This window comes from Dipodomys spectabilis, unplaced genomic scaffold, assembly GCF_019054845.1.
Source record: "Dipodomys spectabilis isolate Male_0828 unplaced genomic scaffold, ASM1905484v1 ptg000157l, whole genome shotgun sequence".
Lineage (NCBI taxonomy): Eukaryota > Metazoa > Chordata > Mammalia > Rodentia > Heteromyidae > Dipodomys > Dipodomys spectabilis.
In genome coordinates, this window is record NW_024870834.1 from 16,990,999 (window position 1) to 17,110,912 (window position 119,914).

Below are 119,914 nucleotides of genomic sequence, written 5' to 3' on the forward strand. Positions count from 1 at the left end.
TAGTTTATTAGAGATAAGAGCCTCATGGACTCTCCTGCCTGGGCTGGCTTTGAACCACGATCCTCAGATCTCAGCCTCCTGAGTAGGTAGGATTACAGGCGTGGGCCACCAGTGCCTGGTATGCATACTTCTTTATGGAAGCAAAAAATGCATTCCTATGGGCTTAACATACCAATACTGTTTAGAACTTGTGAATAAGTTGTCTAGGCAGCTGGACATAGGCATGGTCCCTCCTGGCCCTGAAAAGCCAAACATGGCCCTTTGATCCCTGGTGAGAAGACATAGAGCAAAATGGAAATCTCCATTGGATGAGGTGATGAGAGATTTATTAGGAGATCATAGCTGAGCCTGGTATGAGAGAGACGGCGACAAGCCCCATCTTGTTGATTCTGAGGCCTTCTAAGCCCCAGAGCTGGTTTTCAGAGCCAGTGTCAAAGTGTGTCTCCAAGTGGGTATTCCTACTAAGCCTCCTTCTCTAACACTCTCTCCATTTTCTCATCTGAGAAGTAGAGGAAGGGTGGCCTTAAGTAAGGAAGGCTTTCATGTCAGAGCAGGTAAGGGGAGGGGGACATGGGGAGAAGGAGAGATGAGACAGGCATCAGCACCTGCATAAAATGTACCATCCGTTTAAATCATTTACCAGGCATTTGTTCACCCCACACATAGTATTTGTCTAAGCTCCATGGAGGACACAGGAGTCAAAAGATTAGGCCCAGAGTTGAATGTACAGGCACATATTCCAGCCTGCTTCCCTAACTCCGGTTAGCCTCTCTCCACCTCAGTTTCCTTCTCTGCAAAACACAGTGGTCATATTTTAAGAGGATATTAAAATACTTAGGAGCAGCTGCCATGTGGACACCATGATCGTTACTGACTTTATGGCACAGCAGTTGGATATGAAAACATACTTTGTGGTTCGCGTTTATAAAAAAAAAATATATCTATTGGGCTGAAACAGCAATGTGGAAAACACATCCAGTGATAGAATGAATTCTAAGATGGCTTCCAACATGCCCACCCCACCACCCCAAACACCTCAACACATCTTGTATAATCACCTCCCTTTAAATGTGGGCCAACCTAGTGACTGTTAAGATAGCTCTCCTTGGTTAGGTTATGTTAATGCTTCAAAGCTGATTTGGAATTAACCAAAAGGGAGTTATTCTTGATGGGCCTGACTTATCTGGTGAGAGGGACTTGGTCCTTCCTGAGATCTTTATGAGTTGAAGGCTTTAGCAACTGTAAGAACTTGTTACCATCAACAACATATATGAACTCAGAAGAGTATTTGAAACACAGGCTGACCTTATGCTCAGCCTTGGTTGTAGCCTTGTGTGACCTCCTCTGAGAAGAGATCCCAGCTCAGCTGTTCTTAGATTTCCATAATGGTTAATCTTCACTGTTGGCTTAATTGTATTGAGAGATGCCTTTGAGACTAACAAAGCACAGCTTTAGTGTATGTGTGAGAGAGAGGGCATTTCCTCACTCAAGATGATCATAGGGGCTCTGACCTAATCAATGGTTTAATCCACTGATGGATTCAAAATCTAAATAGCCTATTGGGAGGTGGTAGAACTGGGAAAGATGGGGCCTAGGTGGAGGAAGACACTGAAGGAGGTTGTGTTCTAGATAAACAAACTTTGTCCCTTCTCCTTGCTGGCTCCTCTTTGCTTCCTGGCTACCATGATGTGAGTGGCTTTCCTCCCTCACACCCTTCCTCCAGGCTGTTCCTCACACAACACTTTCCTCTCCTCCTGCCCTTTGTCTACACTGTTTCTTAACCCAGGAATTGTTAGGGATATATGCATGTATGTGTCTAGCTGTCCATCTGTCTATCCATTAGCAATCATTACTTAATACTTTTATCTCCAACCAACTTCAGGGTTCATTTAGCGTTCCTCTTGCCTGATTTGTAGTGTCTTTCCCTGATATGGAGGAGCATGGTTTTCATTACTCATGATACATTTACCTATTTGTTCAGTCCTACTGGTTTCAGTATTTCACCCATGAAAAATACTTACTAATTAGAGCACAACTCTATTTGTGTATATTTTCTTTTGTTACAGTTCTATGTGCACAGTCAAAATCTGACTTCTGTCTCTTCTCTTCTTCTCTCATCTTTCTTCTCCTTCTTGCATGATTCTAACATTCAATGGTAATACAGTTAGGTTTATTTGTCACTGTCACCCATTTAAGGGTTCCTCACATTCTAATTTGTTTTTACTTGTGTTTTACTTTTTGAGACTGAAATGTTGACATGATTCTAAAAGTCAGAACTACTTACATAGGAAGGTCCTGATTTTGCCCATTTTTGTTCTGAGTTTTTGGCTTTTAGGCTCCCTGGTGGGTTTTTATAGCTGTTCAATGAAGTTTGAAGCATATTGTACAGATTTCTTCTGCCTTGTGATGGTTTTCAGGGAGTACCTTCTATGAGTTGAGGCACACTGGGTGGACGGCTCTGATTTGCGTAACAACTCTGTGTGGGTTTAGCCATTGTCTGTGTTCATTTTTGAAGCTTCATGTAGTAAATCAGATTCCTACTCAATGGGGCCTTACTCTGCCAGTACAGAGTGACAAATACAGATGGAGGAAGGGTCAATGGTAACTGACTTAGGGGTTCTCTTGTCTGGCAAGATCTTGAATGAGCCACCTTTGCCCCTGAAACTCCCTCTCCTTTCAATATTGGAGGCAGGGCAGTTTGTTCATGATCACTCTCTTCAGTATTTCTCCCAAAACAACATTCTGTACTGGAAAAAACAAAAAATAAAAAAAGCCACACCCTCAGCAAAACCTGAAGGCAGAGGATGCCTAAACATCAAAGCAACTACAGTAAAGGACGAAAAAGATCCCTGTAATTCTACTATGTGAAAAATAAAGCCTGTGGAGTTTTGTCGTGAGCCAGGGCAGGCCTAGGAAGTTACAGCCAGAGAGAGGCAGCCACACACCTATCTATCCAAAACCAGCTCTAAAAGGAGAGGAAAACAGAAATAATAAGTTCTGCTCTAATAGATCAGAATAATAAATACTTCATTTCCAGAGAAGAAAGGGCAAAGGGCAATGGTGAACAACTCCATCCCATAGTTGGTGCTCCCACAACTAAAAGAAACAAAAGTCAGAACTGCCGCACTTGCTTCTTCATCAACTGGAAGGCTTGATATATTTATAACCAATAAAGAATTTTTCACTATTCAGTACAGCCTTTCCCTCCCCCCATTTCCTTCATTTCCCCCTTCATCAAGCAATAATCAAACTAGGCTTCTGTTTGCATTTACCTCAACCACACAAACACATCTGTATATACATAGACATGCATATATATGTATGTGTAATATATACATATATAACATATACATGTACAAATATATGTATGTATGATATATAAGCATATGCATTATGTTTTATTTATAACATGTATGTTATATAATTATATGTACATATATAATTATATATTTATAACATAATTATGTGATTTTTATATAATTATATGTAACACTATATCTATTATGTATGCATATTCCTAATTCAAGATCTATATTTGGAGGAAAGAGACAATAGGGAGAATTATAAAAGTTGGGACATCATTTGATCCTAGAGAAAAAACTCTCTACCCTCTGCCTTGATCCAAGAAGTCCTCAGGTATGAGGTTTCAGGACAACTCAGACCATCTCTAGAGTAAGTAGCACTTACTCTGGACTAGAGACCAGCCCCCAGAGAAAAAGGTCACATAGTGTAGTTAGGTCTGTGAGCTTCTGAAGGCCTGGTGTGATTCAGGAACAGTTACTCTGAGATTGCTATGCGAAGAAGTCATGGGTAAGTAGCCCTCCCTGAAGCTGCTGAGTGGAGAAGACTGAGGATCACTACTCAGGAAGTACTACTTGAATAAATCACTTAACAGATACCTAACCTGCCTCTGGGGCAGGTGGCCTTCATCACTTGGTGAGCTGCTTTCTGCAATCCCTACCATGAGAAATAAGAAAGCATATATGCTCTGTCCTAAAAAAGGGAATCCAGAAGAAACTGGAAAACATACTCCCCAGTACGATTAGACAGTAACTAAAAGCCATTTTTGAGGGAAAAACATACAACCTCCTAGCCAAGCCCCATGCAAGCTCCATGATACAGCATTCTTATGGCCTCTCAACATCTATATGCTGACATTCTAACCTTTAAGGTGACAGGGTTAAGAGGTGAGCCTCGGGGAGGGGATTAGGTCATGAGGGTGGAGCCCTAGCAATTGAGATTAACGCCCATATAAAAGAGACCTCGGAGAGCTAGTATGTGATTTCTGCCATGTGAAGACACTGGAGAAAGGCCCTTTAAGAACCAGGAAGGGGGTCCACCAGACACTGACTCTGCTGGCATTTTGGTTTTGGGCTTCTTAGCCTCCAGAGCTGAGAGAAATGAATTTCTGGCATCTTTAAGCCACCTCACTTATGGTATTTTGTCATAGCATCCCAAATGAATGATGAGACATGGTATTATCTGGCTTCTTTCTTTAAGAATGCCAGCTCTTGAGAGCAGAACAATCTAATGACCCTAAGACCTTGTAAGTTAAAAAATGTGCTCCATAGACCAGCAACATCGATCAACATCATCTGGGAGCAAGTTGGTAAAGTAGAACCTGTAACATTACTCTGGACCAGATCAGTCAGCTTTTGTATTTATCAAGAGGCCCATGGATCCAAACACATAGTCAGGCTCAAGTAGCAGGACATTAGATTGAAGTGTGGTAAGAGGGAAGACTTAGGTAACAAATCAAGAGTCCCTGGAGGGACAGGGGTTTATTGTATCTATTTAACACTTTTAGATTTATTTTTTGAGACAGGGTCTCATTATGATGCCCAGACTGGTCTTAATGATTGGGGCCTCTAGTGAGCCTCCTATCTAAGTAGCTGGGATGACAGGTGCATGTCACCACACCAGCTTTGTAACTATTAATTTATTATCCAAGAGTAAACAGAAGAGAAAAACTATAGTCACCTAGAATATAATACGTGATGTCCAGTGCCAGAACAAGCCACCCAACCCCAGAAGACCCAGAGGAAGACCAACAGGACATACCCATCTGCCACCCACCCCAAATCCTCGAGTACAACCATCTGCCCCCTTAGGAAGATTTTCTCGACAACTTTCTAGTTCCCTCCTCTTTCTCCCTCCCCAGGAGAAATTGACCATTTCCTGAATTATTCCCAGCACAAAGTAGGTGCTCAATAATTGTGTGCCCAATAATGAAAGTGTTGTACTAGCTGCCTTGGATCAATTAGTGGTTGTAATTGAAACTGAATGTAATTAATTATATAATTTGGGGCTGTTCAAGTTTAATTCTACTAAAATTGTATCAGGAAAACAAGGCAGGAGGAAGGACTAGGAACCAAAGGGAGGGAACTATCAGCAATATTTCTGTGTACAGTAAGTGCTGCTGCTGCCTTAGCATGGCTGTTATAACACAGAATGGTTGAATGAAATAATAGACATTTCTTTCCTATAGTATGGAGCAAGACACCAGCAGGGCCTGCTCTTGTAAACAGCCCCTCTCTCCTGCAATATTGTCATCCTCCCTCCCCCTCTACTTATAAGGGCACTAATCCCATTCGTGGGGTCCCATCCACCATTCTGACATAATTGTCATTACCATCACATTGCAAATTTGGATTTTAATGTAAGAATTGGCAGGGGTGTGTACACAAACACTGAATGCATAACACTTAACAACCACCACAACAAAATCCCTGTTGTGTAAGGAGTGAGTTCTGACCCTGAATCCCATTTGGACACACAAAATCAAAGACTTCACTCTACTACCTGCAGAACAGGCAGCAAGTCAGTCTGTGCTGTGGACATTGCTCAGCTTGGGAACATGAGTTTGTCTTGACCCACTCCGTGCCCCCCACTTTGCCTGTTTTTCATTTTTCATGTCATCTGCTTCTCCCCTTGGCTCTCACAGACTAAAAAGGATTTGGGGGAATTTTCTGACCAGTGATTTTAACCCATTTAGACCCAACATGCTTTAAAAAAAAAAAAAAAAACAAATATTTGCCAATGTCCTTTACCATCTTCAAATAAAATCTGTCGACTCTGCTAGGTTCTGATGGTTCATGCCTGTAATCCTAGCTACTCAGGAGGCTGAGATCTGAGGATTGTGGTTCAAAGCTAGCACAGGCAGGAAAGTTCATGAGACTCTTCTCTCCAATTAACCACCCAAAAGCCAGAAGTGAAGATGTGGCTCAAAGTGGTAGGGTTTAAAAACAGCTTAGGGACAGTGCCCAGGCCCTGAGTTCAAACCTTACATTAGTGGGTAAAAAATCCATCAACCCTATTAACTATATGTCTAAGGTTTTTTTCTGGCACTACTAGAGCTTGAACTCAGGGCCTTGCATTTGCCAGAAAGCTGCTTTTTCTCTTAAGCTCTGGGCCCAGCCTTTTCTGATTTAGCTATTTTTCAAATATGGTTTCCTATTATGACCAAGCTCTCCTATTCCACCATCGTCTATTTACATTTTCTACATAGCTGGGATGACAGGCATTTACTGCCCCACCCAGCTTTGTATTAGCAGAGATAGGGTATCATGGACTATTTGTTCTGGTTGGCCTTAAACCTCACTCCTTCTAATCTCTGCCTTCTGAGTTGCTAGAATTACAGTCCTGAGTCATCACACCCAGCTACAAATATGTTTTTTAAGTCAGAGGGAAACAGATGTGTTGCTGGCCATTCAAATGCAGGTTCCTTGTTGCATAGCTTTTAGTTTTCCCAGTGTTGAATAATGATCCCCAATAAAACAAATAAATGATCCCTCAACTTCCATGGTCATTGCATTTCTGGGAAACTTGGGAGGTGCATGAAACTCATACTAAGAATGGTTCCTAAGAGGGTATGGAGTTCAGTTGTTGATTTGGTTCATTATGAACAGCATTTTTGCTTCAGGCATATCCCAAGGGACACGAAGAACTCACTCAGAGCTGGTGTTTTACACCTGTAATCTTAGCTCCACAGGAGGCTGAGATCTGAGAACTGTGGTTCAAAGTCAGACCCAGCAAGAAAGTGAGACTCTTCTCTCCAATTAACCATCAAAAAGCCAGAAGTACAACTGTGGCTCAAGTGGTAAAACACTAGCCTTAAGCAAAAAAAAAAAAAAAAAAAAAAAAAACTAAGAGAAAGTACCCAGGCTCCGAGTTCAAGCCCTAGGACCAGTATGAAAAAAAAAGCCAGGCACTAGTGGCTCACATCTGTAATACTAACTACTCAGAAGGCTGAGATCTTAGGATCACAAAGCCAGCCTAGCCAGAAAAGTCCATGAAACTCTCCAATTAACTACCAGGAAACCAGAATTGGTGGTGCTATGGCTCAAAGTTGTAGATCACTAGCCCTGAATGTAAAAAAACAAAAAACAACAACAAAAAAAAAACCTTTACTCAGGTTAAGAAAGTTCTTGGTTGGGCTGGGATGTAGCTCAGTGGCAAAGCACTTGCCTAGCAAGTGCAACGTCCTGGGTTCGATCCCCAGTACCAAAAAAGAAAAGACAAAAAAAATACAGTTAAAAAAAAGAAAGAAAGTTCTTGGTTGAGTGAAACCATATTGTGCATAGGAAAGCATATGACATCCATGACCCCCACCCACTCAATACTGGTAGCAATTCCCCAGTCATGGTATTAACCAAAAATGTCACCACTCATTTCCAGAAAGCCCCTGCGCCGACACTGCCTTTGCTGGGAACCACTGATGTACACTAGTGTCCTTAGTTTATGGGTGCAAAGTCACAGGGTCAATGAAGGCATAGTTGTCCTAAGTGACCAGCTGGCCAGTACCCATACTATAGTTCTCTGGGCTATCAAGGATCCTGGCCAGGCCACGGCTACAGCTTCTCAAGCTGAACATCATGGGCTCTTACTCCCAACCTCTTCTCCAGGGGATACTTGGGATGGATCCCTGTACCCAGGAAGTTCAAATCCCTTTCAAAGGAAAACACAGACACACAGTGTCAATCAAAGCATTCTCTACACTAGAAAAATGTCACTGTCACAGTGACAGTTCAAATGACATCCTCCAATGGGACCAAGTTGTCTCCTACCCATCACAGAAAAACCTAGGACTGTCCTAGCATGTGGAGAGGTTAATCAGTTCATTAGCTTGACATATATGAGAGTTCTAAGTCTATCCCAGGTAAAGAAAGGTTCCTACTTGGAAAGCAGAAATTGAGCATACATGCCAGGACTGCTTTATTCAGTTGTGGTTGATTGAGATGCTGAGTTAACAAGGACGCTGGGGCTGAATCCCAGCTCTAGGCCAAAGGATGTAGCAATGGATCTGTGAAGTCTGCATTGGACGTGATAGAGTAAAGTCACCAGGACAGGTGCCTCCCCTATCTGCTTTAGAATCCCAGACCAATCTGTCAACTTTCTGAACCAAAAGCTAACTCATTCTACCAGTGCCAGTCTATTTCATTCCATCAGTTCCCTTTTATATAATTTGAAGTAAATGCCTCTTTCCTGATTGTTGATGCAGTCCAATCACAGGATAAATTGCTTTGCTATAAGCGATCATCTCGGAGTCTCCTGACTCATTCCCTCCGAGGCACACAAGTTGAGCATACACTACATTCCAGGCACAGGCAGTGGTAGGATTAGGCAAACCTACAGGCTATAAGAGTCATCATTTTTCAGGGTCTCTAACTCAAAAAACAATATGCATCACACAAACTTAATGTGAATACCTATTTTTCATCTAAAATTCATGTACCCTTAGGTAAGGGATCAAGATGACACAGTGCATAAAATTGATTGTGTCCAATGTCTTGAATATGTATTGCTAGGATGGCTATATTTTGAGGAAAATGTCTTTAGATGCAACGGTGATGATCTTTAAAGTTCATGAAAGTAGTACCCTAGAAAAAGAGAGACACGGGAATATAAAATAATCATTCACAAATGTGGCCTGTATCATACTAATTAGAAATACACAATTAAAAGGGATGGGAAGGGTAAACAAAGGAGGAGGCTGCAATGCTTGACAAGAAATGTATGCATTATCCTGCCCATTTAATTGTAACCCCTCTGTACAGTATGTTCACAAAAAATAAAAATTAAAATTAAAAAAGAAATATACAATTAAGACCCCTGTTCTGTCATGAATTTTTTTTAATCTTTAAAAGCCCAAAGGAAAAAAATTAGAAAGATCATATGAATCTAAAAACCCTCACAAATACTGCATTTTAGGAAAGCTCCACAGATGGGGTTTGCCACTGTTCCCACCAGCAAGACCCCTCCTTCTGTCAGAGCTACAGATCTTCAAGGCAGCATGGAGTCTACCTGATCTAGTCCCTCCAGTTCCCAGTCAGTGTGCGGACTGAGCTAAGGTGAACAGCCCCATACCAAAGGCAAGGCTGACTTTAGTCTCCACCATGGAGTATGAGACAAAACCCTGAGCCTCTCCGTCCCAGATGGCACAGGCAGGGAGACAATAAGTGTGAGAGTTGGGAATGAGGGGAAGGGTCAGGAGAGCAGGGAGGGTAGGCAGTGCAGCAACAGGAGGCCCCCATGGAAGGCAGGACATGGGACCTGTCACCTAGGTCAGGAATAGAGGGTGTATGGAAAAGCAAAGAGAGAGGCCAAGAGTTTGGGGGTAAGTTTGCTCTCTCAGAACCATGTACATAGACCTATTTAAGAATGACCCCGAGGGAGAGGTGGTAGTTTCACACCAGCTCTATTTTACACAGTCAGACTTGTGGAAATAATGGGGAAGAGAAAGGGAGAGAGGGGCTTCCACATGTCCCCAGTTAGCAAGCCTACGCCTCCTTCAACTGGGTCCCCAAATCTGGTCCCTTCAGGTTGGGACAACCTATGGGTAACTGTTCTTATCTGACCCTGCTCTCTGGAATGTCTGTATCAAATAATACTGTGATTAAGGAAATGGCTCCCTCCTGCTCTCTGGGGGTGACTGGTACAGACAGAAACAAGCAAAATCAATAGGAGAAATTAAGCCTAGTTCAGCCAGTCAGTTCTAAGAATCCCAGCAGTCCCTGGCAAAGTACACCCAACCACTTGATCCCTACCAGAGTGATGGGGGAACTCTGCTGGTTTCCACCAGAAAATGGCATATAGCATTAACTACTCAGTAAGTACCCATTGCTCTCATAATTTCAACAGCAGTCACGATGTGTTGCCATGCCGATGTTTTCGCTTGTTCAGCTCTCAACAATGTCCAGTCTGATATCTTCTGATTTTTTTCATCTTTCAGGGCTCTCTTCATCTGTCCACATGGATCCAGGGCCTTTCAAGACAATAGCTACGATGAGGACTTTTTCAGTTAAGAAACAGATAACCAACTTGAAGTCACTTAAAAAGCAATAAGGTGATCGGAGCGCCAGTGGCTCACGTTGGTTTTCCTAACTACTTGGGAGGCTGAGATCTGAGGATCATGGTTCAAAGCCAGTCAGGGCAGGAAAGTCTGTTAGACTCTGATCTCCAATTAACCACCAGAAAACCACAAGTGGTGCTGTAGCTCAAGTGGTAGAGCACTCACCTGGAGCTGACGAGCTCAGGGACAGAGCCCAGGCCCAGAGTTCAAGCCCCATGACTGACCAAAATAAAGAGAAAAAAAGCAATAGGGTGAGCCAGGTGCCAGAGGCTCAGATCACAGTTCTAAGCCAGCCCAGGCAGGAAACTGTGAGATTCTCACCTCCAATGAATCACAGAAAAAGCTGGAAGTAAGGCTGTGGCTCAAATGGTAGAGCACTAGGCTTGAGCAAAAGGAGCCCAGGCCCAGACCCTGAGTTCAAGCCCAGGACTGGCAGAAAAAAAAAGCGGGGGGGGTAGTATAGTACAGATTATAATTCATGTACCTAAAAAAAAAATCAAGAGTTGTTCTGGCCTTAAGGAATGGTGAGATCCAGTTCAATGGATAAGGCAAGCAGTATAGCCCCTGGGACCAGCACTCTATGGAAGGGCGGTCATGCTGCACAGCTTCCCCATGGAGGATCTGCTTGAAGGCATGAGGCCACACTAGAACCAACCTTTGTAGTCCGAAGGGTGGCCATCAGTCTGTGGCCTGTGGAAGATGAAAGAATCTGTACACTTGCAGCTGCAACGAATACTGGGTAGATCAACTGCCTGCTTCAGTGCTCAGGGCCTAGTGATTGCTGGGCAGATGCCCTCACTGCTGAGTCATGCCTCCAGACCAGTATTTTACTATCATTTTTTTCCTGCTGTTTTCACCAGCACTGTCTGTTAACAGTAACTGCAGCCTGACAGGAAGAAAAACACTGCCATCCCCACTGCAGGGACACCGAGGCTCAGGGACCAAGTGACAGAAGGCCTGACCTCTAGCAGCCTGGCCCATGGTGGGTGATGCTGGCCCTTGTCTGGTGATCTGATCCAGGCCAATGCAAGAGAAAGGCTCAGAGCTGCTCTGGGAACAGCTGTAGTCACAAACTACTGCAAGGTAGAACTCACTTCTGATCTGCTTATTAGAACTTCCTGAGTGTTTGTGATTTGTCTCCTAAATCCCCTCATAGTTTGGTCGTTCCTCCTTAAATATCTGAAGGAGAGAAAGACGTGAAAAACAGAACTTCCTCTGTGTTCTTACTTACCAAAGGGCAAAACTTCTACTGATATGAATTCCTCTTACTAGGATTTCCCTAGATAAGGGTATAGCCCAGCCTCCAGCATGGCCCCAGGTCCTTGATGTCCAGGGCAGGCTGGTGGGGCACGCCTGAGCCCACACAAACCCTCCCTCCATATAGAATATAGCTCTGGGGGTGCTACAGTCCAACCATACCCCAACCACGAAGTCCCAGGAGCCTCTCTCTCCCCCTCCCACCCCCCGCCTCCACCACTGCAGGAGCCTACCAGCCCCAGCTAAAGGAGGCAGTAGTGAGGCAGGGAGGGTCCCACTTCCAGAAGCCCTGGCAGGACCAGGTACAGGGGAAGCCATCTGCTCCAGCAGAGGAAAATAGAAATCCCAAGCCAGGAGCAAACAGAGGTTAAGAGGCTGCTGTCCATCTGAGCTCCAAAGCCTGGCTCCACCACTTGCTACCCAGGTTCCCCCAGCCATGACCTAAGCCCCTCAGCTCAGTTCACTCAGCTATACAAAGCAGACCATGGTGGTCCCTAGACTTCATAGCTGTCACATGGTAAGTAAAAAAAATGCATCCATGCAAAGAAGCAAACACCTGGCAAGTTCTTAGTAATTAGCTAGTATTATTACTATTACTATTGCTGTCTTTGTCATTTATTAATAGCCAATGCTTAATTCTTCCACATGGAATAAAGCTACCAGAGCATCCCCAAGCCTCCCATAGGACTCCAGAGTGCAATAAGGAGAATAATATTCTCTTCAGCTCCAAAGACACCCCCCCACCTAGTCCCTGGAAATTACCACATGGTCAAAGGATGTGGTTTCCTTAGTGAGAGAGGTTTACTTAATGATAAGCGGTTTTCCTGGGTTATCCTCCAGGAAAACAATCACAAGAGTGTTTCCAGCAAAGGCTGGAGTGCTGCAGCCACAAGCCAGGGACTGCAGGTGCCTATGGATGCACAGAAAGCAAGGAAACAGACACCCCTATAGTGCCTCCCGGAAGAACACAGCCTGGCTGATCCTGGATTTGTGTTTGCATTCATCAGAGCCTCCAGATAGTAAACCGAGGCTGTTTAAGCCACTCCTGGTTTGTGACAGCTGGTTATGGAAGCCATAGGAGACCCAAACACGTCAGGATCTCTAGGATCCTATAGGTGTCCATAAGCCACAGGTGTTTGGAGCACCTGATTCAAGAGCACAAGGAAATACCGCGTTCAAAGTGCCCTGTCATATTCTCATCCACATGGGTGCACTCTCATGAACAGCCCATGCTGTTCTACCCTCGTTGTCCTCACCAGTAATCCTTCTGCTGCATGCTTAATGAGCTTTATCTCATATCCTCCAGTGCTGTGTGGCATTGTTCTAACAGACAGACACTCTGAGAGAGCTGCCTGGTACCCAACGGGGAGCAAGAGGTGTATCTGTTCATGTGGGCCCTCAAATCAACATTCCACAAGTTGGTTGGCTTAAATGACAGAATTACCTTTTTGCAAATTGAAGTTCAACATCAAAGGACGGCATGGTTGGATTCAAGTGAGGCCTCCTTTCCTTTCCTGACTTGTAAACAGCCACCTTCTCACTGTGCAGATAGCAAAAACTCTCTGATCTCCCTCACTTTTTTTTTTGGGGGGGGGGGGGAAGGGCGGGGCAGTCCTAGAGCTTGAATTCAGGTCCTGGACACTGTTTCTGAGCTTCTTTTTGCTCAAAGCCAGTACTCTTCCACATGAGCCACAGCACCACTTCCGGCTTTTTCTGTTTATGTAATACTGAGGAATTGAACCCAGGGCTTCATGCATGCTATGCAAAGTGCACTACCACTAAGCTACATGCCCAGCTCCTAAAATCAAGCTGAGTTGTGTGTGTGTGTGTGTGTGTGTGTGTGTGTGTCCCTCACTTTTCTTATAAGGACACCAGCCCTATAGGAGTACTGTTACACGTGCATAGCACCATAGCTTAAACCACTTCCTTAAAGATTTTTGTCTTCATATATTCACACTGAGAGTAAGGACTCAACCTCAGATTTGGAGATGACAAAAGTCATCCATGTCAGTACGTGAATAGAATACTATAATACTATATTGTGCTTATTTTTACCTCAAGGTCACAAAAATATTGCCATAGTTCAAGACATTCCAAACTACACACCAACCTCCCTTACTGGAAGGAAGAAGTGGCAACAAAAACAAATCATACCCTGACCAATTTCTGCAGAAAACCTTTCCTAGAAAGTCCCTTTTCATCTTTGTGTCACATATCAACCTAGCTGCAAGGGAGGCTGAGAGAGCAAGACCTCTCATTTGCTCTTCTAAGTAGGAAGCATGCAAGAACCATTAAGAGGACTGGGAATCACCTGGATTAATGATAACCATTTGTTCAGTACTTACTAGTTAGCTTATCTTCTTCAAACACACTGCACCTAATAACTCACCTGAACATCTCAATATCATATGAACCTCTCAATATCAAACTGAGGAAATAAGGCTCGGATAGGTTAGGTTACTTGCTCAAGATCACACAGGCAGTATAGGGTATCATAGGACAAAAGGATTTGAACTCATGGATTTGGACCAACCTGGGAGCCATGCCCACAGTTGCTACCCTATCCTGTCTTGATGCTGGTGGCAGCATTATAAGCAGATGTTTGTTGACACCTGAAGTGCACACTTATCTCTGGCAGGGAAGGGGCTCACCTATCAACCACATAGCGTGGAAGCTGGCCTATGCCTTTTGATAAACTCCAAGGGGCAGAAAATAGCCAAAGCTCCTGATCACCAGTCTGGAAGGGTTTCAGGTCCACTTAGTGGCCATCCTTAGGGAAAAGAAAGTCCATGCTGCTGACAACCCAGCCCTCTAGCCTTCTGCCTCATTTGTTACTCACCTAGAAACACCATTCCATCAATTTATGACCAGTAAGTCAGAGGCTCCAAATAGCCAGTGCTTGTACATCACACCACTTCAGTCAGAATGCATACAGAGGGCACCAGGCCCAATGATCAGGAGAATTAATCTGTGTTCTCTCTACCAACCCCTGACAGTATAGACACAGCCTCAGTGCTAAATCTCCCTTCCTTTTTATGGGGTAGGGGGAGAGGGCTGTGGTCATGCTTCTGATGTCATATTCATTTGTCACTGTCTGTATGTTTAAGGAGCTAATTCATGGCCTGGAGAAATGGCTCACATTGTACAGTGCTTACCTAGCAAGCATGAGGCCCTGAATTCAATCTCCAGTCTGGCAACAAAGAAAGGAGTTAATTCATAGTTAATCTAAGTAGTAAAAGCACACCACCATTTTTATTATCTTGTTTTGATATTTCTACAGTTTGACATATGTGAGATCCTTTTGATTGGGAAGCTGCCAAGCCTCTCTTGGTCTCAGAGAAGCTCTGTTCAGTGCCCACACATGGAGTTAGGAGGTCATGTTTCTTGCTTCAGTGTGTGAGGCTATAACAGAGGTCCTAATCCTGAGCTTTTGTTACAGAATGAAAGCTATAAGTCATGCTGGCATCATGGTCCCAGAATGGGATGCCAGGGACATTTCACCTTTGTAAACCCAGAGCCAGACTAATCACAAGGAAACACCAACAACAAAGGGACAAACACGCAACAAAATCCATTCTGCATTCTTCCAAAATGTCAAGGTCACAAAAGACAAGGTCACAAGTCTGACACCCTGTCACAGTCCTCAGGAATCTGAGGAGCCAGGACACCGGGATGCAGATGGTGACTTAGATGGGTTCCTGGGTACACTGAAGACATCAGTGAGATCAGTGGCAAAATCTGGGCAACTTCTGTCACTTGGTTGCTAATGAGAACTCCTCACTGACCAAGGGAAGCTGATAACATAAAAGCTTAACATCAGGGAAAGAGGTTATGGACTGGCAGGAACCCTCTGTGCTAGCTGCAGCTCTACAGTAAATCTGAAGTTCTGGAGGGTTTCGTGGGACTTTTTGTTGTTGTTGCTGTTGTTGCTTTTTGCTGGTCGTAGGGCCCGAACTCTGGGCCTGGGCGCTGTCCCTCAGCTCTTCAGCTCAAGGCTAGCACTCTACCACTTGAGCCACAGTGCCACTTCTGGCTTTTTCTACTTATGTGGTGCTGAGGAATCGAACCCAGGGCCTCAGGCATGCAAGGCAAGCGCTCTACCACTAAGCCACCTTCCCAGCCCCTGAAGTTGTTTTGCAATAATATTTTAGCAAAGAAATTTGGAAAAGCACTTGGCCTCCATTCTAACCTCCGTGATTCAGAATTTGGGGCGTCTTGAAGCTCTACAGGTGATCCCATCTGTGCAAGGGGGAGCAAGAAACCGTGAATGATTTCAAAGGTGAGTGTGGGCACACACCCCTTGAAGGGGCTTATTACTAAAACATTAGTAAGTTAAAGTACTAAAACAAGTGGTAGACCTGCCCTGGAGTCAGACAGACTGGCTTGAATTCAGGGCCTGGATATTATTTCTTTTTTCGCTCAGGGCTAGTGCCTTACCACTTAAGCCACAGATCCATTTTCAGCTTTTCTGGTGATTAATTGGCACTAAGAGTTCATAGACTTTCTGAGTTGGCATCAAACCCTGATCCTCATATCTCAGCCTCCTAACTAGCTGAGATTACAGGTGTGCACCACCAGTGTCTAGCTATCTATTATGATCTTGCCAGTTACCTGCTGCCAGCTCTGGCTACAGCTATCCTGACCACTCCCCATCCCTGCCTACACTGGTGGGGGGGAGGGGGGGTGGTACTTACCTCCCGTAAGTCCCGCTCTCCAGATTGTGCTTGGGTGCCTTTAGGAGCCACCATTGCTTTCTGAGGTGTTATTAGTTTCTGAGTTCTGCAGCTGCAGCCTAGTGCTGAGATTCACCTTCTTTGGTCCTAGTACCTGAACCTGGCCACTCATCCTGCAGGAGAGATGAGCATATGTGCAGTTTTCCAAACTACAGATATCAAATCATTTAGAGTGCAGACTCTCAATGTATTTGCATGCTGTTGAGCATATCCTGTAAGGCAGGACATCCACATGTGGGAGACAGATTTGAGAAGCACACTGGCAGCCCAGGAGGCAAGCATAATCCTCATCTAGAACACCGTGGAATTAAAATTAAAGCACAGGGCCACCCCTCAGCAACTGCATGGCCCCAGGCAAATTACCAAACCTTACTAAACCTTGTCTCCCATGAAGATGGAGAAAGTGATCCTTGCCTCGAATAGCTGCTGGGACAATTTAGTGGTATAATGTATTTACAGAGCCTCGCAGTAAACATCAACCCTTGACCCTATTTGCATGCTGCCCTGCCTGTAATCCCTGCCTCTCTGCTCTCCCTGGGTAGCTAACTATGCATAGTGTGCTGATATTTTAGATCCCAATTCAAGGGAAGCTCCCTACTATATCAAAAGTGAAAAAGCAAGTAACCATTACCTTGAGCAGAAAGGTCATTTATATTTACATTCGTGGCTATAAAATACCCCATAAAATATAATGTGTATCCTCATGCTTAATAATACCCTGCAAGTTATTGTCACAGGTCCCTGGGTACATCCAGTTGGTCACTAAAAAGAATTCTTTCTGGAAGTAAAAGAATTGCAAATCATCTCTGATCACTAGAAAACATGCTTATTATGAATAAAGAGAACAGAAAATGAGCTGAGATTTAGGGGTTGTCTGCCACCGTGAATGGGAAGAGTAAGAGCAGAGACAGCACAGCTATCATCTGTGAGCCTCAGTGCTCAGGAGCAAGGAATTACCAAACCTGGGATCTCAGGGGCTGGGGGCCCACACAAACACAAGAGGTAGAGCAGGAATCTGGGAGTAATCCAGAAACAGGAGAAGAAAATGGAGTTAGAGGAGGCAAACGCTGGCAGATTGCAACAGGTATAAACAGGTAACCTGGAAATCTCAGAGATGAAACCTACCATTCCATTAAGAGGATCGACATCTCCAGAAGGCCTGGGAGGATCTGGTGGAATCCCAAACCCAAAACTGAAGGAATCAAGCAAAAACCTGAGGGGAAGCCAAGTATAAAGCAGGTACTCCACTCACAGGGGATGAAGTGAGAACTCAGGGGAGTGAAGCCCCAGGTTTTACCTGAGCCTCTGAGTTTCCAATCTTGGGCTTCTCTTAACATCTTTCATCCAGGTCTCAGAGACTGGGAGGTGGGAGGAGTTGGGGGAGATAGGAAGGGAGAGACATCACCTAGAGCAGGAATGGGACCCAGTGGGAGAAGTCCTATGGCTCAAAAAGGCTATAGAGACCAGAAGTCAAGCAAAAGGGCCTTGAGGCACTCAGTGTTCATGGCCACTTCTGGCCGGGTAAAGTTGCCTCCCCAACCTAGAAATCCCACAACCAAGCTCCGACTATATTCCTCTAGGCTTCCTGAGAACTCTAGGAGGCAGCAGCCAAGAGGAAAAAAAGCCCTTGGCCAGGTCCAGGCACAGTGGAAACGAGCCCATGTGTTAGGATGGACAAGCCCACAACCTTGAGGGCATTTATTGAAACACAACAGTCAACACTTGGGACAGTGCAACGGTTCTGCCTCAGATGACACAAAGGCACAATGCCTCACTGAAGGGTGGCGCCCACTGGGAGCCTGCTCACATCACCTCCCACGAAGTCAACCTTCCTACAAGTTAAACGTGCCCTCCATGGCCCACAGAGCCATGCATGGGTACACAGAAGGAGAGGTAAAATCCAAGCCAATGGCACAGGCAGGATGTGAGAGGCTGCTGTGTGTTCTTCCTGGAGAAGGAGAAGCACATTTCATGGTGTAGCCATGAGTCTCTAGAAAGGGTGCAGCTGGAGGAGGGGGTGTCCACAGGGGTTCATGATGGTAGTGTGGACAGTCATCCTGGCACTGCAGACAACCACAGGACAGAAATGGGGCAACTAGGTGAAGTCAAGATATGAAGGAAGGACCAACGAGTGCAAAGACACCAGAAAGGAGGAGGGCATGACTCAGTGTGGAACAGGAACCAGCCAGGAAAGCAGGGACGAGACCCAGCAGGCCAGCTTCGACCCCTTCACATGCAGCATGAGTTCATGCAGGTCGATCTTCCATAAGTTAAAGGCCTCGCAGACAGAGATCTGGGTCCTTCTGAAGAACGAATGGGTATTCTTCCTGTTGTGCCTGAAGGGGCAAGAGAGGAAAGGATAAAGAGGTAAGAAACTCGAGCTCAGAATGTCTGAGAAAAAAAATTAAAAATGGCAACTTTGGCCAGCTTCTCAGCTCTCTGCTCCTGGGACCACATTTGGTCACATGATCAGGCCACTACCTAATCAGGGGCCAGAGGAACTCAGCTAGCTCAAAGGAGTTTTTCAATTCATGTGGTAAGCAAAAGCAGTTGTTTCGTAAGGCATCAGGTTTGCTACAACTTTGTCTAGAACATTCCAAAGGTTCTCTTTCCAAAAATATAGTAAACACATGCCAATCCAGATTCCCCAAACAAATATAAACAGAGCCTCCCTAAACATTCTGAGGATAAAAATCACTCAGAATCAGATGATCCTGGGAAGCTGAGGCCTTTACCCATCAGCTCAGTCCTTTCTGTGCAAAAAAAAAAAAAAAAAAATGGACATGATGAAAACTGTTGTTTATGATAATGACCTATTCAAGACTTACTTCCTAAGCCCTCAGAGAAAATGTAAATTATGCTCAGACCTTTCAGTGTACAGTATATTTTGTTCTAATCCAATTTGATATTTGGTAATGATACCTGTGGTCAAATCTCTGTTCCCCAGAAAAACCCATTCCTACCCAGTATGGACAGGCCAGGATTGACCACAGCCAATCCTCTCTGGGATAAGAAAGTTCTGACAGCGTATGGCCCTTCTGGTATATTCCTGAATCCCATTTTGAGGCCCAGAATCCTTCTCCCTGAGGTCAACCCCCCAAAGGTGTAAGGCATCTAGCTGTGACGAATCTAGGAAGATCTAAGCTCCTGAGAGAGTCCACTGACTGTATGTTTCTGGGTCACAGTACTAGCCAAGTTCCAGAACCAGCTAGAGATGTGAACACTAGATGGGGCCGAGATGCTCAGAAAACAATTCAAATTTGAATAAGGAAAACTGAACTGGAAGGTTGAGGTACTGGAAGCTGCCATTTCACAGCACAGGCAATTCTTTGGGTTACCCCAAAAACAGTTTCCAAAAGTATAGAATTATTTTCTGTCCCTATCTTTCTTACAGGAAGGAGTGGAACTTGGGAAGCACAGCAGGGCCCTGTGGGCTGGTGGAAAAAAGCAGAGGCAAGCAGGACCCATGGGACGGGCCAAGAGCTAGGAGGGGAGCGAAGGCAGGAATCTACACTCACTCAGCCAATGCCCTGATGCAACACCGTGACATGTTGAGGAAGGAGCTGGCGCTGGCACGGGTCCCCAGGGTGGCCTCAATGCTGCGCAGCAGGTCATTGGTCTTGAAGATGAGCAGCATCTGGCGTGGAACACAGTTGAGGAGCTGGCTGATCTCGGGGAGGCAGGTGGTCACGTTGGTGCGGATCTCTGAGTCCTGAGGCAGCAAAGACAGATGCAGATGGTTGATGTGGGAAAAGGAGCTCAGGGCAGCAAAGGTCTAGGCATCCTAAACACCATGAAGACTAGAAAAGCTCCAGGACAGCCAGGTACTGGTCACTCACACCTGTCATCCTAGCTACTCAGGAGGCTGAGATCTGAGGTCCCTGGTTGGAAGCCATCTGGGACAGGAAAGTCCATGAGACTCATCACCAATTAACCACCAGAAAACCAGAAATGGCACCATGGCTCAAAGTAGTAGAGTACTTGCCTTGAGCAAAAAAGCTCAGCGACAGTGCCCAGGCCCTGAGTTCAGGTCCCAAAACTGATAGAAGAAAAAAAAAATGAAGCGCTAGGACAGGTAGGTGCCAATGGCTCTCACCTATAATCCTAGCTTCTCAGGACTCTGAGAGGTGAGGTTTGAAGCCATCCTGGGCAGACAAATCCAAGAAACTTTTATCTTCAAATAAGCAAAAAGTCAAAAATGAAGATGTGGCTCAAGTGGTAGAGCACCTGTATACACACACAGAAAGAAAGAAAGAAAGAAAGAAAGAAAGAAAGAAAGAAAGAAAGAAAGAAAGAAAGAAAGAAAGAAAGAAAGAAAGAAAGAAAGAAAGAAAGAAGGAAAGAAAAGGAATATAAAAGAAAAGAAGGGAAAAGAAAAGGCTCCAGGAGGGAGCTCCTAGAATAGCTGTCCCAGACAACAAGGAGCACTCCCCAAAGACATGTCTGGCACCAGAGGCTTTGTGTCTTAATCACCTGGACAGGAGGTCATAGCCCAGCTCTCAGGCAAGTATGGAAGCAGCAAGAGTGCATCAGAAGGCCCAGTGACTCTCCAAGGCTTCTTCACTAGCCATCAGTTTCAGGCCAGCCCTGAGAGCTGGTACCAGCTGAGTCATGCCCCTACCAGCCAAATCCAGGCTGCTATCATCCATTGATCTGAGCTCCTGACTGTAGCCAACTCCTAAGACTCTAGGCCCTGCACTCCACCAGATCCACCTGCCACCCACACTGCCCTGCTGATGACAGCACCTTGTGCTGCAGCTCCAGTGCCTGGCACCCCCAGCGTAGAATCCAGAGCATAGCCCCCGCCACTGGTCAGTCCCACAGCCCTCACTCCTGTCTGTGTTTGAGGCCTGGCATCCTGTCCGTCCCTGTCCCTGAGTCCTTCGGGAATCTAGGCAGATGACTATGCCCAGCCAGAATTCTGGGTGTGGCAGTGTGCCTCTGAGTACCCAGGAAAATGATTGTGATGATGGTGGTAGTGGTGGCGGACATACACTGGACATTTAAAAGTAAGCACTTTGAAAAGACTTGCATGTAGTTATTTTTGAATTCTCATAATGCCTCATGTAGGCTGATTATATTATGTCCACTTAAACTGAGAGAACAAGAAGTCAAGTAACCTGCCCCAGGTGCATGCAGTAAGTAGTGGGTCAGGACTTCCACACAGGCAGCCTGGGAACACTCAGCACCTGGCCCTACCAGCTCTTTACCTCACAGCAGGACTCCATGCCCCAGGCAATTCTTTTCACCTCATTCTGGTCCATGTCCTCACCCCAAAACTGGATGTACGAACACTTTGTGTGCCCACCTCCCATCAGCAGGAAGAGGGGCATCAGAGATAAGGCTCAGGGCAGCATTCAGTGCCCACCATGCACAAAGAAGAGCCTCCGCAGTATGGCTTTGGGGCCTTGGGGACGCTCCTGCAATTAAAGAAGCTGCTGGGCACCAGAGGCATACATTCCTGAATCCTAGCTACTCAGGAGGCTGAGATCGGAGGATTGTGGTTTGAAACCAGCCTGGGCACAAAAGTCCATGAGACTCTGGTCTCCAATTAACCACCAAAAAGCCATAAGTGGAGCTGTAATTCAAAAGTAGAATGCCAGCTTTGAGAAAAAAAAAAAAAAAGTTCAAGGACAGCACCCAGGCCCCGAGTTCTAGCTCCAGGACCAAAACAGAAAAAGAAAAGAAAAACTCAGTCCCTTCAGAGCACCAGAGGCTGCTGATCACCCCTTGCTGTGGAATTTGAAATGTCTCAGTAGCTGTCTGCTGTCATTGCATGTCACTCTGCCTGAACCACAGGCCTGGCTTATCACAGGGATCCTTCTCTGCGAGGTCAGGGCCAGACTTCCAGGCAGAAAATGCTGCATGCCTCCTAGAGTCGCTCTCAGAGCAGCCGAGGCTGGAGGCTTGGGCACACCCTGATGGTGTGAGACCCACAATCAACCCTGGTGAGTGCTGACCCAGCCACAATCCCCCCACAGGGCTTCATTAAAACAACTCCAGGCTTCACTTAATATAATTTTTTCCAAGTTTTTCCATTTCCTAACAAATGGGGCAATGTCATTCTTTCTGATGGAGGCATGGAATTCCATTGTGTATATATACCACATTTTCTTGATCCATTCATCTACTGAGGGGCATCTGGGTTGGTTCCATATCTTAGCTATGGTAAATAATGCTGCAATAAACATAGTTGTGCTGGTAAAAAAAAAAAAAAAAAACAACTCCAGGGCTGGGAGGGTGGCTCAGTGGTAGAGTGCTTGCCTTGCATGCATGAGGCCCTAGGTTCAATTCCTCAGCACCACATAAGCAAAAAGAAAAAAGCTGGAAGTGGCGCTGTGGCTCAAGTGGTAGAGCGCTACCTTGAGCTAAAGAGCTGAGAGACAGTGCCCAGGCCCAGAGTTCAGGCCCCACGACCGGACCCAAAAATAAAAAATAAATAAAATAAAATAAAACAACTCCAGTGTTGTTCATATGGCTCCTCAGCGACTCGGAGCTCCTGAAGACCCAGGGGGAATCTGGCTGGCTTGCAGCCACTGCTGGCTCTAAGCATTCCTCCTCTTGCAAAATGGTTCGTTTAGGCAGGGACATGCTACGTTATTCTGACCAATGAGACCCAAGAACAAGTCTCTCCTGAGAGTTCTAGGAAAGTTTCCTTAGTCTTACAAAATGGCATGTGATCTGGGTGAGAGTGCATAAGCCTATAATCCTAGCTACTCTGGAGGCTAAAATCTGATGATCACAGTTCAAAGCCAAACAACCAGCAAAAAGCAGGAGGAGGCAGTGTGGCTCAAGTGATAGAGCACCAATACTGCCCCCCCCCCAAATGACATATGAAGGGATGCACCCCTGATTCCTAACTCTGGTTGCCACTGCATGAAGATGTGAAGCCTTGAATTGCCACTGTCATCACGGATCGTGGAAAGGAAAAGCCAACAGAACCACAATAGTGAGCCCAGAGCTTAAGTCTCATCTGTCAAGGTAACTAGCCCCACCTCCAGGCTTCTTGTTATGGAGAGAACAAATTCCTCACTGGTTAGACTTCACGCACACACACACAAGGTTGAGAATTCCCTTCATTCTGAATGGGAACAGAGCTCAGAAATACAGAACTTTTCCACTCTGGAGGCAGAGCTGGCTGGGATTGACCCAGGTCACCCTCATCCACAGAGCTGGCAACCCACCAGATGCAATCCCAGAGCTGCAGGGCTCTGATTAAAGAGGTACAAGACAAGACCTTCCCATGCTTACCATGCAGTCAGAGAGTGAAGATATACAAAGAACTCTACCAAGGGCCTATAACAGACTTGACCTCTGAATGATAGGGTAAGTACTGAGGGGTGACTGTCAGCTGAGGCAGGAAAGTCTGTGAGACTCTTATCTCCAATTAACCACCAAACAGCCAGATGTGGGGCTGTGGCTCAAGTGGTAGAGCACCAGCCTTGAAAAAAAAAAAATAAGGGAGAGTGAGAGGCCCCGAGTTCAAGCCCCAGGATTGGCACAAAAACAACAAAATAAAATAGTACATCTGAGTATTTCCTTTTCTGCTTAAAGCCTGTAAAAGTCACTTCATACTAGAAGTGAATCCAAACTTATTTCTCTGACTTACAAGGCCCTGTGGGATGCTTAACCTGCCCAGTGTCCCAAATTCTTCCCATTTCTTACCCCTCTTCCTCTCCCCGCCCCCTCTCCCCCCCCCCCCCCCGCCCCCTGTGCGCGCATGCACACATGCACACACGTGCACACACACACACACACACACACACACATCCTTGCCACACTGTGGACCACACCAAACCTTCCTTCCCCTAAGACTTCCCTTGCCAGAAATATGTGGTTCAGGATCCTCCTGGGGCTGGTGCCTTTCTTGTCCTCAACCTCGGCTCAAATGTGAATGGCTCGTGGAGGACCTCTCTAAGCACGGCCCTCTCCCCTTCTTCACTCATGACATCTCACTGGCTCATTTCCTCTAAACACTAATAACCTGCAATTATCCCACTTTCCTGTTTATCCACTTGTTGCCTGTCTGTCTATCTCCACTAGTGTGAAAACTAGACAAAAGGCCTGTCTGTACTGGGTCATGGGCTCCTCAGCACCAAGCATGGAGTTCAGATAAAACAAACCGCGGCTGACTAAAGGAACTCTATGAGGACACTGTAGAAGCACTATTAGTAAAACAGGCAGCACCATTGCTACCATCCCTCTTTTATCATCTCTTTTCTTCTGTGATGAGTTTTAAAGCTATGGAGCCAGCAGGTAGTCATCTTTCTACCATGCTTGCTGGAAAAAAATGAAGGAAGTGGAGCTATGAAACAGCAAGAGATGGAATTTCTGAGACTCTGGATCCAGCCATGTCTAGAGTTTCTGCCTACCACAAATGAGGCCCACAGGAACAACTGGAACACGATGGGAAAGGTCATATCACCAGGAAGAGGAAGGGGTTGGAACTAGAGCCCAGGCTTTCTAACAGCATGAGTTCTCCTCTCCTGTGGTGAGCAGAGGCCTTAACTAGAACCAGAGCCCATCTACCACTGAGATACAGGCTTATATGGCTGAGCCTGGAAACCAACAGTGGATGGATAGAAGGCAGTTCCAGGAAGAATGGAAAAGCATCCTGAAAGGGAGCCCACCTGAGAAAGAAAGGTGAGACTGCCCTGTGAGCCTCTGTGAAACAGAGATGCTCCTTCGATCTATCTCCAAGCCAGACTCCACTGGGCTGTCTAGGTCCACAGCGGGGAAAGAGTAACAAAGACAACAGAAACTGCTGCACTAAAATATCTGTAGGATGAAAGGGCAAAGCTGCTTGAGGATGACAGGGAGAAGCAAAGGACTCTCCTCTCTGTGGAGCCTGAGGAGTCACATGATAGGAGACAGTGCCGGGCAGGAGGCAAGGAAGGGCTGCCAGGCTTCGGAACAAAAGGAAGTCCTGGAGAGAACTTGGAGGAAGCTGACATATCGTGTAAGTAGGTTGGGGCTAAAGCTACAGACACCTAGGTTATTATACCCACTGAACCTTGTTTCCACTCCAGCCTGATAAGGCCTGGGAGAGACACAGTTCAATAGCTTCTCCTTTTCCTCCTCCATCTTGGCTATCATCTCCTCTCCCTTCCCTGCTTCTCATCCACCATCACTCCAATTCTGCCCTTCCCACATATACAATATCATCAGAGCTCCAAACGGCTCGCCAATCAAAACCTTTGACTCTAGATTAGAAGAGATTCCCCAGGTCATTTGAGGGAGAGCATGGTACTGGGAGAGGGGAGTACCTACCTCAGTGGAAGTGACTGGCACGTGGCTGATGCCCTTGTTGATTGAATCCCATGACCGGGCTGTCAGCATGCAAGCAAACAAGGGGTAGAGGTTCGCGGCACCCAGGCGCTGGCTGTATATCTTCACCTTCTGCATGTCGGTCCAGATCAGAGACTGCCACAGGTGGCAGTAATCCAGGCGGAACTCATCGGTGAGCACCTGTGGCCAGGACAGCAGCAGCAGGACCTGAGCCTCCTCTCCCCACCAAAAGCCCAAGCCTGTGGCCAGAACTGACCACTACCACAGGAGACAAGCATGACCCAAACTTCGGCTACCCCCAAAGGCTCAAGTTCAAGTCTACAACAGGGTTAATATCTCTTGACTGAGACACTTGGAACCAGAAGTGTTTTAGATTTTCTAATTTTTTTTGCAGTATTTGCATATATATATAAAATATCTTGGCAACGGGATTCAAGTGTAAATATAAAATCCATCTATGTTTCATTATACACACGGCCTAAAGGTAATTTTATGCAATGTTTTTAATAATATCGTGCATGAAACAGTTTCAAGGCATGGAATTTTTTCCTTGGGTGTCATGGAGCTCCAAAAGCTTTCGATTTAAAGCATTTGGGGATTTCAGATTTTTACATGTGAGATGTTGAACCTTTATGTGGTAGAGAGGTAGTATCTGCTAACTATCCACCAAAATCTATGGTCTCCTCTTCTGCTCCTCTGTGAGCTACTTTTCCCCTGGAATGAGATGGAAGCTCCGCCTTCCCCATGCATTCCAACACACGTCCCTCAATGCCCTGTCCTTGCTGCTGACTGATGGTGATATCCAAGCCTGGCAAGCAGAGCCCTGCAGACTCTGCCGCACCCAGGACGGGCACATGAGCAAGCCATTAAAGTCCTATTGTCTGGGCCATCTGTGAGACAACAGCTGGCCTTGCCTGGCCTGCAAGCTTCCTTTAGCAGGCATGTCGAACAAGAGTGAGCTTTGAGGCTATGGAATCTGGGCCTGGTAAGTCGCTATGGAACCTTGAGGACCACCTGCCTCGTTGAATAGAGGAATTTCCCACATGGCAGGTGCATGCTCATAGCTTATTCCAGTGAGCTCTGCTCTTTATCCTGAGTTCCAGAGGACAAAGTCTGGGGCCTCCCACCTCCTTTTCCTTTCTGGGTTTGAACGTGCGATCACCTCTCCCGCTGAGGCCCTAGCTGTCGCACACAGGGTATCCCTTTCCCCACGGTTCCTTTCCCCACACAGGCGCACACAGGCACAACGCCATTACTTGTCATGACACCTGTAAAAGAGGTGTGACCACCTCACTTTTCTGCAGAGAGTGGCGTGCATAAGATGACAGTCCCTGGGGAAGGCAGAGCCCTCTCCGCCTACTTGGGTGTGTGGCTGAGGGGAGACTTGAATGGGCTGTAACCCCAAGCAGGAGCGGTCCCCCCCTCCCAGGCTGGGTGGGAAAGGTTCTCCTACCTGGTAGAGTCCATGATCCAAGAGGACAATCTCTGCCTTGCCTGTGCGTGGATGCTTCCGTACCAGCATGTTGCCCGGGTGGGGGTCGCAGTGCACAAAGCCATTGACAAAGATCATCTCACTGTACATCTTGCCCAGGTGGCGGGAGATCTGGAAGAGAAGGGAGATGGTGGCAGTACTACTCCATCTATGCCTGTCTCGGGGATTTCCCTAGTCTCTCCACCTGGTCAAATTGCAAGAGGAAACTAAAGGAACCAAATGGGCCTGAATGGTGGTGGTGGTGGTGGTGATGGTGGTGAACATGGTGATTTGAGATGGGGCCATTTTTTGCATTCAAGATAGAAGCTCAGCTCTAATCCAGTCCTCCTCCACTTCAGCCACACATGAGACCCACAGGAACTCAGCCATGAGTTCTCAGTTCCATGCGATGGAAGTCCCACGATGATTTCAGTAAACAGCTGCGCCTCCTCATCTCCCACGCCTCCCTCTCTTCTCCATCCTATTTCTCTTTTCCCTACTCTCTTGTCTGTCCGTCTTTATCCTTTCCCCAAAGTTGAGAATGAATGCTCTGGGGAAGCTATTCTACTCAAAACACAGGCCAGGGTGACGCAGTGGGATGAGGTGGCTCCACCACCCTCTTCCAGGGGTACCCTAGGCAGAGCCCCAGTGCAGGCCCTTCTCCCCTCCCCACCAGAGCCAATGCTAATCTGATTTATGATGTCTGCACAGAAGAAATGACACTGGAGAGGCCATTTAAATCATCCTGTCACCGCTGCGCTCCCTGCCGAGGCAGCCTTCTTATCTCTACTCCCTTTTTTATTAAAGCTAAAAGCCTCTTCCCAGCTAGGGAGCAGCTGCTGAATAGAGCAGACCTGGCCGGGTAGATGATTTTGCGCATGAGTTTTCAGGAGACAAAGACATGTCCAACCAGAAAGCTGATACTCCGGGACAGCAGCTGCCACTGGGACAGCAGCCTCAGTTGGACCCTATGGTCACTAACAAATATATCCTGACCACAGAAGAAGAGCTTAGGGCTCATGGAGTGGGGAACACAGGATTAATATCTTTCTTCAGTTTACCAAGTCCTACACAACCAGACCCTGCCTCCCTTCCTGGTCCTCTCTCTCACTGCACTGACAGCCCAGCCCACAGTCACTCTTTCTCTTCTCCAGTGATCTCTGAGCTTTCCTACCTTAGGGCCTTTGCACATGGTATTCCTACTGTCAGAACACTCCTGTCATCTATCTCCCCCATCCCTAGGGTCAAGCTCTGTTCCTCCTACCATGAGCTGCAAGAGGTTCTCTTGCCATCTACTCTTAGAGGATGCTGTGCTTTTTCCATGGGACTAGTAATTATTTGTGCTATTATTTGATTAATGACTATCTGGCCCACTATCATAAACTTCCAAGACAGCAGGGACTAGCTCTGTTTGTTAAACAACTTTATTGAGGTATAATTTATATACCATAGACTGGCTCTATTTATGCATGCACTTGCTTGTATTAGCACCAGGCCTGGGGACCTTAAGACTCTGTATTCAACATGAATGAGACAGACCCTCAGCTCTCTGTGGTTTTCTGAAATGCCAGGGTTCCCACCTCTCCAGTTTTCCTAACCCCATTAATCTCCTCCAAACCCCAATCAGTAATAACTGGCCCCAGATGAAATAATCAAGAATAGCCCTACTTTACAGCCAGCATCATTTTTAACATAACTAAATGCAGATTCCATTGTGACACCCCTCACTTTGCAGGTGAGAAACTGAGATTTATCATGATTAGCTTATCCCTGGCTGGAAAGAGGCAGAGCCAGGGTTCAAAGTAGAATTCAGCAATGCTGGTTTTTCCATACCTCACACCTACTTCTGCACATTTCCACTGAGCTTCATGACCCGAAACAAGTTGTTTATATTCTCAGCCTCAGCAAAACAGAAGTAATAATAGGGCTGCTCTCGAGGATGGCTTAGAGGTAAATGAGAATATCATAGGGCTTGGGATCTGGTGCCTTCCACCAGGTGCCCCTGTGGTTGTCATTATTGATTCTCACAACAATCCTGGAAGGTGGGCAGGCTAGGTTGCAGTGTGCATTAGACCAGATGATGGCACTGAAGATGCTGTACTCAGCTGCCAGGCCAGTGAAGCAGACACTTCAGGGTTCATAGGAGCAGGACTTGGCCCCAAGCAAGCTCCCACACAAATTTTCCGGGTGCTCAAGGCTATTATCTTCTGTTTGCTAGGAGAGGGGACCTCAGTCAGAGCTGGCCCCAGATGATCCAACCAGTTCCCATTTCTGTGCCACCAAATCCCCTGTTGGGCTCCTTGGCACTCCTTGGAGCCGTGCCTTAGAAGGTTACATCCGCCCAGCCAATCACGTTTATTAAGCAATCATTCATTTTTATTTGTCAAGGACGAATATAAGGTCCAATCAGGGCTCCTGATCAGTCTGAGATAAGCAGCACAGCCAGCCTGAGCTGACGGAGTTCCAGCCAGAAAGCAGAGAAATGACATCTCATTTAGTCTGGGCAGATCTGTCACAGGGAGATAGATGATCTCTTTAAGTTTTGTGAAATACTGCTAATCGTGCTGAGCTCCTTATTACTACATTAAAAGCTGGGGGGGGGGGGGAAGGGGGGGATTGATATTGGGGGGCGGGGTTCTTGTCTATGTAGACTAAGCTCCTGCTTCATGGTGTCAGCTGCTAGCCCAGACACCAGCAAAGCCTCCACAGTGGTCCTACCCAACTCAGCATCCTGTCTAGATGCCTCCACCTAGGGACCGCTCCATCTGGGGTCTGTCATTTTTTTGGAAGATAACCAAGGTCTAAACTCAGGGTCTTGTACTCTTGCTCATGTTGCTTACTCAGCGGGCACACTACCACTTGAGCCATGCCTCCAGTGTGGCTTTTTGTTGGCTATTTTGGAGATGGAGCTTCATGGAATTTTCTGCCCTGCTGGTTTTTTTAAATTGTGATCTTCCAGATAATGACCTCCTGAGTAGCTAGGATTACAAGCCTGAACCACCAGTGCCTGGCTGCCATCTGTTCTTGATGCACATTTTAACCAGATACCACAGAGATAGACAAGTATGGAAGACAGGTGTACAAAGGAGCAGGAGCTAGCCAATGTCTTAGCATAGGAATCACCTTGGCCTAGGGAAAAAGTCATCTCCCTTTTCTGCCTTAGCAATTAAATGCAACTAAGGTCAATTGTTGTACTTCCTTTTAGAACAATCTCAAAAAGTCAAGGTCAAATATGATCAACTATGAGAAACACCACCTACTAGAGGACACACAAACACCATAGCTTTGTTTCCAATCTTGTAGCTTAGTATTTTGAACTCAGAAGACATATACATCCCCATTATCATTGCAAAGTGTAACTGTTAACAAGTTAATATATCTCATACATAGACTATCGGCACACACCAAAGATGTCTTAACACCTTGATAAGGAAGCAAGTAAGAGAGGGGAACTATTTCAAAGAGAATTTTCAGGAAGTGAATACTTAATAGTAAATAAGTGGGTACTTAAATAAGAATAAGACACTAGGATTCTTGGATGAGATAGAAGCTGTTTATTGCTCTATGAGGCCTTTTTAAAAATCAGCCTTTGGGGAACTATTCAGAAATTTTTGCATCTCTACTTAATAAGAGCTACAAGTTGATGTCTAAGCCCTTAATTTATAGCCAGGCACTGGTGGCTCACGCCTATAATCCTAGCTACTCAAGAGGCTGAGGATCACCATTCTGCTCAGGCAGAAAAGTCCCCATGAGACTCTTACCTCCAATCAACCACTCAAAAGTTGGAAGTGGAGCTGTGGCTCAAAGTGGTAGAGCACTAGCCTTGAGCAAAAGAGCTCAGGAACAGTGCCCAGGCCCTGAGTTCAAGCCCCACAACTGAAAAAACAAAAGGGGGGGAGAGAGGGGTGTGTATTTCCCTAGATACTAAGAGGAAAAACCCATGGGTGTGGGTGGCTAACTGAACAAGGCCCAAGCATGACTTTGAAAGGTCATACCACACTCAGCCTTTTAGACTTGTGCTAAATACTCTGGGAATCAGTCTGTTAAGAAAAGGCAGCCAGGTTTCCCTCATCACCTGACACAGAGCCTCTCTCCCCTGCCTTCCATAGTATGATAGTCACTTCTCCTGCGTCAGACCATCATGTCCTACCACTGCCATTGTCCCATTCATTGTGGGACAAGTTTTCCTGCATCTGCAGGAAGACAGGAAAAACACCTTTTTAGAGAGGTTGTCACCACTGATGCACGAGGCCTTGTTCCTGCACTTCATTGTGGACAGACTCAGCACTCAGCCAGCCTTTGTAGCAATGTCTAGAAGACGGAGGACATGAAAATGGGAAGAAGGGTGGCCCAGACCCAGGAGACCTGACTCCAGAGAACAGGCATGTCACAACAGGGTCATCCTGATCCTCAAGAAGCTTTTCCTGGAACCAGAGGCTTCCCCAAAAGACTGCTGAAGCCCTCTCCCCAGCAACCCCCCCCCCCACACACACACACACATCCCTAAGATTCAGTCAAGGGCTCCATATGGAGAAAAGCAACTCAGTAGGAAATCCTAGATGGGTGGCTCTTCCAAACCTGTAGCCACAGCCATTTAGAAAACCATCACTAAAGTCTTATAATGGTTTCTTGCAAGAAAAAAATCAAAAACAAAAAACTAGGTGTCACTACTGCCAGGCACCAGTGGTTCATATGTATAATCCTAGCTACTTAGGAGACTGAGAGCTGTACTGTACCAAGCCAGCCAGGGTAGGAAAGTCCACAAGACTCTTAGCCCCAATTAACCACCAAAAAAAGCAAAAGTGGAGCTGTAGCTCAAGTGGTAGAGTGATAGCCTTGCACGCAAAAGTTCAGAGACAATGCCCAAGTGCTGAGTTTAGGCCCCAGGACTGTCACCAAAAAATGAAAAAGAAAAAAGAAAAAAAGAAAAGAATGTGCTACTCCCAAATGACTTTCAGTAATTATGCGATGCCTTCATTCTCTGACAAGGGAAGGAGAAAGCAGGACTCTTAAAAAAAAAAAAACTGTAAAAAATTAAGTTAGTAAATAATACTTAAATGAAGGAGTTATTTTTGGATTTTTCTCAAGACTTGAATTGGCTGAAAGTACTTTAATTATTCTATAATTGCACAAATTAATTTATTCCCACCCCCAAGGGAAAGTCTATTTATGTTTCTGGGGGGGCGTCTGGGATACAAGGCCAAGTATCTTGAAAGAAAAGGAGGCTGGTGTTGCAGAATATGAATAATCACCCAGTGGCCTGATACAACGTAGGAGGCTCATCATTTGAACTCTTTACTTCTCCCCTAGTTTCTTGCCAGGCTGCTCCACCCAGACTCGATGGTAGCCTGGACCCTTCTAAGTCAGGTCCCTGTGCCCTGTCCCCAGGGCCCATCTCTGGGATTCATAAACCACAAATGACTGGCAGCTGCCCACCATCGAGGCCAGACGATCCCTAGCACAGCAGAACGTGGGGGGAGGAAATGCTGACACTGGAGTACAAGGAACCTCCTAGTCCCAGTGGTGAGAGGCGGTGAGGACTAAAGTGGAATGGCTCTGCTGGGATGCTGGCAGACAGTGAGAATCCCAGCTTGACTAGCAACCACTGAAGAGCCAGGCATGGCCATCCCCAGGGACAAGAAAGCTGCCTCAAGTCTCTGCCACAGACATGACCCAAGTCACCTCAACTCCAGAGACGGCATAAATAGGTCCTGGGTCAGGGGTGCTGGAAGATACAGCACAATGGGGGAAATGCAGGTGACCCTGGCACTTCTTCCCTTAGATGACAACTCACTCCAAAAATGCTCACATCCTTCCATCTTGCCTGAAAAACAGAGCCAGGGGCGCTTCCCTCCCTGCCTTCCAAGTCCTCTGCCAAGTACTGACCTTGAACTCACATTGAACAGGTTGAGGGCTGGAGACCCAGTGTTATGCTGACTGTGCTGAGCACAAGCGCAAAGCTCATGCAACAGTCCTGTAAAGAGCTGGCTCCAGACTCCATGAGGCCACCCTGACCCCTTTGCTGTGAGGCCCCACATTAGAGGGCATGTGGCCACACTCCAAGAAGGGACAGAAGGTGGATGGTGAAAGGAGACTCTTTTCTCAAGAACCAGTGTCTTCATGCATCTGCAGGTTCCAGAGTAAACACTCTGGCAGGTTGGAACCATACTGAGCAAAGATGTAGACATCCCCTTCAATTGGGAGGTGCAGGTAGAAACCAAGGATTCAAGGGGAAAAGTAGAACTGGAGGGCTGGCTTCAGTGCGGTGGGAGCTGGGGGTGGCACCAAATGCTTCATCAGTGCCTGGCCTGCCACCTCCACATGTACGCGCACTCACAGATGACAGAGCTGGGTAAACAGGAAGGTTGCAAAGAGCCTCAAAGATCTGATACAAAACCAGGTGCTGGTAGCTCATGCCTGTTATCCTAGCTGCTCATGAGGCTGAGATCTGATGATCCCAGTTTGAAGCCAGACTGAGCAGACAAGACCATGAGACTCTTCTCTCCAATGAACCATCAAAAAAGCTAGAAGTGGGGCTGTGGCTCAAATGACAGAGCACTAACCTTGAGTAAATAAAATAAAATAAAAGGTAAGGTACAGTGCCCAGGCCTTGAGTTCAAGACCCACTGCTGATATATACACACACAAAAATTATCTAGAGAAACACGTGTCTGTGAATTACAAGCCACTTTTGCAGACCCCCACAGTTTGCAAAGTTCACACACCATCCCCAGGACCATTGTTATCCTCCCAGCTGCAGAGATGAGCAGACTCAGACGTGAGGGGTAAATGCCTGACCCAAGGACACCTGGGCGACAAATAGTAAGGCCAGCCACACTCCCAGGAGCCCTAGCTGTAAAACCCTCTGCGTTTCCCTGTAGGTTCTGGCCACAGCTCTATGACAGACACCTCACATAGGAAGTGCTGTTAAACATGTGAACTGCTCCTACACATGACGTAGACTAGAAGCACAGCAGGACTTCTGGCTAAATGCCACCAGCCATTGATTCATTCCACTCCCAGATAAACCCCACTAAAGTGATGCTAAAGGAACAAAAGCAGGCAAAGACCCCACTCTAAAGTAGAGCTGCCAACCACAGCAAACACAAGATAAGCAAAACTGTGGTCACTGCAAGGAAGAGATGGAGGGCTTGTGAGAAACAACGCATCAAGCTAGAAAACAAGGACTCCTGAATCAGTGATAGGGAGCTCTGTTTGTCACTTCTGAGACCCAAGGTGGCTTAGGTACCTCTGGCATCTCTGAAAAACGGATTTGGGGGTCATGTAAAAGAGCTTAGTTAAAAGGCTTTAAAAATCTTAGATAAATGCCTATTCCTCTCCCAACCCTACCAGATTTACAATCTAGATTGAACAGGTAAGCTCTGCAGGGCACCCCACACAGAACAGGGGGCTGAATCGAGGAACACCTAGTCATGGCTGGAGAGCCCCTGGCCCTCTGTTCCCAGCAGGCTCCTACACCTCAGGGATGGCCTGGCTGACATCTCCTGTGAGCCCCTGACCTGGATCTCTCCCCAGCCTTCACAGGCAGCGGACAGTGCCTACCAGCCTCCAATCATCTGTCCCCAATGCCCCTCCACTCCGGACTCTGTCACCTTTCTCCTGGCTACTTTCATGCCAATTAAATAGGGCCTCTGCCCAGGCAGGGTCTTAAGCACATACTCACTGAAATCCAATTAACCTTCGATACAGATTCCGCAATCAATAGTCCTCATGTGGCTTCGGGAGGCCCCAGCCCGCCGTCAGAAACAGCATCCACACGACCTTTGCTTTTAATGAGATCAATGACAGTGCTGTCACCAGTTCTTAAAGTGACTGGCAAATATGATCACCAGGTCAGGCCCTTGGTAATAGCATCTGCTGGGCTCAGCGACATAAATAAACCCTGGCAGGCTGCTGACTCCTGAGACCCAAGCTTCCTGCAGTGAACATACCTGGGTCATATCTGCAGGTTCAAGACAGTGAGGTGAGCGCTAATGCACACCTAGAGTGGCCTGGGCCCCTATGTTGGAATGAAGTGGAATAAAGACCCGAGCTTCACTGTTTAAATAAATGGGCAGGTGAACTGGATAGTTCTCTGAAGAAATAAACATGTCTCATAGATACATGAAAAAATGTTCAACATCCTTAGCCATAAAGGAAATGGTAAAACAACATTAGAAGCTGGTGGCTTGTGCCAATAAATCCTAGCTACTCAGGAGGCTGAGATCTAAGGATCATGGTTCAAAGCTAGCCTGGGTAGGAAAGTCTATGAGACACATCTCCAATTAACCACCAACAAACCAGAAGTGGTGCTGTGGCTCAAAGGAGAGTGCCAGCCTTAAGCAAAAAGAGCTCAGGGACAGCTACCAGGCCCTACGTTCAAGCCCCACAACTGACAAAAAATCAAAAACACTAGGACTCCATTTCACTACAGAATGGCAGCCATCAAGAAAACAAATGATAATAAATACTGGTGAGGGTGCAGGGGAAAGAACCCTCATGCACTGCTGTTGGGAATGTAAACATAACTACTCTGGAAGTCAGTATGGAGGTTCCACAAAAAACTGAAAATAGACCTTCCTTAAGACCTGCCACTCCACTGTTGGGCAAATATCCAGAGTATAAACCACTTCTGCATATCTGTTTACTGCAGCACTGTTCACAATAGCCAAATGATGGAATCAGCCAAAGTGCTCAACAACAGATGACTAGATAAAGAAAATGTGGCACTTTGGAAAGCAGTCTGGAGGGTCCTCAGAAAGCTAAATATTGACCTCCTATGACCCAACCTATACCACTCCTAGGCATCTATCCTGAACAACAGGAACCAGGATACAAGGACACATGCACCTCCATGTTTATTGCAACACTGTTCACAATAGCCAAGATATGAAAACAACCCAGATGCCCCACTACAGATGAATGGATCCAAAAATTGTGGTATCTATATATACAATGGAATGTTATGCAGCTATTAGAAAGGACAAAATAATGGCATTCACAGGGAAATGGATGGAACTAGAAGAAATCATGTTAAGTGAGGTAAGCCAAGAGCAAAGAGACAAATGGCACATGGTCTCCCTGATAAGTGGATGTTAAATCCAAAACGTAAGGTGATATGACAAAGTTAACAAGACTCTAGAAACAAAGGACCTCCATTGGTTGAATCATTACTAAATGACCCCATGCTGCTGATCACATATATGGTATGTATGTGCACATCTGAAGGAACCTAGGAGGAGGACACAGAACCAGAGGGAAACAGGGGAAAACATACAACAGCGGGACCCATCAGCTGTACTGGACATTGATCAAAATGAACCAAGCCACTGGGAGGGAGGGAATGAGTGGCAAAGAGGGAACAGCTGATGCTATGCAAAAGGAAAGGAATGTGCATATCACCCAGTGTGGAAGAAATAACTGTATAGTCAAAGCCCATAGAACTCATAAACTTTATAGACCACGATAGACAATTTGCCCCATGAAGTCTCGTTAGAATGTGTTTGTGACTTTAAGCATCATTATCCCACAATACTGTGAAATTTGTGAAATTATGTAATCACTTAATCATAATTTTAAAAATTGCAAAAAGAAAATGTGGCAGCTAGACTGAGAGATAGAGGTGGGAAGATAAGAGACTTATAGATATGTAGATAGATATAATGGAATATTACAGAACCAAAAAGAAAAAAAATGCAATCATGTCACTTTCAGGAAAAAAAAAAAACCCCGATACATCTGAAAGATAGCATACTGAGAGAGATAAGCTCAGAAAAAAAAAAGTCCATGTTTTCACTCATTTGTGGACGCTAGACCTGGAAGACATACATATTCATAGGCATGCATATACATATATACGCAGATACACATCCAGGTGGCTTCTGTCCCCTCTGCCTGACACCTTGGGTATCAGGGGTGGTAGCAGAGCAGAAAGAGGGTAGAAGATGATGGAGTCCCATGGAGGCAGAGGTAGAGGGCTGAGTGTCATTGAGCTAGGCAGGAGCCCTGGTGGGTGGGGTCTACCTTGTCCCAGCCCCATTGATACAGAGGGTTAGATTGACAGCATGTGGGGGAATCCACCCTGCTCCTTGTACACCTCTTCATTAGACCCACCTTGATTAGGGAGCCAGTCCCCAGGACCCCACCCTTGCCCAGCAGCCCTGCGCCTTCCAATTACCTCGTTGACGTTGATGTTGTTCCTCTCCATGTAGGCCCTGTCGTTGACTTGCCCGCCCTCCACAAACTCCATCAGCAGAATCCTCTTGGTAGACAGCTCCCAGTAGATCTCAGGGATCTAGGTAGGAAAGGGCGAGTTTGGCACGAAGCCTAGGATCTGGGAACGGGTCAGACCTGACAGGACCACTTGGAGGTCGGCCTGTAAAAGGCCACAGACGGATGGATGGATGGAATGAGAGCCCACAGTGCGAGGCTGGCTAGGTGGAGGGGTTTCCCCTCCCACATTCTGGCTCCCTCCAACATGAGCATTCCGGCACGACAATAGAATGTGTCCTCTGCTTCACCCACTTGGAGCTGCAGTGACAGAACCAGCAGACTGGGAAATGGTGGGTTTGTCATGAGGGCTCATAAGGGAAGGTCTCGCACCATCCCTCTCTCAAGCCTCTTTCCATCCAAGAAGAGAAAAATGAGAGGAAAATGGGTGGGGGGGAGGGAATACTGCAAACAAAATAAAACAAAAATGCCAAAGGCTGGTGGCCAGGATGCTCTAAATGCTTCGTCATGATGCAGAGCCTTCCCACGAAGCATCACAAAGGCCAAGTGTCCCCATGGTCTGGGGACACTTGTGTAGGCTCTCTGAGCCAGGCAGAACTGCTTCCGTTGGGTACTGGTACACTGTGTGACTTAACCTCTCTGATCCTCTCTGGGTTCAGAATAGCATTTCCCTTGCAGACTGTTGTAAGGATTAAGGTGTAAATACACATCAAGTACTATTAACAGTCTCTAGCAGAGCATGTGCATGACACTGTCAACTGTTGATTATTATGCCCCAGTAGCTGTTCATCTGTACAGAATCATGGGGGCTATAGTATCTCTAAAAGCACATACAGCCCTTAGGAATTGTGGTTGTGACCCTGTCTTCCCTCCCGGCCCCCTCCCCCCATTCCCACCTCCTCACACATGTTCAGCTCTTCCTGCCCCAAATGCTGTGCTTGGAAAGTACTTCCCTCCCTGCCTTGTCCCCAGCTGTCCCATAGATTAGTCACAACCCCACTGCTTGTCCTGGTCCTGGTTCACAGCACACACACACACACACACACACACACACACACACACACACACACACACACACACACACACACACACACACACACACACACACACACACACACACACACACACACACACACACACACACACACACACACACACACACACACCCTGCTGCCAGATCCACAATCGCCCGGGTCCCGCCCATCCAGCCCGGCTGCCCTGTGGCCTTCCTGCATTCACATTCAACACTGTCTGAAACTCAGAAATTGATTGCACAGGGCCAGGTTATTAAGCCCCACAGAAGCAATGGAAGAGGCCTCCTCACACACCGAGAGGAAAACTCTTTGCTGAGGCTTAATTACGCACAGATGTTGTGATGGGGTGCCAGCATGCTAAAGCAATCTATCTCCGGTTTTAAGAGCTGAACTGGGTTCACAGCACAAAATTCGCTTCCCACTTGTGATGTGTTTAGGCAAAATTAATTACTCGAGAGCTTTCCATCCACCCCCGTCTTAGGAGTGGTGTGTGGGTTTTAGAGGAAGCAGGTCGAATTGGTACATTAATTATTTACCTGTTTAGCATCCTCATTTCAAAAATTTGTGTTGGTGCTGTTGTTGTTATTGTTGTTATTATTATTGTTATTATAGCATGTCTTGGTCTGGCTATTGCTAGTTATTATTATTATTGTTATTATAGCATGTCTTGTTCTGGCTATTGCTAGTTTGGCCATACACAGGGGATGATTTGGCTGTTTCTATGGAAACAGAAGAGCTAGTTCTGTTTGTCTGGCTCATGGTTTTGGCACTGAGGGGCACCCCTACCAGGTAAAAGGCATCAGAAACCCCAGAGGTGAGTACCAGAGTTGGAGTCAAGAAGCAAAGGTTACAACCCAGGCATCTCTACTCAAAGACTCATCTGTGAAATGGGATGATGGCTGTTGGAAGGATTTGCCCTCCTGGTACATGCACTGTGTTCAATGTACTAGCACCTGACACACAAGTAACATTCAAAACAATCCTTGCAGCTGTTCTCCCCATGATCCAGGCTTCTGAATTCTCAGGTGGTTAGTACAGACACATTCTCTCTAATCTGCATAGCAGAAATAGAAACAGCAGCTCCACGTCTCATGATGCCTTCAAAAGCCACATCAACACTTCAGAGCTAGAGGGCCTTTCCCAGAGACGTTTTTACTTCTCTCCCAAAGAAGATGGCTACCTGGCTGTTCTCTCCGGAACTAGCACCAGAGTTTCAAAGGGCTCCATGTCCATTCCCCCACTCTCTGCCTTCTTCTGGTCTCTTGAGAAGAGAAAGAGTTGGTCTCTTCCAGAGGTAAAGATGAGCTCTGTGTACACCACCAAGAATGTGCTCTCATGATCAAAGGAATGCCTGGAAAATGGATACCAACTCCACCAAGGAAAACCACGTGGGAAGAACAAGGGTGCTGGTACCCATCTCACATATTCTAACTCTGTGTGCCTTGTGGGACATGATTACAGTCTTCAAAGGCCAGCTCCTCAGTCTTCCTCGCCCTGATGGCCATGAATGGCTCCTAAGTCCTCAAAGCACTTCTGATAGAACCTCCGGGGGGCACCTGTGGCTTTGACTGTACCATCTGATAATGTTTTTCCACAGTCACCATCTTCTAGGATGTAGGATGCCTTGGCTGTAGCCCTCATTTAGGAAATAAATTTATTCCAGTGGATTGGTACATTAAGAAATGCCTGGATCATAATACAACTTTTTCACTTGCTTCTGTGTGCTGCTGCCTACTAGAAACACTGAGAAGAAAGAAGACTGCATTGTGCTGAACTGTGCCACATGAGAACATGCAACACACCCACAACAGCATCCTGGGTGGATGAGACACCACACCTGTATTACAATGTCCTCCTCCATGTCAGATGACCCTGCTCCACCAAGCGCCAAGCCGCAGCCCTGTGATGCCTATGGTCACAGGCAGAGATCCTGTGTATTGTGTAAAACTCTGCAGCTCCTCCTATCAGTTCCTATCATCTTTTTTGCGTGAAGTTCTCAGGGTTGTATCCCTTACACCCATTTCTCCCACAAGCCTTGTGGTTTGTGTTGTACAGTTCTTCTGCACTGTGATCATTTCTAGGAGTGCGTACTGTGTTATAGAAGAACTAACTATATTCAATGAGCCAATGTAATATGTATGTGGTGGGAACAGGGCAAGAATGGTGTTAGCTATCATCATCATCATCACCATCATCACCACCACCACCACCTATCTTCTGTGCATAGTCCTTGAGTAGTACTTCGTGTCTTGCAGTCATAGATTATGTAATAAACATCTGCTCAACTGACTTGGCAGGTTAATGATCACACTAGGTAGCTCTTTGGAAATTGCATAAGATGTATCCCCAGTGACAAACCATCATCCTCAATAAGAAAATTCAGGAAGGAGATGTCCTGACATACGTTCTAAAAGCAGTGAGATTCAGAGTGAGACTACCCCACACCACCATAATGACCCCCCCCCCCCCCACTGGCTCTGCCCCCACTACCTTTAAGAAGTCGAAGTGCTTGAGCATTTGGGCCACTTTCTCAGCATTCTTCCCCTCGTTGAGGAAGTCCAGCTCCAAAGGCAGGTTTTTCTTGGCTTCATCCACCAACCACATAAACTCGAACTCTGGGAATAGCTGCTTCACAGCCAGAACAAGCACCTGAAATCCACCAACACCCCAACAGTCAGCCTGCAGTGCCCAGTAATGGAAGTACATTGTCTGCTGCTTTCTAGGATCTGCCCTTGAGTAAAAGTGGCAGAGTGGCTTCCATCTCTGCAGTCCACACCAGGTCCAAGGTCATGATAGGCCAGCTCCCCCCAGTGGTGACCTTGATGACCACTAAGCATTTAGTATTCCACTTAAGCCTCCCAACACCTATGAAAGGTGGGTGGGTATTCATCTCATTTTATAAGCAAGGAAACTGGGGCTCTGCAGGTTTGTGTGACTTTCCCAAGTTTTCCCAGCAGGGAAGTATACAACCAGAATTCCACTTGGATCTCCTCAACTCCAAAGTTCAAATTCATGAGACCTCCCCTGACCTGTGCTGTTGCTGCTCCCAGAATATAAAGTAATCTTTTAAAAATCTGATATCAGAAATCTGAAACTTTCTGAATGCTGACATGACACTACAAGTGGAAATCCTAGAGCTGACTTTGTATAGAATTCCCTTTAGGATATGTGAGTCAAGTACATACGGAATACAAATAAATTGTGTGTTGTGACACGTGTGTAACATCCCCAAGGTAGCTTATTATGCGTAGGCAAAATTCTGAAGCCCAAAAACGGGTCCCAAGCATTTCAAATAAGGGATACTCCACCTGCATTATTTTCCACACAATCTGTACAAAAGAAAATCTTTGAAAGCGTAAGGGCAATGCCGAGGTGAAAGCAGATTGTCCAACACTGTAAACTATATTTTAAACTCAGCAGTCTTTTTTCCCATATTGAAATTTTAATAAAGACACTTCAATATCCTAAAAAAAAAAATCTTTTGCCAGACTTGGCAATACCAGCTATTTGGGAGGTGGAGGCAGGAGGATTGAGAGTTCAAGACCAACCTAGGCAAAAGTAACAGCAAAAACAAAGCAAAAACAAATGGTAAAGTACTTGCCTAGCAGGTACAAAGTCCTAGGTTCAATCCACAGCACAATAACAATAATAAGTAGGAATTGGAATAAGAGAATGAGCAAGCTGGACAAGCCACATGGACCAAGAAATAAAGAATTGTGAGCTTAAAAGAAAACCTCAGGTTTTAGGCACCTGGGGACCACTGTGGATTCTTGAGCAGTGGATTCTTGGTAAAGGGAAGTTTTAAAAGACTTATCTGGCAGCTATTTGGGTGTTGGCTTAGTATTGTGAATTAAATATCAGAGAACAAGAGCTTAGTGAGATGTGCAGGGCCCTCCAGGGGCAGGAGCTCAGTGCCACGGTTCCTACATCAGGGCCCTCATTTTCAGATGGTCTCACAAGTTCTCAGATGCAGGCCCTGGGGAGAGCGAGGGTGACTTGAGGAACAATAGAGGTATGCTAAGATTCCAGGAGGGACACACACAAGACAGTCCTCCTGCATGAAGCTCTCTGTGGTGTTCACAGCCAAGTCTGACCATCCAGTGTGCCTGTCCCTATCACAGTCCAGATTCTCCCAGAACACTAGCCCCTAACTAGAGCAAGAACTAAAAAACCATTGGCCTGTGGAGATCAAAAGACCTTCCCTGACGGGAACCAGTGGCTCATGCCTGTAATCCTAGCTATTCAGGGGGCTGAGATCTGAGGATGGCAGTTCAAAGCCAGCCTGAGCAGGAAAGTCCATGAGACTCTTATCTCCAATGAACCACCAGAAAACCATAAGTGGTGCTGTGGCTCAATTGGGAGAGTAATCACCTTGAGCTGAAGAGCTCAGAGACAGCAACTAGGCCCAGAGTTCAAGCCCTATGACCAACAAAAAGAAAAAAGACCTTCCTTTTCCAGTCTTGTCACAAGGATATGCTAAGCATCAACTCAGAGCCTGGTCCTGTGCTTCTGTATTGGTCTGTGATAATGCATGCTGAGTTAGAAATCTGAGATTGAAGAATAACTGAAGCAAGGCTATTAATCTCAAAGTATGTGTTGCTTTGTCTTTAAACCCTGGTGATATACCAGATGCCATTCTGAAAGAATCATAATGCAGGGTTATTATGGTCAGTTTCCAACAAAACCCTTTTAATTACCTTAGGCTGTTGTCTAATTTCTTTTCAGTCTTTGTCCAGTCTCTTGCAGGCTAGACCTGTAACCTTCTACCAGTCAGTTTCATTTTGTTTTGTTTCTGTTGGTGTCACATGAAACAAGAAGGAAAAGTGGCAGCAATGAGGCCAGGGCCACGTACATCAGAGCCAGACACCTGAACACAGTAGTCTCCAGGCATCATCGTGTCTCGCAGGGTGTCCCCAAATGGCCCTGGGCTGCCACCAAGGCAGGGGTGGAGCAGGCACACAGGAACCAGAAGTGACTCACTCAGGCCTAGATAAAGGGTAAGCAGGTCATTGAAGGCACCCGAATTCCTCTTTCTAGGCTTTGAGTGCAGGCAAGAAAAGCTCTAAAGCATTTTTCTCTAGATCCCAGGGGTCCTTGACCAAGAAGGGTAAAGAAAGGAGTCAGGGCAGTTTCATTTGCTTAATCAGTATTTTACTGTACACAGTTTCCTTGCCCAAACTTGAGTGTGCACAGTGAGCTACCCACAGCCTAGACACATCGATACCTGGGAGGGATCTTTGGTTCTTGTGTGGCCATTGCTGCTTGTGAAATTTTTAACTATCATTAATATCCAAACAGCACAGGAAGGCATTTTAAAGATTTTTCAGTGGCTAATCAATTATGTAATTAGTCGTTATTAATACTATGGGTTGCTATTAATATCTCATACCATTAATCATAAAACACAGTCTTAGGTTTTATGGATTAATATTTATTGCTATCAACTAATTAGTAAACTAATTCATAACCCAAGAAACTTTCCAGCACTCATGAAATTGGATTCTAAAGCATTTCTGTGGGCTAGGCACAGTGGCTCATGCCAGTAATCTCAGCTTCTCCAGAAGAGCTCTGTTCAAAGCCTGCTTGGGCAAAAGTGTGAGACCCTATCCAAAAATAACGAAAGCAGAAAGCAGAAAGTGCTGGAGGCATGTCTCAAGTGGCAGAGTACCTGCCTAGCAATTCAAGTCCCTGAGTTCAAACCCCAGTACCACACACACACACACACACACACACACATGCAGAGTACCTGCCTAGCAATTCAAGTCCCTGAGTTCAAACCCCAGTACCACACACACACACACACACACACACACATGCACACACACACAAAGCATTCTACGGATGTCAAGTCACTTTGTGGTTGCAAAATTTCCTCCTACCAGGGGAGAAGACATTTGAAGGATGCCAAAAACCCAAATAGAAGCCTGAAACTGACACTATAGATACTATGTTTTTGGTACAGAAAGACATATTTTTTTCGTAATTAGTCACGGTAAGAGATTAACAAAGATAGCTAATTCAATAGAATATTTATAACTGTAATAAAAGTTGTGTGAATGGGATCTCTTTCTTTCTCAAAATAATCTTTGTGCTGTGCTGACTGTCGCTGACTATTGTAAATGGAAAGCAAAACCATGGAAAAGGGGCCGTTGTCCTTAAAAATGAGTGGCTTGTTTCAATGGATGTCTGTGGTTCTTAACATTGAGGGCAAGCCAGCATCTCCCTAGGGGAGGTGGCCAGTTTGAAAGCTTGATGGCAGGGATAAACATAGAGTTTTACACCTGATTCAGAGGATTCACCAACATCTTTGCCAGTCAATAGCTGGAGAAGAAGGTCAAGGTCATGGTCATCTGGTCCAAGAGGTTTAGATTTTTCTTGGCTGAAAAGAGTAAGAAAAACTCCTTCATTTCACCTTCCACTTTTCATTCTGTTTCCTTCTTAAGAGCCTATCCTAAGTACATCCGTCTTGGTTTCTTTCTGACAACAGATGCAATCAGCTAAAATAAAACAGGTGTTATCAGTGTGCCTTTTTTTATTTTTCTCCCCAAATGGATCTTCCCCATAAAATCCTTCCAACTGCCAATGCCTTCACCAGAGCCTAGCACATCCTCCACACTCCACAGATATTTATTGAATACCCACCTGAATGAATGAGGGAATAAGTTAAATAAACACATGAATACTTCAAAGGGCCTGACTTCTCCGAGACAATGGCATGCTCACATTTGTGTTATCAAAAACAGATTTGTTTCTGAGACTGGGGTAGGAAGAGGGGTTACCTCTGAATTTTGTGGGGGGGAACCAGTTTCAGAACAATTGAGAATTCTCTACTGAATTTGAAAATTAATGAATCAATCAAGGTATATTCAATAATTAATACCCTCTTCAAGATAAAGTAATGAAACTGTTTTCCTATAAAGTAATTGGCTCACAAACAGAAAAAAAATCAATTGCAATATAAGAAATAAGAGAAAATGGAAGGTCACACAGAAATTTTAAAGCTGACCACATACTAGGCACTAGTGGCTTACATCTATAATTCTGACTACTCAGGAGGCTGAGATCTGAGGATAATGGTTTGAAGCCAGCACAGGCAGCTATGTGTCTGAGACTCTCATCTCCAGTTAACCCCCAAAATGCCAGAAGTAGAGCTGTGGCTTAAGTGGTAAAGTGCTAGACTTGAGTGAAAAACAAACAAACAAACAAAAAACAAAACTAAGGGTCAGGTGCTGGTGGCTCATGCCTGTAGTCCTAGCTACTCAAGAGGCTGAGATGCAAGGATTGTAGTTCAAAGCCAGCCGAGGCAGAAAAGTCCTTGTGAGACTCTATCTCCAATTAACACTCAAAAACTAGAAGTGGCACTGTGGCTCAAGTGGCAGAGTGCTAGTCTTGAGCACAGAGAGGTTCAAAGATAGCACCCAAGTCCTGAGTTCAATCCTCACAACCAGAAGAAAAAACTTAAGTTATATACAGTACTAGCATACACACACACACACACACACACACACACACACACACACACACACACACACACACACTCCCTAGTGAAAGCAATTTATAATTTTAAGAAAAGAGAATGGTCATTGTTGAGCACCTACAGTGTGCCAGGCACTGTGTTGAGATACTTGACTTACATACTTATTTAATCCTCTGTCACCATTTCATAGAGAAGGAAACAGGCAGGTTCCAGGAACTGAAGCCAGAGTCTGGAATTGTCAAAACAGAATCCAACACAGGCTTTTCTTATTCTTTCTTTATGTAGCATTCCCTCCCACAATACAGTGTGGGAAATACAATAGGGAGCTAAGATAAGGCAGAGAAAGGGCTGTGCACATTGTAAAATGCAGCTGCAATGGAAGTCACTGTTATCAAGTTATTATAGACTATAAAAGAAATAATGTTCCGTGGAAAAGCAGCTCACTAAATAGAATGCCTACACTGATCTGAACTGGTAAAAATGGATGTTCGACAAGGATCGAAAATCAATTCAGGGTTATGTAAATAGCTTGCCATTCACAGGGTTTTTATCTTTGTTCTGATAAGTTATTAAAGTATACACATTTTAGGAAAAAAGAATTACAGGGTGAAGAGAAGTTTCCATGGGATGGCTTATGTCTCTGCATATTTATATATACACAGTTGAAAAACTAAAATCAGCCGTTGAATTCTATGCCAACATAAGCATTACCTAGCCACCCACTGTTCAATCAGCACATTTAGAAGGGGAACAAAATGACAGACAGCATGCACTGCAAATGCTGCTCAAGGAAAAAGTAAACAACATGACTGTCACCAGGCTTTATTTTTAGAGACTTTTGGGAGGGTCCTGGTGACACCAAGTGGTGGGCTGGATTTGGGCATGCAAGCCAGAGCTTACCCAATGCAACAGAGAACCTCTGGAACCAGTGGTTAGGTTGAAGGCATGGTACTTAGCCATGACTTCATTCTTTAGCAGGGTCACAGAGCACGGAGTATTCATCCTTGATTTCAAAAGCTCAAGAGATACCTGGGAGTGACTCAAGGTGGGAGCATGAGACCTGAGGTTAGTCTTACCCACAGCTCACAGCCCATCTTAGTCCTGCCAGTGGCAATGGCAGAGACATGGAATAAACTCCTGCAAAGCAAGTCGCCTTGTCACCCTCGCCCCTTCCTGCTGAATCACTGCTCCAATCTCGGGGCCCAATTAGTCTGGCTCTGGGCAGACCCACAAATCAATAAGAGTCACTGGCCATGCATCCAGAAGTAGAGGTTGCCCCAACTGCTAAAGAAACAGTATCAGGTGATAATGACAAAGCTGAAATACATCCTTGGCTGTGTCTTTCTCTTTTGTGCAAAGTCACCAACATCACCCGATTCATTGGACATCATGCACTGAGAGGCAGCTTCCCCTTGTCATTCCAGTCTATCACAAACTGTCCCTGTTCCCAGGAGACGATCCCAAGCATCTCCCCCAGCTTCCTAGCTATCCTAACTACTGTTTTGTGTGTGTCCAGGAAGGCAGGCCTTAGCTAAGAAGATGAGTCATGACTGCCTAAGCTAATCAAGGTGGTCTTGTTCCTGTTGCCAAGACAGTGTAGGTGTGGTATTACTTCTAGACAGTAAGAAATGAAGAAAATTCCCTTTTTGCTTGTGTGGTTGGTTGGTTTATTGCTTTATTCTTGGAGCCCAGAATAGTCCAGTTTTCCAAATATTTGTCATTATCCAAACATCTACAAATTAGATAACTTCTTTTTTTTTTAACCTCTCCAACTCCCCCTCCCCCTCCCCAAGTTGTAAAGTTCGTTTTCTACATAGTGTCTTGTACATCTCATTGCAATGGGTCAGCCTATATCCTTGTTTCAGCATTTTGTTATTTCCCTTCCCTTCCCCAATAGAGAACTTATTTTTTATAGGAATACAAGGGGGGGGGGGTGGTAGAGGAGAACCAAAAAACAAAAACAAAAAAAAACAGGCCCTCTGCCAGGCACCGGTGGCTCATACCTGTAATCCCAGCTACTCAGAAGGCTGAGATCTGAGAATTGCAGTTCAAAGCCAGCCCAAGAAGGAAAGTCCATGAGAGATTTATCTCCAGTCAACCACCAGAAAACCAGAAGTGGCACTGTGGCTCCAAATGTTACAGCACTAGCCTTGAGCAACAAGGCTGAGGGACAGCGCTCAGGCCCTGAGTTCAAGCCTCATGATGGACAAAAAAAAAAAAAAAGGTCCTCTTTGCCATCTGGATGTCACCAGGAATTATGCAACTCTTTGGGGCCCAGGAGGAGTACATAGGTCCTTACAAACCATAAGGAAGCACGCGTTTCCAGACATTTCCACCCAAGAAATAATATGGAGTGGTTCTATCTATTCCACTTCTTGTTGCAGTTCCAGATTCTTAGGACTGAAAGCATCCTAACTAGTACAACCAATAGTCCCCTGCCCCCACCTCCTCACACTCAAACATCTCACTGAAGCCTGGTACCCATGCTCTACACCTGTGATCCTAACTACTCAGGAGGCTGAGACCCAGAGGAGCAAGATTCAAAGCCAGGCCCAACAGAAGAAAAAAGAAAAAAACTGTGAAACTCAATCTCCAAAATAACCAGCAAAAAGCTGGTTTGGAGTCATGGCTCAAGTATTAAGGTGCAAGCCACAAGCCAGGCATGCTTCCTGCGGACAGCATATGGCATTTATTTCTGGAAGGAAGATGTCAGACCTTTTTTTTTTACTCCTGTTGACCTTATGGCCACCATTATTTAGGGAGCCAACAAGCCTCTGCACAGAGAAAAATGACACAGGGGCCCTGGCGCACAGCTGGGCAGGCAGGTTCCTGTGATCAGGAAACCTAGGAATCCTCCTGACAACCCAGTTCGCCCTTAGCGATGGTCCTTCTACAAACCAACCAGTTCTGTAGATACTCAGGTTTCCAGGTGCGTCCAGTGCTATACAGCAATTCCCGTCCCCTCATCCGGTCATTTCCTTCTGCAACACTCACAGCAGCTATTCCAAACCTTCACCCCCTCGGGCCTCCAGGGCCACCTCCTCCCTCCCATTCTCAGCAGATGATCTTGCCTCCTACTTCAGAGGAAAAAAATAGAGGCTATCAGGCTGGTACATACTCCACTGCCCACTTCCCCTCCTCTCCTTCTGCCCCACAACACTCATCTGTGCTCAGCCTTATTGCCTTCCTCAAGAACAAAGGCTCATCGAAGGAGGTCTCCACTGAGTCTGTCATGTCCAGTCTCTCGGTTCTTCTCCTGGACTTATCTAGCAATTACGTCCCTCTACTGAGTCTCCGGTGCCCTCCCCGTCTGCTAAGCCTGCTCGAGTCTCCCTGACACTTAAGCCTATGCTCTGCTATGTCTCCCAATCTTGCACAGCTCAACATTACCCAAGAGAATTCTACATTGTGTTCCCACGTCCTTGCTTGGGTCTCAATCCTCCTTCACTCCCTGTAACTGCTCTTCCTAACAACTCTAAATTACCAAACCCAAAATATCCTTTTCATCACCCACCTGGTTTCATCTCCCACTTTACAAATGTTGAGTGATTCTGGAAAGCTCTATTTTCCAACATGGTTATAACAGAACTGTCATTCCAGTATGCTTCTAGAACCTGGTATATTAGCTACTTTCTCATCACTGTGACAAAAATACCTGACATAAACAACTTAAAGGGAAGAATTATTTATTTGGATAAGAGTCTCAGAGATTTAGTCCACAGTCCTTGGTAAAGCAGTTTATCATGGTGCCAGGAACATGTGGAAGAAGAGGCGGTTTACCTCTTGGCAGAGAGGGAACTGTGAACTGGGTATATGCTTGAAAAACACACCCTCAGTGACCACCTTCCTATTAGGCTAACCTCCTAAGGTTTCCATCACCTCCCAAAGTAGCCCCACCAGCTAGGGACCAGGCATTCAACACACGAACCTGGAGGACAAAGTCGAACCATAACATCTTGTGGTTTACCTATCAAAAGGTAGTCAGCTTCAGCCCCCAAACTAAGGAAGAATTACATATAACTTCCAAAGCCAGGTCACAAAACTATAAGGTGGTACTTCCTTCCTGGTTGTCTGGGAACACTTGCTGTTAGAACCTAGCCACCATATTGTAAGGAAACCCAAAGAGCCACATGGAGAAGAGCTAAGGCCCTAGTCCACAGCCAGAACCAATCTGCCAGCCATGTCAGTGAGCCACTTTAGAAGTATATCCTCCAGCCCCATGAAACTACCCCGTCTGGGTCTGTACTCTCTCTACCAAGTCCTAACCAGTCCTAATCAGTGCAGACTCACCAGCAAAACTCCTGATTGTTGTTTTAAACCAAGATAATTCAAGATAGTTTCAAGATAGTTTCAAGTTAGTTTCAAGTTTCAAGATAGTTCTCTATGTAGGACAGAATGACTGACACTCATTCTCAAAGGTACATCTACTCTTCATCAAAGGTATCAGCTTTGCTCAATCCCAGGTCTTCCAATCTCTGACCACACCTCCTCCAACTCCTTCAGAAACTCCTACTCCTTATCTCACACCCCAAATGATGCTCCTCATGTCTCGTTTGCTGCCCCCTCTTTTATTTTTAACCTCCAGTAGTCAGGGGACTGTCATGATCAGATGTGCATTAGAAATACAAATCTGTTGGCAGTCTGAAGGATGTATTTAGGAAGCAGAAAACTTATAGCCAGGAGACTAAGAGGCTGCTACATTGGCCTGAGAGAGGAATAAAAATGTGAAGCAAGGTGGTGTACACACCTTCTCTAAGTGACCTCAACACACCCCTAGATTCAGCCACCGTGAGTATCTCTGCACTTAACTCCTGAATGTGTATTCTTACCCAAACTCCAGACCAACAAGAATGTGTCTATCCAAAACCACCCACAGAAGTATCTTAACCCATGGCTTCTCTATCACTCATTTCACTCTGCTCTGAGATCAGTCTCCATCCCCTGATAAGACACTACACTTCCCAGGCTCCTCTGCTAACTTGCTTCTGGATAGGTTTGGCCCAATGGATGACACCGATGGAATATGGGGGACTTGAAAAAGGAAAGACCTTCTACCACAAATACCAGAGGTGTGGCTCCAACTTGCTCCACTGGGCAGACCCACCACAGACATAGCCCCCACCACAGACCCCGCGCCCACCACGCGCGGATCCAGAAAACCACCTGTCCTTCTCACCTCCTCCACCATGAGAATGGCGGTGGCTTCCTGCTGTTGGTGAGCTATCTCAACATCCCATTTGGGGGGGTCTCTCTAATTCCATCCCTTGTACACTTCATTTTTTGTTCCAAATTCCCTCTGTTTGAGATACTCAGAGCAATTTCTTCTCCCTTTGACTAGATACTGGCTGATACACATGGTTCAGGGCATCCAAATTCCATCACTGAAGTCAGAAACCTAAATGGACTGCCCTCTCCTCTGCCTCATTCACACTAGTCCTTCTCCCTTCCCCCACGAAAAGCTGGTCACGAGTCTGATAAGTTTACCCCCTTGAGCCCATCCTTTTCCTCTACCCCATTACACTGCCTTGCTTCACATCATTATTTCTCTCTCAGACCAATGCAGCAGCCCCTCAATTAGTCTCCTGGCTACAGGCTTTCTGCTTTCCAATACATCCTCCAGACTGCCAACAGATTTGTATTTCTAATGCACATCTGATCATGACAGTCCCCTGATTAAAATTCTTAAATAGTTCCCCACTGACTACAGGAGGAAATCAGATCTGCTCTGTCCCACAGATACAGAGGGCTGTATGGATTCTAAGCCTCAGCCTGGAATCGGGTTCCTTGGTCATCCTACCTACCTTCTTTGGACTGTCCTTGCCCAGCCCATGGGCTCCCTAGGAATTCACTCAGACTCCCCTCCCCCATGAAACTCCTCTGGATGGCCCTATGCAACCAAGCACAGGGTTCCAGAGCCCTTTGTAACCCCCTTTGCCAGAGCTCACACCCCTACTCACTCTGTGTTTGTTTATACACCTGTCTTCTCACTCCTCTCAAGATGATGACACTGCTCACTCATTACTTAGAACACAGTGCAGGAGAGATCTCAATCCATGTGTTTAGTGACTAGACAATAAGCTAAGAATCCACAGTAAAGTAAGGGAACAGACGGGGAGGAAGAAAAGGAAGGAGAAAGACATGGTGCCAGGTTGAATCATTTGGTCACCTCCCTGTGCATGCAGGGCAGGCATGGGGGGAGGGGTGCTGGCTACTGCTCTAACAAGAATGGCTCCTTCTTGTTCCTTTAGTCTACACATGAAACTAGAGGCCAGTTAGGTGGGGGAAACTGAGAGAAAATGAGGGAGAGGGTGACACTGTTCAAAAGGAAATATCCTCATTACCTGACTTGTACAACTATAACCTCTCTGTATATCACCTTTACAATAAAACTTAAAAAAAAAAATGTGAAAAGTTTAAAAAAAATGTAAAAATGAAAGAAAAATCTAGAGGTACACTAGGGCCTCTGGGGCTTTTCCCAGATCCATCACAAGGCAGGTTAAGTTTGTTCATCGAAAACATACATCAGCTATACAATCGAAATAAATATTTCTAAATGGTGTGACTCTCTATACATGCTTGTTTTGTTGCAATTTAACAAATCATCATGGAACGTTTTCTGCCCCCAAGGATACCACCTTGGTTCATCTCATTTCCACCCTTCCCTGCCCCATCCCCTTACCAACAGTTCAGCATGTTCTGAAACCATCTCAGAGGACCTTGGAGGTAAATCAAAACCAATCACTGACCCACTTTATGGTTTGGTCAAAGTTCTCATGACGCTGCCCAGTCAAGGTCTCCAGTTAGCCCCCAGCCTGCTGCTCAAAGACCACATTCTGCCTGCCAGCTTCAGCCAGTGAGTTGGGCCACCGGGACCCCAGAGATATAGAGATTGAGGGAAAAGGAAGGAGCAAAGGGAGTGCCCACCTCCATCAGGAGAATGTCCTTTGAGCTCTGAGACTGCACCTTTGGGTGCTGGACCTTCACGGCGACTGTCCGACCATCACGCAGCACTGCCTTGTGGACCTGGGCCAGGGAGGCTGCCCCCAGAGGGGTGTCATCGAAGCTCAGGAACAAGTCGTGGATCTGTCGAGATGGAGAGAGGGCAGAATAACTGAGAAGATGATGCACCAATTCAGTGAGAAGGGCTCAGAAAGATGCGCCAGAGCGGACTGATGTCCCATAACAGATGTTCTCCTTTATCATTTGTACGGCAACCTAGCGCCTTGGCCAGCCTCTCTGCTACTCACTCCAGGCATATGAAGGGGTGGGGCAGAAGACACATGGAGGGCACATTGTACCACATGCACAGGGGGCACTGGGCACCTCCATAAAAGGCCAACGCAGTGCAATCTAAAACATTCAGAACTGCATCATCTAACCACTTAATTATCCACCATTGAGTCTTCTGGGCTCTCACATATAGATAATTAAAAGCTAACTGAACTGAGGCCCACAGAGGCCTGTAATACACTCAGATGGTAGAAACTCCACTTCTACTGACAGGGCAAGCTCAGGAGGCCTGAGCCAGAGGCTCTAGACTCAACCTCCACCTCTTGTCCTGAGTAAACCCTCAATATGACTTCCTGAGGCTATTCCTGGCCTGGCCACACTGGTAGAGACTCCAAGACTGCTGGCCAGTCACCTATAATGCCTTCCAAAGGCGGTCTCAAACAGATCTCCTGTCCATTATGTGCCTCGGTTTCTCTATGAGGTGGAAAGTAAACTTCACTATTCCATCCTTGCCTCCATTCTTCCTTCCTTCCTTTCCCTTTCTTCTTCCCTTCCTTCCTCCTCTTCCTTCTCTGTTCTTCCTTCTCCTTTCTTTTCTTCCTCCCTCTCTTTTTCCTCCCTCCCTCCCTTCCTTTATCCCTCTCCTCCTCTTTCATTCCTCCCTCCTTCTCTGTCATTCTTTCTTTTCTTCTCTCTTTCAAGTGCCACACTAATTTTCTTTAGAGAAAAGTGGTGACAACCAAGTGATCCACATGTGAATATTCTGTCAGATAGAAACATTTCTCAATGATGGCTAAGACTGAAATTCAAATCCTTTCCATTTCCTGAAGCTCTAATATAGCACAAATGTAAGAGAGAGAAAGATAGCGTATGTGCGTAAGCAGGTTCCACCCAGTTTCCTTTCTTTTTCTGGGACAGAAGGAAGAGCTTCAGCCCTGTTCCCAGCCATTACACAGTGAGCTCCACACCATCCCTGGGGAGACCTGGTGGTTCCACGAGAACAACAAGGAGAGTGTTTCTGGAGCAGAACGGTGGGCCTGACCCCTCTCCCTGCCCCGGCAGCTAGAATGGCCCAATCTTCCTTCAGCAGAAGGAACTTGGGGTCACCCCCAGCCTCTATCTAGCCCTGGGAACATCAGCTCACTGTTCAAGGAGGATAACCAACCTTCAACCTCATGTCATTGCAGGAACACTGCGGAGTCATTGCACCTAGAGAGTGACATGGCATTGCAAGGGCTGTGTGACAAGAACAGCTGCCAAGAGCACCCCACGGGGAAGTGGAAGGAGGAAAGGGCTGAGGCAAGCAGATCCTAATCGCTGGGATGAGAGGAAGCCTCGCTGCCACGTGCTCCAGGGGCAGGAAGGGACCACACACAATTTCCCACCACACTAGGGGATTGAGGATGCCTCCAAGATACCAACCAAGTCCAGCTGCCAACTCAGTACCCCAAACCAGGCCCAGCTGGGAGGATCTGACCACATTTCCAGTTTCACTAGTGGAAGCAAAGAAGGCAGGGGAGAGGAGGCTGCACCCCTCTCTCAGCACAGGGCACCAGCCAGACAGAACCCCATACCACTGCCCCAGCATGCCTGCAATCATCCTTTCCCTTTCTAGATGGAAGCAATTCCTACCCCCAACACCCTTCTGTGCGCACACAAACAAGCACACGTGCATGAATGCACGCACGGGCACGTGCACGCACACACCTTAATTGATTGCTAGTGGATGTTCCTAGCTAGCTTATAAAAAAGGTAATTAAAGATCAGTATTGCAGCCTGTAATTAAATATGAATAAAGTATGTCTAAATGGAAGCTGATTTCAAAGTGTGCTGTGGAAATACTTTATGCTGATAGATAGTAAAGAAAAATAGACCCTGTCCCACAAGCAGAATTATTCCCCCTCCAATGTAGCTGAAACAAATGCTACCCCCTCCAATCAGTGAGGCCTTGCCTGCCCCCCTTTCAGCAGAAAACCATTAGCAGAAGAAAAAAAACAAAACTGCAGCATTTGCAGTAATTAGATTCAAGTAGGGCCCTCAGCTGCCTCCAGCCACTCCCAGAAACTTGTCTCCCTTTCGAAGGCTTGCTTCCTTGTTTCTTCTTCTCTCTCTGGCTCTGCAAGCAAAATCAATTAAGTAAAACAACTGCATTTTAAAATGACTACTTATGTGCTTTTTAATTACCGTCAACCCAGATTTCTCTAGCCTTGGATGGTTTTGTGTGTGTGTGTGTGTGTGTGTGTGTGTGTGTGTGTGTGTGTGTGTAAAGGTGAGGTGTTCTCTCACAAGGAGACAAACATCAGGGGGACAGAAGAACAACAAGGAGAGTGGTCCTAGCAGACCAGGGGGCATTAAATCTTCAGCAATCTGCCTTCAGCTTGGGGTTCCTGGAAGCTGGAGATCAAGGGACATAACTGAGTCATGGGACAGAGATTCTCCACTAACTCGGCCCTGTAGAGTCAGGAAGCCAGTTTACTGGGTAATGTTTCCAAAATGCCACTGTGAGTAGCTAAGCACTGGCCAGGGTCCTCATTCGGCCCAATACAATGTGACAGAGTCAGGATCTCCTGGCCAGGCTATACTATGACAGCTGGGGAGTATTATGGGTAGGGGTGTCTTGGCCAGCCCCACCAGCCTGGGGCTGCTCACGGTCACTGGGCAAGGAGAGGATGGACTTTCCATCAAGGCTTAGTAACAAATAGTCCAGCCTGTCATTGTCAGTCTCACATTCGTTCACATCAGATTAACTTTAGATTTAGAAATTTGAGCATCGTATGGATGATACATCTTACAAATGAGGAACTGCCAGGCTCCCAGGAAAGACAGAGCCTGCCTTGAAGCAGGCAAGTGCAAGCACAGATACCAAGGCCAGCCAGTTTCCACTTAAGAGCTAGGGAGACTGCCCAGGGCACCTGAGGCAGACCACCTAGGGCAGGTTACCATGGTATTAGCAGTAAACAACATCTGGCTCTGGTGTCTAGGGCTGATCCACCCCACGCCTGGCTGCGTGCCAGCTGCCATCCACTGGAGCCGATGGGCAGAGAAAGTCTGGCTGCGCTAATGTAGTGGCGGAAATGAACCTTACCAGCTCTCCCTACCCCTGCCTAAGGCAGTCAGGAGAGCTCCAGCCAGGAAGAAATGTAAAACTCCTGCATCTGCCTTTACATCCTACATCTGCTGTGCACTGTTTCCCAGGGAAACCTGCCTCAGGGCACCCTGCATCTCCCCCCCCCCACCCCGACACTCACACCCTGTCACCCTACCAGCTGATATTCATTGGCTTCAGTTCCTGCCCTCCCTCCCACACCTCAAACAAGTCTGGTTTGCAGCCCACCTCTTCAGGGTCATTCCTGGGCCTTTCCTAGATGACATTTGACTATGACTGCCAAAAGGTGACACGTATACCCTCATTGCCTAGGTAGTGGTTTTAAAAGAGGCTCACTAGGTTTTAAATATATCTGTCCTTGAAGAGTTTTATCACCCACCCCTTGGATGTGAACAGGAATTTGTGACCCATCCCAAGAAGTCCCTTCTGTAGGAAGTAACTAAGTGAGAGAAGACATGGCAATGTTCTCCCCGTGCCCCCCACTTCATTTTGTTCTGGGGGAGACAAGATATTCAGGCAAGGTCTGCATGATAAGGAGCCAGACCCCAAGCCCATAAGGACCCCCCTGGAGAGGCAGCCAACCCACCAGCCCCCAGTGGGTCCTCAGATTAGATATCATGAACAGTCATAATGCTAGCTGCCAGCCTAACCCGAATAAAGGAACACCTGGAGAAGAGGTAAAGCATGACTTCGGGGTATAAAGGTCTTTCCAGAGGAGATTGGCCTCTACATAGGTTGACTGAATGTAGGCAGGTATCATCCATTTTTTTATCAGGGCTCCAGGGAAAGAAAAAAAAAAAAAAGGACTTCCCTGTCTCCTCCTGAAGCAAGGATATCTAATGCCTGGATAGCAGAACTCCAGGCTCACATGCCTCTGGAAATCCAATAACCTGGAAATCAGAACTACAGGCTCTCCAGCCTTGTGACTCCAGGACTTATCCATCCCTTAGCGTCTCAGGCCTTCGGCTGTGAATGGAAAATTCCACCATTTTCTTCCCTAGACACAACCACTACTATAATCCCAAAATCTTCCATCTACAGATGGATTGCCATGGGAGTCCTCAGCCTCCCTGATCACATGAGCCAATCCCCTAATAAATCCTTTCTCGTGTGTCTTTATATCTAAAATGATTCCATTGTTCCCATCTCTGGGTGACCCTAACACACTGAAGCAGAACCATCCAGTAAGCTACTTCCAAATTCTGAGCCTCCCATAAATAGCTCTTGTTTTTAACCCACTGAGTTCTAGGGATCATTTGTTATGCAGCCATAACTAAGTAACACACATACAGAAGTGCACCCATGCCAGCCAGATGTGGCTGATCCATCCCTGTGTTGGTTGCTGCTGAACTCAGGGATGCCTTGCAACCTCTCTCCATGTGATGCTCAGACAGCCACCACCAATGGAGTAGTTAATACACAATATGGAACCAATGTGCTGTTCCTGCACCCAAGCCAGTCCACAAATACGTACAGCAGGCCTGCTGTGCAATAGAAACCATGTAAAAGACAGTTTCTCTGGCACTGCAGAGACCTCACAGAGGCCTACTGCAGACTGTAAGGTCCGCCCCTGGATGGCAAGCAGACTCCACCCTCCTGGCAGCAAAGTCTCCACCCAGTACCTGCGTTACCTAGGCAACTGGGACAACTGGAAGAGGTCACATCTGCATCCGCTGAGGTCACATCTGAATTTGATGTGGCCACACCTTTCCCCGCCCATACCCTAGATAAGGGCTAGCCCAGGCCCAGACTCTTTTTCTCTCTGTTTCTAGCTCTTGAGCTTGCTCTTGCTCTTCTTTTCTAGCTCTCTCTGCTCTCTCTCTGCTCTAGCTCTTTCCTCTCTCTTTCCCAGCCACGTGGAGTGCCAACCTTGCCTGGTCCCAGCAGGTCTTCTGAATACCTGAATACCACGTGAGTGCTACTGTTCTTACCCCTCTCTCTGCTCTTTTCTAGCTCTTTCCTCTCTTTCCCAGCTCTCTCTCATTGCCAGGCCTTTCTCAGCCACGTGGAGTGCCAACCTTGCCTGGTCCCAGCAGGTCTACTGAATAAACCTACCCCTTACCTGAATACCACGTGCGTGCTGCTGCAGTTCTTACTCAGCAACCTCTTTTTAAAAACCTAACATAAATGGTGCCGTGACTCGGATAAAGGCTGAAAGTCAGGATAGCTGGGATTTCTCTGTTTTTTTCCTCTTTTTTCTCTTTTTGTTCTTCCCTTTTTGCTCTGAGGAATACCCACAGTTCTGACGGCCTTTTGCGAACCAGTCTGTCTGCGGCGGAATCAGCGCATCGATACCATTGCTGCCTTCACATTCACGTCCACACCACTTCTCTACTCTGGTGAGTGAAACTACTCTACGGCTCTCTGTTACTCAGTCTCTGTCCAGACGTGGCGCCACGCCAGAGAGCTCCTACGGCCTTTAGCTGAAAGGCCGGTCACCTCTGAAGCCGAGGACGCTTGGTTTTGGGGGCTTGGCCATTTCTCTCTAGAGGGCTCTGGGGGAAGTCGGGACGCCGCTTCTGCCTGGTCAGCTCTCCTTCACTCACCAGACTGACTCTACTCATTTAATGGGGTGCTACGAATCACACCTGAGCCGTGAAACCCCTTTGAAATGTCTCCTGCGCTCCCTGGAAAGCCAGAGAGCCTCATTTTTATGCCATTCTCAGAAGTACAGTTTTTGCTACTGCAATGGTAAATGATCAGAAGTCTGTTTACTTTCGGGCTCTCTTTGCTCTCTGCCATTCATGGGCAAGTTTCTACCCTTTTTTTTCTACAACTTTTTGGCTTGTGCCTTGAAGAGTGCGACGCAGGCTGGGTCCCAGGGACCGCCCTCTAGGTTCCCTCTCAAAGGCTAGCCAATATAGGCTTAATCTATTCAGGCTTTCTTTGCATTCTTTCAGAAATTCGCCATCTTGAATTCGCCATCTTGGCCACGTGGTGGGTTAAGGGTTTGGCCCCATCTGACCCTTAACCTTCCACCAAGCTTACTACTCCATCTATTCTAAGGTGCCTTGCTAACAAGTTGCTCTTTTCACAGGCCCTGGTAACTGAGGCCCAACAATCTAATGTGCTTTGTTAGCAAAGATGTCTAAACGTCAAAATTTTAGGTTTTGAGTTTTGCCTTTTTTGTTCTGTGTTGTGTATTCTACTACTGACTACATGGTACTAAAATACTGGGCATACCTATGCTAAAATTCTCATCACATCTAATGAGTTTTGTCATTGCAGAATATTTGTTGGTCAATTCTTGATAAGAACCAGGTAAGCTCTACTTATTCTACTTGATCTCCTTGTTGCTTTAATTGGAAATAATAAAGGGCTTTTGAGGCAAAGACTGCAGTTCAAAGCCAGCCCAGGCTGAAAAATCCCTAAGACTCCATCTCCCAGCTAAACTCTGCAAGTGGTACTATAACTCAAAGTGGTTCAGTGCTAGCCTTGAGCAGAAGTGCTCAGGGACAGTGCCCAGGCCTTGAGTTCAAACCTCCTTAAATACTAGTGGTACTATAACTCAAAGTGTTTCAGTGCTAGCCTTGAGCAGAAGTGCTCTGGGACAGTGCCCAGGCCTTGAGTTCAAATCTTGAATACCAACTGGGACAAGCCATCCCAGCAATGAGCACCTAGACTCAGCCAGTCTGGGGAACAAGGGAACATGGAGAAGAGTAAGAGGAGATAATGTCACATCAGCTACTTTGTGCCTGCCCTTTCAAAATTAACCTGAGCCGGGAGGTCAGTAGAAGTAAGAAACCTGCCCATCTAGTGTCCATACCTGTGTACCTATTAACTGGACAGGAATTTAGATTCTTGCCTTTGTCACCTGACTTCTCCACCTAGTCGCCTGATGCCAGAAGTAGCTAGGGACGTTTCTAACAACATTTTCAGCTCAAGTCCTTCCTCTTGCCATTTATTTGTTCTCTAGTATTTTTTTTCCAGCCCCTCAATGCTCATGAGACTTCTCCAGACTTCACCTAAGGACTCACACCACCAAGGGACAGCTGCTGCTCACTGCCTTCTCTGGGAGGAGACCAAATTCCAGCCTCTTACCCCTATTGTCGACGCCCCTTGTCAGCAGGAAGTAGCCAGAGAGAATCCTCGCCCTATTTCATGATTATTAAAAGGCTGGAATGTAAGGTCCGCCCCTGGATGGCAAGCAGACTCCACCCTCCCCGCAGCAAAGTCTCCACCCAGTACCTGCGTTACCTAGGCAACTGGGACACCTGGAAGAGGTCACATCTGCATCCGCTGAGGTCACATCTGAATTTGATGTGGCCACACCTTTCCCCGCCCATACCCTAGATAAGGGCTAGCCCAGGCCCAGACGCTCTCTTTTTCTCTCTGTTTGTTTCTAGCTCTTGAGCTTGCTCTTGCTCTTCTTTTCTAGCTCTCTCTGCTCTCTCTCTGCTCTAGCTCTTTCCTCTCTCTTTCCCAGCCACGTGGAGTGCCAACCTTGCCTGGTCCCAGCAGGTCTTCTGAATACCTGAATACCACGTGAGTGCTACTGTTCTTACCCCTCTCTCTGCTCTTTTCTAGCTCTTTCCTCTCTTTCCCAGCTCTCTCTCATTGCCAGGCCTTTCTCAGCCACGTGGAGTGCCAACCTTGCCTGGTCCTAGCAGGTCTACTGAATAAACCTACCCCTTACCTGAATACCACGTGCGTGCTGCTGCAGTTCTTACTCAGCAACCTCTTTTTAAAAACCTAACACAGACCATGCCCCTCACATTGCTGCTCTACCTAGTCCTTAAGGCTTGTAACACCTGGCAAGGTAGAATTCCAGGAAGACCACACCAACTCTCGCCAACTCTCAGGAGCAGGGCAAAGGAGACCACAGAGGACAGGACATCCAAGTCTCTCTCCCTCTCCACTCAACAGCTGCCCTGCCTCAAGACAGGGTAGCTCCGCCCTCAGCTTCCCTTAAGAGCCATTTGTTATAATAAAATAGTAATGGGAAGAACGGCTTGAGAACACTTACACCCCATCTTCTGTAACATTTGTGTTCTGTTCCTTTCTGGGGTTCTGAAGGATCAGACTGTCGGTTCTGCAGAGCCATTAGCTATGGCTATTATGGTCAAGCAAGAAAGAAAATAAAGGGGAACCTGAGATCAGCCCCAGAACTTTTTTTTTTAAAATTGTTTCTAAGTTCCAGGAGAAGTGTGGGCCAGCGTTCAAGTCTTCTCATTGCTGGAGAGCCTCTAGGTGCAAGGTGATCACTCACCTGGTTCCATAAGGGATTCAGGGATCAGACCAAGCTGATTTCCTCCTACAGGAGGATGACAAGCACCTGACAAGTAGAGGAGCAATGAGCTTGGGGCAGGCTTAACCTGAGAGGTTGTAAAACCCGGAGAGAGGAGTGCATTAATGCCGACGCTGGACAGACTGCCCAGGCTCCAATCCTGGCTCCTATTTCCTCATCAATGGAAAATGCTTATTGTAAAAACAACCTCAGGATGGACCACGAGACCCACTCCAGACTCCCAGGAACTACAGTAGAGGATGCCTCACAGGGTGCCTCCAATGAAGGGGCCAGTGTATAATGCAGGGCTCAGGATAGTCGGCACCTCTCCTCCTCTGTCAGTGTCAGCCTCCTTGTCCGTCCACCCAGAGGCTACATGGACTTCCCAACTAGCCCACCAACTTACATCCCTACCATCTCCAATCCATCCTCCATGTAGCATGTAGCAATGGAGACCTTTCCAAATCCAAACTAACCATGTCATTTCTCTCTACTTAAACTAGCTTCCAGGGGCTGAAATCCTTAATACAACTCAGCAAGTCTCACCCAATCCACCTTCTTGACCCAACTCCTCCCTCTCTCCTAACCAGATGGCCTCTTTCAGCCCCCATGCCTACCACAGGGTCTTTGCACATGCTTGGAAGTCTGCCTTCCCTGCTCATCTTTTTCTCCTTGGAGCACTCATGTCCTTAAGAACAAGTGCTCACAGCTGCCCTCCCACTCCCATTTGCATGTGGTCAGCCTCCCCCTTCCCTCCTCGGCATCACACTTCCTGGCTTGGATTATATCTGGACCTATCTGAAGTCCCTACACTTCACTGTTGCGCTCAGTCAGAACTGCTGAGTGAATGACTGGGGTTGAGGTTAGCCCTCTCCGTTCCTCATCACAGAGAGGGGACCTGGGCCTCCTTGCTGATCTAGGGAGGTGAGACACCTCCCAGAAGCAGCAAGGGTTCCATCCACACAGCTGAGGAAGCCTCCAGGGTGCGGAGTTCCTCCACAGCAGCGGTGAAAGGACGCTAGGGGACTTGGGTGATAATAATGGTTAATAACAAGAAGACAAACACCCAGTGTGGCCGGCCAGCCTGGGAAGCCATCCATTAGACCTGTCATTCATTAGTGGTGGGGGAGGGGGAAGACCAATCCGATGTGCTCAGTTTAAGCAAACCTGCAAATTGTAGGCTATAGGCGGCACTGACATTTGATAAATTATTCTTCATAATCCACCATTGCCTGTCATAAATCTAATATTTCAACATTCCCCATCTTAATAACTCCTACAGCCTCACAGGGTGACGTGCCTGCAACAGAGATCCTGGACAGTGGAAAGCAATAAAGCCAGGGACCCACCAACATCCCCTCCCAGGTCCAGCTGAAGCAGGTATCCACCCTCAGACCCAGAGAGTACCCAGGAAGGCCAAGACTAATGCCCCATCATAGGGCTGAAAGAGGCATTCCAAGAGACAGGCCCAGGAATCGGGAAGTTGAGCTGCCCTTCCGCAGTTCCTCTTGACCCTGAGCTTGGTCCATCTAAGGGGATGTCAGGGTAGCTTTGCTCCTCAGGGACTGAGTGTGCCACCACAGGAAATGCCTTGTATTTGCATAACACTTGTGCCTTCAGAGCATTCCTGCATCATTTAGCTGAGTAGCTATTATTGCCCCAATTTATAGAGGACAGCACATTCACTAAAGGTCATTCCTTTTTTTTTAACTGAGTTATTAATACGTGCAAGGCATTGTGCTCATTACTAGAGACTCAATAGGGAGTGAGTCCAAATTGGGTGCAGCCACCATCCCACCGAGAGTCACTCCTGGAACTTAAAGTGGGCCGAGGGATTAAGTCATCACAAATATAAAGTACAAAGGCGAATTCTAGTGGGTGCTGTGAAGACAGAATTGGTCCCATAAAAGCTAGTGTTCAGGGAATGAACAGGCAGGGAGGGCCTCTCTGAGGAGGTGAGAAGAATTGACACCTGAAGAACCAGGTAAGTGGCTGAGGAAGTGAAGACAGAGCCTTCCAGTGCAGAGGAACAGGCAGGAAATGACACGTAGTACAAGAAAGAGCCAGAAATCCAGCCCACAGCATCTCCAACACTAGAGTCCTGGCTGACCTCAGTCCTAGGTTCCCCTCCTCCCCGATTCCCCATCAGATGGGGGTCTCCTTACACAGCTCATACCCACTGGAGAGCAAGCCTGGCCCCAAAGGTTTGTGCTAACCCTAGGAGGCTCATGAACTGTGAAGGCTGATAGCTCCAAAGGTCTGTTCCAACCACCTTCAGACATCCACACACCAAAACCAGGAGAGGGAGAATGAAGTAGCACACCCTCGCCCATAGCAGATCCATTCATGGCCAGAAGAGGCTTCCCCAGCCACCAGACGTGGCAAAATGCCACACGGCAAATAAGCCTGAGCTCTGCTCCCATCCTCAAAGTCCAGAATGAGGGATCAAAGCCCCTTGGTGCCCCGTTCATCCTGGGGAGAGAATCAAGAGAGGGAGACATGATAACAGAAGCAGAGGTGGAGGCTCAGGCAGAGAGGAAGAGATTTAATGGGACTGACTGCTGACTTTGATAAGGAGGAAGGGGACACAAGCCAAGGAACTCAGGCAGCCTCTAAGAAGCCAGGCAGAGCCTCCAGAAGAATTGCATCTCAGTCAGCATCCTAATTTTAGGACTTCAGGTCCACAGAACAGGCATATAGTAAATGTGTGCTGGTGAAAGCGCTACACTATAGTCATTTGTCAGAGACACAGTGGGATTTTTTTTTTTTTTTTTTGGGTGGAAGTCAGGTTTAGCAAGTGATCTACCACTGTTGAGGTCTTAGATTTTCCCCCAGGCCTTCCTGGACCGGGATCCCCCTATGTACATCTCCCACATAGCTGGGGTGACAAGCGCACAGCACTATACTTAGCTTAATTGGTAAAAATGGGGTTTAACTTTTTGCCTGGGCTAGCCTCAAACTAAAATCCTCCTGATCTCCAACACCCCCGTAGCTGGATTTACACGCATGAGACCCAATAACCTGCCAGTAATGGGACTCTTACATAGGCCCTTTAGAGCTGCTATGGAGCATTAGCTTATACTTTCAATAAGACAGTTTTCAGTCTTTTGCTATATTTCCCAGGGCAAGGGGAACAAAATAAGAGGAACACAGGCCAAATGTAAGCCCCAAAATGTGGGGCCCAAAGACACATACTCTGGTTTTCTTGTCTGCTCTGCGAGGTGGTAACACCAAGGACCAACCTTCTTCCCCTCACAAGCTTGCCTCAGTCCCCCGGTGGCCACTAGTCAAGACTGTCCCATCCCAGCCTCTGGGCCAGTGCTGACCAGATGGTACTCCTCCCTGCCCTGCCTACGGAGCCCAGGTTCTCCTGCAGTCTCACAGGGAACCACAGTCCCCTGGCTGCCCCAGATTGGGGAGACAGGGAGGGAGGAAGAGCAGCTGTGGTACCCATGAGAGACTTGTCACATGATGTCTCTAGCAATGACTATCATGAGGCCAATCATAGAATCCCTCCCTTTCTACACACTCAGCTACAGGGAAACCCACCAAAGCTCTCCTGGCCATGGTGGGATCAGGTCTCCAATATAAACATCTACGACCCTGCTGTGCAGGTTGAAGGGAAAGAGTGTGCATCGGGAACTTTAGGCTGTTCAGTATCTCAGTGCTGAACTTCAATGAGAGGTCAGCCCTCATTGACAATCAGAGCCCCTTCTACTCCACAGAGAGGGGGCAACTGTGCAGATAGCCCTCTTCCCGGATGAACAGCAGGATGAATTGCTGACACCCTCCTCCGCTCCTTCCAGTGCTGGGCTCAGTGCTGAGGCTCCCACTGCCCCTGCCAGAACCCCAGGGAACCAGTCATGCCTCCTCCCCTTTCTCTGAACCACCTTTCAGTCCTGCTGATTCAGTCTCCAAATCTGTCAGTCCTCTCCACCTCCCTGATGTGGCCTGATGACCCTGCCCACTTGCCTAGGTGACCATGAGACAAATTCAGCTGGTCTTGCAGGTAGTTCCCCCATGCCAGCTGTGCAGACAGACCAAGCCAGCTTCTTCACAGGGCGTTGCAGACCTCACCTTTCTAGCCTCTGCCTGCCCCTGCCAGCCCTTTCCTGGCCCTGGTCTGACCTTTCCCACCCCAAGGTCTCTACATTCTTGGTCCTCTTGTCCAACTCTCTCCCATCTCTTTGAAAATAACACTTTAATAACACTTCCTCAGAAAGGGTGTTCTGGCCCCTAGAGCCACACATGACGCTCCATACGTAGAGCATCCATGCAAGTGCCGGCACAGCTGCCCTGCACAGATATCTTTTTTTTTTTCTTTTTTGGTCAGTCATGAGGCTTGAACTCTGGGCCTGGGTGCTGACCCTCAGCTCTTTAGCTCTCAAGGTGAGCGCTCTACCACCTAAGCCACAGTGCCACTTCTAGTTTTCAGGTGGATAATTGGAGATAAGACTTTCCTTTCTGGGCTGGCTTTGAACCACGATCCTCAGATCTCAGCCTCCTGAGTAATTAGGATTACAGGCGTGAGCCACCAGTGCCCAGCTGCTGCTCAGACATCTTACTGAACAACTATACCCACATATAACACAGAGCCTCACCACACAAGTTCCAAAGATATCTGCAGAGTCACCAGGAGAATAAACAAATGAGGGAGGACCCAGGAAGAAGCCACCAGTTCTAAACACCAGAGTCCCTGTCATGCAGGCCTGGCTCATGTCCTCACCCCGGGCCTGGAAGGTCCACTTCTCTTTCACAAAGTTCAGACACTCCTTGGGGAGACAATTACCTAGGTAACACATTCAGTCCTCTGCTACTTGCCAGCTCAGCTCAAGCCAGTCCCTCTGCCTAAAGACCTTCCAAAGATCTCCCTGCTCATTCACCTCTTCATAGCAGTGTCTGCTCACATTCACCTCCTCCAAGTAGCCCTAGGCCACCCCTCCTACACCACAATGGGATCAACCGCACCTGGCTGCCGAGCCCACCCAGCAGACAGCTTTCTCTCATCTTCTGTCATCCCATACTTCAAATGCTCCCTCTCGGGGATGCTGATGATTGCATTGAGTCAGTAAGACCATCCCAGCCAAGCAGCCCACACAGACTCTTTCTCTTACTCCCACTGTGTGCATGACTGGGAAAGCGGGGGCAGGCTGAATGATGGTGGATACAGGCCCAAGACCCCTCCCACTTGGCCACCAACCAGCTGGAGCCCTTTGGGAAGTCATTTCACCGTTCTAGGTCTTAAGTTCTCACCTAACTAACACGTAAGAGTGTTAGAGGAAGGTACAGGAGGGTACAGGTGTGGCTCACACCTATAATCCTAACTACTCAAGAAGTTGATATCTAACGATTGCAGTTTGAAGTGGGTCAGGCAGGAAAGTCTGTAAGAATCTTATCTCCAATTAACCACCAAAAGGCCAGAAGGAGAGATGTGGCTCAAATGGTAGAGCACTAGTCTTAAATGAAAAAGATAAGGGACAGTGCCCAGGCCCTGAGTTCAAGTCCCAGTACCAGGGCATACATGCATGTGTGTGTGCACACACGCACACACACACACACACACACACACGCACACGCACACACACACACACACACAGTGTTAGAGGACTAGAGAACTCACTGACATGTCTATAGTCCTCATCTACCATCTTGTACCCCTAGCTGTGCCCAGGCCCTTACCAGCCAACTGACACACACATGTACCTGTACACAAACATACCTACACAAGTCTGGCTTTCCCCCTGGTGGCAGGTTCCCGACTTCTCATGTACTCACGTGTGCAGGCACACACTCACACATACACACACCTCCATATGCATACAAGCACATGTTCTGTCCCTTCCAGTCAGCCCAGGCTAGCCCACCAAGGGGCCCTCCTGGAAGCAGGGTCACAAGGGAGCCTGGCCTGGGAAATGGGCTTGTTCCTGAAGCTCCATGAATAAAGCAGCAGGCCCAGCTGGCCTATTCATAATCAGCATGAAAAATTGATTAGTCCTTTCCAGATTAAACATTATTGTTTCAACAGCAAACATAAATCAGCTCGACGCAGAAGGCGTGTCTTCCTCGGAGCTGGCAAGCTGCCACATAGGTAGAGAATGCGTGGAGTGACACACATTTCATTCCTTCCTGGAGAAGGAATGAAAGAGCAGCACCCCACCTCTGCTGGGGGGAAAGAGCTTTTCCCTCCACCCGCATCCTGGTGCCCAGGGCAGTATCTTTTCCAGAGGAAAGAGAAAGGAGACTATGCCCCCTTACTCTATGCTTCTTGAAGTCCCTCCTCAGCCGGCAGCTCTAGAAGACAACATGGAAGGGGCCAGCCAGGGATGACAGGCAGGATGGAAGATCCACAGCAGGTCAAGGGAAGACTAGAGGCCCATTTGATGCCCTACCCAGCCTCCCAGACCAACCAGCATAGCCTTGAACCTGACCTTCTCCTGGCTTCCTCACCTCCTGGAGGCAGCCTGGGTAACTGTGTCTCACGCAGGATGCCAATTAAGCTCAATTCCTGGCTCATTCACTGCTCCGCTGTATGTTCCTAGGTAGGTCATTCAATGCCTCTGAATCTGTTTCTACCTCTGGAACTACTGGGAAAAGAGAAACACATCTTACTGATTGCAGGATTAAATGAGATTACATGTCCAAGAACACCTAATACTAGCCAGGAATTGGTGGCTCACGCCTGTAATCCTACCTACTCAGGAGGCTGAGATCTGAGGATTATGGCTCAAAGCCAGTCCAGGCAGGAAAATCTGTGAAACACTTATGTCCAATTAATCCCCAGAAAACCAGAAATAGTGCTGTGGCTCAAAGTGGTAGAGTGCTAGCCTTGAGCAAAATTGCTCAGGGACAGCACCCCAGGCCCCAAGTTCAAGCCCCTTGACTGACAAAAAAAAAAAAAAACCTAATGCATGTTCCAGACAGGAAAAAACCAGAGTAGTTCTTTGGCCTTATAGTCATCACTTGCCTAGTTACAGCTCTCTCAGGAAGGAGAGATGCTGACATTGCTGCCAAGATACGAAATCTCTGTGATCAGCATAGGGGTCCTTACAAGGAGCAGTGGAATGGCAGGGTTAGGAGACTGGCTTCTGAAGTCAGTTCTTCATTTGCTCTTGGCTCCAACTCTTTGTGGACTTAAACAGGTGACTTGACCTTTCTGGCCTCAGTGTGCCCTTCTACAAAATGGGAATCAGAAGAACAGCACTTCCCTCCTGGTGTAGCTGTATATAAGATTCCAGCATGTCGCTGGCTGGAGCCCCTGGCTCCCTTCAGATCTTTCTTCCTGTTCCTGCCTGGCTTGCCCCTCTCAGTGTTTGCATCTTCTCTGCTGTCTCAGGAAATAACAGCCCCAGGAACAGCCATCCAGGATAACAGCCTGCCTTCCCCTTTGGCCCTAAAGGGGTGGGGTGGTGCTGAGTATATGGCCCCATTGTTACAATTAAGGGGCCTTCACCCTCAGTGGCACATGGTTTAAGGATCACTAGCTGTCTCTGTTTCCCTGAACCCTCTCCCCACTTCCTGAAAGCAGGCCCTTAGCTTCCCACAATTTTTTTTTTTTTTAATTTTTGTTGGTCATGAGGCCTGAACTTAGGGCCTGGGCACTGTCCCTCAGCTCTTTAGCTCAAGGCTAGTGCCCTACCACTAGACCCACAGTGCCACTTCTGGCTTTTTCTGCTTATGTGGTGCTGAGGAATCGAACCCAGCGCCTCATGCATGTGAGGCAAGCGCTCTACCACTGAGCCACCTTCCCAGCCCCAGCTTCCCACAATATTCACATGATTTCCGGTCTTGGATTTGGCACTGAGCCAGGGCACTGACTATGCAGTGAAGACACATCAGAGTTGTCAAACTGCCCAGGCCTGAGCTCTTCCTCCAACCAGCCCTTCCCCTCAGCCATCTCCCACAAAAACTTCTGGCTCATGAGGAGACAGGGCGATGAGCCAGAAAAGATATACAGCCGCCCAACCTGTACAGCACCCCCTCTTCTCCTCCTTGGGAAGAGAAGGGAGGCCACAGGTGCCATTTGAGGAGGAGACACAGATACTTCAGCCCCTCTGGCAGACCCATGGGGGCAGCTGCTGGGGTATCTCTTCCAAAACAACAACCATGGCATCTGGCCTCTACCTTGTGGCCTTCTGATGTGCTGCCCACCCAGGAACACTTGCACTCTGAGTTCCATGGGACTGCCGAGGGAGAAAAAACTGGCCCTACCCCATTTAGAAAGATAGCTGGAAAATTCCATAGGCTCTCCATATCAGACTGCCTCATCCATCCTATACTGCTAGCTAATTCTGCCCAAAATGTGTCTGCATCAGTCACTGGCCTTGCAAATACACACATACATATGCATATGCACACATGCTCTCTCCCTCCATCCCTCTCCCTCTCCCTCTCTCTCTCTCTCTCTCTCTCTCTCTCTCTCACACACACACACACACACACACACACACACACAATGAGCTGATATGACTTTACATGCAAGATTCCCTAAAGCTTGCCACATCAATACTTAAACTCTATGGACCCCCTTTAAAGCCCCCAGACTGCAACCCCTCCTCAGGGCTAACAGCCCGCAGCTTGAAGGTGGAAACTCAGCCAGTGAGGTTCAAATCCTGCTTGTGTTTCTTCTCAAACACGTGCTACAGCCTCTCAGCACCTCTGCTTCCTCAGATGGAAGCCATGAAGGGGGAAGCAGAGAAGGAAGACAGTCTTTAAGCCAATACAACACCTGACTTAGGCTATGCCACTCAGAATCCTGATCTGTAATGTTACAAATGAAGCTGGGGGGAAATTCAGTCCCTCCCAGAGGGAAGAGGTAAGGCTGGAGTTGTCAATGGCAGCTGGTCATGGAAAGAGCCCACTGCAAATGCAGAAGTGGACAAGACAGGTAGGGAGTCTGAAAAGAGCATCCTAAAACCCAACCCTACTTCCCTCCCCAAATTCTGTCCCCAAATTCAGGGCCTCTGCATATAAAATAAAGTCTTTGCAGTCATAGTGGAATAGGATAGACTCTAAATCTAGTGACAAGAGTGCTTAGAAGAAGGCCATATGACAAAGAGAGTCATGTTTTGGGTAATATAGCTATCCAAGAGCTCCAAAGATTACTCTCAGTCACCAGAAACTAGGAAGAGGCAAAGATGGATTCTCCCCTCCAGCCTTCAGAGGGAGCAGGACTCAGTCAACATCTTGATTTCAGACTGGCAGCCTCAGAACCATGACAGAAGAATTTTCTGGGTTTTGGTGGGAATAGTAATGGTGGTGGTGGTGGTGATGGTGCTAGTGGTAGGTAATATGATGGTAGCATAATGGTGATGATAGCAATATTATAGTAGTAGTGATGGTAGGTGGTGTTATGGTATTGGTGATGGTTGTGGTGGTGATAAATAGTGTTATGGTAGAAGTAATAGTTGTGGTGGTGGTAGGTGGTGTTATGTTACTAGTAATGGTTGTGGTGATGGGTGGTGTTTTGGTAGTAGATGATTTTGGTGGTAGTAGGTAGTGTTATGGTAGTGGTGGTGGTAAGTGGTGTTATGATAGTGGTAGATGGTAGTGGTGATGGCTGTGATGACAGTGGTGGTGGTGGTGGTGGTAGTAGGTGGTATAGTAGTGATGGTTGTAGTGGTGGGAGGTCTTGTTATAGTAGTGATGGTTGTGGTCGTGGGAAGTCTTGTTAGAGTAGTGATGATTGTGGTGGTAGTAGATGGTGTTATGGTAGTGGTGATGGTTGTAGTGGTGGTAAGTGCTATTATGGTCATGGTGATGGTTGCGGTGGTGGTAGGTGGTGTTATGGTAGTGATGATGGTTATGGTGGTGGGTGGTATTATGGTCATGATGATGGTTATGGTGGTAGGTGGTATTATGGTAGTGGTGTTGGTTGTGATGGTGGTAGGTGTTATTATGGTAGTGGTGATGGTTGTGATGGTGGTAGGTGGTGTTATGGTAGTGGAGATGGTTGTGGTGATGGTTGTGATGGTGGTAGGCGGTGTTATGGTAGTAGTGATGGTTGTGGTGATGGTTGTGATGGTGGTAGGTGGTGTTATGGTACTGGTGACGGTTGTGGTGATGGTTGTGGTGGTAGGTGGTGTTATGGTAGTGGTGATGGTTGTGATGGTGGTTGTGATGGTAGGTGGTGGTAGGTGGTGTTATGGTTGTGGTGATGGTTGTGATGGTGATAGGTGGTGTTATGGTAGTGGTGATGGGTGTAGTGGTGGTTGTGGTGGTGGTAGGTAATGTTATGGTAGTGGTGATGGTTGTGTTGGTGGTAGAGGTGATGCTGGAGGTTACAACTGAAGGTTAAAGATTGGATTTTTTTTAATCCAAGTAATTTGGGGAAACTGAGGCCCATGAGAAGGCGGGACAAGCCTGAGGGAGCACACAAGGTGGACAGAGACTGGGAGCAGCAGGAAGGAGCTGCATGAAAAGCTTGAAAGGCTGTGAGCCAGAGAGAAAGAGGCAGCTCCCGCTCTGCCTGCTGTGGGGCTTTGTCCACAGACACAAGGCCGTGGACCCCCGTTTATGAAGCCCACCGAGGAGCTGGAGAACATTCAGTGGGGAGGTACCGGGGAGACTTGCGCAGAGGCAGCCCATGGCGGGGAGGGGCACGGGCCACAGGCTGCATAAGGACAGAGCTGCAGGACGGGGGTCGGCCGAGCATCAGAGGAGGAGAGCCAGGCTGCTGCAGCCACCGCCTAGTCTCTCTCTCCCAGTGACTAATGGCAGGCCATCCGTCCCGGCTGACATTAATGCTTCCTGCCATCCATCTCCCACTCGTTAAATTACCATTTTATAGCCAAAATCTCTCTCTCTCATAATTGATAAAAATCTCCTTTTGATGTTCGGCATTATTGGGGGGAATGTTTTTTTTTACTCCTCATTATGTTTTTAATATAAATGTATTTTTCATTGAGATCTGCTGGGAAGGCAGGATGACAAAAGGGAGGAGGGCTCCTCTCCCTCCTTGGCCTCACTCTCAGCCCCGGCTTTGTGGATACCAGATCCTTCTATTCCGTTTCCAGAACACTCAGTGGGTGGCCTTTTGGAGGACAGTCTGAAGAGATGAAAAAGCCAGATGCCTGGACAAACCTAGGTTGTGCCCAGAGCCAGAAGAGACAGGTCTGGGGACAGCGGACTCCTCCAGGTGATCCTCAAGGTGGCTTCAAGCCAGTAAAAACTTGGGGTGTTGTAAAGGGGGAACTGGCAGGTCCTGAATACACCTCTGCCACTAACCTGACCACCCTGAGCACCTGGGGATCCTCGTTGGTAGCAGCCATACTTCTGCATCCAACTCTCACCCCTGGCATCAGTCCAGCACAAACATCAGAGCCCCTAACTCAAGCAGTCTCCCTAAGTGAGGACAGGCACACATGTCCAGGCTCTGCCTAGGCAGTTGACGGCATTTCTACAAGAGGAGAAAAGGGGCTGGTTTATGAAACGAGTTCTGGGGACTGATCATTAAAAAGCAGAGGATAAAGGGTTCTTCTAGCAAAATACTACACGGGACAGAGAATCCTACAAGGTATTAGAAGACCCAGTTAAAGACCCAACTCTACCATTTACGAATCTCACAGAACCCAACTTCCTTCCCATAAAACCCAACATAACATGCTAACAACATCCACAGGACATTTGCTCTGCACCAGATACATTCTACAGTTCCACTTGCATAAATTCTTTTCTTTCCACAGCAAACCCAGGTGACAGATAATGTCATTACCCCATTTTACATGTCAAGGTCACCAAAGTAATGAACCAACTCCTGCCCACTTCACAAGTTCAATATGAAAGTCAAGTGTCACGGAAATCAGTCCTGAAGGTGTAAACTCATAATCCCTGCCAAAGGCCACATGAAGAACTATTAGGGTTCCTCTTATGTACCAACCTGGCTGGGCCACTGGACCTTAATATTAGGTCAGATGTTATTCGAGACGATTCCGTTTGGATGTTTTTTGGATGACATTTACAGTTGCAGTTACTCAGTGGATTTGAGAGAAGCCTGTTGACCTCTATAATGTGGGTGGGCCTCACACAATTAGGTGACAGCCTGAACAGAACAGGTGGACCTCCCTGGGGCAAGAAGGAATTCAGCCAGTAGATAGCCTTCATGCTTGGACTTGAATCCAGCCTTCTAAGCCACTCTGCAGATTTTGGACTTGCTAGTCTCCAAAATCATCTGATGCGATTCTCTAAAAAAATCAATGTCTCTCTTTCTGTACAGAGAAAGAGGGAGAAGGAAAAGAACGAGGGGCAGAGAGAGAGAGAAACAGACAGACAGACAGACAGAAAGAAAGACAGACATTCAGACAGACAGAGATAAACTGAAACTGAGGCATACAAACACATACATGCATATTCTGTTAGTTCCATTTAGATGAGAACCAGACTTACACAAGATTGAAATCCTACCCCACCTGGGCAATGAGGCCATAGTCTGGAGGACAAGCTGAAGAACAGTGAGTACCTTTTCCTACTTCCCACCAAGTTTTCCCTGTGCCCTTCTCCCAAGCCCGCCCTTCCCCTCCCTCTCCTTCTCGCTTCTGTCTTTGCTGGTCCTTGTATCTACAGTGTCTTTTCTCAACCACTAATGCCAAGCTTGATAACAATTCATGCTGTTCACGGTGCAAATCTGTAAACAGTAAGGTGGGTATCAGAAGATTGCCAGCTCAAGGCCAACCTAGGCAAAGTTAGCAAGACCGTATCCCAGAAGAGAAAAAAAAAAAAAAAAGACCTTAAGGATTAAGGCATAATTCAAGAAACAGAGCACTTGCGTAGCCAGCACAAAGCCTTGAGTTTAATTCCCAGCACTACATAAATCAACACACACACACACACACACACACACACACACACACACGTGTACCCTCATCCCCCTGGGAGGGGAGTTAAGAAAAGACTGATAAAAACATAAAACCACACTCCCTAAGATACCAACATAAGAGCTGCCCCTAACAAAAGCATTTCTGCACTCTACTCTAGCAACTGACCTCATTTCCTTCTGTTTTTTTAATAAAACTTTGTAGGTAGTAATAATCTTATCCAATACAACTGTATTTGAGGACAACAAACCAGCCTCTATAACCTCTTGAAATATGTTGTAATAAAATCTGATTCACTTGTGTTTTGGGAGAAGGAGGTATGCATGAGTGTTAGTGTGTGCGCATGGGGGTGGATGGAGGAGGGGGATGTCTATTAATGAAGAAAACTACTTCTGTAGTTCTACTATTCTGCTGATCACTTCTTAAGCCTGCTTTCCCCAAACTCTCTGCTCATCTCTGTCTTCCCTACTTGTACAAGATGACCTGAGATGCTCAGGCTGTTAGCCAGTTCTTTCACTGCCTGCTCTGCCCACCTCTCACATCCCAGTCCCTTCAACTCACCTTTCCTCAGGTCCCTTTCCAACTTCTCCTATCCTTCAGACTCATAATCTAAAAAGAAAGTTCCAGGCCCTCTAAAATGTGGCCTCGGTCCCAACAGTGGAGCCTCCTGAATACCACACTCTAGTCAACAAGACTCCACGGTCACCTTGAAGCTTTATGCTCTCCCATCTCTGCACCTTTATAGAGTCTTTGTAGCTCCTCCAATCCCAACCATCTTTGAGGGCCTGAGTCTGGTACCACTGGCATCAGAAAGCCTCCATCCACTGGGATGGAGCCTCTTTCTCCTGCAAACACTTCAGATGGCCACTAATACAACCAACCACGCATTGTCTTGACCCGCACACCTCCCTGTGAACCAGGGTCTGGTCACATCCATCCACACAGCACTGTGCCTTTTCACCAAATCCTAATTGCCTGAACAAGCAAGGGAGGGAAGGAAAAGAAGAATGAAGGAGACATTGTTGCGCTGAATCACAGGTTGTCAGAGCCTGCAGGACATCTCAGAGGGAGTCCCAGCTGAGCAAGGCAGATGATCGTGTTTGTTACAACAAACCATGCCTACCCCTCCAGCACGGGGTCACGAGCTCAAGGAGACTAAGGTGGCTATATTAGTCATCTTCATGTTACTCTGAAGAAAGAGTAAATGTTTGTGCTCATGCTCTGGAAGTTCCAGTCCACAATCAGGCAGACCTTTTGCTTTGAACTTTGGTAGGGGTGCCAAATGTCAATGGCAGGGAGGACACAGCAAAGCAAACTACTCATGGCCAGGAAGCAAGAGAGACAGGAAAGGTACAAGGCCCATAATCCCCTTCAAGGATGTGTCCTCAGTGACTAAGAACCTTCCACTAGGTCCTTCCTCCTAGCATTTCCACCATCACCCAATAGCATCACCCTGGAAACCCAACCATCAATAATCCATGGAGGATACTTTTCCAACCACAGAAGCAGTCAATAGCCTCATAGCTTAGCCTGTGCCTGCCCCATTCAAGATGGAGAGATGGCAACCTTGGCTCCTTGGACCATGTCCAAGAGCAGAAAGAAACAGAGTCTCATCCACCTGATCAGGACTCCCCTCTACAGGGAAGGCCAAACCTCCAACACCCTTCCTGACTCACAGGCTTGGGCGCCATCTGCTGGCCAACATAAGCACAGCACTTATACCTATGACCTCCCCCCACTCGCACCCCCCACCCCCCCACCAAGTGAGACCATCCTCAACTCAGTTCCTACGGAGGCAGGTTAAAGACTCTGCCTGCTGGGGAATCCGATCATAGGTCTCCTCCTGTGATGGTTGCTGCTGCACTTAGCCAAGTGATCCTGGCACTCTGCTAAGTCAATCTCTATGTAAGGATGGTCCTCTTCACTGGCCACTCCTCTACACTGATGGTGCCCACTTGATGGCCAAAGGTGTGGATTGATCTGAACTGAATATAACCATGGGATCCAGGGTCCAGATCTCATCCTCCACACCCATGCTGGGTCCAAGCCAGCCTCACTCCCTGAGGACACAAGTGACTCTCCAAGGCCTCTGTTGATGGGCAGGACACTGCAAGGCCCACTGGCTTCGCAGCAGCAGTCCCAAGCAGCTGTCCAGCCACCTCCCCTGGCTGCAGTCTGAGATTTAGGGGCACCCATGCAGTCTTTGTCCTTGGAGTGGCCTCAGAACCTAGCCGAGGATTGGGACCTAGAAAGATGCCAATGCAGGACAGACTCAGTCCTTTCTCTTTTTTTGCCCCCCACAAGAGAAAGCTCTTATTGTAACACCAAAGGGAGCGAGAGGATGGTATTTCCCAGATTCAGTCCTTTCAACTACATGCATGAAAGCAGAGATGAAACAGAGCTGCCACGGAAGGGCCTAGGGCTGGTGAGGCGCCCAGGCCTCTGCGCCAGCGTCACCCTGCAAGTGACACTGATCCCCACGCGGTGTCATGGGAGGGGCTGGGGGGGAGGGACAAGCACAGTGACTGACTTATCCCCCGCCCTCACACCCCCACACTCACCTACCCTGCTTCCCACACAGCTCCTTTCCCCTCCCTCCACCCACAGCCCGCCAAGTGTGTCACCAGGGAACAAGTGACATCTTCCCAAGCAGGGGAGGAGGGAAGACTCTGACTCTGTGCCCGGGGGCACTGTGGTAAGAAGCCAAAGTTTGCAAGCTTCCCAGCAGTGAAGGCTAACCCGCTAGTAACCGCTTCTCTTTCTCAGGGGGCTCCAGCAATCTGGGCCAGGACTAAGGAAGTGGGAGGAATGTCATCCAGCCCCAAACATCCTCCAGCCTGCTGAGTGGACCCGCATGACTGCTGATGCCCCCAACTTCCCATCACACTCCACCCTGGCTTTGAGGAAGCCATTGAACTGCTCTTACCCCACTTCCTCCCCAGAGGATTCCAAGGGTTCATCTCCTGCTCCCCTCAACCCGCCCTCACGCCCACCCCCTACTAAACTGCCACATGTCGGCGATGCTGGGCTTCGGTGTTGTTAGTGATTTACTTCCTTTCAATTTGGGGGTAAATCACATGCTGTTGGAAACTGGAGGCTAGCCGTCTCAGCAAAAACCAAAGGCGCGCTTAAGTGCACTGCGCCCATCCTGTCCCCTCTGCCTGGTGCACTCCTGTCCTAACCCTGCTCCCCTCAGTCTGCAGCCTGCTCCCTCACTCTAGCCCAAAATTCAAGTTTTCCTTTCATTCCCTTTCTCTCCCTTTGAAGGAAATATCCCTCACTGTAAGGGAGTCACAGCTGTTTCTTGCATGATCTGGGCCCCAAAGAACCAGATAATGAGCCCCTCCCCACCCCCACCGCTGCTCTCAAGGCCGGACCACCGCTGAGGAGTGGGACGTCTTTGGCTGGATGCTAGGCATCTGGTACCAGTTCTACATTAAGGAACTGATCATCACAGCCAGCTCTACACAGATCAACAAAAAAAAATGGAGCTGGTCTTCATCAAACCATTGAGCCTATTCTCAGCCCTGCCCTGTGTAGCCAAAGGCCGCTCATTCACACATTAAACAAACACTGGACCCTACCATACATACTTCATTGCTCTGGGTTCTGCAGAGCCTAAAAAGCCAGTCTCAGGGAGGGTCTAGGGCCTCCCAACAGAGCTAAAGTCCATAGTTTTGCCTGCCATTTGCCAAATGGATGGGAAGATGGACATATGGTCTGGAATCACTTGGCAGAGAGAGGACAGAGAAGACATTTTAAGTAGGTAGGGGAGCATGGGCACAGGCACCAGGGCTAAGGGACCAGTGGCTCATGGCCAGAGCACAGGGACATTGCCCACCGCCATAGTGTCCATTATCTGTTAGGCACTTGCCTAACCCTGGGGCCTAGCCAAAGCAAATTGCATTGATTACCCCTTCCCATCCTCACAGCACTCAATCCTCTGAAGTGGGCGCCATGGGTATCCCCATTTTACAGATGAGATGCCAAGAGGATAAAATTTGTTCAAAGTCTTGGCTCTAGAGCTATATACTTCTGCCCTACTCACTTAAGTCCTGAAATGGGCAGGAGATGGGGACTGGACAGACTTCCGTAGCTCAACCAAGCGCAAATGGAAGGCATCAGAGGTATTAGCTTGCCAAAGGCTCAACTTAATCATTATTTGGCTCAGAAAAGTCTAGAAGACCCAGAGGATTCTCTAAGGGGAAGAGTCAAGATACAACAATAGGTAATGGTTTTAGGAGACATCTCTGAGGGACCTTCAAGGTATCGCACAGCATTTCTGAGCCTAGACCTGATGCGCTGCTCCAGCCCCTGCAGGGGACTTCCTGTCCCTGTCCCCAGAAGTACAGGGACCAGAACAGACCAATGAAGGTCCATACAGTTGTGCCAAATTACAGAGACTGAAGGAGTGTCTACCATCAACGCTCCAGGAAAGTCCAAGTATTGAACACTGATGGCATCTCAGAGCAGGGTACTGGAATCACGTATATGAGTAAGTGCCCTTGGACACTTGACCTTACCATACTAACCCTCCATCTTCCAACTGCAACATGGGGTCCGTAACAGTACCTACCTCACACGTTTGCTGAGAGGATAAGGTGAGTTAACACATGCAGCACAGCTCAGCTGTCAGTACACAGTAAGCCCTTAGGAACTCAGGCATAGGTTGAACCATATGATGAGAATTTCATATTTTAATGATTTTTTCCCCCTGAGGGCCCCTGAGATTCTTCTGGATGCTGACGTTAGCACTGAAAGTTGCTGAGACATGTGGCTATGCATCAGTGGGGGATCCCCGGCCCCCTGAGCCCTGGTGGCAGGAGCTCTGCCAGAGCCTTCCAGAAGCACGCCGCCCCAGCCCCATCTCAGGAGTGGTACCTCCTTGCCCAGGTCCTCGCGGATGACCTGGCGGATCTCCTGCATGCTGCTCTGCGGGGCCTGGCTGTGCAGCACCTTCAGAGTGCTGGTGTACTCCTCTGGCAGCACATGGTCCAGGGAGCCCAGGTGCTGCCCCACCTTGATGAATGTGCCCCGGTTGGCACAGCAGAGCTCACAGAGTCGCCTGGCAGAGCGGAGGTGCACCTGCAGGGAGACAGACAGAGGCAGAGAGGGGTGAGCGCAACCTGCTCTCGGCGTTTCCTTCCCTGACCTCTTCTCTAATATCTTCATTTAATCCTCAGTACTCAGGATAGATGCATAAGCAACACACACACACACACACACACACACGTCCTTTTATCTTGTCCTTCAATATCCTCCTCCAGTCCTGGCCAAAGCAGTCAACTCCAACCTTACCAGATTGGAACTCAGCGGATACACACTGGAAAGCCACCACGCTGAGCAACTGAATAAAGTGTACCTAGTTTAAAGAGCTAATGCAAGCCAAGTGCCAGTGGCTCGCACCTATAATCCAGCCTACACAAGAGGCTGAGATCTGAGGGTCATTGTTCAAAGCCAGCCTGAACAAAAAAGTCTGAGAGTTTATCTCCAATTAATCACCAAAAAGCTGGAAGTGGAACTGTGATTCAAGTGGTAGAGTACCAGCTTTGAGCAAAAAAACTAAAGGACAGTGCCCAAGCCTGAGTTCAAGGCCCCATACTTCACCTCCACCAAAAAAGGCCAATGGCAAGGCACCAGTGGCTCACACCTATAATCCTAGCTACTCAGGAAGGCCAAGAGCTGAGGATCATGAATCAAAATCAGCTCAGGCAGGTAAAGGCTATGAGACTCATCACTAATTAACCACCAGAAAACTGGCAGTAATGCTGTGGCTCCAAGTGGTAGAGTGCTAGCCTTGAGTGAAAGAGCTCAGGGATAGCACCCAGGCCCTGAGTTCAAGTCCCACAACCACAAAAAAAAAAAAAAAGGCCAATGCAAACTTCATTTGGTCTTAAATAAAACAAAGTGGTCTCATATGACATAATGGTGAATAGCAACAGCATTCAAATCTTGTTTTGCTACTTACTTATCAAAAAACCATGGACTTGGGGGGCTGGGAAGGTGGCTCAGTGGTAGAGCACTTGCCTTGCATGCATGAGGCCCTGGGTTCAATTCCTCAGCACCACATAAGCAAAAAGAAAAAAGCCAGAAGTGGCGCTGTGGCTCAAGTGGTAGAGCGTTAGCCTTGAGCTGAAGAGCTGAGGGACAGCGCCCAGGCCCAGAGTTCAGGCCCCATGATCAGACCCCAAAAAAAAAAATAAAAAATAAAAATAAAATAATAAAAAAATTAAAATTAAAAATTAAAAAAAAAAAAAACGTGGACTTGGGAACTTCAGCTTCCTCATCAGGAAAAGCAGGATCATAATTTTACTCATCACTATAACGCTTAAATGAAATAATACATTAAATGGAGCTTAGCTCATGCTCTAACATAGAAGCAGGGTTCAATAAATGAACACAAGGGGACAGAGAATGGGAAATAAATCAATCTCCCTACAAAAATTAAATATAAGAAAAATATTTATTTTTAATTTGTAGCCCCATTCATTCCCTACACTTAGTTCAAGCTAACAAGTCTGAACCACAATCTTTTTGGGGTTTGTTTTTGTTTTTGTTGCCAGTCATGGAGCTGAACTCAGGGCCTGGGTGTTGTCCCTGACCTACTTTGCTCAAGGCTAGTGCTCTACCACTTGAGCCATGGCGCCACTTCTGGGCTTTTTGGGGGAGGAGAGAGGTGGGGAGAGCAGGTAAGGAAGTTAGTTAAGAAAGCCTGGTCTTGCTTCCAGCTGAGATTCCCAGATCTCAGCCTCCTGAGTAACTAGGATTACAGGTGAGAGTCATTGGTGTCTGGCTTGAACCACAATCTTAAAGACAGAAACAACAGTTCATTTTCCATAGGCTGTCCTTTAAATTATAAATCTATCTTATACCAGTGTAGAAGAACCCTAAAAACATAGCCTTCAGGTCCTCACCCCCCCCACTCCCCAACATCTCCCTGCTCTGCAGCTATCTTGACATTAGGAAAACCTATTTGCACTGGACCCCACTCTTGCCCCTAGCCAGTGCCCAGCATCACTGGTTAGCTGGGTGTATTGCTGCAACATGTCCACATTGAAAGCCTCATATCTGCTTCCTATCTCTGTCAAAATGCCATGGGTACCTCTGACATGGTCTCCCAGCCCAGGTTCCAGCTCCCTTTTTCTCTCCCAGCTCAGTCACTTGCTTTATGATTATCTCATTACCAATAACCTTGCTGTAATAAGTTTTAATCTGCCTTAATATTAAATAAAAGCATCGTCGTTAGCCAGCTTTGTTTCTGGTTTGAGAGGGGACCAGAGAACAGCTAATAAGATCAATTCTGTGCTGATTAGTTATTGATTTGGCTGGATGGAGTAAAGGCCCAAGCAAGACAGCCTTCTCCTTGTGTCTGAGTCCCCGTGAGCAGGGCTCCTAGCCCTCAAACTTGGGGGAAAGGTACCAACATCACACTAAATCAGTGACATCCCCAAAACTGGGAATTATCTCCATTACGATTCCAGAGTATGTGAGACAGACAGACATTCATGCCCCACATTAACCATAGGAAGGAAAGGGGAGACAGTGAAAGAGAAGGCAACAGACCTTTGATGAATTCTTGAACATAATTAAAGTACACCATATGAGTATATGGAAATGTAATAATGAAACCTGTTACTTAGTACAATCAAATACCCTTCCCCATTAAAAAAAAAAAAAAAAAAAAAAAAGCTGGTAAACTAGCTGGGTACCAGTATTTCATGCTACTTAGGAAGCTGAGATCTGAAGGTCACTGTTGAAAGCCAGCCTGGGCAAAAAATTCTGTGAGACTCATCGCCACTGAATTACCAAATAGCCAGAAACAGAGCTATAGCTCTAGAGGGCTAGACTTGAGGGGGGAAAAAATCTGGTAACGACTGGCAAGTTATAGAGCCTCTCTCTACTCAATCTTCCCAACTCTAAAAGGAGGTCATAATCTGACTTGCCTCATATGGAGACTGGGGAGATGATCCTGGGTGAGGACATCTTTGTATTCTACAGAGCCAGAGCCAACATTTCCATACTTTCTATAAGGAACCTGGGAATCATTTTAATCGGGTGTGGCAAGATGTATAAGCTCAGAAATGACTGATGGTCAGCTAGGTGCCGGTGGCTCACACCTGTAATCCTAGCTACTCAGGAGGCTGAGATCTGAGAATCACAGTTCAAAGCCAGCCCAGGCAGGAAAGTCTGTGAGACTCTTATCTCCAATAAACCACTAGAAAACCGGAAGTGGCACTGTGGCTCAAGCAGTAGAGCACTCACTTTGAGCTGAAGAGCGCAGGGACAGCGCCTAAGCCTAGAGTTCAAGCCCCATGACCGACCAAAAAAAAAAAAAAAGAAAGAAAGAAATGACTGACGGTCATAAAGCTTTTAGTCACGAATCCCTAGAAACAGACAGCCTGGAGTGCCACACGAGACCACATGATGTAGAGGGAGAGGGAGGGAAATGTGGGCAAAAGTTCTCACTATAGGTTCCATGGGAAGAACTGGCTGAAGCAGGGCTGAGGCTAGGATTGGCTGGCCTGGCTCATTCCCACAGCGTCAGAGGCACAGGCGCTATCTCTAATTGCGTGGTACTTGGCCTCTAGAGCAGTGGAGGCTGGGAGAAGGCCCCTACCCACTCCCCTCTTCATGCCCCAGTGTAAGACACAGGAGGTCGTTGGGAGTAAAGGGTCTAGATTGGTCAGTTTGCACATGAAAGGCACACTCCCCACTTTCTGTCTTTAGGTACCAGTTAACCCTGGAAGGGGAAGGAAATTCATGAATATGAATAACTAGGGAGTTTCCCCTCCCTTGGAGCTTCACCCAGTACTGTGATTGTAAGAACTGATGACACCCGAATGTTCATAACCTACCAACTGCTCTCCGCTGACTCCAGCTGGACAGACACACTCTCCTCTCCAGCATCACTCCAAGTGTCCAAAAGGGCTCCTCACACATAAAGGGCCTTCTTCCCACCACACTCACCACCACCAAACCTGCCCTTCCCTGCCATCCTCATCTTAGGAAATAGCAGCTACAAATTTGGGAGTTTCTCAGGCCATGAACCTTGATGAGGTCAGCCCTGACTCCCCTCCCAAAGCAGGGCTTCTCTGACTTCCCACCTAACACAACAAAATGCTAGCTAGACAAGAATCACAGTCCGGGGTGGGAGGGTTGTCTGTTTGTTTAAGGCACTGGACATCAGGATAGTGAGATCAGAGCAGGGAGATCACCCCCAGTTTACTGCAGTTTCTGGGACACCAGGCTGGGGCAGAGGGACCCAGGCTACTCAAATTGAGGGGAGGAAGGTGAGTCCCTCTATAGGAAGAGATCACAGCAGAGGAGAAGCTGCATAGAGAGTGAGCTTCAGGGGCCCACGTTGCATGTTCCACTTGGTATGCTCCTTTATCAATGAATCCGTTTACAAAGACTGCATGACCAGGGGAAGAAACATCAGGGATAACAGTGCTAAGCTTTACAGAAGGCCTGTCTCCCCCGGCCAGACTTGAAAAGTCCCATCGTTACACTTGGAAGGATCTGGCCTCCATGGTGGGAGACTTCCTAGTCTGTTTAACCCCCATCTCACCAATATTAAAGGCAAGACCTGGAGTGGGAGGGGAGGGAGAGGTTACTATGACAAAGCAACTCAATCATGTTCTAGACCCAAGCTCAGACTAGTACAATCACTCTGGAAAGCATCCTGAAGGTTCCTCAAAAAACTAAATATAGATCTTCCCTATGACCCAGCCATTCCACTCCTGGACATTCACCCAGAACATCACAAGCCAGGATACCATAAAGACACTTGCACATCCATGTTTGTTGCTGCACTGTTCACAAATAGCCAAGTTGCAGAAACAGCCCAGATGCCCTACAATCGGTGAGTGGATCCCAAAAATGTATATACACACATGGAATTTTACACACCCAATGGAATATATATACACAATGGAATTTTACACAGCCATTAGAAAGAATAATATGTCATTTTTAGAGAAATGGATGGACCTAGAACAAATCATTGAGGTAAACCAAGCTTGGAGAGACAAATGGCACGTTTGTCTCATATGAGGAAGGTAGTGGATCTAAAATACACTGGGATATAACAAATTATACAGGTTTCTAAGCACTTACACACAGTGAGATCAAAGGAGAATACTCTTAGGAGAGGAACAGAAAAGCACAATGCCTATGTGCATCTGATCACACAAAATAGTATTTATCAAAATGAACTCCAGGAGATGAAAACAAGATATTTTTTCTTTAAAAAAAAAGAGAGAGATAGTTAGTTTCAGGATACCAGTGGCTCATGCCTATAATCCTTGCTGCTCAGGAGGATCAAGCAACAGAGCCAGCCAGGAAAGCCCATGAGACTCCTACCTCCAATTAATCAGCTCAAGTGGAGCTATGGCTCAAGTGGTAGAGCAACAGCCTTGAGCAAAAAAGCTAAGGGACAGCACTCAGGCTCTAAGTTCAAATCCCAGTACTGACACACACAAATAAAAGATTATCCTTATATAATTTTTATTATATTATCTTTAATCAAAGAAGAAATGAAAAGAGAAATTAGAAAGTTATTTGGCACTAAGTTAAAAATGAAAACTTTGAACAGAAGTCAATAAAAGGGGAGGGAAAGAAAAGAGAAGAGAGAGGAGGCAGGGAGGGGACAGCAGAGGAAAGGGAGAACAGGGAAGAGATGGGGAAATAAAGAGGAAGGAAGGAAGAACAGAGAGATGACACCAAAAGTTAATTGTATAAAAATAGCAATAAAATCAATAAGCCGTTAGCCAGACTGATTAGGACAAAAAAGAGAGGCAAAAAATTCCTGTTACCACTCAGTTTCTTACAAACATTAAAAAAATAACAAAGGCACTAGTAACCACAAATCTTGCCAATAAATTTCACACCTCAGATTTAAAAAAAAGACTACTAAAACAAATAGACAATACAAAGAATACTTAGTGTTAAAGAAATTGAATTTGTAGTTAAGTTTCCCACAAAGAAAAGTCCAGGCCCATATGGCATCATGAGAAAAAAATAACACCAACTTCCAAAAAAGAAAAAAATCTGGAAAATTGAAAATGGAATCCTTCCCAACTCATTCCAAGAGACCCATATTACCCTAGTATCAAAACTAAATAGTCAGCTGCTGGTTGGCTCACTTCTGTAATCCCAGCTACTCAGGAGGTGAAGATCTAGAGGACCTCAGCCCAAGGCCAGCCTGGGCAAAAAAAAAAAAAAAAAAAAAAGTCTGCAATACTCTATCTCCAACATAACCAACAAAAAGCAGATTTGGAGGCATAGCTCAAATGGTAGAGCACTGGTCAAGCAAGTAAGTAAAGTTGAGAGCAAAAGGCATTACATTTAAACCCCAATACTGGCACAAAAAGAAAAAGAAAGTAGCCAAGTTTAAAAGTGGGGGTGGGGGTGGGGGACTACATCACTGTAAACATAGATGCAAGGTTGTTTGTTTTTTTTTTCTGTTGGTAGTGGGACTTGAACTCAGGGCCTGGGTGCTGTCCCTTAGCTCTTCAGTTCTAGGTGAGCGCTCTACCACTTTCGGTTTCCTGGTGGTTAATTGGAGACAGGAGTCTCACAGACTTTCCTGCCCAGGCTGGCTTTGAACCTCGATCCTCCGATCTCTGTACCCTGAGAAGCTAGGATTACAGGTATGAGCCACCAGCGCCCAGCTCAAGATTATTTTTTAAAACTAGTAAATGGGCAGGGTGCCAGTGGCTCACACTTGTAATCCTATCTACTCAGGAGGCTGAGATCTGAACATTATGGTTCAAAGCCAGCCAAGGCAGAAAAGTTTGTGAGACCCTTGTCTCCAGTTAACAACCAAAAAGGCCAGAAATAGAGCTGTTGCTCAAGTGGTGGAGTGCTAAACTTGAGCAAAAAAGCTCAGGGACAGTGCTCAGGCCCTGAATTCAAGCCCGAGTACTGGAACAAAATAATAATAGTAATAATAATAACAATAATAAATAAGTTGATACAAACTATAAAGCATCCCTGACATTCCATCTGTTCCAACAGTTCTTTGTGACTCTTCTTAGTTCCAGCCACAGGCCGCTACATTCCTTCCCTTTCTAGACAACCACTAATCGGCTTTATCAGAATAAACAGAAATTTTAGTGTCATACAAATGGAGTCATACAGCCCACACATTGGCCTTCTTCATTCAGTATAATTATGCTAGCATTCATGTTGTTGCATGTATTTTCCTACTCACTACCACAATTCATTCTGTCACCTATTCCTAGACATTTGGGTTGTTTCGAGTATGGGAACAGAAATAAATGCTTTCATGTTTGTGGATAAATACTTTCTAGAAATAGAATAGCCAAACTGTATGGTAACTATATGTTTAACTTCTTAAGACTTTGCCACAGTTTTCCAAGGTGGCTGTGCCACTTTACATCAGAACAGTGCCTGAAAGTTCTTCCTCCCAATGTTTGGTATGACAAATCCTTTCTAGCACTTTAGCCATCTGAACAGGTTTGAGGCAATATCTATTTATGTATCTTCAATGTATTTTCCTAATGACTAGTAAGGTTGAGCATCATTATGAGCATATTTTCTTTTTCTTTTTCTTTTTTTTTTTTTTTTTTTTTTGGTCGGTCTTGGGCCTGAACTCTGGGCCTGGGCACTGTCCCTGAGCTCTTCAGCTCAAGGCTAGCGCTCTACCACTTGAGCCACAGCACCACTTCCGGCTTTTTCTGCTTATGTGGTACTGAGGAATCAAACCCAGGGCCTCATGCATGCAAGGCAAGCACTCTATCACTGAGCCACCTTCCCAGCCCGAGCATATTTTCTTTCTCTGTACCTTCTTATTTCCTTTCTTTTTTTGTGTATGTTGGTCCTGGGGCTTGAACTCCACAGCATAGTTCCTGGGCTTTTTTGCTCAAGGTTAACAATCTACCACTTGAGCCACAGCTCTACTTCCAGCTTTTTGGTGACTAATTGGAGATGAGTCTCATGGACTTTCCTGCTCAGGCTGGCTTTGAACTACGATCCTCAGATCTCAGCCTCCTGAGTAGTGAGGATTACAGGCATGAGCCACTAGTGTCTGGCTAGGTTGTTTTCTTAAAACTGAGTTTTAGGAATACTTTATTTATTCTATAAACAAGTATTTTAAATTATTTGCAAGTATTTTTCTCCCCGTGTATAGCTTATCTTTCCAATCTCTAATGAAAACTGTCAAGAGTCAAAACAGAGTTCAAGCCATTTGTGTCAAACTCTAACAAAAAGCAAGCAAAATGGAAGGCAGGAAGAAGTTTTAGAAACATGATCTTCTTGAAACTGATATTTTTTATGGGGATATTTTTTATGGAGCATACTGGGATTTGAATTCAGGACCCTACACTTGCTAGCCAGGTATTCTGCCACTTGAGCCATATCCCCAGGCCTTTTTACTTTAGTTATTTCTCAAATAGGGGTGGCCTGGACTCTGATCCTCCTATTTACGTTTCCCATATAGCTGAAATGACAAGCATGAACCTTCACACCAGCTTTTGCTTGCTTGACATGGGGCCTTGCAAACTTTTCTCCTGAGCTAACCTCAAACCACAGTTATCTCGATCTCTACCTCCTAACTAGCTAGGATTACACATGATAGCCATGATATGGAACTGATTTTTATGTAGCATGTGAAGTATGGATCAGAGTTCAGTTCTGCATTTGAATATCTAATTATACAGCTGAACAGATAACAGAACTATCTTTGCGTCTTTTTTTTGGGGGGGGGGGGATCTGGTAGTGGGGCCTGAACTCTGGGCCTGGGCGCTGTCTCTCAGCTCTTCAGCTCAAGGCTAGCACTCTACCACTTGAGCCACAGCGCCATTTTCAGCTTTTTTTTCTGCTTATGTGGTGCTGAGGAATCGAACCCAGGGCCTCATGCATGCAAGGCAAGTGCTCTACCACTGAGCCACCTTCCCAGCCCTATCTTTGCGTCTTTGTAAACAATTGCCTATACTTGTGTGGGTCTATTCCTGAACTCTATTTCATTGCTCAATTCTGTCTATCTTAATATCAATGCCATACTGTTTTTTTTTTAAATCATGATCACTGTGTAATAACTCTTGAAATAGGGAAGTATGAATCCTCCAAGTCTGATTTTTTTCTCTAATAACCATGGCATTCCCTTATGAATTTGAGAATCAGTCACCAGTTTCTACAAGAGGTCTTCTGGGATTTTTATTAGGAAAGTCATTGTATTAGTTAGCTTTACTCGTTACTGTGATCAAAATATCTGACACAAACAACTTAAGGGAGGGAGAATTGACTTGACTCATATTTTCAGAAGGTTTGGTCTGTGGTTGCTTGGGCCTTGGGCAGGACATCATGGTGGTAGGAGCATGCTGTTCATCATGGTGGAAGAGCTTGCTCACCTCATAGCAGACAGGAAGCAGGGCAAGGGGAGGGGACTAGGGACCTGGCACAACCTTCAAAGTCATACCTCCAGTGATCTACTTCCTCCAACCAGGCAGGTAGCTCCATCATCTCTTAATAATCTACTCACATTCTGAACTCACTGTGGATTCAGAGCCATGCTTTACTGATCTCCTAGGCAACTCTTTATCTTACCAAGTTGACAATAAAGTTAATCATCCATCATACTATGTGCAAAGCCCTAACCCAAGCTCCATATACATGCATGATCTGACTGAATTCCATAGCCACCCATAGAAGGTAAAATTATCCTCTATTTTATAGATTAAAAAAACTCTGAGTATAGCTAAGTAACTTGAAAGTTTAAATAATCTTGACCAGAGATATACAATTAATTAGTGGGCAGAGCTAGGATTGAAATCCAGGACTCTATGCTCTAACCACAATGAAATGCTTCTAGAAAATCTTCAGGGCCTGGTAGGTGTTGTTTGAGATTGAATAGAGGCTTAACGTGTGTATGCTTCTAGATTCAATCCCCACACCACTCTACTCCACCCAAAAAAAGAACCTTTATATTTCAAAAGAAAAAGGCTCAAGGGACCAAATCTGGTCCAAACCTGCCAATTCCTGGTTCTACTTATGCAATTCTGGATAAATCAGTTCAGCCTCCTGAAACCTCAGTGGGCTCATTTGTAAACTGCTCATTTGAGCAGAACCAGGAATCACAAGTGTGTGGCATACATACCTCTTTATTTATCCATAGCACATGCTAGACATCACTAATCAACTATGAAAATCACTAGCCCAGATGAAGACTTTCTCCACCCAACACTTAAGACATCATTATTTATCAACTGTATTCCCAGAGCTACAATGTCTCTAGGGTATTTTCTGACACCAAAAGCCTACTACTATTTTACTGGGATTCTAAAAACTATTTTTTTTTTATTTTAGCCCCAACTCTTACGTAGACTGCTGTTCCCACACCTCAGTCTTCCCTCTGTCAAAGGGACATTATACCACAATATGACATCAGGTAGTCATCTGTAACTTCTCCCTGTCACCATGAACCACTCCAAGCCAATGTCAATCTGGGTCAAATCATACAGTCTGGATCTGCTAACATTGTGGTCCTGCTGAGTCCATAGAAGGAAGATCTAAGGCCAAAGCTGCTAATGCTATAGGATGAAGGGGACAAGTTCCCTTGCATTAAGCACTATGTTGCCAAAAGTTTCTAGTCATAGGAAAAACAGCCTTGTGGCAGTGGCTCACACCTGTAATCCTAATTACTCAAAAGGTAGAGACCTGAGGATCGTGGTTTCAAGCTACTCAGGCAGAAAAATCCATGAAACTCATCTCCAATTAACCCAAATGCTAGAAGCAGGACTATGGTTCAAATAGAAGAGTGCCAGCCTTGAGCAAAAAAGCTAAAAGAAGCTGGGCAACAGTGGCTCATGCCTGTAATCCTAGCTACTCAGGAGGCTGTGATCTAAGGATTGGGGTTCAAAGCCAGCCCAGACAAAAGTCTATGAGACACCAATAAACCACTCAGAAAACCGGAAGTGGTGCTGTGGCTCGAGGGGTAGAGCTGAAGAGCTGAGAGACAGCACCCAGGCCCAGAATTCAAGCCCCAGGACTGACTAAAAAAGAAAAAAAAACAACACTAAAGCCCTGAGTTCAAGCCACACACACACACACACACACACACACACACACACACACACACACACACACACACACACACACACTCCTTGTGGTGGCAACATGTGTGATTATAGGAATACTGAATCATCACTGAAGCTCCTTTGTCTCTCTTCTCATAGACAGAACAACTAATCCAGGGCAGAGTTCTACAGAATGGGTGGCATTCCAAATATAGGTTGTGTGTCAGAGACAGCAATCCTAAAAGAAAGGTTATAGGAGGGACAGGTCTAGTGGCTGAGAAAGCGTAATGAATAAAACATCCTAAACAGCTGGTGAAGAGACTTGCATTTTGATAGGGAACCAGGTTTTGGGCCAAAGGAATTACTTTCTAATAGTGGAAATACAAGCATCAGCAATGACTTAGGGAGGTAGTAAGCAAAGAAGTTGTTCCAGCAACCCTGAAATTCTAACAAATGAGCTGGTATGACTATGCAAGCCCTCAGCAAACAACAAATGAGAAGCAAATTTAAGACCTTACTAACATTACTGGCATTTTGTAACTCCGCCTGTGGACCAACCCAGATGTGTATCCTAGGGGAGCCTAGGACATGCACTCTTGGGTCTGGAAAGCCTCCATTTGAGAACCTATTTGACAGAAAAATCTGAAGAGAACCCTTCCCTCCATCTGCCCCTTAATCACACACAGTGAGGAGATGCATAATTAATTTGTTCTCCACATTTCCTCTGTGGTTCAAGGAGTGAGGGCAGTTCTGGAATGGAAATTACAGACAAAAAATGGGGAAAGGGGGCAAGCAGAATAATATATCCAGCCAGCCAGTTTCTCTTCCCTTTCCTTCCCTTCTCTTTCCCTCTGTGCTTGCTTGCTCAGGCCACAGGCTTGCATGTAGGACTGGAAGGGACCTTTTCCATTTCCTCATGGCCTTGAGTTCTTGGATGCCTGTGAGAAGGACCAAAACACAAACTCCTGAAAGATACAGGAGATACAAGATACAAGAAGCCATCATTCTTAGAAAGAAGATGAGATTTGATACAAAGCTCAGAAGCACTGTGGAGATCAACAGGCTAAGGAACAACTGTCCACACAGAAGAAATGGATGAAAACATGTTTGTTAATCTCATGACCTGTGGAAATGACATTGGGATTATTTAGAGAAATGTCAATGATTAGAGAGGCATACTGAAATTACAGGTAAAATGTCATGACTTCTACAGTTTAAGTGCCTTCAGCAACAGATGAACAAATAAACTAATTATGGCAACATATTTTAGATTGAGGTGCCAGGCAGAAGGTTCATTATTCTCTGTGCTTTTTAATTATACTTGGAATGTTTCATAGAGAGATAAATTATTTTTACATATGTGCTGGTATGAGGCTTGAACTCAGGGTCTTTGCATTATCCCTGAGCTCTTTGTCCTCAAGGCTACCACTTTGAGCCACAGCACCACATCCAGTTTTTGAGTGGTTAATTGGAGATAAGAGTCTCACAGGTACTTTTCTGCCCAGGCTGGCTTTGAACCCAATCCTCAGATCTCAGCTTCCTAAGTAGCTAGGAGTACATCTCTAATCTGCCATTCCTGTGACTCCCACTGTGGAGTTGTAGCATGGGAGGCACAAGAAACACATCTTGGACATGCTGGTAAGAGTTTGACTTGCAGCCTCTACAGCCTGACCTCCTCAGCACATCAAGGTAGGAGACAGACATGGAAAAATACTGGTTAATTAAGGCCTGACAAGTGGCCCAAACTTCCTGATTCTACAAGCAAATCTACAGTTCATGGACTGCTGGCCTGTGGGAGCCCTGAGAGTTCAGGATGCAGATGGTCATAGGTCCCTGTACTTTGTGGGATGAACCCAAGTTCTGGAATGGACTGAATCAAAGCCACCAAAAAAGATTAAATACTCATACCCTAATCTCTGAAACTTGTGGTGGAGACCTTTGCTGGTATAATCAAGAATTCTGAGATAAGATCATTCTGGATTGTCCAAGGACAAGTGTCCTCATAAGAAAGAAGACAGATGGGGCTGGGAAGTTGGCTCAGTGGTAGAGCGCTTGCCTTGCATGTCTGAGGCCCTGGGTTCGATTCCTCAGCACCACATAAGAAAAAAGCCAGAAGTGGTGCTGTAGCTCAAGTGGTAGAGTGCTAGCCTTGGGCTGAAGAGCTGAGGGACAGCACCCAGGCCCAGAGTTCAGGCCCCATGACCGGACCCCAAAAAAAAAAGAAAGAAAGAAAGAAGACAGAGGCAGAGATTGGAGTGATAGAGTCATAACTGGCTGGACCTGCTATTAGTTACAAGAGGTAGTGAAAGACTCTTCTCTAGAGCCCCCAGAGACAGCATGATCCTGTTAGTACTTTGATTTCAGATTTCTGATTTCACAGTTCTAGACTATTGTCTTAAGCCACTCAGTTTGAGATCATGACGCTCACAGGAAAGTAATACACACAAGACTAGCTGTGTACCCTGCAGAAGTCACTTCATTGCTCTGTGCTTCAGGTTCTTCATCTATAAAATGGGGATAATGGTAACCACTTCACAGGAAGAGTCAAGTGAAGTTAAGTCTCTAGCGACAGTGCCGGCCCATAATTACTGCTCAGTCACTGTAAACTCTTGTTCTTAGCACTAGAGAAGCCCAATAAGTCAGTCTGGGATGGGTCTGGGATAGGACTAAGATGGGCACGAGCCAGCGGAAGCCAGGTTATCTGTAATCCCTGCCCCATTTAGTAACATTACAGTCTTCTCCAAAGTGGGAATCATGGGAATGTTGGGGTAGAAAGCTACTAGAAACTTACTAAAGAGTGCCTAGCACTAAGTGCAAGCTAAGCCCTCAGCCCAGCACCATCTCTGATGAACGGATGCTCTGCCATCTCCACCACTCTACAGAGCCACATGGAGAGTTCTCCACACACAGGTGAGAGAGCCAAAGATTCAGGAATGGACTAACAACAGTCCTCATGATGAAAGGATGGAGAGACATACCGGGCACACAACAATGGAGCCCACAACCAGAAGTCCAGTGGGCTGTTTCATGACAACCAAGACATCTGGAATGAGAGTAACCAAAGCCAGCAGGGCAAGATCAAGGACATGGTGGGTGTCCACCAGAGTCTAGTCTACATCAGCTACAGAGGATAGAGCCTTGCTTCTCAAGGTGTAATCTCATAGCAGTGATGTGGTACAAAAGTTGTAAAAGCAACTTAAGATAGTGCCCAGAACATTAATTTGCATATGCATTAGATGAGGAGATGGGAGAACAGGACTATCAAACCTCTAATTTCACATATATTTTACTGGAAACAAAACTAAAAAGAGGCAAAAGTCAACAGAATGAAAACAACCACAGAAAAAGTGATGGTAGTAATGAATTGTAGACAGTGCTATTTCTGTTTATATAGAAAGAAGGTTAGTTAGGAGAGGAACACAAAGGCTCAATGCTGATCATATATAATAATATATATCTAAATGAGCTCCAGGAAATGGAAACAAGAGGTTTTTCCTTGATTGCTGTTTTCATTTTCTTTTCTTTTTGTCTTGTTTATCTGTCTTTGGGAGGATAAGGGTAGACACAGAAGTGGAGGGAGAGAGGGTACACAAATGCAGCAATAATGGCATTTGCAGGGAAATGGATGGAGCTAGAAGGAATCATGTTGAGCGAGGTAAGCCAAGAACGAAGAGACAAACGGTAGATGGTCTCCCTCATAAGTGGATGCTAAATCCAAAAGGTTAGGTGATACGACAAAACTAACAGGACTTAAGAAACAAAGAACTCCCGCTCATCTGGTTGAACCACTACTAAATATCCTCATGCTGCTGATCACAAATATGGTATATAACATGTGAACACTGTTATATATTACAGACTGTGGTAGACAATTTGCTCCAGGGAAGTTAGAATGAACTTGTGACTTTGAAATTATGTAATCATTTAATCACAATCAAAAAAAAAAAAAAAAGAACCTCGGGGAAGGGAGGGAGGGAGGGGATGGTAGGGGGAAAACAATGGAGGGGGTAACAATGTTCAAGAGGAAGTGTACTCATAACCTCACTCATGTAACTGTAACCCTCTGTATAGTAGCTTTACAATAAAAAAAATAAAATAAAATAAAATCAGACTTGCCAGCTTGAGAAGATGATCTCTGTTTGAATCTGACCTTTCTCATTGGTGCAATGAGAATAAATTGGCCAACAAGGACCAACTGAGATAAGGCTTCAGTGGTATGAAGTAGTAAGATGTAAATGGTAAATACTCACTAGATGCTATTTTGAAAATTAACTATACAACTTTTGGGAGGGGGAGACAGAGAGTAAGGGAAGGGGTGACACTGTCTCTTTTCCTGACTTACATAACTATGACCCCTTTATATATCACCTTTAAAATAGCAATTTTTTAAATCAAATTTAAAAAAAGAAATGAAACAAGGCTGGACTCAGGGAAGAAGTACCCAGGGCTACAATTGTATAAATGAAGTATTATTTCTGAAATTAGGCAGTGAGAACAAGGGTGGTTACTGTATTCTTTTTATACCTTTTCTTCGGTCCAACATATTTCCCTTTTGCTGTTATTTATTTTGCTGGTCCTGGTCCTGTGGCTTGAACTCAGGGCCTGGGCAATGCCCCCTAGCTTTTATGCTCAAGGATAGCGCTTCACCACTTGAGCCACAGCTCTACTTCCAACTTTTGGTGATTAATTGGAGACAGGAATCTCACAGCGTTTCCTGCCTGAGCTGGCTTTGAAACACGATCCAGATCTCTGCCTCTTGAGAGCTAGGATTACAGGCATGAGCCACCAGCACCCAGCTTCATGTAAAAAAAAAAAAAAAAGGTTCATGCAGATACAAGAAAACAATATGATGCTACTGGACACAGGCCAAGGCTTCTAACAAGCCTAGGCCCTTCAAAAGGGTAATTAACTAGCATTTCCTTGGTTGTTTAGGACCTCACTACCCCATGAGCCCAATATCCACAGGGAAGCTCCAGTCATACCACATCCATACATTCACTCCACGCCGCCCCACCCAGCCCAGGACTCTCAACAAAGGCAGTGGCCCCATTAAGTCTCCCAGGCCCTGCAAAGGCCCAAGAATTCCAATAGAACTGGAATTTCCAATTCCTATAGAATGCTCCTGTTATCAGATAGGCTTTAAGATCAGGACTACTGCAAGAACTGCACAGACTTGTATTGCTCTCAAGGGCTTGGGTATACAGAAAGCTGAAAAGAAGGCATCAGGTCCAATCCAGGAGACCAATCCTTAGATGACCTAACCAGAGCACATTATATGCAGCTCATGCTCCTGGGAAAATTACCACAAACTCTGAGAAAGCCAGACACCAAGATAACAAGGATTCAATTTTCCACCTCTATGCAGAGTCCTCTGAGGCAAACATCCCACGATGACAAATGAAAACAGTGAACAAGATCTGAGGGACACAGCACAGAAAAACCCACTGATTTTCCTCACCAGGTAGACTGACATTGCATGTGCAAAGGAACTGTAACACAATTAGAGAGCTCCTACTGCTCCAGAGAGGCCTCTGCTGAGCAGGAAAATCTACCAAGTTTGAAAGTCAAGTCCAACAAGTCCATTGGTTCCAGCACCATGTATTGTAGCTCAGAATTTATCAGTAACAAGGCCAAGTCTCTGATCTTTACCTGGCAGGGTGCTGCATCTTCTGGGTTCTACTTCTCGTCAAATAAGCAAAGGACATTCGCCATTACCACCTCAATTCCAAATATTAAGAACTACAGTAACTAAGAACACACACACACACACACTCACACACACACATTTTGTTGACCTGAAACACCTACAGCACAGGTCCTAGTGGCCTGCTCAATAACAAGACTGCAAGGTCAAGTGAAAGGCTTCATGGGTCAAGGTCAAGGTCAAAGCCAAGGACCTTTCTACACCATGACTTTGATTAAGGAAAGAAACCTCTCCCTCTCTCTCCCCCCCCATTTTCTCTTCCTCTCCTTCTTCTCCCCTCTCCCCCTTTCCCTCTTTCTCTCCTCCCTCTCTCTCTGTAATCTCTTTCCCCCCACTCCATTCCCCATTGCCCCCCCACTCCATTCCCCATTGCCTGACACACAGTAGAAGCTGAAAAAATGTTCAGTAACTAGTAAACATTCTTAACCTTTCCCTGAAGCCGAAATAAAATTGTACCCCAGAATTTTCCATGATTCTCAGTTTGTGGTATAAAATCTGGCCTCAGGTCCCTTTATGACCTGCCCTTTGACTCTCTCATACCCTATCCTTCAGTAACATTGAAGTAATCTCTCTTTTTTATGGACAATCTGAAATGTCTTACTCATGAACCTCAGCCAAAAATCATGTTGTTCCCAGTGGTACATGTCTCAATCCAATGTATCTTTCCAAACTCTGCCTCAATTCCTTAATGTATTAAGCTTCCCCATCTTAGAAGCCACTCTGCTCCCATATGCCTCTGAAGTCTTGCCTACTTTAATTAATATTGTAGATAATAAGAGGCAGGTCTCACTGTTGGAGAAAGAAATGACATATAAGGAAAAGGAGAACGCTAAGGATTCTGGTGTTGGACTGGAACTGGAGATGGAAGTATAAACCCAGAGCTTTTTGATCTATCTATCATGCATGAGGGCATGAGTTAGTATGCACACATATATTTGCTCAGTGGCTAGAAAAGGCTTGATACCATCAATGAATCCACTTCTAGGGCCAGAAGAAAGGACTCCACCAAATTGCCTAGTAAACAAGGATAGGTTGAATCCCACCCAAATCTCATCTGGTATGTGTATAAGATAACACAGTTAGCTCCCCAAAGAAAAATCATTATTCCCCACAATGAGAATGGCTTCGGAGCTGCAAAATTAACAAATACCTGTACCCCAACTCTTTAGCCAGAATCAATTCTGTCCTATTGTTGCCAGCCATTTGCCTATGCATCTACACCAGCAGTGACTTCCTTCTGCTTTACTACCAGCAGATCACATCGATCTTCGTTTATAAGCATCCTGGTCACTAGGAATTTGCTTCTCCAGAGCCCTCTCTCCCAAGACCCTCAGCTACCAAACTAAGTGCCTCAGTACCCCAAACCCACTTCTTCACAGCTGAATCACAGCTGAGTCACTGAGCCAGCTTGCCAGTGCCAACCTTGAAAGTGCTTCTTGAAGTCACTACCTGATGTACTAGTCTCCTGGCTGACATTCTCTGGAACCTACAGATGCTGGCTTGACAGGTGAGATAGGGATGGCTTTTTATTTTCCTTCAGTCATTCCTTTATCAGTCACGATGACAAGGAGGGATAAGCGCTCAAATGGAAGAAAACACTCCTGCAGTATTTACTCATGCTTTTCCTCACCAGCCAGATCCCTCTCCCCAAGCACAAATTCCTGGGAACCAGTCTACACATCCTGTTATCTGGTGTGTCCAGCCATCAAGAGCTGCCCTCCCATCAAATGCCAGCCTGTACTTTCCTCGCACATCCCCCAAAGCTGTCAGCTTCTCTGGGAGCCAAGGCACTACTGTCTTTCAGATGACTTACAAGCCAGCAGGCAACGGTCTTTACAATACTCATTGCCCACCTGCTTTGCAGGTTCCCCAAGGCAGAGAGAGGCCTTTCCCCAGTGTGGCTTAGACTTCTCCATGTCAATCACTCTGATGGGTGCCAAGACTCACCACATTGATTAGATGGAGAAAGAAGCATTACATCTCAAAAATAAGGGCTTTGAGATTCTCCAATTTAAAAAAAAAAGACATGTAACTATTATCTGTGGCAGTAATAAAGACATAGTGATTAAATTCAAATAGGAAGATAGCTCTGGAAAGAAACACAAAAAATGATGACTGCCTCCAGACAGGAAAATTAGGCACCTAAAGAACAAGGGTAAAAGGGTCATTTTGCCTGTTTCAAATATTATGTATCTGGGATTGTGTATCATTTGAATGTATTTCCCATTAAATAACAATTTAAGGATGCAATCAGGGGCTGGGAAGTTGGCTCAGTGGTAGAGCGCTTGCCTTGCATGCCTGAGGCCCTGGGTTCGATTCCTCAGCACCACATAAGCAAAAAAGAAAAAAAGCCGGAAGTGGCGCTGTAGCTCAAGTGGTAGAGCACTCGCCTTGAGCTGAAGAGCTGAGGGACAACACCCAGGCCCAGAGTTCAGGCCCCACGACCGGACCCAAAAAAAAAAAAAAAAAAAAAGGATGCAATCAGCCAAATGCCAAATGTGGAAACTTTCACACAGGTGAACGGTCTGGTTTTTTCAATAAGAAAACAGCTAAAAATAAAAACAAAAAAATAAGAAATAAGAAGAAATAAGAAAACAGCTAAAAAATAAAAACAAAAAAATAATAGCCAGGCACCAGCAGCTTACAGACTAGACTCAGAGACTCAGATCTGAAGAATGCAGTTTAAAGCTAGCCTGGACAGGAAAGTCTATGAGATAAGAATTTCCAATAAACTACTAAAAGAGTCAGAAGTAGAACTGTGGCTCAAGTGGTAGAGCACTAACCTTGAGCAAAAGAAGTTTAGGGACAGTGCCCATGCCCTGACTTAAGCCTCAGGACCAGCACCAAAAAGTAAAAATAAAAAAGTAAAGAAGGGTAGAAGAAATGTTATAGATCTTAAATACAATATATTTTATAGATTTATTAAAGATTCAGGTAATGTCAACCAAGTATAATACATGTTCCTTGCTGTGGATCCACATTGGAACAAACTACAAAAAAAGACATTTGTATTTAGAGAATGTTAAATGAGCAAGTAGCTGTTCTGAAGGAATTGTTCATCATTAGGTATGATCATCACAGCTTTGTGTTTCTGTTTTTTCAATGGTTCTTATTTATTGGAGCTAAGTGTTTACAGGTAAGAGACTATGCCTAAGATTCATGGTGAAACATTAAAGGATGGAGATGACAAATAAGATATTGTTATTTTCTCAGGCTGCATGGCACTTCCATGGGGATTCATCATGCTATTCCCTCTCCTCTTGTAGGAGAATGAAATTTCCGTAATGAAAAGTTTAAAGTTTTTTAACTAATTACTCCACAAACATCAGGATGCTGGAGAAAAGCAGCACAGAGTAGAGGTATCCAAGTTGCGTCCAGAAGGATAAAGAAGAAGGTTCTCAGGGCATTTCAGGTTGAAGAGGCTGCATAAGCAAAGTCAGCCCACCTATTACCACCTATTACCAGGCCTCTCCAAAGGCATGTCAAAAAAATGCCCTTTGCTTGATCCCCCAACTCTCCAGGACAGCTAGCTTAACATCTACATAACTACCCTGTTCCAGGTAAGAGAAGGGAGGGTACATTGGGGTCCACAGCCCCACTTCTACTACAAGAGGTCCTCCAGGGACCTTAGAGGATAGGAAAGCAATTAACTTCTCCTACTTGAGGTTGGCCCAACAAAGCAGTTTAGAAGCCTGCTGAGTTATCTCAGGAACAGAGCCTTCATCCCTCTTGAATTGTCCCCACACTTCCCCTCACCAGAAACATACATGGTCTCCCTGAATAGCATTTCCCAATAATAGCTTCAGTGCAGGGAACCCAGTTGATGCAGATCTGGTAGCCCCAATCATGGGCACTAAAACATCTCCATGAAGAAGGAAGTGGTCCTCTACTCCTTTCCAAACCCTCTGGCCCCTACATCAGTATCCAGTGTGTCCTCTGCCCACAGGAAGCTGGCTGAGCCACTCAAGAGTTGGCCCTGGCCCAGACAGATCTCAATGGTCCCTTACCTCAGATCGAAGCTGCAAGTACTCCTCTGAGCCATATGGGACACTCCGCAGAGAGGTGAGATAGTCATAACTGATGACAGCTGTCTGTGAACCAAAGGAAGGAAAGTTTAACACTTACACATCATCTATTGCTCCTCTGCCCAAGTCCTATAGCTTCAGCCCCTGACCTGAGCTGCTAAGTCTTCAGAAGGAGCCAGTCCTATCTCTTCGATGCTCAGCCCCCAGATCTTAACCTGGCTGACTCATCCAGAGCACTGCACAAATGCCACCTCTGCAGAGGGTCCAATCTCCAGTTTCCCCAATGCACCAGGAACTCTCAGTTAGTCATCCCAACTAACCACCACTCAAACTTGTCTTGCCCATTTGTTTCCTTATCTATGGACTGTCTGAATGTAAGATCTGTAAGCACAAGGGCTAGTCCTTCCTGTTCATCTCTGTGACCCCAGGACCCCAAGCAGACAGGAAGATGCTCATAAAGAATGAGTTGAATGAATATTGTTAGATAAACTTCTCCTACTTTTTCTGTATCACAAGTAAATATTATTTTTATGCTCATCCTAAGAGCCTAAGTTTTGATTCTGGATCCTCTGATCAATATCCTGGAGAGGATCTCTTGTCCTTGGAAAATCAGCAGATTACAGGCTCCGTGATATTTCAAGCATGGAGGAGTCTTGAGGATTATCTAACCCAAACCTTCCTGAGGACTCTCAAAATAAAGGAGTTTAGGAGATTTATATTAAAGAGTCTATCTTTGTCTGCACTGCCCAAAGCATAATTCCATCCAATATATACTTATTGAACACAAGTCACCAGCAGAATCTGCTCACTGAGCAGAGTACAGGATGATCAGGCTCTAGCCCTTTAAAGAATGCATCTTGCTGGGCGTCAGTGGCTCACATCTGTAATCCCAGCTACTCAGGAGGCTGAGATCTGAGGATCATGGTTCAAATCCAATCCAAGCCAAGGCCATGAAACTCTTATCTCCAATAAACCACCAGAAAACTGGAAGTAGGGCTGTTGCTTAAGTGGTAGAGCGCTGGCCTGGAGCTGAAGAGCTAAGGGACAGTGCTTAGGCCCTATAACCGACAAAAAAAAGAATGTGCATCTTAAATCAAGGTGTGATGAGGTACACCTATAATCCCAGCTACTCAGAGGTAGGAGGATTATGGTCTGAATCAGCCTGGACAAAAAACACAAGACCTTATCTGAAAAATAAACTAAAGCAAAAAAGACTACAGGCATAGCTCAAGTAGCAGAGCATTTGCCTAGTACCCAGGAGGCCCTGAGTTCAAATCCCACTGCTGACATTTTCCTCCCTTCTTTAAAGCCCTAAGGTCTCACTCACATTTCTGAGGTTTCATTCAAAGCCTGCTTCCCTCAGAACGTCCATGCTGACCACTCATCTATATGTCTGCCCACAGTTAGCAGGCTTGACAGGTGCATGGTTTTAGAATGGTTTTGTTTTGTTTTGTTTTTTTGTCAGTTGTGGGGCCTGAACTCTGGGCCTGGGTACCGTCCCTCAGCTCTTCAGCTCAAGGCTAGCACTCTACCACTTGAGCCACAGTGCCACTTCTGGCTTTTTCTGTTCATGTGGTGCTGAGGAATCGAACCCAGGGCCTCATGAATGCGAGGCAAGCACTCTACCACTGAGCCACCTTCCCAGTCTTAGAATGCTTTTTAACCATTCATGTATGCTCTTTGTGACCAAAGATCTCTTGAAAGCTGGGTCAGGTGAGATAGTTTCTTTCTATCTTCAAAGCACATAAAGACAACACTGGGACCAAAACAAGCACTTGGTAAACACTTTTGGATGGTTTTAGTTTCCACAGTCTATTTATCCAAAGCCTATTTGTCAGACTTGATTCTCTGACTCAGCTCACCCTGAGGATAGGCACTCTGTCAGGGGCCCTTCTCTAAGCAAGACTCACAAGAACACTTGATAACGTTTAAGTACTGGAGAAATAATGAGACAACAACTAAAACCAGATATATCTGTCTTGATGCATCTCCACATCAAGAGGAAGGGAGATGAGCTCACCAGTAGCAGAGATATGGGGCACAGAAAACAAGAGGCACATGACAATCTAACCACCAATGGGGCAACTGTATGGCAATGTTTGGAAGAGCCTCTGTGAGATGACATGATGACACCAGAACAATGTGGCTACTGACCCACTGAAGCAAACCTCAAATGGTCAGATACCCAATCCTTACCAGTTTAAGGATCAAAGGGAATTCTAAAAGTTCAAGGCCTCAACATTCCAACTCTAAGGCCCACATCAGAACATTCATACTAGCTCACTGGAGCAAGATCTAGTTTCAAGGTAGAATCTCTTTTCTACCAAGTCATCTTTCCTCAGCATTTGCTAAGACATACCGCCTACCTAAGTCATAAATAAAATTAGGACACACAGAGCCAACAGTGTAAAGGCTTCAGAGCAGAGGCCTCCATGACACCATTCTCTTTAACTGTAGGACAGAAGAGCTTGAGTGTACAGGAGGGAAGGGACATGAGCATGCACATCTCTGTCAGATGCAGCTGTGTAGAAAGAGCTTGGGCATGTATCTCTAAATAGGTGGGAGCAGCATAGCCACCTGCAAATAGTACCGTAGTTCCCCCTGGTACCTCTAAAAGGGGAAAAACCTACCGTAGCAACTGCTCTGCCCACTCTGACAGCACCAAAGTCATTAGGGTCCAAGTACTTGTTGCTGTAGAAGTAAACGCCAGAGGCACCAAGAGCTGCACTGGTCCATGAAGCAAGTTTGACAGCCTTTCTGGCCATGTCCCCAGACCCTACAGTGGAAAGGGAAATTGAGAAAGATTAGTAGTTGATCCAGAATTCAAATCTTGCCTGTCATTTTCTCAATCACATCAGCCCTTGGTTTCCTCATTTATAAAAGATGATAATACCTCCTGAAAAACAACTGGGACAAAATGAGATAATTATATAAAATGAACATAACATCCAGCACCAGTCAGCTCTCCAAGTCCTCCTTCTTTCAACAGTGTAAGGTACTATTCTAGACACAGGGAGAGAGTGAAGAAAACAAAGTCCTCACCCACAGGGACCTTACATTCTAGAGATAACAATGAGAAACAAAAAGATATATGAGCAGAGCACTGGTGGCTCAAGCCTGTAATCCCTGCTATTCAGGAGACTGAGATCTAAGAATCACCATTCAAAGCTAGCCCTAGCAGGAAAGTCCATGAGATAAATAAATAAATACAAAGAGTATCTCCAATTAACCACCAGAAAACTGGAAGTGGATCTGTGGCTCAAAACAGTAGAGCACTAGCTCTGAGCAAAAGAGTTCAGGGAGGGCGCCCAGGCCCTGAGTTCAAGCCCCACAACCAACAAAAAATAAATAAAAATACATTATATACTACCATATCAGAGATGCTATTAAAAGCCAATAAGATACAGTTGGAGGGGCTGGAAAGGTGGCTCAGTGGTAGAGTGTTTGCCTCGCATGCATGAGGCCCTGGGTTCCATTCCTCAGCACCACCTAAGCAGAAAAAGCCAGAAGTGGCAGTGTGGCTCAAGTGGTAGAGCGTTAGCCTTGAGCTGAAGAGCTGAGAGACAGTGCCCAGGCCCAGAGTTCAAGCCCCATGACCTGTTGCAGCCAAAAGACAGCCTCTTCAACAAATGGTGCAGAACAAACTGGCTATCTACATGCAAGAGCTGGGAACTTGACCCCTAGCTCTCACCCTGTACAAAAATCAACTCCAGGTGAACCAAAGATCTACGTGTAACATCCACTACTGGAAAACTGGAAGACACATGCACAGGTAATTGTTGGCTGAGTAGGACTTCAACTGCCCAGAAAATAAGAGCAAGAATAGACAAATGGGCCTACATAAAATTAAAATGTTTCTGGGCTGGGAAGGTGGCTCAGTGGTAGAGTGTTTGCCTTGCATGCATGAGGCCCTGGGTTTGATTCCTCAGCACCGCATAAGCAGAAAAAGCCAGAAATGGTGCTGTGGCTCAAGTGGTAGGGTGCTAGCCTTGAGCTGAACAGCTGAGGGACAGCACCCAGGCCCAGAGTTCAGGCCCCACGACAGGCAAAAAATAAAATAAAAATAAAATGTTTCTGCACAGAAAAAATAAAACGCCATAACACCTGTAATCCTAGCAACTCTGGAAGCTGAGATCTGAGGATTGTGGTTTGGAACCAGCACAGGCAAGAAAGTCCATGAGACTCTTCTCCAATTAACCACCAAAAATAGCCAGAAGTGGAGTTATGGCTCAAATGTTAGAGCACTAAGCCTTGAGCACAAAAGCTCAGGTACAGTGCCCAGGCCCTGAGCTCAAACTCCAGGACTAGCACAAAATAAGAGAAAATAGCTACTTTGACTTAGATCTCATAGCCACAGGGTGGTTTTCATCTTCTAAGTGTTCACAAAGTATATCTCTTCCCATTCTTACTGTCAATTTACATTATATATTGTTTTCTCTAAATATGTTTATGTTTAGTTTAACCTATGAATTTATATTTAAATTTACCATTTTTCCACACTTCCTATCTGTTCAGTGTTCGGTTCTCTTCAGTTCAGTTCTCTCTCTCTCTCTCTCTCTCTCTCTCTCTCTCTCTCTCTCTCTCTCTGTCTTTCTCCATTGCAGTACTAGAAATTGAACTCAGAGCCTCATCCTTGAACCACACCCCCACCCTTTTTTCTCCCATTTCGTGACTGTTCCTGGACTCAGTACTTTTCCAAATCTGTGTATTCTTCCCTTTGTATTCTTCTTTTCCGACCCAGTGTTTATAATGCATGCTCAGAGCAATGCCTGAAAGCACATCAGCCTTGATGCCATTTCAAAAATCACCATGCCTGGAGTCCACTCTGTGACCCACCAAGTCTAGGAGGGAGAGGGGTAGAGGGAAACGGGAATCTGTGTTCTAGTAAGATAATAGGCGACTTTCACACAAGCTCACATTTGTGAACCATTCCTCTAAATATTTTCTTTTTAATAAAGAGATGCTTCATGTGCTCACATTTATCTTTGAAACCATTCCCCAAAAGCAGCCTTCCCCCTCTTTGGCCCAGGTGCCCATATTCACTACCCAAGAATGATTACAATCATTTCCAGCATAACTACATAATGGAATATGATTCAGCCATTAAAAAAAAAGAAGTCCTACCATTTCAGCGATATAGATGGATCTGGAGGGCATTATGCTAAGTCACAAAGAGAGAAATACTGAACTATCATTTGTATGTGGAATATAAAAGAGTCAAATTCATAGAAGCTGGAGGTGGAATATTGCTTACTAGGGGTGAAATTAAATGGAGAGGCATTAGTCAAAGGGTAGAAAGTTCTGGCTGAGGGAGAAGTTCTTGGGTTCTAATGGATAAGGTTGGCAACTATGCTTGATAATGCTATATCATTTAGTTGAAATTAGCTAAGAATTCAATTGTAAGTATGCTCACCACATACAAAAAGAGGGTAAGTATATGAGATGCTGGCATGATGATGAATTCGGCTGCAGCAATCTTTGCTCCTGGTGCATATACACAATCATCCCCTTGCATACCCACAATGGAAGCTCAATAAAGACAGAAAGAAAATAAGTTACAACCTTGCTTTGGACATTTCTTTCTTTTCTTTACATTTCTCTTCACTTTAGAAAGACCTCTCTCTTCCCCTTTCATTCAGCCAACATTTTAACAATCCTTTCAAACAAGTGAGTAAGAGGTAAGACCTTGCACGCTGGCACCCTTGAGCCGACATGGCTTCTTCCAAACCTGGGGGCCCTTGGGCAACCTGCTAAATCTCTCTAAATCTCTCTAAGCCTTGTGATCTTTCCCATCAAATGAGACACTAACAGCAGTATCTACCTGATGGGGTGATGATTAATGAGATAAGCCATGTAAAATGCTCAGCAGGGTGCCATCAACACAGGAACTGAAGGGTCACAGGTGCTATTCTCTTGTCACTCTTTTCTAAAATTATTCTCATTATCTTTTCCTCCAATGGTAGGCTTTGGCATAGGACCACCCACCACCACCACCACCACCACCCCACCCCCACTCCACCCCCACCCCTGCCTCCACCTCCCTATTCATTCCCAGAGGATCTCAGCACACACCAGGCCTAATGTGCCTACCACATCTAACCCTACCTTTCACCTCGGTTTATAGCCTCATCTGTTGAAAAAGGTAAATGGCTCAGCTCACCCTCTATTTTGTTTCTGCCAGGATACAGGACCCTAGTTATTCACACCCTCTTCTTGATGAAGATCCCTTCCTAGGCTCTTCCAATCTCTTCTAGGGATCTTCCAATGGGACATCCAGAGAAGCCCATATGGAGAAGGCAGCATGGAGTGAATGGTGGCTAAGAATCCAATTTTATTTCTAACAAGCTGGTTTTTATCTCTAACAATCTGGCCCTCTATCTGCCTCCTCCACTAGATGCAAAGGGAAGAATAGGTGTCAATAATTGCAAAAAAAAAGTAGAGCAAATTCTATAGTTTTATGTAACCTCATCATCCACTTGGAACATCTTTACTTTTCTCATGTCAGAAGCAGGTCTCAGTCACCCTGGAGTGTCCAATTCTCACTTCCTCCCAGTTCTTCCTATTCTGGCTGACCCAGATATCTGTCCCACACAAGTGTCTGGTGGTGACCGCCTCTATGGAATAGCTAAAAGATATATATCCTCCTTCTAGCAATCAGGCCGGGCCAGATTTGGCCCCCAGGCTATAACTTGCCAAATCCTAGTCGATCACACAGTTAGTGCTTCCAAAACTGAATGCATTAGTGATGGATCAACTATGCCTATGAGGCCTATGAAAACACACCTGGAACTGCCAGAACCAGTGTATATGTGAAAATGGAACCATGTAACTTGAGGGTATGGGTAGGATTGGGAAAGATGAGGGAGAATAATGGAAGCAGTGACATTGATCAAGGTGATGCATTGTGCTGAATATCTGACTTGTACAATTAAAGATAATAATAAAACTAAATTAAATCTTTTCGGCACCACCAGCACTTCCGTAGGCTTTCCTCTAGTCAGTAGACCCCATCCTCCAGTTGTACCCACCCCTGATGCATGGAGATCACCCCTCTCCTTGAGGCCAGCTCTGGGTAAGGAAGTTGAAGGACAGCAATCATTCCCAGGACCCAGTTTCCAAACAAATGTCCTCAGTAATAAAAGAGGTAGAAATTGAAATACATAAAAAGGATAATATAGGAGCCAAACAGTATGTACAGAGACTGAAGCTAGTGTTTTCCAGACGGCTTTAGTGAGTCTTTAACATGCAAATGAGCTGCTTCCCTCAGGGTATTTTTAAAGGCCTGTCAGGCGTGAAATGTGTCTGTCAATGAAAAACATTTTACATTATTAATTTTTTTGCTAATGAATCTCTGCCCCATTCTGTTTACTTGCTTTTTTTTTTTTTTTGTCATGGGGCTTGAACTCTAGGCCTGGGTGCTGTCCCTTAGCTCTTCAGCTCAAAGCTAACGCTCTACCACTTGAGCCACAGCGCCACTTCTGGCCTTTTCTGTTTATGTGATGCTGAGGAATCGAACACAAGGCCTCATGCATGGGAGGCAAACACTCTACCTCTGAGCCACCTTTCCAACCCCTACTTTTTTTTTTTTTTTACTTTCCCTTGAGTTATCTTTTATATAAGTGCATACCTTTGAAGGGGGCTTGAGGCCAGCAAAAGCCTAAAACCTAATCACTAGAAAATATTTTTAGTAATAACTAACTTTTACAAAACCTTTAAACTCATCTGGTTAGGTATCCCATGCAACCATTAAGCAGAGACTAATGTCATCACTCCTAGGTATATATAGATGGGGAAAATACAGAGCCATGGGTAAATGGTTAGCCCAGGTGTTTAGCTAGTACAATGGCAGAGTAACCAAGTGACTAGGGCCTTCCCACTCCAAGTGTTCAGCCCTTGTCCACATTATGGCACAAGGTCTCTTTAACAGGATTCCCTAGGTCACCAAGAGTCAAGATCAAGCAATATTTTCCCACTAAAACCATCCATTCCAGCCTACCAAGTTGACAATGCTGTCAGAACCAGGGAAAACATCCCTGTGGGTCATAAAACAAAGCAACAGGATGTCCATCAAGTAGGAAGTTGATATCCATCCTCTGGAGGGAATCAAAGGGGAAACCAAGTACTTAACTGCTATCAGTTACAGATATGTACTTTGGAAGAAACGAGGCCTAGGAGTTCGAGGCCTAGGAGTTCGTAAGTGACAGAGCCAGAACTTTTATCTAGATGTTATCTGTTCCAACCAAAAGGACAAAAGGAATAAGCAGCTCGAGGGCTGCGGCAAGGGGAGGGGAGACAGACAAATGGAGAGAAGAAAGGTAGGCAAATACAGTCATTATTCAGTGTACATATGTGGAAATGGAACCATGTAACTTGAGAGTGTAGATGGGAATGGGAAAGATGGCAGAGAATAATAAGAGTGACAGTGATCAAGATGATGCATTGTACTGGTAATCTGACTTGTTGAACTGATACCCCTTTGCACAACTACTTAAAAATAATAATAAAGTAAAATAAGCTCTTAGCTGGGACTGATGGCTCACATCTATAATCCTAGCTACTCAGGAAGCTGAGACCTCGGTATGGGGTTTAAAGCCAGCCCCGGCAGAAAAGTCTGTGCAATTCTTATCTCCAATTATCCAGAAAGAAAAGCTGAAAGTAGAGGTGTGGCTCAGATCCACAGTCTAAAGCAGAAAAAGTCAAGAGGGAGCAGTCTCAACACAAATAAATAAAAAAGATAAACCAAGTCAAATTAAATACTAAAGAAAAAATAAGCAAATTGTGGCCCAACAAATTTCTGACCAGGAAAGCTGAATCCCAGATAAGTCAGTACCCCACCCTTAGAGGGGAAGGGGTTTGAATGGTTTAACCCAGCACTATTCTTGCCCAACAGGTTCCCTTGTCTGACCAAAAAACAAATGCAAACTCTTTCAGGATGTGAGGTCAAATTTTACATCTATAAGAACCATTAACTAACAGCCAAAGTAAATAATGACACAAAACAGATTATGATGTACTGACATACATGTAGGTGAATGTGAAAACCTGAGTGTAAAGAAATTTGGGGAGAGGACTGGGAAGGTGGCTCAGTGGTAGAGCACTTGCCTTGCATGATGAGGCCCTGGGTTCGATTCCTCAGCACCACATAAGCAGAAAAAGTCAGAAGTGGTACTTTGGCTCAAGTGGTAGAGCGCTAGCCTTGAGCTGAAGAGCTGAGGGACAGCACCCAGGCCCAGAGTTCAGGCCCCACAACCGACAAAAAAAAAAAAAAAAATGGGGAGAATTAATAGTGTGCAAAGTAATATCTACATGTATGCTACAGGAGCCAAAGTAAGACCGGCAAACAAGCAAAGGCAGCCCGGTGGGAAGAGTTCACATGATTTTCCCCCCTGTAGAATAGTAGTTCTCGAATAACAGTCTCCAGACCAGCTGCATCTCCAGGTTAGACCTACAAAAATTCTTGGTACCCATACCAGCCCTGGGATAACCATACACAACTAGACATGTAGAGGAAAGGGGCCTGGATTCTGTGGAGTAACCCTCCAGGTGACTGCTGCATGCTAAACTTTCAGAACTACGCCAACCAGAAAATGCCAAAAAGGAAATGTGTGACTGACTATGCAAAGTCTTAAGTCATTTCAACTCCTCATGAATTTCCTGGGCATCCGTGGAGCGACAAGTACGTTCTGGGGCAATCAATAAATACTTGTTGAATGCCTTTAGTTATCAGGAAGTAAATGTCCTTTCACTCTGGGCGAGGGCTGCAACCAGCTCTTTTGCAGACAGATCACACACTGCCAGGCGCTGGAGGTAAGTAGTGCCTGGGGGTCACCCCAAGTTCAAATGGAGGAGAAGGGTCAGATTATCAGGATCTGCTTCCCTCCTCTCTCTCTCTCTCTCTCTCTCTCTCTCTCTCTCTCTCTCTCTCTCTCTCTCTCTCTCTCTCTCTCTCTCGGGGTTTGTCCCAAGCCCAAGTCAGATTATCAGGAACACACACACACACACACACACACACACACACACACACACACCAGCAGGAACACAACACACAACCTGCTCAGAAACACACCAAGTCCCCAGCCCCAATAGGCTACTTGCATGCAATGGCTTGTCACCGAGCCACCAGCGCCCTCCTCCAGCTCCAGCTCCGCCTACCCGGGCACACGCAAAGAGGGCAGTCGGTCCACACCTAACGCCAGCCCGAGGCGGGGTCACTCAAGTCACCTGAGCCCTGTGGCCACGCGCTGGGCCCAGGTGGCAAGGTCACCGGCCGGGATTCCCTCCCACCCACGCCCACGCAGGCTGCACGGTGGCCCCCTGAGCTCCACGTGCCGCGCGGCCCCCGTGCAGACCTCCCGCCGACCGCACCTACTCACCCCGAGTGCGGCCCCGCTGGCCCCCGCGGTTCCCGTGTTCCCAGGAAACGGTGTCCAGGCCTCCAAGGCTGCTCGGCGAAGCCGGTGCCGCGCGGCCTTCTGGGATTTGTAGTTCCCAGGCTTAGGGCTCACGGGGCCCTAAGCCCTAAGGCCCCTCCCTTGACCTCTAACCCTGGAGCCCCAGGGGCCTCCCAGCTCTTCCTCACCAAATAGGTCATAGATTCCTGTTTAGTGGAGGACGCAGCTGTGGATTTGTAGGTTTCATTCGTATGTATTATTTGTAGAACAAAAAACCAAAAAATAAATTCACTTGATCAGTGCGTTAGATGATAGAGTTTTATAGGTTCATCTGAGTCATATGAGTCTATCAGATGCCTTTTGGAGGCATTTTCCTTCATGGGGGAAGACAGATTCAATGCAATTCTATTCGAGTTTCCAACTGGATGTTTTTTGTTTCGATATGGGGGTTTGAACTCAGAGTCCCACACTTGAAGCCATAGCTTCTGTCTAGGAATCTTTGCTATAACCTCAAATGCCCCTTAGGCCTAGGGGTAAAGAGAGCTTCCTGTTATTGCTAGTCTTTAGCTGCTTCCTACCCACTTCCCCAACCCCAGGCTGGTTTCTTTGATTATTCTAGGTAGACCATGCATTAAATATTCTACATGTAACTTTTGATCATGCCATCTGTTTTCAGTAGGACTCTAATGGCTACAGCTCCCATGCTGTTGTGGTAATTTTCCTCTTTTGGGGGGGATCCGGTTGTGGGGCCTGAACTCTGGGACTGGGAGCTGTCCCTCAGCTCTTCAGCTCAAGGCTAGCACTCTACCACTTGAGCCACAGCACCACTTCTGGCTTTTTTTTTTCTGCTTATGTGGTGCTGAGGAATCGAACTCAGGGCCTCATGCATGCAAGGCAAGCGCTCTACCACTGAGCCATCTTCCAAGCCCAGTAACTTTCCTCTTTTATCATTGCTACCTTGACATGGAAAATCCATCATGTGCCATGAACCAACACAAGATCCAAGACCTCATTTCAAAGTCCTACAAACCCTCCCACTGAAAACCTAGAAATGAGCACTTTTCAAGTGGTGGGAATGTCAACACCAGTGCCTGCTTAACCAAGAACTCTATAAATGCTCTCAGGCCCTTCTGAAGAAGTAAACATGGAGGCAGATAGAGGTAGGTTTGAATCCTGGCTCACCTATAAGATCCTCTCATGCCTCAGAGCCTTCATCTGTCATATTGGGTAATGACATCTGCCTCTCAGGCTTGCTTAAGGGTTGAATAAGACAACCTGTGCCAGGGCTGAATCCAGCACCAGGCACACACTAAAGACGTATGCAGCACTTGTCCTTCTTCTTTATTAAGCAACCAAGAAGACCTAACAACTAGATGAGGCCAAATGGCTTCTCCAGAAATACCACACCACCTCCTTCTGTTTGCTAGTGGAGTGGCCAGGCCTTAATATGGCAATGAACCAAAGCAGAAAAAAAGAAAAGAAAAGAAAAAAGAGAGGGGGGGAAAAAAAGGAACAACTCATCAGAAACCAGGCTTTTGTCAAAAAGAAGAAAAAAAAACACACAATGCTCAAACCCAACTGCAGTGAGCAATTAGGGAACAATAGCTAACTACTTTCTATAATTAGAGGAGCAAAACCATCACGAATGATCAGAGCTGCTTTGTCTGCACTGACCCTCTGTCCCCAAAGAAGATCTTGGCTCACATGAGATGCAAACTGGGGTCCCTGGTATCATTTTTAGTTTCCTTGACAAATTATATTTCATGCCACCCTTCAGCTCCAGAAAAGAAAAGTAGGAGAGACTATGAAGGCCCTTCATTAGAAAAGAAAAGCAAATGGAAAAATAAGAATGAATTCAATCATAAAATAGGAAAGGATCCTACAGCCTGTTCGGAGGACTGTAGCCACACTGGTAGGTGGGTGGATCAGCCCCTTTGTCAGAGGAGAAAGCAAGTGGTCTTTGGTGTCCATGTACTGTGCCCCTTTGCTAACATCTGAAGAGGAAATCCTTACCCTTAACTCTGGATATTCCAGGCAAAAGCAAAGGATACTATCATTCCATGAATATGAATACTAGCGAATTGTTCTCTTGGTCTGGACAGCAGGAACAAATGGGCTACCTCACCCCCAAATCTCTATTCCTACCCAAGCACTGCTGTTCCCAGACCCCTGATTCCCAAATGAACCATCCTTCTCCCTTTCCTTAATTCTTTATCATCTTAACCTGGCGCTAACTCGCCCATATCCATCGATCTTTCCCCTCTTCTCCATTTCTATCATCAAGATCATTGTGCAGTTTCCTTATATAACTTTTGATCATGCTATTTCCTGTAGAACTCTAATGGCTATAGCCCCCATGGTGTGGCCCAAGCCCAGACTTTTCCCCAGGCCTCCATTCACTGCTTTATCTCCCAGGTTCCTCTCCCAAGTAGTCATTCCACAAGACACTACATTGGTTTCCTAAATTATTGTCTAGGCCAACCTCTACAGCAGGATTTTCTGATGGTCAAGGCCTCCTGATGGTCCAGTAAATGATGTTAGGTGGTATAGTCCTCACAGTTAGTATTTGGCTCAGGTACCCTCACTAGGCCTGTGCAACTCATCATGGAGTTGCTGTAAGTGTTGGCTCCTAGAGCTCACAGCTACCACATTTTCTGGAAACTTTATGGACTGAATGCAATTGTCTCCCCAGGAAACTGCCTTTGCTCTTTGACCTATTTCCATAGTCAATGGCTGACAGAAAAGTCCATCCTTTAGGCCTAGAGAAGGGATATTCTTGAAGTACCATTCATGCTCCCAAGATCCATATGGGAGAAGGCTTTATTGTTTCATCCTTGAGAATTCTTGTGATTCTGCCTTTACAGTAGGTGGTAAGTGGCTAAACGCTTGTAATAATGGGTATTTAAATAGGCATTAGAAAAAAGTACACCTAGCACATATCATCAGGATACTGTTATGATGAGTGTCTATTAACTTAAAAAAGGAAGAAGAAGCCAGATGCTGGTGGGTCATGCCTGTAATCCTAGCTACTCAGGAGGCTGAAATCTGAGGATTGTGGTTCAAGCCAGCCTGGGCAGGGAAATCTGTAAAACTCTTATCTCCAATCAGAAAACCGGAAGTGTAGCTGTAGCTCAAAGTGGTAGGCTGTTAGCTTTGAGCAGAAAAGTTCCAGGACAGCATCTAGCCCCAAAATTCAAGCCCCACCAACAACAACAAAAAAAAAAAAAAAAAGGAGGAGGAGGAGGAGGAAGAAGAAGGGGAGAAGAAGAAGAGGAGTTGGAGGAGGAGGGGGAGGGGGAGGGGGAGGGGGAGGGGGAGGGGGAGGGGGAGGGGGAGGGGGAGGGGGAGGGGGAGGGGGAGGGGAGGGGGAGGGGGGAGGGGGAGGAGGAGGAGGAGGAGGAGGAGGAGGAGGAGGAGGAGGAGGAGGAGGAGGAGGAGGAGGAGGAGGAGGAGGAGGAGGAGGAGGAACCAGAGCCACTATACACAGACGTGTATCATTTTTATTTTTAATCTAGATTTCACAAAGGAGAAAAACATACTTGTCTTTCTGAGTCTTATTTTGCTTACTATGATGATAGATAACTAGTACTGCCCTTTTTTTTGCAAATGACACTAATTTTTATGGAATGAAGAATAAAATTAGATAAAAATAAAAATAAAATTCTTTATCCACTGATAAATGTGTGGGCCAAGTTCATAACTTATCTATCATGAACAGTGCTGTAATAAACATGGGTGTAAAGCTATCTCTACTGTATGTTATCCATTGGGCTAATTTTACTATTTTCCTTTTGCTTTCACTATGTTTAAAATTTTCTATGTACAAAAGTTCTACAAGTTCATTGCTGAAACGGATATTTCAGAAAAGAATTTTTTTGTTGGTTGTGGGGCTTGAACTCTGGGCCTGTGGGCTCTCCCTCAGCTCTTCACTCAAGGTGAAGCTCTATCACTTGAGCCACAGCACCACTTTGGTATTCTGGTGGTTTTATTTGCAATAAGAGTCTCTCAGACTTTCCTGCCCAGGTTAGCTTTAAACCATAATCCTCAGATCTCAGCCTCCTAAGTAACTAGGATTACTACGTGGGTCAGAAAAGAAAATTTAAATGACCTGCAATCTTACCCTGCAAAGGTGAGCACTACTATCATTCTAGAGTGTATTCTTGTAAACTTTAAAATAATATATAGCATAGAAATCCTATTAGGAATGGTTTTTAAATCTGCTTTCTCATGTAAGGTAATATTTTTCCATGTCATAAAGAATTCTAAAACATTATCCTTAATATTTGCAATGGCATTTTAGTTCCTAACATTTATTTAATCGATTTTCTTTTGTTTTTGTATTGGTACTGTGGTACTATGAATACAAGGCCTTGTACTCTACCACTTGAGCCACATCTTCACTTCCAGCTTTTTGCTGATTAATTGGATATAAGAGTTTCTCAGACTTTTCTGTAGCAGGCTGGCTTTGAACCCAGATCCTGAGATCTCAGCCTCCTAAGTAACTAGAACTACAGGTGTGAGCCACTGGCGCCCAGCTACTAAAATTTTTGCTCCTTGAAAATATTTGAGGGAATGACTGATTCATTTTAAGTAGAATTAACTATTTGACATAGTGCCTATATTCATAACCACTCAAGAGGCTGAGTCAGCAATGGAATTTCCTCTTTCTCCTATAAGCTGTCATATCCCCAAGGCTGAGATGCTTTCTACTTGATAATGGACTTTAAGTTTCTAGCCAGTGTTTATTTCTGCCTTCCACAACATGGGCAACAGGCCAGTGAGACTCTTATCTTCAATTAACCACCAGAAAGCCAGAACTGGCTCAAGTAGTAGAGCATAAACCTTCAGCAACAGCAAAAAAAAAAAACTCTGGAAAGCCAGGCCAGTACAGGTGGCTCACGCCTGTAATCATACCTATTCAGGAGGTAGATATCTAAGGATCACCATTTGAAGCCAGCCTGGGCAGGATAGTCTGTGAGACTCTTATCTCCAATAAAACTACCAAAAAAGCTGACTACTCGGAGGCTGAGATCTAAGGATGGAGGTTCGAAGCCAGCCCAGGCAGGAAAATCCATGAGACTCTTTTTTTTTTTGGACAGTCATGCGTCTTGAACTCTGGGCCTGGGCGCTGTCCCTCAACTCTTCAGCTCAAGGCTAGCACTCTACCACTTGAGCCACAGTGACACTTTTGGTTTTCTGAGTGGTTTATTGGAGATAAGAGTCTTGCGGAGTTTCCTGCCTGGGCTGGCTTTGAACGGCTGTCCTCAGATCTCAGCCTCCTGAGTAGCTAGGATTACAAGCATGAGCCACCAACGCCCGGCAGAGACTCTTTGTCTTAAAATAATTTTTTTGAGATTAAGTGATTACATAAATTTCACAAATTTCACAGTATTGTAGGATAGTGGATACTTAAAGTCACAAACACATTTTAACCTTCACAAGGCAAATTGTCATTATCGTGGTCTATAAAGTTTGTGAAATCTATGAGCTTTGACAATACAACTATTTTTTTCTACATCGGGTGATATGTCCATTTCTTTCCTTTTGCTTAGTGTGAGCTGTTCCCTCTTTCCCTCTCAGTCCCTCCCTCCCACTGCCGCCCTTGAGTTGCTTAGTTTGTTTTCATCAATGTCCAGTGCAGCTGATGGGCCTCTCTGTTGTACATTTTTCTGTTTCCCCTGATTCTGTGCCCTCCCCCTAGCTTCCCTCAGTCCATGAGACTCTTCTCTCCAATTAACCACCAGAAAAACAAAACCAGAAGTGGTACTATAGCTCAAAGTGGTAGAGTGCTAGCTTTGAGCAAAAGAGCTCAGTGACAGTTCTCAGGCCCTGAGTTCAAGCCCCATAACTGGTACAAAAAATAATAATTTCAAATTGGAAATAGCTCAGATATTCACCAGGAGAAGAATAGGTAAAATCTTGGGCTAGTTAACCATCATCAATTCTAATAAAATATGATACTAGTTAACAACATTGATAAGGTACTTCCTGTGGGCTTACTACTATCATGCCAATATCAATATAAATAATCAGTACAAAAGCTAATACAAGACTTATTAAATGCCAGGGTCTCTTTCAAACGTAATTCATATATTTAGCCATTTGATCTTCACATATTACCAGTAAAGAAAGTAATTATTATTGTTCCCATTTTTCTTTCTTTTTTTTTTTTTTGCCAGTCATGGGGCTGAACTCTGGGCCTGGGCACTGTCCCTCAGCTCTTCAGCTCAAGGCTAGTGCTCTACCACTGGAGCCACAGCGCCACTTCCAGCTTTTTCTGCTTATGTGGTGCTGAGGAATCGAACCCAGGGCCTCATGCATGAAAGGCAAGCACTCTACCACTGAGCCACCTTCCCAGCCCCCTTGTTCCCATTTTTCAAATGAGGGCATTGAACTAACTATTTACTTAGATAGAGGTAAAGTTGGGAGACCTTCCATGGGTCATCACCATGAGGAAAGGTTAAAGACAGACAAAAAAAAACACAGCTGGACGTGGATGGCTCATGCCTGCAATCCTAGCTACTCTGGAGGCTGAGATATGAGGATTGCAGTTCAAAGCCAGCCCAGGCAGGAAAGTCCATGAGAGACTTATTTCAAATAAACTACTCCCACCCCCAAAAGTCTGAAGTAGAGCTGAGACTCAAGTGGTAGAGTGCTAGCCTTGAGCAAAACAAGCTCAGAGACAGTGCCCAGTCCCTGTGTTCAAGCCCCTGTATGTGTGTGAGTGTACACGCACTCACGCGCACGCGCGCACACACACACACACACACACACACAGAGCAAAGGGATTCTTCCAGTGGAAAATAAGGAAGAGAGAAACAAAAGCACATCAAGTTCCTTGTTATCTTAGAGATAGTCTGAGGAAGCTTGATGTAGAAATTTTTAGAGATAAATGGTTTTATTGAGATATATCACATACTATGAAATTCACCCTTTCAAAATGTAAATTCAATGGTTTTTATGACATATGCAAAGTTGTACAATCATCAACAGTATCTGATTTTATTTTTTTTTTTACTTTTAAACACTCCAAGAAGAAACTTTCACCAATTCACAATCACTTTTCTTTCCCAGTGTCTGCTTCCTGCTTCCACCAGTCCCAGGCAATGGCCAGTCTACAATGTGCAGTTATGCCTATTCTGAATATTTCATACCAAAGGAATGACATAAAATCTAGTATTTTGTGGCAGGCTTCTTCCTTCACACAGGGCTTCTAAGGTTCGTGTATGTTGGAGCATGTGTCAGTACATCATTACTTCTTGTCACTGAATATCTCAGCATTTGGATATACTGCTGTTTGTCTTTTTATCTGTTGATGGGCATTTGAGCTGTTTCTACACTCTGATTATTATGAATAACCCTGCTATGAACATTACTGCACGTGTGTGTGTGTGTGTGTGTGTGTGTGTGTGTGTGTGTGTGTGTGTGTGAATAAATGTTTCCATTTCTCTCCTCCTAGGAACAGGGGTCTGCATAGGAACTTCATAAGATGATCAAGGGCAAGTCAGTGTAAGAAATGAGAGGCCATCCAGGGTGACCAATATGAACTCAAGGCTTTATTTGGGGGCAGATTTGCTAGGCTGATCTAAGCAGGAATGGAGGCAGCAGCCATGGACCAGTGTAGGCTGAAATTAAACAGAATTTCAGGGGGCAGCACACGGGTCACATGGGTTACATTACGTAGACTACGGGAATTTGGGTAGAGTTAGTTCCAAGAAGAGATGAAGGTGCTACATGGACTACAAGAATTGGGGGGATAGTCACATTCTGAGAAGAAGTGTAAGGAAACCGTTGCAACTGGGGCGGGAATTTGTACATCACACCAGGAGAACAATACAACATCAGAGAAACAGAAGCTTAACAGATTTTTGTAAACAGGTAGGGACAGGGCAGGGCCTCAATCGGCAAGCTGACTCTGAGTCCTTAGAGTCAGTAGATATAAGAGAGGCTGCTCCTACTACTTGTGATAGCATTCCCATGTTGTTCCATGCCCCTCACCTGAGTTATTACCCAAACCTCTGCTTCTGTCCTTCAGCGCCTCACCTATAAACATGTATCAGTACAACATTCCCTTTTTATCATGGAATATTTCAGTGCTGGATTGTTTTTCTCTAGACATTCAGAGAGTGAGTTGTTTCCATACTTTGGAGCATGACCTTGTCTAGTTGACATTATGAGGAGGCATCCTCTGAATGCCATGGGCCTGGCTAAGTGCCTCCAATCAGTGCTTCCAATACACCTTAGACTTACTCTATCTAGCATGGTACACTTAGCACACTGAGGCAGGGTACATGTTTACACAAGGGCTTACAAACCCAGATGTCCCAGGAGCCCAGCAAGGTAAGGAAAATAATGAAACCAGATCAGACACAAGAATAACCCTCATTTAGTAAAACATAAGCATAAAACTCTTGTCTATTTTTTCTTCAACCATACAATTCCTTTGCTCTATCTTGTGTTCTCTTTTGAGATCATCATAGGTATGTAAAGCATTTCACATAATACCCGCCCCGCCGCCGCCCCTGTGTCTGTCTCTGTGTCTCTGTGTCTCCCTCTCCCTCTCTCTCTCTCTCTCTCTCTCTGTCTCGGTCTCTCTCTCTCAACAGTGCAACTACAACCCAAAAGGCAGCACCCTCACCTTGGAGATTCAGCAGGGAGTGGCAGGGACTGTGGCTCATAGTGCCATAAAGCAAACTATGTCCCACATGATTGCTACCATAAAATTTAGGCTCATTGTTGTCAAATCTACTGGTTTTCCAAAGAAGCTAAAAATCTACGTCTTTCTTAAAACCTCTCAACTTTTTTCATTCAGCATTTATTTTTATTGTTATTACTAAGGAGTTGTCCAAAGGGATAACAATTCCATAAGTCAGGTAATAAGTATACAATGTTTCTTGGAAAATGTCACCCCTTTCTCCTCTTTTCCTCATTTTCTTCCTCCTGTCACTGCCCATGATTTCCATCATTTACTTTTTACATAGTGTATACTGAATACTGTGACTGCATTTGTTCACCTTTCCGGCCTCCATTCCCCTCTTTTATTAAAAAGACAAAACACACACACACAACAACAACAACAACAGCCAAAAAAAGTTTCAATTTTCTGGAATTTGTTTTTACAAATAGTACTTTTAAAAGTTTAGAGAGCTTACACCTATAGGTTCCTCCCCTAAGTGTATCCTCCTTTAGTCTGACTGTGTGTTAATGCCTAGAGTCCCGCATAGGTTATTATATCCAGTTGAATTTTAGATCTACCTTCCACATATAAGAGAAAACGTGCTATTTGTCTCTCTGAGCTTGGCTTATCTCATTAACATAATTTGTTCTAGGCCCATCCATTTCCCTGAGTATGATATATTCTTTGCAGTGGATGAGTAAAATTCCATTGTGTATATGTACCATATTTTATTGACCACTCATCTATTGTAGGGCATATGGGCTGTTTCCACAACTTGGCTATTGTGAATAGCGCAACAATGAACATGGATGTACAAGTGTCTTTACTGTATCCAGACTTGTAATGTTCTCAATAGATGCCCAAGAG

General features: G+C 45.9%; 1 protein-coding gene across 1 annotated transcript; it reads right to left on the minus strand.

The window, feature by feature from the left end:
• Positions 1–16,973: 16,973 nt before the first annotated feature.
• Positions 16,974–110,409, minus strand: Adck1 (aarF domain containing kinase 1). The gene is made up of 11 exons (XM_042692799.1): positions 110,353–110,409; positions 102,610–102,755; positions 99,962–100,045; positions 79,095–79,298; positions 52,766–52,924; positions 40,855–41,013; positions 37,278–37,394; positions 27,083–27,232; positions 25,612–25,809; positions 19,860–20,053; positions 16,974–18,677 (listed from the first exon to the last, which is right to left on the minus strand). Exons 2-11 carry the CDS (start codon positions 102,742–102,744, stop codon positions 18,506–18,508), a joined length of 1,572 nt encoding a protein of 523 aa, XP_042548733.1. The 5' UTR covers positions 102,745–102,755; positions 110,353–110,409; the 3' UTR covers positions 16,974–18,505.
• Between the last annotated feature and the right edge of the window lie 9,505 nt (positions 110,410–119,914).

Coding starts and splice junctions, on each gene's coding strand:
- Adck1 (XM_042692799.1), bottom strand. CDS start 102,744: ATGGCCAGAAAGGCTGTCAAACTTGCTTCATGGACCAGTGCAGCTCTT. Junction 27,233..37,277: donor ACAACATCAACGTCAACGAG/GTAATTGGAAGG, acceptor CTTCTCTTCCAG/ATCTCCCGCCACCTGGGCAA. Junction 20,054..25,611: donor TGCCAGTCACTTCCACTGAG/GTAGGTACTCCC, acceptor TTGCTGCCTCAG/GACTCAGAGATCCGCACCAA.